Raw genomic sequence first — 105920 nt, 5'->3', positions numbered from 1 at the left:
GTTAATAAAAAAGGAAGACAGACATAGAAATTTCCCTTGGGGATCGTCTGCGTGGGACACCACAGTTCTCAGATAATTTCATTCGTTAGGCACTAATTTTCACATTAGTTTTTGTAATTATTTCTTTCATCTATTTGAAATTTTAATTAATTTTAGTGTCAATTTTCCTTTTATTGTGGCTATTTTTTTTTTGTGGATATATATCTGTAATAATGTAAAAATCTTTGGATGCCGATTCTCCTCAAAATATATAAAACCGTAGCGAAGACCCCGAAATTATAAAGACGCTTTAGCCCCATTCATCACCGGGTACCGCGTCTGGGTACGAGCAGTTATTTCCTCACGTGATGACAAGAAAAATCACCTCGATCGATCTTTTTGTCGTGCCACGGTCATTTCCTGCATACGAGGGCTAATTAGACCGTGACCTACAATTTTTTCTGCGGTCATGTCGCCGTTTCTGTTGCATCCCTGTGTCAGAAAAGTTTTCTGACAAGGATGAACCGGGTATCGAACTCGCGACACCTCTAAACACCCTTTGGTACTTTAGGCGAGTATCTTATCGACGTGGGCTACCTCGACCGGTCACTATCAAATTCATTCGCAATCATTCAAATTTTGATTAAAAAATCAAATGATCGGATCCAGTTCATTTTTGCAGTGGCTGCATGTATGCATACATACAGGATGTCTCACAAATTCGTAAATACCGTATCTACTCACATATAAAGCCACCTCGGTTACAGGACGAGCTATGATTTATTACGAAATTTTCAAACACCACCCCATCTGAATCATGCTGTCATATATTCTGGAAGATAGATATACAATGTAGAAATTCTAAATTTTGACAATTTTTACTATTGAACTTCCGAAAAAAAGGTAAGACGTCTGTTTCTGACTTTTTTCCCCTCAATTTAATTATTCATTTAGATATTTACCGACATTAGAGATATTTTGCATGAGTTCATGCATAAAATCATGGATCCGGGTTCGAATTCCACAGTGGTGGTCGGCTGAAGTTGGTTTTCTGTGGTTCCGAACTTCAAGGCGCAAATGCGAGCCGATCTCCCCGTTAAAAAGTCTCGCCACAGAGAGCAACAGTCCTACAACGATAAATCATTCAATCATAACACTTCACTCATAGTTAGAAAAACTGGTGGCAGATGGCAGCACTACACATAACAAGCATTACAGAGAAACAAAAAACTTCACGTCAGGTTTCACTACACGTACACGCACATTCCCGCATGTACCGATTCGTTGGGGGTTCCGGGGTTGGGGGGTACATGTGTGGTGTAGCAGTTGTAGGTAGAGTCTCCAAAATATGGCTCGGGGATCCATGATGTTCTTAAGTCAGCCACCTCGTTGGGCAATTTGCCTGTTGTGGCGTTGTATTTGTATTTGTATGAAAACATTTAAGAGCACAAAAGTCCGAAAATATAGGATGTAGGCTACGTTGCTTGGTAGTTCATTGTCTGATAAGACAATGTGTTTGCCTACTATTAAATAAATTATATCTGAGATTTAGGCTGATATTGCGGCTAGTGTTGTTAATATTCGACAACCTATACCAGAGCGTCTTTTTGAATTTCGAATTTAAATATTCAAATATTGAGATTGCAATCTTGGATTTTATTTGTTGCAAGAAACTCTTGGTTTTAAAACTGGCCTGGGTTTTGACGTCGACAACTAGTTTTTGACATGACAAGCGTCAAAACTGGTTTAAACTGTCAAAAAACTGGTTTGAACCGTCAAAAACCCAAATTAATGCTTTTGGATAGTGTTTTGAACACATTGGGTATGTAACATGAGGAGCAACTTTTTTTTTTTTTTTGCATATTAAAATGTTTTATTTTTAAACATTAATTTGTTACAAAAAACAAAACAAAATACCAATTATAATTTACAATTTTGAATTTCTCGACACAGATAATAATCTAGAACAGATAACATATATATATGTTATCTGTTATATATATATATATATATACACATATATATGATTTTATCTAAACTATTATCTGTGTACAATTTTCTAAGCCAAATAGAGCTGTTTATCTAAATTATGTGACAGGGTTAGGTTTTTGACCTCAGAAACACAGTATTGTAGCAGTGAAAAACTTATTTATTATTACAATAGTTTTTTCAACCTGATAGATATGTTAAAAAACAAAAACTTACTTTTATGATTACTACAAAGTAGGGAATTTAATTCATGAAAAAACAAAAAAAAATTTAAGAATCGTCTCGACTGGAGCCTTGTCGGGGCAGTAGGTGTTAGACGTGGTGTTTCAGATGTACGCAGCCCATGCTAGAAAAGTAAAGGAAAATTATTATTTTTTGCTTCTCTCCACGTGCTTCTCATTATGTCTCGCTCAGGCATTGCAACTGCATTGTATATGTATAGCGGACAGATGACTGTTCCAAGAGGTCATCGGTTGACGTCATGACTCCCCCAAGGCGGGTTCGGAGAAGACAGAGCTCTGGAGGGGGGCATGTTGTAATGGGCGGCAGCCTAGACTTTTGTTTAGACACATAAGTTTTTAAAATTTTGTTATAATGAAAATTCATAAAAAATACGCTCTGTCACTCTTTCTTGAGCCATACCTCGACAACGAAGATGTTGAAAAAACAGACAGGGCCCGGGTAATATCTACGAGCTATTACGTATAAGCTATGTAGGAGGCATTCTCTCACTTGTGCACAGGGTGCACAAGTGAGCATTTTGGTGCTTCCATCCAATATTTTTTCAGGAACGGTCAAATAAAAGCAACGAAATAATTAGGATTCTCACTTGCACAGGGGTCCTGGGGAACCAGAAAACCCTTCTCACTTTCCTACGATAACGAATTTCAATTCTATATTGGAGATTTTCGTTTAATTCAAAAATTCAACCTTAAAAAAGAAGAAGAATATGACAGCTCATATTCTCACAATAAGAGTTGCAATGTAGGAAAAGTAATAACTGAACGATGAAATAAAATGATTCTGGACCAAATAGAAAAAGGAAAAAAAAAACAATTTATTCAAAAGTGGGATGTATGGTCAAGGATATTTTGTTGGGTAAAGATAGATTTGTGTGGCCTTGGATGAATAACAAAAATCAGGTTTATCCCAGAGATTTATCTCAAATCCAGGTTTATCTCAAATACTTCATTTTGGACTTGAAATCAATTTAACTTGGATAATAATGCTGTTATTACAAACTCTAATTACAACAGTGGACCTATTAAGTGCTATTTAAGTGCATGGTCGCTCATTTTGGTTCGAACATCCAACGGTTCTCTTGCGAGTTGAATGGTGTGACTATACCGTATGCAACTAGGGTCACCGATTTGGGAATTCTCCTCATTGAAGAGCGGCTTAGGTTTTCTGAACATTGTTCAGCGGTGGTCAAAAAAGCGAATAGAATGCTTGGTCTTATTTTCAAAAAGGTCTCTTCGAGTTCTCCTAAAGTCATTCTTCCGCTTTTTCGAGGCTTAGTTTGTCCTGGACTGGAGTATGCTGTAAGATTTTGGAGACCATACCTACAGAGGGACATAGACTTGGTTGAAGGGGTGCAGAGAAGAGCTATGCATGTCCTTATTGGCACGCGGGACTTGAGTTATACAAATACAAATACAACGCCACAACAGGCAAAATGCCCAACGAGGTGGCTGATAAAAAGATGCCCATAAAAATATGGATGTCATATATTTCAAAAATACAGCAACCCCATTAAAAATGCAATTAACACAAATTATAAACAATATATACACATGATAAAATATTATGCAACGCCCATAAAGAATACTTATGGTTGTCTTATTCTAAGAATGGATAGCTTCTCGATTTACCCCAACATGTTTATCGCATTTCTTTTTAAACGTGTCAATTGTGTTACAATTTACTACCTCCGGGGGTAAGCTATTCCATTTATTAACAACCCTATTAGAGAAAAATTCCCTGCGACACCATAACCTTGCATTGTCCCTCACCAATCGATACTGGTGTCCCCTTGTAAAAGCAGTCGATTGGCGGTGTACTAAAAGTTCATGGTCCATCCTATCCATCCCATTCAAAATTTTGAACACTTCGATCATATCTCCCCAACACCTGCATTAATCAAATTTAAACATATTCAAAAAATGAAGTCTCTCTTCATAACTCAAGCCCCGTGTGCCAATAAGGACACGCGTAGCTCTTCTCTGCACCCCTTCAATCAAGTCTATGTCCCTCTGTATGTATGGTCTCCAAAACCTTACAGCATACTCCAGTCCAGGACGAACTAAGCCTTGAAAAAGCAGAAGAATGACTTTAGGAGAACGCGAAGAGACCTTTTTGAAAATGAGACCAAGCATTCTATTCGATTTTTTGACCACTGCTGAACAATGTTCAGAAAACCTAAGTCTCTTTTCAATAAGAATTTTCAAATCGGTGATGCTAGTTGCATCCGGGATAGTGACACCATTCAACTCGTAAGAGAACCGTGGGTTGTTCGAACCAAAATGAGCGACGATGCACTTATCAACGCTAAACGTCATGCTCCATTCATTTGTCCATGCTGCAATCCTGTTTTAGTTCGTCTGGAGCAACTCCCTATCGCTTTCATTTCCGATTACCCCCATTAGCTTCACATCATCCGCGAATTTGCTAATAATCCCATCGATACCCTGATCGAGTTTATCTATAAAAAGTGAAAAAGTATGGGGCCAAGGACACTTCATTGAGGAACTCCACTTGTGACGCCTGTCCAACCAGAGAATTCCCCGTTCACCATAACTCGTTGCGACCTATCTCTTAACCACGATTCTATCCAATTCAGCAAGTTGCCCCCAATTCCAATCTCGTGTAAACGCTTCAAGAGTTTGCCACGTTGGACCCGATCGAATGCCTTTTGGAAATCAAGGTAAACAACGTCGACATTTTTGCTCTAACCCAAAGCCTTAGTCACGTGATCATAGAAGCAAAGGAGGTTAGTTACACATGACTTCCCCTTCCTGAACCCATGCTAATTATCCGACAGTTATGAAGACAGACTTCATTTTTTGAATATGTTTACATTGGATGAACGCAGGTGTCGAGGAGATATGATCGAAGTGTTCAAAATTTTCAATGGGATGGATAGAATGGACCATGAACTTTTAGTACACAGCCAATCGACTGCTTTTACAAGGGGACACCAGTATCGATTAGTGAGGGACAATGCAAGGCTATGGTGTCGCAGGGAGTTTTTCTCTAATAGGGTTGTTAATAAATGGAATAGCTTACCCCCAGGGGTAGTAAATAGTAACACAATTGACAAGTTTAAAAATAAATACTATAAACATGTTGGGGTAAATCGAGAAGCTATCCATTCTTAGAATAAGACAACCATAAGTATTCTTTATGGGCGTTGCATAATATTTTATCATGTGTATATATTGTTTATAATTTGTGTTAATTGCATTTTTAATGGGGTTGCTGTATTTTTGAAACATATGACAACCATATTTTTATGGGCATCTTTTTATCAGCCACCTCGTTGGGCATTTTGCCTGTTGTGGCGTTGTATTTGTATTAAGTGCAACCAATTTTTCAGCTAGTTTTTGGACCCTTCATACCTTAGTTTTTAGTTATTTCGCCTTCTTTCCATAAATTATAAATGTCCTTTTTTAGTACCTATTTCGACCATTTTTAGTGCGTAAATATCCGTACGCTATAACCATTGATTACGATCTCAACTATCAACGTGTTTCTAAAATAATGAAAAAATGAGTGTAATAAAATGAGTTTTCTTTTCTCACAAATTTCTTCCCCTTCAAGATTTATGTTCGTAAGTCGAAAAATTCATAAGCTGGGGGAACCACTGCATAAAATTATTTTGGAGGGGCTCGTAAAAAGTTTTTTTGCACCAGGCCGCAAAATTTCTAAGCCCGGCCCTGCTTCCGAGAGCCGAATTACATGGAGAAAAATTGGTTTATCTCTAAAATACGGATTTAATATAAACCAACACGATAAATCTCCCCTCCCGACATAAAGAAAAGAATGAAGACCCTGGATCTGCCCCTACTTTAGGTAGTTCAATGAGCCTCCCTATTGAATGAGCTTCTTTCTTGTGGGAGTTCCATGCAGGGCCGTTTTAACATTGCAAGTTCTCCGAGAAAAGTGTTTTTCTTAGGTCCCACCATACTTAGCTGGAAGTAACAACATACATATTTGCATGCACCAGATTTCATCTTGTAGGCCTCTATGGGCATGAGCCCTGGGCCATACCCGGTGAATCCAAGTTCAATGGGCAGCTTTGTTGGATTCTTAAATTAGCCGAACATGTTTCCGATACCATATTTAACTTGAAAGCTCTTTTTTTTCACATCCAAATTTCTTTTCACAGCTTTCTGTGACCCCCTCCCCCGTAATCACTTGTTGTGGAACAATATGGGGGCCACAAGGGTGCCACATGCACCCCAGGTTGAGAAACATTGTTAAAGGGTATCTTAAGGTATTCAAGGGCATTCATAGTGTCTTCTGGACAGACAGTATATAATAGTATCGATCTCTGGATACGAATCCATATTGCCGAATACTGTAAATATTATTCTCGCGGATGGAAAAAGGGATCTTCACTAAGTTTCCACCGTCTTCCTAAAATATGACTAACATATCACTCTCAACGAATTCTCTCAATTACTCTGATGAAGGAACAATAATAAATTGAAAACACTTCATTTTCTTTATTCAATTTTCATTTTGTATGACGTGGTCATCAAAAATGACACATTTGAATTGTTCATAGCAAAACAAATGATGCGTACAAAACAGATTATTTCATGCTAAAAATCATAAACACTATATAACGTGAACCTCGAAATACACGGGAGTAGTTTACTGAATATACAACACGAATCCGTTTATTAATCGCAAGTAAAAATGATCGAATTTTACGTAGATGTTCGCTTGAGTTTCGATCTGTTCTTTTAGGATCGAGGAATTTACATAAACTGGAACTGAATTTATATAAAGAGAATATAAGCAGGTCTATATGCGAGCGATATTAAACAACACATGAAGGCAACGCGGTGTGAATGTCTATAAATACTAAAAAGAAAAGACACGAAAGGAGAGTTCTCTTGTATTCAATAGACGCTGGTGCGTAAGCACTTGACGAGTTCTTTCACGGTTAGAGGGTACAAGCTCAACTTGAACAGAGTCTGTTCCACGTTGTCGACGCTGTCTGCGGAGGCTCCCGGAGCAACGCAGGCTAAAAACCTGTAGCAGTAATTCTTCAATCCCGCGATGTCGTACTTGTGCCCGATGAGTATCAGGTTCCTTGCGAGACTCAAGTCGAGGTCCCGCAGCGATCCGTTGTACAGAAAGAAGACCATCGCCTGCACGACTTCGGGACCGAACTCGTTTTCGTGGATAACGGCAGCGGGATCTCGAAGTAGAATCTCTGCGAAGACTTTCGACCAACCGATCAGAACTGTCTTATGGACATAAATTTGGTGCACGCCGGTCCGAATCAAAATTTCTGGTTGCATCATCGCGACCATGTTACTGAACGCTTCCGCCAGTAAAGCCTGCGGGCTGACCATAAATAATTTATTTTTGGTTTCGGAGTTCTTGACGGCGCTGGTGGTATAGGTCACTTCGGCCGTCAGCAGGAGTACGTCGTCCGCTAATTTTTGCGTCAATTCTTGAATGTGGACGCCTTCTGGACCTCTGAACTTGCGCTGGATGTTGTAGACGGTCCAGCCGTGACTGCGTTGAGCGATGACTTGCCCGTCAGATCTACGAAACGAGATGGTCATTTTCGCGAACATATTCCTTTGGACGTTCCGGCACATCAGGAAGCACGTGGTTTGCTGCTGTTGGTGTTCCCTTTCGCCTCCCGGATAAAGGATGACTATCGAGTCGAGATACGGTCGCTCTTTGACGGGGGAATACCATTTACTGCGGCAAGACTTGCCCGGGGAAGCGTCGACTTGAGAGAAATGCTTAAGCTTCCAACTGCACGTGAAAAAGCCATGCACGGTATGCTTCTGTTTCAGATGGTGGATCTGAGATGGTTGCATCGGTTCCATTCGTCGGAAGCTTGTTCTCCTCACTCGAAGATTAGAATAGGATCTATATATATATATATATAGGAATCGGCTTTATCTCTTTCGAACGATGAGCCGCTTTTATAGACCGTGGATTCTCAGATACGCGAAGCTGTTGGTACGAACGAGTCCGATCGTTCGTGAAGCAATTTTAAATTTCAATTAATGACTTTTCAATGGCTTCGACTATTCATTTTCAGAAAGACATGAACCTAACTTATCGAGAAAAAGCTCTATAAGATACTTTATTTCATTTAATTTTATCTCTACCACATTATGAAAGAATAAAATAATTATCATACAAATTTTTTGGTAGGTCATTTTAATTCTAATTAAAGCCTAAAAAAAATCGTAGTTCTCAAAAAATTATTTAGTTCACAGAATGAATTAACTAACCTCGTACACTTTAACGGGTCTCATACCTTTTAACATGATGAAAAACTCTGCTCTAATAGAAATATCATTAAAAAGACTAAGCATTGATTTATTTCAAATATTTTACACGTGGTTTTGCTTGCATTTGTGCTATCCTATGCTGGTATAAAGTTTTACGTATCTCTTGATACCTAATTTTTTGTAAATTTTCAAAAAAATTCATTAAAAACAGCTTGTGTGCATGATAAAATACCATGACATCAATGTAACTGAATGAAAATCAATTCAAAATATAAAAAGAAAATGTTCAGTTCATGAAATGAAGCAAAAGTTTGTGATTTCATTGACTCAATCTCATTTAAAAGTGAATTTTACATTAAAAAGTTTTGAAATTTAATTTTAAATGAGATTGAGTCAATGAAATCTCAAACTTTTGCTTCCTTTCATGAACTGAACATTTTCCTTTCGTATTTTGATTTGATTTTGATTCAATTACATTGCGACGATGTCTTGTTATATTAACATGCGCTCAAGCTGTTTTTAATGCTTTTGTTTGAAAATTTACAAAAAATTAGATATCACAGAGATACGTAAAACTTTATACTATCATATGATAGCACATGTAATCGAAGCTATGTATAAAATATTTGAAACAAATCGATGGTTAAATAGTTTTTTTTAATGATATTTCTATTAGAGCCTTAACCTTTTTCAAGTTGCGAACACTGTCTATGCCCATCATCAAACGAAGAGCACCCGTAACGGCAATTTGTACATGATTAAGTATGAAATCCGCATAATTATAATCCTCGAATGCAACTTTTAGCAGGTGTTTAATTGAAGCGTTGATCAAGTGCTCGCGAGCTGTAACGGACACGAGCATTGAGAACTCTCGGTGCTTCAAGGAACACCATGGTGCTCGCGGGGTAAAGTACCGTCAGTAGCCTACTATACGTTTGCAGTAAAAATTAAATATAGTCGAATCCCGTTATAACGAACTCCAAGAGACCGAAGAAATCACTGCGTTATAACGAAATTTCGTTAATAAAGGAATTCCATGTTTTTGCATTGTTCCTATGAAAGCTTATCTGGGGATTAGGAGAGTGTTCGTTAAAACGAGATTTTCACTATAACAGTATTTGTAAAAACGAGATTTTCCCTATAACAGTATTCGTTAAAACGAGATTTTCAATATAACAGTATTCGTTAAAACGAGATTTTCACTATAACAGTATTCGTTAAAACGGGATTCGACTGCATACCACGTCATTGAAATATGTTGAATAATACATATGCAGTATGACTATTTATTCATTTTAACCGCAAAGCATAATTTGTGTCATTCAACTGTTAGGGAAACACTTTATGGGGGTGTAGTTTACAAAAGTGCAATCCCGTAAACGCTTTTATAAGAACGAAACATCCAACTGAATTTTATCAATTTACACATTGATTATAATTTTTTTTTGAGACGAATAAATACTAAGGTCACTATATGTCAAGAACATCGAAAATCTGTGATGCATTATGACGATACTCTGACATCCGATGCAACGATAATCCCTATAACAAATCGGCCCAAATGTTTTTCAGGATTTTCTCTTTTCAGGATTTTCTCTCATTCCGCAGAGTACCGTTGTATCAAATTTCATTTACTAGTTCTACAAATCGAAAAAAAAAAGCTCGTTCAAATTATAATAGAGTTTCAATATTCACTTGTTCACATACAATCTACACCTCACCATGTACTGACGCAGGGCCGCTTCTGGACATTTTTCAAGGGTAAGCGAATGATATTTTGGTGATAAAAATCCCCCCCCCCTTTTCAGTTTCCGCCTTCTGTGGCAGCGTAGTTCGCAGAATTCAAGATCCGGCTCTATACCGGCGGTACTTATAAGTACCAGTCACAGATTTGCTTGGTATTTGAAACACAGACATTATTTTGCAAAAACGCTGACATAAAACAACATTTAGATCAATAACGAGTAAGGAAAAAATATACAATCGGGACACTCGTTATAAAGACTCTCTTCGTTCCACGGAAACAGACGTTATATTGGGGCGTCGTTATATTGAACGTTCAAAAAATCATAAAGTTTAGCTTCTCCGGAAAACTTTGTATTGTGTTGACGTATAATTAAAAAAATTCATTTTGTTTTGATGTTGCAATAAAAATGCATTTGGCTGGGAAAAAAAATTAAATACATAATACAGTCTGAACATTGTCCTTACGGAAATACTGTGCAGCAACATACAATAATAAGTTCACTTGCCTGTATATTCTACTACTGAGAGAAAGTACGCAGTGGAATTCAGAATAAGATAAAAAAATCAATCGCGTGGGAAGCGGGCAATCATGTGAGTAAATAAAACAGACTGGAAAGCACAAAGTTTCCGGTGATGGGGCTAGTTAACCAGCGGTTTTCTCGTAGAACTGGCAGTTCTTTACCTTGAAACCGTCTATTTTTCTCCTCCAAGCATCAAAGGGCATGGTTACATACTCAACGACGGATTTCGTTAATTTTTTTGCAGAGAAATCTACTAAGCAAACGAGGAGTTGGGGAGTCAAGCTGAGTTCCGTCGTTGTAATGGACTGAATGATATTTACCGGTCGTTATATTTTTCCAACATATGGCCCAGGTCTTCATTTAAAATAATGACGGACTTTCGATAAGATCAGAACTTTCAAAAATAAGAAGCTCGAGTTCAAAGTGTGATACGATTTCTTCTCTGATCTTAGAATATTTTTGTTCGGAATATACAGAAATTACTGTTTTTTTCGTATATACCTATCACTCCTATATCGCTTCAATACAGCTGCTGTAAAAAAAATATCAGAGAGCAAAATCATTTTTTCGGTTTTCCAAGGGTTCCACAGAATTCAAACTTATGTAGCTCCACAAATACGTGGATCAGGTCGTTGAAAATTTGGGTGTTTTCCCACCTGGTTTTCAAACTTCGGCACCACCTGTACGTGTGCCGAATTTGAAAAAAAAAAAAAAAATTAGAGTTGGTCATTCAATTAACTCCCTATTTTTTTTTGATTTGGGAATGAGCCTGTAAATGTGTAGACGGTCATTTCTAGACCGGCAGAAGCCTCAGAAAATTCAATTTTCTCGGGGGCTTATGATACTTTGAAGACGGCCCTGCTCTCTGTTGGTCCCCTTTCACCATTTGTCGTGTCTCCTCCCCCCCCCCCCATCTGATTTTCGTGACCCTCCCTTATATCTCAGGACTGCGGGAGAGGGGGCATATGACCATAGGTGGAGACCTACCGCAGTAGCGTACGCAGAATATTTTCTGCAAAAATGTTCTTCACCCATGCGTTTCAATCACTTCAACAACCCCTTAAAAAAATGTTGAAGTAGCTAGAATAAATTGCACACTTTCTAATGATTTTGTGCACGATAGTATCTTGCCATTGAAAATATGACTCAGTGATGTCAATGACGCATAGTCAGGCGAAAGGAAGTCTTTTCTATTCTTTTATATGAGTCTACCGCAAAAAAAGCATCCGTTTTAAGTGAACATAACTCGCGCTAAATAACTAATGTGACGCAAAGTGCAAACACTTTCAATAAATTGCAAGTCTCATATGAGTGTCATCAAGTTCAACGATAGGAAAATCTTGGCGTGATGCAGTGCATTGATAATGGTATGAGGGAATCCTGCTGTACAATCCATGATCCACAACATCATACTGTATGGGACAGTTGGAGTGACGTTTCCTTGAGTAAATTGATACCGTATAACGGTTTTGACACATTAGCCAAAGGTTTTTCTTCAAAGAATTTTCCCATCCAGAATAAACTGTTACGAATTTTTAAAATATCAAGAAATATATCTGCAACGTGACAGCATAAAACGCTATACTCGATGCAGACCATTACATTCAGTCTAGTGCCGAGGCTGAGACTTCTGGTGTCAGGGGGGCCTGGCCTATCTGCCTACAGCTTGTGAGTCCTGCTGTGCCTCACCATACTGCTCCTGTTGGAGAAAGTGCGCTCGCAAGAGGGGCAACCGTAAGGTTTTTCACCCGTGTGCAAGCGTCTGTGGGTGGTCATGTTGTTTTTCTTGGAGAACCTCCTGCTGCAGATGTCACACGCAAATGGCCGCTCACCCGTGTGCACCCGGATGTGCACGTTGAGGTCGTACTCGGTGTTCGCCGTCTGTCCGCAGACGTGGCACTCGTAGCTCTTCTCGCCGGTGTGCTTGCGCACGTGTATTTTCCACTGGGTGTGGAAGGTGAACCGTTCCTTGCAGAAGTCACACGTGAAGGGCTTCTCTCCCGTGTGTATGCGCTCGTGTTTCAGGAGGTTGGATTTCTGGGTGAAGGTTTTGAGGCAAATGACGCACTTGAAGGGCCTCAGCCCGAGGTGGATCTTGAAGTGAGTGTCCATGTTCACTTTCTTCGAGAACGACTTTTGACACTTGGAGCAGGTGAAAGGTTTCTCGCCGGTGTGAGTCCGCTGGTGAGTGACGAGGTCACCCTTGACGGCGAAGGCCTTCTCGCACACCTCGCATCCGTAGGGCCGCTCGCCCGTGTGAGTCCTGCGGTGGATCTGCATCTGGCAGCTCTGGACGAACGTCTTGCCGCAAAACTCGCAACTGTAGCGCTTGTCTCCGGCGTGGATACGTCGGTGTATGTTGAGGCTGTTCTTCGTGGTGAACGACTTTCCGCAGATGTGGCACTCGTACGACGACGCGCTTTCTCTGGCCGTTCTCATTTGAGCTGTATCCGCGTCTGCTTTGTTTATTCTATAAATCGTTTTCAACGTGAAATTCGTATGTAAAGGCGGTTTTTTTTTTCAGCTCTCGCGTAGCTCCAGAATCACAAGCCAGTTCTCACCACCTGAAAGACACGGAAAATTGATCGGCGAATGCATTGAAAAATGTATGGAGTTCATCGTTTGCTTATTCGTTGTATCAGTTAGTATTCCAAGTATCACGGAACAGTTTTCTTTCCAGTTTCAAGGAGGTTTGAAAGTATTAATTCCTCTGGCATCAGTTGACCTCCCTTATTCCAATTCTTTTTAATAATTTTGGACGTTTTCCCATATAATTACTGTGTCTCAAGTTTCCTGACCAAAACCCTACTAGTACCAAATATTACTTCTGCGGGATAAAACTTTTTAATCGACTATATAATATCCAGGTACCAGGAGCAGCTCTAGGGCTGTGCAAACCATGCAGTCAAGGAACGCTACTATAGGGGGGAGGGGGGTAAATCAGGGTTTAAGAAAAGAATTAAAAGAAAAATTTGAAGAAAATGTTTTGTCCCCGCAAAATTCACACTATGAATGCATCGAAGCGAGGATTCACACGGCTTTCTGATTTCATAAAAAACCCAATCAGAAAAAGTTGTTGCCCTGTCTGTCCTGGGCCCAACAAAACAGAATCCCTTTTTAAGTGCAATATTTGCTTAGATATTTGAATTCGGAAATCGCTAAAAATGAAGTGAAGAGCCACACACACTAACGGAAAAGCTCATTTTATGCTTCGTATGCTGTTATTTCCTTCATTTAGCTTCATTAGCGATTTTAGAATTTAGAATTAAAATATCTTAAATATCTTGGGAATATTGCACTTCAATTTTTTTTGGGGGGAGAAGGGTCTCATTGGAGACAGGGCAACAACTTTCTAATTGGAAGTTGAAAAGGAAGGGACAACCAAATAATTTTTTCCCATTTTAATAACTGTACAACCCCTTGCAACCTGAATGACGTATCTGAGGTCTACACGTTATTTTGATACCTTTTTGTTATTGGAAGTCTGCTTCTAGGATCAACGGTTCACGAGTTACTTATTCCAGAATAAAGGAACTTTCCCACGAACCCTGTATAGCGAAAAGTAATCGAGGCTTTGTTTCTCCCAAACTTCATGACGTGTCAGTTAAGGGGAGGTGTCTGTTAATGGGAAGTGTCCGTTATGCAGTTCCTACTGTAGTAAAATTTGTTTTAGATAACCAAGAAAATTTTCGGATCCGGATCTTCAACTGGAAATTGTGGTTCGAAAAACATTTTATATCGTCAAATAAGGGCAAAAGATCTTCGAAAATTTTCCTCATTTTGCCTCATCCCTTTTTTTTTCTTTAGCTCAACACGACATTTTCAACATTATCTTCGTGTTTATGAGGCATTCGATCTTCATTCTCTCATCCGTGGTTATGATGTTGTTGGCTTAACATTTAAAGATGACAAAAAATATACTTCTCTGGTGTGTCTGAAATCCCGAGCTCTTTTAAAGGCTCGAATTATCAGCAACGAACCTGAAAATTCTATCGAAACTCGATTATCTCAACATATTACTCACCGGTCAGGAATAAACTCGCGTTACCTATGGGATGAGTGAGTTTTTCCTTAAAGAGCCAGTATACAATGTGTTAATTGAATACAATGAAGTCCTTAAAGGCGCGTATACGTTATCGCGAGGATCATGTAATTAATTTAAGCGTTCGCAATTGGTTGTTCAGTAATTTGTACGATGTTGTGAACGATTCTTGACCTGTTTTAACTGGACCCACCGGGAATCGGTTTTTTCTCGGTGGAAAGAAAGGGAAAAGAACATAAAGAGAGGAAATTTATGCACCCACGAATGAATTTGAACCACTGCAAGGGCATCACACGCTACAAGATCGACACGCTAATGTATACGAGCCTTTACATTTTAAAACAGACCCCCCATGAATCTAGATAGTAAATGATTAGAGATAATGATGGAAAAAATTGTCTCTGACTCTAATCGATGCTCGTATACATACTGATTTCACGAAATACTTACTCATTATGGATTTGGTGCCTAAGAAAACTTCCGAATTTCACGGAGAAAATTAAAAACAACGTCAAGGGTAAAATGTTGGAGCGAATTTCCGACGTTCTTGAACGTCCGAAACCTTGAAGTAACTTATGTTAGGTTCATCCCATACGATACATGAAAAATAAAAATAAATCATACAGCAAAGCGAACGCAAAGCGGAGTTATTATGACAACGCGGGGGGAGAATGTGGCTAATTTCCATTTCTAGATAATGATGGAATTGGTTAAATAACAATTAATTAACAGAAGCCTTTTTATCGACTCATCTTTCATGAGCGCAATTGGAAAAGATCAAGAGTGAGAGGTGACGATCACCGTCTGTGACACCGTCATGCGATTATTAGCTGTAATAAGAATCCGTCGTGAAATTGGATCCATCCAGGTGGCGTAACCAGAAATTTCTTTGGGAGGAGGGCAGATGGTATTTAAGGGGACGGAACCAAACTGGTCGCACGATAGACTTGGTCATATGATTCCATACATATGACCATATACACGCATATCAATCATTTTCTAACATTTTAGGGTGCGGTAACCTTCAGCCAGGACCGCCCATGCCCGATTACAGCCTCTTGGATCTATCTTATAGTGGTTTCTCGTTATGTTTCTCAATTATTCGAGCCGCTCTTTTTTCATTTGAAAAAAGTTTCTCCGCAGAGAGCAAACACACCTTCAACACAATAATCACATAACACGAAAATTCGGGTATATATGTCGTTTTTACATCAAAATATGGAAGACAGATGGCGTCCTTAGTATAACACGAAAGCAAGCATAACTCTGACATCATGAATACGTTGAGGTCATGCACTCAGAGCACTCTTCCAGCTTGGGCCAATTCGTTAGAAATTTCCCAGAGAAATGTTCACGAGATTGTACGTGCGTTGAATAGTAGTAAAACCCCCATGACACCTGAGGTCTCCGGGCCGTGCTCGGGAGTACTTACCTCATGACGGGCCGCTTAAGTGCTCTGGAAATGTGCCATATGTCACACAAGGGACCTCTAAATAAACCACGGATCGTTTAAGTGTTCTGGAACTGTGTAGCGGTTTACTTGAGTGATCTTTGAATGTGCCGCGGGCCTACTTCAGTTATCTGAAAATGTGCCACGGGCCACTTAAATGCTCTGGAATTGTGCCACGGGTCATTTAAGCGATCTGTAAATGTGCCGCTTAGTTCATTTTTACAAAATTGGGTTTGAGGAGGGCAGGCCGCATCAGATAACTCCCAGGGCCATATTTGGTCCGCGGGCTAAGGGCCTTCATGCGATTTACCATATTTGGCTTAGAGGGTGGGTCGCTATGAATTTATTAAAGATAAATTTTGAGTTCATAGCCTTCAAATAACATTGAAATTAACAGAAATCGATTATAATAACATATAAAGGTATTTTCTTTCGAAATTTTTTTTAATGTTTTTAAATTAAAAAAAAATTTTCGTCTGAGGGGGAGGCGTACGAGCCCCCTATGCCCCCTCCCGCGTTCGTTTCTGACCCCACCAGGAGGGGGAGGGGGGCAGTGCTGATGAAATTTTGCTGACGAGGTGGGAGAGGGGTCAGATTTTTGCTTACTTTTGCTGACGGGGGGGGGGTGCAAAAATGGCTAAAAATTTGCTGACGTAATACTTGAACGGCCCTTTATGCAGTTAGATGCCACTTATTAGAACCAAGAATAATGTCATCATTCGGGTACTGTTATCACTTTCGTTAAGTACGCACAAGGCAAAGAATTCGATGAAAAACGTCCGTACCTCCGTTATCTATCCAGAAGACTAAGTAAGAGGTCAAAAGTAGGGTTACCAGACATGACCTTTTTTGACATCATTTCAAGCGTCCTCCTATCGTTTCGGAAAATTTGCCCTTTTATACTCCTTTCAGGTTTCCGGAATTATTTTTCTTTTTTTTTTTTTTTAGAATTTTTTCCACTTTGAAAACATACATCATTAACGTGAGTGTTTTGGAGGTTTTTTCATTGACCAATAGCCGTCGAAATTCCCAGTATTTATTTATTTGTTTTTTGTTTAGTCTAAAATCATTATTGTTGCGGCCGGTTTTATCGGTCAGAACAGCGGCGCCATCTGTGAAAATTGGAGAAAGTGACGTCACTAAGCGTGCACGCGCAGTGAAGGCGACTATAGCCACTTATAAGGATATTCTCCCTTATATAAACTGAAGAGCCAAAAAAACTGGTACAGGCATGCGTATGCAAATAAAGAGATATGGAACCAATCAGAGTACGGCGCTGCGGTCGGCAACGCCTATATAACACAACAAGTGTGTGGCATAATTGTTAGATCGGTTACTGCTGCTACAATGGCAGGTTATCGAGATTTAAGTGAGTTTGAACGTGGTGTTATAGTCGGCGCACGAGAGATGGGACATAGCATCTCCGAGATAGCGATGAAATTTGGATTTTCACGTACGACCATTTCACGAGTGTACCGTGAATATCGGGAATCCGGTAAAAAATTAAATCTACGACATCGCTGCGGCCTGAAAAAGATCATGCAAGAACGGGACTGACGAGAATCATTAAAGGTGACAGACGTGCAACCCTTCCGCAAATTGCTGCAGATTTCAATGCTGGGCCATCAACAAGTGTCAGCGTGCGAACCATTCAACGAAACATCATCGATATGGGCTTTCGATGTGAGCCGAAGGCCCAGTCGTGTACCCTTGATGACTGCACGACACAAAGCTTTACGCCTTGCCTGGACCCGACAACACCGACATTGGACTGTTGAGGACTGGAAACACGTTGCCTGGTCTGACGAGTCTCGGTTTCAATTGCTTCGAGCTGATGGACGTGTACGGGTACGGAGACAACCTAATGAATCCATGGACCCTACATGTCAACAGGGGACTGTTCAAGCTGGTGGAGGCTCTGTGATGGTATGGGGCGTATGCAGTTGGCGTGATATGGAACCCCTGATACGTCTAGATACGACTCTGACAGGTGACAGGTACGTAACCATCCTGTCTGATCACCTGCACCCATTCATGTCCATTGTGCATTCCGACGGACTTGGACAATTTCAGCAGGACAATGCGACACCCCACACGTCCAGAATTGCCCCAGGAACACTCTTCTGACTTTAGACACTTCCGCTGGCCACCAAAATCCCCAGACATGAACATTATTGAACATATCTGGGATGCCTTGCAACGTGCTGTTCAGAAGAGATCTCCACCCCCTCTTACTCCTACGGATTTATGGACAGCACTGCAGGATTCATGGTGTCAATTACCTCCAGCACTATTTCAGACATTAGTCGAGCCCATGCCACGTGGTGTAACAGTTTTTTTGGCTCTTCAGTGTATATAGTGGCTATATGCGCAGTCATTTTGTAATCTGGGAACCCTATATATATATATATACAAAAGTTTCCTGCTATTTCCGAATACGGCAAAAAAAAACGAAAATTGACAATATTTTGCGTTAAATTTTTCAATAGCACAAAAAAGAATCCGAAAAAAAATGCAATTCGTTTCAACGATAATCATGAAATTGTAATGAGTCCTAGTCATTTTATTTTATTCTCCAGGAAGTACTGTGTCTGTTTTTTTTAATTTATTTATGTTTTTCTGTTGTAATTTTTAATTTGATGACATTCAGCATACAAGGATATTGTGACATGCACCTTATATTAGGTGCACATCCTTAAAACTTCCGGCACAACTCATTCTGTACTAAATTAGCCATACATCGAAGTTGTGCGTATCTGCGGCTATGTGTGTGCTACACTACCAAACTAAAATTTTAGATATATATATAATTATGAAGTTATTCTACAAAATTATTTTTTCAAATTGTACTGGCTCTAACAACTGCCACAAAACTAAACATTTTGAGAAGAGATTGAAATAGCTAAATTTTAGGCCAGAAGGGAAAAAAAAACATTTTCATGTTTCCAAAGGAAATTCCAATGGGTTTATGTATATTCGGATTGCTGATTTAACAGCTGGCGTTGGTTTTGCCTAATTGGGGCTCCAGTTTTCGAAATATATATATGTATACACTATCTACCAATAAGTATTTGGACACCTGTGATAGAAAAGAAAAACTAACTTTATTCAAAATCAATAGTTGGTAGAGCCTCCACGAGAGGCAATTACAGCGTGAACCCTCCGGGGCATACTTTCCACAAGTCCTTGTGTGACGGCTAGTGGTATTTTCTTCCACTCGGCTTGGAGAAGACATGTCAGTTCCTTCACCGATTTTGGACGGGTAGGGCACCCCTTAATTCGGCGATCCAACTCGTCCCAGAGGTTCTCGATAGGGTTCAGGTCTGGGCTCTGGGCAGGCCAGTCCATTCGATGAACCCCATTGGCACCATACCAATCCTTGGTTAACCTCGCAGTATGACAGCTGGCATTGTCGTCCTGGCATTGTCGCCGGATGCCTGTTGAAACTCCTCGCGGAGAGGGCCATCGGTTGGGTGCGGTTCTTCCGAATTTCTCTGGACAGCACCCGTCGGTCTCTATCTCCCAGTTTCGTTGGTCTGCCGACTCGGGGCAAATTCCGACAATCACAGCTCACCTTCCACTTCTTAATCATATAGGCCACTGTCGATTTTGGGTACTTCAGCTCGCTAGATATGTCCCTTAAGGATCGATCATTTTTGTGATACCCGATAATTATACCTTTCTCGAAATCAGAGCGCTCCGAACTGCGCGGCATCTTGCATGCGACTAATGCCGATGTTGTTTCCTATACGATATATACCGGCGGAGGGCGTGACGTATCTCAGGACCGCAGATATTGTCATTTGCATAGGTGTCCAAATACTTATTGGTAGATAGTGTATATAATGCTTAATATATATAAATATTTATAGTCTGCAGCCACTAATTTTTCGTGGTAAATCTTTCTTTCAACTTTTTATTTACACAACACACTTTCCTATTTTATTCAATATACATTATCATATCTATATCATTACCAGACATCAGTGATCTTTATGTATTGATATTAAGTTTATTAACGGTTCACATACAGTGCAATTTCAATGTGATTTGTATTCTTCTTACGGCCTGAGTGGATCTTGAGCTCGCTGTCGGGAGGGGTGATTTTACAAGAAAAAATAAACAAATAAAATGAGTTAATCACTATGAATATGGTGACCATACGTCCTTCATTTTGTGCCATATTTTCCATGATATAGTCCCGATTTTTTCGAAAACATGTACTAGTTTTTCCTATTTTTAGTCGAAGTTTTCTTGAATTTGTTATTTAATCGAAAACGCTGATTCAGTTAATTTTTTCAACGGATTGATTGATGCAATATTATCATATAACAGTTCCAAAAATTTCATAAATTGCCATATTTTGCTTGAGTGGAGGGTGATTGGTAAATAGATCCGCGCCTGGCTTATGGTATTACTATTGAAATTCAACTTTCACTGTGACTCAAAAACTAGAGCCGATCTGATAAAACTAATGTCGGATTCGGAATCAGTCTCCCAAAAGCACCCTAAAAGTTTTTAAAATATCCTTGAGAAGAAAATAAGCGTTGAGTACTGTAATCAATAGAAAAATCCGAAATCAAAAATAATTTTAAATATGTCAATTCGTAACATAATAGGTTTGAATAAAAGTTTGATTGAATCGCTGTTATTATTCTACTGTTTCCACCAGTCACGCCTTCATCAAGCTACCGTTTTTTTATCCATCACTGAAGCTTTTTACGCGTAACAGTTTCGATAAAAGTGTAAAAAAACCCAAAAAATATTGCCGTTTTGTTGATTAACATGTAATCTCATTAAAATGACAACGTAAAATAATGAACACACACACACACTGGTTGTACCTTCCCTCAAAAAATTTGGCTTTACAGTGAAGGTAAACAAATTGCCAAATTTGGGAAAAAAAGCATTGATTTGGCTAAAAAACATTCCACACAGATTTGATTTGGCTAGCACTTTACAAATATGGGGATAAATTTGCTCAACATAATGGGCGAAGCTAACACGTAAGCGATACGTAATGGAAAGGTTATAGTATCACACCCTACATGGAGAGAAAAAACGCAAATCGTGAAAGAAAAATGCCAAATCATCTTGCCTCTCCTGCAATAATGACCGTATCCCGCCCCCCCCCCCAGACTTCTAAGTCTATCTCCGCCTATGGATACAATAACAAGGATGTGCGCGAGCCAACCTTAGAGAAGAAATATATATAAAAGGAGCCGAGACGCAGAGGAATACAAAAGTGGGCGTGGGGAAACTTCCATCTTTAGCATTTGTAGTGCAGTCTTTAATTTCTTTAAGTTGTTTCCGTATTATTCTATTAGTATAGTTGTCCATCTGCATATATACAAATTTTGATACCGTGTTCTGCCTATAATTGCACCAACCGATGGGGGAAATTGAAGGAAGATGGAAATCAACGTGGTTTTATATTAAAAGATGCATAGTTTTTTAATACTACAATTGCAGAATTAAACGCATATAGTTTTCATATAACATTCAATTTCTGTTTAATGAGCATAATACAAAGTAGCAAATTAATTTCATATGAATTTTAAACTTCATAAATGTTTTTTGAAATCGTGTAGAAATTGTTTTTATTACTAATAGGGTTCGAATTTCTACGACAGAAAAACTGACAAAATATGCTCCATAAAATATGCATTTATGTCCTAAAAAAAGCTGAAAATGATCTAAAGCAGTGGTTCTCAACCTTTTTTTGTCCATGGCCCCCTTTCAACCATTTCTCATTCCTGTGGCCCCCTTGCGAACATGAATAATTTTCTACTCCCCCTTCCTTTCTCCCCCCCCCCCTCCCCCGTTTTCCCATTAGAAGACAGTTATTCAAAAATTGTCTGAAGTATAAATATTTTTGAATTTAATTTGATTAATTTTTAATTTATGAAAATAACGAAAAAACAAAATAAACATAATAGAATACAGTAAAAATAGAATAAATCCCTTGGGGTCACAAAGGGTCTGTATCATCGTAATGTTACTTTTTGTGAAGTTTATTGTTTTGTGTTTTTCTCAGTTTGATTTGTATGTTTTATGTGTTGTGCAGTCCAATTAAAAAAAATATTTTTAATCAATGTAAACTCTGCGCTTGAAGACGGCACAATGCCATCAAGTTACTGTACTGGATGAAATTTTTATTATTTCCAAATTAGGTTTTTTTTTTTTTTGTGTAAAAGATTATGGTTTCATTGAGAAATGTCAGTTGTAGCTTCCAAAATATGCATTCTTATAATGATAAAAATCGCAAAAAGTAGTAGCAAGCAGTTTTATTAATGGCCAAGATGGGCTCGGTTGTGCGTAAATGCCTCGAAATTCCACTTGTGCGCAAGGGGATTCGTGTCTCACTCTCAGTTTTATGACAAAATTTCACATTTATGAGACGTATGACTACGGGCACGAGATTAATCTCTATATATATATAGGTTTCAATATTAAAATATTTCATTTATACGAAGCACAATTTCAATTATTTGACATTTTCATTTTGATTCGAACTCCAAATCTTTGGCATTTAGACATCATTTCCAACTATCAAATCCAAGTAGTTTTTGCAGATTGTGAAAACGCGTCGCTGAATTGGTTTTGCATGCGTATTATCAACACTAAAAACCATAAATTTTAGGTTGACAGATAGTACAAAGATACGCATTGAGCCGGTTATGGACATTTCAAAGTGAAGACTTACGTGAGAATTTATTGCACTTTTTTTAGAAATCAGCAGATGCAGTGAGTCTCTAATCAACGGATTTAAATTGCTTTAAATGTAGTCACACGCCTTTTTAGAATTTTTTTTCTAATGCCCACAACATTGTTCTTGCCGGATAGGAAAATTGCATTGAAATTATTTAGGATGCCGCAGGCCAGTAGTAGGGCAGTTAAAAGGAAGCATTACAGTATCGATTAAAAAAACTTTGAAGATGTGGTGTCAATCTTGGAGGAAGTCCCAATACAGGGGCGGCTCGAGCTTACCTGCCGCCCGGGTGCGAAGCCTCATGTGCTGCCCCTACTGGCGACCCTGCCAGGAGGCTGATAGGGATTCGGTGAAGGGCACCTGGAGATAAACCTGATTCTTTTTCAGAAGAAAGCCGCATATAATTGTTTACCGAGCAAAATGTGCGTTACCATACGTCCCGCTTTTGAAGTAGAAAAAATTTTTGTTCTAGAATTATTTTACCATTCTTAATAAATGCCAGATAACTTAATCCTTGAAAGAGCACTTATTTTTGTGAGCCGTCAGCACTTATCCTGTAAAGATGATATTTAACCGGGTAATTTTTATTAAGGAATTTTTTTCAAAGGTGTTTCTGGTATTCCAGGGGCTGGACAAGTGGAAAACAAAAATTTTCCTTTGCCTTCATTTGACTATCGTGGATCAAATTCTGAGTGAGGGTATGGGCCCCTAGGCTGGGATCTTTCGCAGGCCCTCTCTATAGTTGATTTATAGCCTGAAAAAGCCAAAAAATTGTGAGAATTATCCCGGGCTCTTGTGGGGGCCATGGGTGAGGGAGTCAAAATGGCCCTTGTAATAGAGTACAGGGGTGGCGCTTGGCCACGCGACCCATTGCGGCCACACGGGGCACCGCTTGCTAAATCCGGGGTGAGTGGGTAAAAAAAATTCAATTTGCCAAAAAAACCAAACTGTCGGCTCTGGAGGGGCCCAAAATCGGAAATGAAGGGCCGAAAAAATGTTTTGTTAGGAATTATTTGGATAAATTGTGAGGGAGGGTCATGACCTTCCAAGGGTAGGGCTGACAGGGCTCCAGCTTGAGGCCCGGGACTAAATCCTCATAACTTTTCTTTTTTCACTCTATAAATTAACTGTAGAAGGGGCCCCGTGGAAAATCGGGCATGGGCCCTACGAAAGATTCCCTGACGCAGGAGGTAGGGGCTATGGAGGGAGCAATAGGTAGGAGGTGCAAAAAATAAGTCCCACACGGGTACAGATTTTGTCTCGAGCCGCCCAGATAGCTTACATTCTTGTTTCTGGCATTAAGATCAGAGGCCTTGTCTATTTTCTCAACGTTTCCGTTGTCGAGGTATAGTAGGACTCAAAAGCGTGATGTCGTGAATTTTTACTGTGTTAAATTTTGTTGTCTTAAGTAAAGTCTACCCTGCCGCCCCTTACAACCTGCCGCACCCCTTGTACCCTCGCTTAAGCCGCCCCTGTCCCAATACATTATCACAGCAATGTAGTTTTAAAAAATTTTAAATTTCTCGGGTATTTTTCCTCATGTATGATTTGATCTCTTGGAGTTCGTTATAACTGAATTCGACTTTATTTCTTTTCAGCAGAGGCAATGGATTGGCATCACCTTTCCAAATTCATAAAAAAATGCCCCAGAGCAATCATTCGCTCTATTCGATTTTTATAAATATATTCCCCATCAGACCACTCAGTGCTGGCTGAAGATAGCTTTGCGCTAAACTAGATGGCTATCCGTCTGTAATTGCATGAAAACAATGGGCTTTTTACAAGCTTTCATTTTTCAATCATCTACTTCTTGGATTACATTTACTACCAGCACTCAAAAGAATGCCAATGAATGGTCAACAAATTTTTGCCTGCTTTCTTTATGGCAGCCCTCTTTGAATGAAAGTCTGAACACACACAATTTTCTGTCTTTACAGTTATTCCATTCTGCTTAAACCTCTTCTATAGTTTGTGTCAGGGCCTACTATCACCCCCAAGTCGTAAAACCACCGAGATTACATGAACCACTTTTTTTTATTTCCTCATGTTCATGTTACTTGAATAGGGAAAAATTACGAAAAATATATTCTATGCATTTTGTTTGAAATTAAATTTTTTAGTCACTCTGATTAAAAAAATTTAATGTCACAAATTTCTTCGTGGCCCCCGTATCAGTAGCCGTGGCTCCCCTTTTGCAAGATTTTCATCCATGGCCCCCCTGGAATATCCTAGGGCCCCCCTGGGGCCATATGGCCCCCGGTTGAGAACCACTGATCTAAAGAACTAAAATTATGCCGTATAAATCAAAGAAACAAAGGACCTAAACATTTCTATTTCTGGTAAAATTAATTTTGGGATTGTAACTAAGTAATTATTTTATAGCAAACATATAAGTGCTCTTGTGAATTATGATTGTAATATCCCAAATTATGCTCTCCGGACTTGTTTGTAAATTGTTTATTGAAAAAGTTGTATGCATACATTGTTAATGCTGAAAAAAAGTAATTGAAATCTTATTTTTTTCTCTGTTTATTTTATTTCATGTCTTGCAATGAAAGTTATTTTCCAGCAAATAATTCTGGAAAATATTCACTGCTATGAATTTTTGAAGTAGAAGCTTTCACTGAAATGCAAAACAATGTTAGAAATGTATGTTGTTTTTTATTTTTATAAAAAAAGTAGTTCCTCTTAAGCTTTTAAAAAGATTATTTTTGAAGAACGAAAGTTTTATAAATTTTTTTAAGACGAAAGATTGCATAATTATTGGACGAAAAGTGAAAAAAAACCAGAATTTATGTCTGGTATTTGAATTGCCCCATTGTAATAGCACGTTCAGGGAATGTTTTGCCTACTTCGCTTCAAAAGGGTGTGATGCGGTCGCGTAGGGAACGCATCCGCTTTCCTTGTAGCTCAGTGTTCCGGACGGGAATTTTCGCGCACTTGTTGAAAAGAGTTGGCGTTCCCAGACGATGCGGACGGGGAAAAGTGCGTAGCGATGCCCCGGACGCGTAATTACAATCCCTACTCTCTTATTACAATCCCTAACACAGGAAGTATTAGCACGGCGGTGATTGGTTACTGCGAGCGAAAATCTAGCAAGACGTCACGAGAGGAAGAGTTTTGGCAGAAACTGAATTTCAAAGTTCATTAACGAAAAATGAAATCATTTTTTATTGAATCAGTAACTGATAGCTGGGCGCTCGCTTCGCGAGCTGTTATTGTTGTTTTCTCGATGCACGTGAACAGCATTTCATTAAATCAGAAACAAAAATGGAAACATTTTTAGTAAATCAGTAAATGATAGCAAAGATTGAAAAAAAAATTGGATGGATTTCAGACCGAATCGAACATTGTTCCAGACTCTGCCACAAAGCTGGGCTGGAAGAGATCTTGTCAACGGGATAAGTCCACTGGCAAAATTCTGGCGTTCATTCATTCAGACCGAATCGAACACACAACCTTAGGTTTAACCATCGGCGATTCCATTGTTAGGGAACAGAGTATGTAGGGATTTTCGGGGTTTCGAGCGCTGTTGTCTTCCTGAGGGGGGAAGATTGGCAACGTTCGGGACGTTTTTCATAGCCGAAAGTTGCTCTTGCGGGTGATTCTGTGGGTGGGAACGAATCAGGTAGGAGCGAATATTAGCGAGTCTCTGTCCGGGTCAATCTTTCTTGCACATCTCAGGATACGATACTTTTTTGAGAAATAGATCTGATAGGAAAGGGGGTGGAGTGTTGATATACGTGAAATCATGTTTGAAGGCTAGAGAGTGTAACGTGAAGAGAAGTGATATTGAAACTATGTGCGTTAAGCTTGAAAACAAAAAACGCCATGAATTTATTGTTGGGATTTGTTACAATCCACCGAATAGGGATCCAAACTACATCGCCAAGCTTCATGATGAAATTTCCTACATGTGTAAGCGTAAGAGGGTTCTCATACTAGGGGGATTTCAATTACCCAGGTATTGATTGGGGAACCTTTCATCTAGAGATCAGTATGAAAGAGACTTTCTTAAGTTGGTGCTCGAAAATTTTTTGTATCAGCATGTATCAGAAGCCACTAGGGGTACTGCCTGCTTTTTTCGATTTGGTTCTTACTAGTTCTGAGGATATTGTTGAACATGTTTCGGTGGGGGACGAGTTTTCTTACAGTGATCATCAATTTTCTTTAAGTTTTCTTCGAGTAAGGTTGATAACAAAAGACTGGTTCCTTGTTTTCGAAGAACTAACTTTGATGACTTGAGAGGAAGGTTAGCGGAAGTTTTCAAAGAGCGGTTGGAATCAGTAGGGGTGGTAAGTCAATGGGAAAAATTTAGTACGAAGCTGTCCTCTGTTTTGCACGACGTCATACCCTATGTTCGAAAAAAGCGTGTTTGTGCATCGCACCCTCTATGGTTCACGGATAGTGTGCGGAACCTTTATCTTGAAAAGAAAAGAGCATTCAGAGAGTATAAAAGTGGACGAGGTGACCTATCATTGTTTACTGATAAAAGAAGAGTGTTGAAGAAAGCGATAAGGGATAGTAAAAAGGAAGTTGAATCTAGGTTGACAGATAACATATGCTCTGGCCCAAAATAATTTTTTCGATACGTCAATAATGGATGTAAGGGGACAGTTGCCCCCCACCCCTCTCGATAGGAGGGTCTAGGTTAGAGAGCAATGTAGGCATGTGTAGTGCTTTCACTGATTTTTTCGCGTCATTTTTTAATGGAGATAATGATATTCAATATACGGGTGTTGCATGGGGTTGTAACAAGCTACTCGCTAACTTGTTACATTAATTTGTAGTTAAATTTTAATGAAGCCTTTTAGAATATAATTTTATTTACGACGCCAGACAGTCTGGGAACTGGGTTGGACTTTTATTCAGGTATCGTGTATAGAAATAAGTGAGGCACCTATATGCACAGGTGTTACCTCCAACGCCTTTTGCAGATTCTCAGAATTGACCCTGCCCTTTTGGGCAGTGGTACCTTGAGAAGGAGTGGCAGATGGATTTATCATTGGTATGTAGACATCGGGGCAGCAGCGAGATTCCAGTAAGGGATTCTAGTCTGGGACACAAAGGGGAGGGGGTGTGACGTTTAGGAGACGGAACCAATGAGAGGGAAGCAAGCCTCATGTATGAGGCTTTTTGGATCACGTGATATTTCTCTTTTTTTGAGGGACATGCAATGTAACCAATATGGCGACTTCCTGTGCGATTCATGAAAGAAACAAATCTGAATTGAAGAAACATAAAAATGAATCGTTTTTCCTTCTTTTTAAAGGGAGCTATAGGAAGTTCGAATTTTTTTTTAACTTCAAGTTATCGATCTGCCTGTTTTTTCCTTCAAAAAATGCTGGATTAAAGCTACGGTTCTTCGATGTAATTTATATGGGCCCATAATTAATTTAAAAACATTCTAAACTATATGGATTGATGCAATTGGATAATATAGGACAATACGGAGACATTAATTCTCATTTTCCCGCTTGAGAAGATATAAATAAAAATTTGAAATATATATATATATATATAATATGTTTATGCAATGTTATTGCATGAATGTCCACCTCAAAAGTGGGTCTGGCTCATTATTTTATATTTAATTTTCTAGGCTTCGTATCTATAAGCGAACTCAATGTTTCGAAAACCAAAGATTCAAATCAATTTTTAAAATTATTGATGTGGCAGGAAACCCCACTAAATTTCCGCATTTGTACACATATTTCTATATGTGTTTGTGTAATCGCATTCCCCCCCCCCCTAACCCCCCTTCCTATTTTGATGTTTTTCATAATTTTTTGTTTTCAATCTCGAAAATCACTACATAGTGACTCTTTATTTTACACTGTATGATAATTGAAATGTTATTGAATTAACTTCATCGTAACAACCAGTATGGGACCTTGGTGTCTCCTTGGTGGTTTTCACTGACCTAATGTATTGTTATCATTCATCTAACATATTAATAAAATTGATATTGAAATTAAAAAATGCTTGGTCTCATTTTCAAAAATTTCTCTTCGCGTTCTCCTAAAGTCATTCTTCCGCTTTTTCGAGGCTTAGTTCATCCTGGACTGGAGTATGCAGTAAAGTTTTAGAGACCATACCTACAGAGGGACATAGACTTGGTTGAAGGGGTGCAGAGAAGAGCTACGCGTGTCCTGATGAATAGGATGGACCACATGAACTTTTACTACACCGCCAATCGACTGCTTTTACAAGGGGACACCAGTATCGATTTTTAAGGGACAATGCGAGGTTAAAGTATCACAGGGAATTTTTCTCTAATAGGGTTGTTAATAAATGGAATAGCTTACCTTGGCACCTACCTACCTACCTATCTATTATATCGTATACTTGGCACCTATTTATCATATTATATAACCATATTTATACCAAAACCATGAAAAAATACAAAAAAAAAAAAATTTCACCCGAATGACAACGAGTTACTTTTGAAACATTTGTGTATGATAAAAACTTGATTGAAGAATTGATGATCTGTGAACCTTCTTCGGAACTTGCATATACATAATTTACATGATGATCCACCTATCATTTTGTGCAATAACTGTCTTCATTTCAACTCCCATCTGACCTGTTGGTGTGTGGTGGCATTTTTTTCGTCTGAAATTACTGGGCATAATTAAACTCAGCCATGACCAGAACCCTCGAAATTGACAGAAAAAAAATATATATAATCTTTCTTTCAACGTAGTACAAGCACACACTAACTAACATACACAACTTTCACCCTCTTCATAGGCCTATCTTGGCCCGTCTTTATTCCCACTATCAGCTCTTTGGAGCTGGGAATGGGGGAAAAATGTTGATGCTGGTCTGGTATGGGAATAGCTTACCTCCGGAGGTAGTAAATTGTAACACAGTTGACACGTTTAAAAAGAAATACGATAAACATAGAAATGGACTACCTTTTGGGTTTGATAATACGATTAAATAATCGACGTTTGGGTGTACCCAAAATTCCAAAACGAACACGGCTATACGCGTTTCGGAACTATATGAAGTTCCTTCATCAGTAGCAGAAACAAAGAAGAAAGAAATTATTGAAAAAACTCCTTATAGCGGGAGTTACTCGCTGTTGTAGACAAGAGTCAAATTCAAAAGGAACAAATGAACAAAATGAGGCTGTTTATTTTGAATTTGACTCTTGTCTACAACAGCGAGTAACTCCCGCTATAAGGAGTTTTTTCAATATTTTCTTTCTTCTTTGTTTCTGCTACTGATAAAGGAACTTCATATAGTTCCGAAATGCGTATAGCCGTGTTCGTTTTGGAATTTTGGGTACACCCACACGTCGATTATTCAATCGTATTACGATAAACATGTTGAGGTAAATCGAGAAGCTATCCATTCTTAGAATAAGACAACCATAATAAATTTATATATGTATTCTTTATGGGCATTGCATAATATTTTATCATGTGTATATATTGTTTATAATTTTTGTGATTGTGTTTTTAATTGGGTTGCTGTAATTTTTGAAATATATGACATCCATATTTTTATGGGCATCTTTTTCTCAGCCACCTCTTTGGGCATTTTGCCTGTTGTGGCGTTGTATTTGTATTTGTACGTGAGTCTCGTACTATAACCATTACTCCAACGGTGGATGTCGGATTCAAGCACAATCAAATGTATCCAGGGCCGTATTTACGTTTTTGCCGTCGCTTCCCATTTCAGCCTAACTTTTTACCCCTCCCCCCTTTCCTATTACATTACTAATAAATCATAAACAAACAAAAGACAAAAAAGTGGTACTGTATATAGTTGCGCCTAAATTTTACTTTTCTGTCCTGTATTCCATAATGATTGCCATATAACGAGGGGGAGGAGTGCTCAACCTCCGGCCTACAGGCGTCTACACATCGATGAAAAGCACTGATAAACTTAATTCGAATGTATGGTGCATACTTTCTGCGTACTTGGTTTATAGTCTAAATCTAGCAACAAAATCAATAATGCATTACATAATATCTATACATATTATGTTTAAACGCACGTCCTAAAGTGTATTTTGAAATAGTGAAATACTTTTTCAAAATTTTTTCGTGGACCGATCAAAATTCTAGACGGAGCCCGCCATGGGTTTGTACACTCCGGTGATTTAAATACTTACATTACTTGAATGTACAGCGTGTCCCACAATCATCTGACTGTTTTCAAAATGGGAATAGTAAGAAAATGGTGCAGATATTAAAGTCACTCTTACGGAATGTAAATGTGCGAAGTCAGGAATTTCAGTTACGTCATTCATGTTTCAAGGGATTGTATAAATTAAATTATGCAATAATATACGTATTAAATTTAAAAAAAAATGACCTTTTTATATGGACAACCTGTGCTCAAAAACCGAATTAAAAAGTTGTTGCCCTGTCCCTTCTGATGCCAACGAAGAAATTTCCACGTTTCTAAGTGCAATATTCGCAAATACATCTGAATTCAAAAATCGGAGAAAAGTTGGGAAAGAAGCGCTGTCCGTTAGTTTTTGCCGCTTTTTCTCCCGATTTTCGAATTCAAATACGTCACTAAATACATAGAAACAAGGAGATTCTCATTAATTAAGCTGCTTTTGTTCCTTCCATTTTTGTTCTTTTCCCTATGCTACATTTATATTGAAAGCTACATAATAAAAAATATATTAATGGTATAGATTAGGTATAGATAATGGTATATTCAAAAATGAGCCACGTTAAAGATCAGTGACCAAAAATGCGCCAGAAACTGAATGCATGGTTTTCAAAACTTGGCATGTTCATCCGTTTCCAAACAATTTTCCAAAATTTCAATTCTATACAGGTCTGAATATATAATCAAATTTATTATATTAAATTGATTCTAAATACGAATTAATATGGGCTTTACTGAGTGGTAATTATTATTTTTTTATTAGAATTAAAAACGGAATGAGCAATAGCTAATATATATTTCATTGTGGTCTTTTGTTTCTATATTTCATTGCATAAATATTTCTTGGTTGCGGTACATGTAGTTTAATACAGCACCGTATTTCTTGAAATAAGCACCACACGAAAGTATGCGTCGCTGTATCGGAAAAAAAGAACCATTCAATGCATGACATTTTGTTTATGAACTTGACATAAGGCCCCGTACCACCGCACATTTATATATATATATATATATATATACTTATTTTTAATTTCGGAAATACTTGCCAAATGCCCAGTAATGCTTGTCAAATACTTGCCAAATGCTCAGTAATGCTTGTCAAATACTTGCCAAATGCTCAGTAATGCTTGTCAAATACCTGCCAAATGCTCAGTAATGCTTGTCAAATACTTGCGGATTTTAAAAATGCTACTCGGTTAATTGACAGTTGAATATCATGTGATTCAATAGGCCAATCTCTTGGAAATTGTTTTGAAACGAAAATGAACATCGGGTTTCCAGAATCGGAAATACGGACGCACTATGTTCCCACCCTTTCAGAGGATTCCAAATTACGTAAGATTGAATTGTGGCATTTGTTCATAAATTATTATCAAAGAAAACTCTCACAAAATAGAAAATGTATGAACTTATCAGAAATGGGTAGCTACATGTGATATTTACTTACTTCGTTTTCGTCGGGAAAGTGTAAAATGAAGAGGCGTTTCTTTCCGTTTTGTTGGTAATCCTGCGTTTATAACCGAATGTAGTTTTGTAATACTGTATACAATTAATAAAAATGTGCGTTCTGCCAAGCTCTACATTTGCCCCCCCCCCCTTTTTTTTTCAGGAAAATGTCACATTAGGAGAGCTGTCCTTATAGGACCAGCAAACGGAATCGAATCGTATGTCCCCGCCTACCATTCTGCACCACGATTTCTTTATATTCCAATTAGTGACTGCAAGCAGATGTTGTTCTGGATTGACCAGCTTCATCTCATTTCGATTCCCAAACAAGTTAAAAAAAATCATATTGTAACCGAATTCATCCATTCGATTTATAGTACTGTTTCTATCCCCTAGATGATCAACCATAGCCCACTCTTAAAGACTCACCAAATCCCCGACTGGAGAAAATAAAAGAATCTTTGTTGCAGAAGATTTTTTTCTCATATGGCGGGCGGCGTTAAAATCAGTGGAATATTCTATCTTTTTACCTTCAAAGAGAGCCGAAATTGAGTTATCGAACTGTTCTTCGTCCTGACCACTGTATAAACACTTTCTATACATACACCCCCCCCCCTTCAATTTTTTTGATTTGAATGTTTTTTTTTGTCACTATTCACCAGGTATAGAGGGGCGAATTGTGGGTTAGGAGATTTTACGTACATGCACAGTGTTGGATATAAAAGCTGTTTCATATGTTATTGTGACGAAGGAGCAGTATAGTCAACATCCCCCCTCTCCTTTAGGGCACTTTCACGCGGATGTGGGTCCGCAAGAAGTTTTAACCAATGGTACAAATGGAGCTTTTCAGACGATGCGAAATGTCGCCCGCAACTCGGAAGTGTTCCCGGATGGCGTCCGCATATGTCAAAACTTGAGTGCGGGCTCCACAAATAGGTTTTGTACATTCGGTTGAATGGGGGTGTGGCCGTTATTGGGAATGAAATATTATTTTTAAAAGAAAAAAAACTAAAATTTGCGATTTATATAACACGTAAAATGATGATCCGTTCTGTAATTCATACGATAATTATATAATTGATTATATTAGAATACATTATATTTATACTGTAGTATTATAATGATCAATTAATCGACAGGGCCGCTACTAGAAGGAATCAGACGGATCTGACACCCAGGCGCCGGAGCAGAGGGTGCCCAAATTTCACCCTTGAACATTACCAAGGGGGCGACAAAATTCGTACTTGCCCGGCTGACCAAGCATCTGGTTGCGGTCATTTAATCGATTTACAGCGCTATTTTGCCTTCCTAAAATTTTGGCTTACAGTGCTGAGGTAGAACACAACCGAAACGGCTTGGCAAGAAAAATGGACAAAACGGCGTTGGACGTTATGGACAAAAACGGCGTACCATCAACCTCAAATAGCTCTTTATTCCCACCCACGATCAACTATAGCAGATCAATTTTACCATATATGCTCAACCCATGATGCGCTGGCCAAATGTGGCTCTCGGAGTCATCTGATGTAGCCCACAATCTCAAACCTAATTTTGTAAGAATGAACTAAGAGGCACATTTGCAATGACCTGGGGCGCTGTTCCAGATCACCTGAGTGATCCGCGTACATTCCCACTTCAATAAAGTGGTTCGCAGAACATTTGCAGATCACTTATGTAGCATAACTATAAATCACTTTTAAGTGGCCCTCTCCACTACCTTCAATGTACCCAACTAACATTTGTACCTTCTTCTTTCTCCCCCCCCCCCCCCAATAGAGTATTTTCCTTATAGCAATATGCATATTTTTTCCCGACTCCATGTCCAAAGTGGCAGTTATTCGGAAATCGTTGTTCGGAGATTATCTGTAATGTAAATTCTATGGGAAGCATTCGGGTCCAACAAAATAAGGCTGTTGTTCGGAGGCTGCCGTTAAAGGAGGTTTTACTGAATAATAAAATAAAACTTTTAAAAAATTAAATACTTTTGTTAAACAACGCCATCATGCTGTACCAACAACTCCGTAGATGGGATATAATAGGAGCAAGAGGTGCTGGCTGGACTCACATCGATAGGACCCATATTTAAACCCTGCCTTCGGCACAGTGGTGGTCCACTGAAATAGGTTTCCTGTGGTTTCCAATGTCGAGGCATGAATGCAAGGAGGCCATTCGAAAAAAATCTATCCCCAGAGGTACCAACAATACGATACGATACTCACATAACACAAAAATTCAGACATTGGAGGACAGATGGCAGGACCGAGAAAACATAATTCTGACAACAGAAATATGTTAGGGCCAGGCATGCAAGCACACAAAATGTTCTGGCATGCACCATTTCGTTAGAACCTCAGAGGAATATTCACAAGTTACATTTGTTATGTAGTAGTAGAGACAGTGGTCGGCTGAAGTTGGTTTTCTGTGGTTCCCAACTTCGAGGCGCAAATGCGAGCTGATCTCCCCGTTAAAAAGTCTCGCCACAGAGAGCAACAGACCTACAAACAGTACAAATATTCAGTCACGACACATCACTCACTTCACTTCTGAGATATGATGGCAGCACTGAAAAATCATACACAACACTAGATACGCACTCAGACTGTTAGGTACACACAAGTACACTTCCGGCACAACTCACTAGGTAGAAAATTGCCTATGGCGATAGACTTGAGGTGTGCTCGGTTAAAAAAAAAAAAAAAAAAAAAAAGTAGTAGAGACAGAATAAGAATCGCAAATCTAAATATGAAATTACATTCTTGTTTCTCCCTTGATTGCATTAAATGATCTGAAGATTTGCGACACACTGCAGACAAAACATCTAGTTTCTCTCCTCGATTTTGAATCACAGCTTGATAATCAACCAAAATCACTAGAATGACTCCAGCTGTGAAAATTTACATTTGCTCCCTATTTTAGTATGAAGAAGATAGTCTGAAAACAGTACATATAGTTTTCTTCTTCTTCTTCCACAGCTGTTTTCAGACTATCTTCTTCATACTAAAATAGTGGAGCACACAGGACCGTAGCTGAAATATAACTTGTCCTGCTTGGAGCTGACTAGGATTGTTTTCTGCGAATTTGAATTGTGATCACTCAAAGTGTATAAATATGTACCAACAGGAAAAATCATACTATAATGAAAATATGTCTGTTTTGAAAGGACATTTTTTCCCAAGGAAGGAAAAAGAAAAATAATAATTCTAGAAACCTGAAAATAAGAGAAAAAAAAGGAAATTTTGAAAACGTATGAGGATACTCAGAATGGCATAAAAAAATGGCGTCTGATACCCTTAAGGGGCCGTTCAAGTATTACGTCATCATCGATGGGGGGGGGAGGTTTCGATTTGCTGACTTTTGATGACAAGGGGGGGGGAGGGGGGTTTGGATAATGCTTACGTCATCAACCACCCTTTATGAAAATATGAGTTAGGATTCAGAGGGCCAGAGCTGATGACGAAATTTTGCTGACGGGGGGGGGGGGGGGGTCAGCGTTTTGCTGACAAGTGGAGGGAGGGGGTCAAAAATTGCTAAAAATGTGCTTATGTAATACTTGAACGGCCCCTAAGACACTGCTTTAAAGAATGCTGATATCCTACACGAAATATATTTCCAGAAAAACTTTAATAACAAATACTTAAATAATTATGAACAATGCATAAAATATTTCGAAAATAAACCTTAACAACTAAAATAACAACCAACAATAACAATGTTTGAGGGAGAATAAAATATTCAGCATAATATATATTTCATAAATACTTAAAATGTATAAATATGTATATAACGTACTTAGTATTTGTGTAATACTTCGATACGACTTATAAACAATGTACAAACAGCTTAATAAATATTTAAGTGACGTGCAAGACAATAAAAAAACATTGAATAAAATAAAATTAGATATAACATAAGAACGAATTATCATGTCATGTCCTACATTCAGTAGCGACGATTAGTCTTTTTATCAGGGCTGAACAAATCTCTTGTCCAGTATGCCATGGGCATATAAAAACTTTGACTGGGCATGATTTTTTTTTCTCAACTATGCGCGCCCAACACCAGCATGTAAAATACTGATTCAGACACATGTTATTTCAAGTCAAATACTTAATTAGGCGTGTAAATTTTAGGAGTTTTGTCTAACCTTGGTGCTCATGAATAACATATCCTTAAAAAAAAATAAGCTCTTGCAATACACCCATCCTCATCACTCATTTCAAGTAAAATTTTCAAACTACCACCACAAGTGATGACTCAATGCAATTTTTTACATAAATAGTATATATATATTACAGTTTTTGCGCAAAGCGCCATAACTATAACAATAGACCATTCTGAGTGAAAACACTTGCTTTACACAAGGGAAGAGAACATAATATGTTCTCATGCTGCATCTGGACATGCACAATTGTTGCAAGAATAATCAAATTCACTGAAAGGCATTCTTAGAAGACTCCAGGTGAATAGGACATAATCACCCTGGACAGCTCTTCAGCCCAGAATCTTCTAAACCTTATACCTGTCATTCGTCTATAAAAACACTCATGTTAACCTTATACGTAGTTATATTTGACCAGACGGTTATAACACAGTGACTGTCACAGACAAAAGTGATTCAATACATATCATAAATCACATTTTGTGAACGAACAGAAAAGTAAAAATTATAAAGTATTCGATCTCATAGGAGTGAGGATAACCACGAAGAAAGAAACTGGATCAAAAAGTAACGTGCATCATCATTGTAACATGTAATAACAGTGAAAGAACAAGATTATACAAAAGTAAATAAAAGGCATTTGCTCATGTCCAGTGCCATTATTGTACTTCTTAACAAGGGAGCAATGCTATAATGATAATAAACCAACCTCACCGCTTCGAGTCAAAGTTAAACTCATGGTCAAAATTACGGTAACTCAGCACATAAATACAACTATACTAAAACATACTGCACTAGATTGAGTGATATAAAATCAATGAAATGGATCGATTGCAGCCGTGTTTCACCCAGTCTTATTAACTATTGCAAAATAAAGCAGAGCAATCACACATCCTAGATCAGTATGCAGCACCAGAGCATACACAAAAACCTTCTTACAATACATAAATAATAACTTCATGATCTGGAGGCTAGCAATTCTGATCCAGATTCAACCATATCCACTGTTCAATATCATTGACAAATAATTGTTTATATCAAAATAATGATACCTATTCAAAAATAAATAAATAGATGGTTTGTTTCTTTTTCCATAATACTAAAATGAGATCTTCTATAAAATTGTTCTCCAACTTAACAAATATTCGCCTTGTGAACTTGAGATCTATGATAAAAAACTTCATTTTGGGCACATATGTAGAGAAAGACATCCTCTACCTTGCTATGATATATACAGAAAATTAGTTGCATGAAGAGATATTCATGTTTAGGAAAGGAAAATACATCTCTGCCCCTCACTAGATTCAAACCTCCAGTCTCTCATATGACAGACGTGTGCTCTATCTATAAAGCTATGATAGCAGATAGAATATTACCTCCTTGGAGTGGGCTGAATGGCTCCGTGGGATGAACAGTGCCAGCATTCTGCTAATAGCTCACAAATGTCGTCAACGCCACCAGATGGCAACATATATGTATTACATCAAGGCCATCTGGTGACTTTGATTTCTGGCCCCTTTCAGCATTTCGTAATCCATTCATGGAGTCATTAAGTCTCGTATGCTCCAAGGAGGGAACATTCTATCGGCTTTCATAGCTTAGTGGTACAGCACTCATCAGGCATAATGGAGACCAAGGTTCAAGGCCACGTGAGGGCATAGACAAATTTTCCTTTCCTAAACATTAATATCTTTTCATACAGCCAGTTTTCTGTATGTATCGTTTCATTTGGCACATCTAAGTTGAGGCAATTCGAACGAGTCGGAGCTGGCAGCAACCATCAGTGCAAAAATAAATTTTTATACCAATATTACCAGTGCTGTAGGAAAATGGGATATATTAAAATCTCCATTATCATAAACGAGGAAAAAACCTTTTTGTGATATGAGTAACTCAGGAACAAATCGAACTTGCAACTTCGGTCACCAATGTATTTATTTTGTGAGAGACCCTTTTCTTTTAACGATATTCACAAGGGTTTCAAGTAGACAGAGGTGACAATAAGCTGCAGACTAGAAAGAGTCAACCAGATTAGTCAAATAAAGAAGTACTCGAGATGGCATTCTTCACCCCTCCCAGGCTCATTGCAAACAGGCATGTTCGCCTATTTGTATTTAATTCATGCACAATAACTCATTAAAAAAACAAAACGACCATGCCAGACTCAAATTATATGAACTTCAACAAAAATAAATATATATATAATTTTAGAACCAACTCGCTCATATTTAATATAAGACGCAGATCCTTAAATATGATTATGAGGGAGGAATGAAAACAACAATATATCATAGAATGACAGCCTGCGACACATATATTTTTGAAACATTTTCAAGAACAAGTCTCAGCCATCTTTCAAAATGACAACAAACAGGTGATTCAACGAATGTCTCATTGAAAGATATCACATATATATAACAAGATCACTACGCAGAACACATTTCGTACAGACTCAGTCTTTTTTTCTTCACCTCTGCTGATTCTACAGATATTTCATTCTTTGGACGGTGTGACTTGCCGTGCTTCACCAGCCCACTTCTGTCATGAAAGGCTTTACCACACACAATGCATGAATATGGTTTCTCGCCAGTGTGAATCCTCGTGTGTATGACCATATTATGCTTCTTCGAAAAAGTCTTTGGACAGTAGCTGCAGTGATATGGCTGTTCTCTGGTGTGGACCCTCTGGTGGGTCCTTAGGTCATATTCTGTGGATGCCAACTGACCACAGATGTGGCATTCGAAGCCCTTCTCACCAGTATGCTCTCTGGTATGGAGTTTCAGCTGAGTCTTGAACGTGAAAGCTTGATGACACACTTGGCACACGAACGGCTTTTCTCCTGTATGTAGCCTCTCGTGGTTATTGAGGCTGCTCTTCTGAGTGAAAGTTTTGAGACACACCATACATTCGTACGGCTTGATTCCGAGGTGAATTCGCATGTGCGTGTCCAAGTTCACTTTCTTTGAAAATGCCTTAGGGCAACAAGTGCATTGGTACGGCTGCTCACCCGTGTGAACTCTGATGTGAGTCACCAAATCACCCCTCAAGACAAATGCCTTTTCACACATTTCACAGCCGTATGGCAAATCGTCGCTATGAATGTGCATGTGACTATTCAGCTGGCTTTTCTGGATGAATGCCTTATCACACTGACTACACTTGTACGGCCGCTCTCCATTGTGGATCCTCATGTGCACGTTCAGATCACCTCTGTGTATAAAGCCTTTGTTACATTCTTCACACTTGAAGGGCCTGGTATCTGTGTGGACACGAGTGTGGATGTTGAGGTTACACTTCTGAATAAAAGCTTTATCACAATGTAAGCATTTGAATGGCCTTTCACCGGTATGCACTCGAGCATGAGTGGTCAGGTCACCCTTTTGGGCAAACGTCTTTTCACATTTATCGCATTTGTATGGCCGCTTATCCAAATGGTACAACTGATGGATGCGAAGATTTTGTTTCTTTTTGAATGATTTTCCACACGTAGTGCATTTAAAAGAGGCATCTGAATTTTCCATTGCCAATATAATGCCTTCTCTTTAACAAGTAGTCGCTGATGCAGTCATCTCTTTGACAATGGACATTTTTATTCATCAATAACACCTGTAATGTAAAGCAAAAAAACCATGAATTGAAGCAAAATGGGAGAAAGATAAGTACAGTCAAAACACCAATTTTGTTTGCCCATGCATATACAAGATCATTCAATGAAGAATGAGACTGATTTTTTAAAGTGGAATAAAACAACTTGAATGAGAATTATGTACAGTAAAACCTGTCTATAATGATCTATAGAGACCTAGAAAAAAATATTGTTATAGACCAGTTTATCATTATAAACAGTATCGTTATACACAGGTTTCATTGTATTTTAAACAGATCTATTTTAGGCTCATATCCAATAAATTTAAGCATGGCAACTTCATTCTCAAACATATGTAAGTGGGTCTACCAACATGGAATAAGTCATTGTACCTTAAAAATGTCTGGGGGAAAAAGTAATTTTGGCCATTTTTCTGGAAAACTAAAATACTGGGCTCTTAGGAAAGTTCGTTGGCATCTAATTCAGGGCCGTCATTTCAACTTTTTCAGGGGGGAGGGCAAACTTTTTCCGGGGGGGGGGCAAAGAACATGTACTCAATGTATTTACAATTATATATATCATTTTTAGTGTATTTTCAAAAGCCAGGGGGGTAATGGCCCCTGACCCCCCCCCCCTCAAACGAGGGGCATGTTCTAATTCTTTCCTTCAACTTTTCAAGCCTCTAGTGTATAGTTTTATAAGGGCACTTCTTTAAAAATACATGCAAACATCAATAGCCGAGACACCATATACAGCTTCCTCATAAAAACAATACAGTAAAACTTTCAATATGACAATATTCTGTGGACCAAGAAAAAATATTGTTGTACAGCATAGCTTCCCAAACTTCTTGTTCCATCTGCTTCCCCTTCTTCAGGAATTATCTTCTCTCCTCAACCCCCCCCCCTAACTCAAGCAAACCTATAGGATCCTATGTTATACCCATAGCTTCTATTCCCCCATGGACCATGCCATTGCCCACCAGAGGGGGATGATATTGCCCACTTTAGAAAACACTGCAGTGGAGGAATTGTTATATCTGGTGACATTATTATTATTGCATGCCATCAAATTTATGGTGTTGTTGTCATGTTTTCTAAATTGACATTGTTAGTACCACTATAAATGTGCTTCTATGCATTTATTTGCCACAAAAAATTGTAATTGATTAACAAAGTTCAGTTAGATACATTGCCACTCCCCTAAAATTGTTTACTGCACTGCACTTCCATGGTATACATACAAAGAAACAACACCAATTACTTCCTTAGCACTTTCAGTGGTTCTGTGGTGTAAAATACCAATGTAATAAGAAGCATTCAAAGGAACGAAAACAAGTGACGAAGTTAAAGTCAAATGCAAAATGATTTTGAACAAATTATTTAAAAATATCATTGTAGGGCTTTTGAAAAATTTCAAGAAATATTGATATGGGGATTTATCATGGTAAAGGATATCATTCTATCGAGAGGAGTACTACAGGTAATTCAAAACACGAATTGAAAAAATATCATCATAGAAAGATTTATCATGGTATACAGCATAGTTTCTCAACCTTTTTTGTGGTTGATAACTTTCTCACCTAGAACATTTTCCCGGTCAGCACAACTTATTTTCATGGTCTCTTCCAACTCTTACTAATTAATACTCATCTTTCATGCAGATTTCCTTTTTAAAGTGTTTTCTCACTTGCAAAATTTTTTCCACGACGATATTTTGAAAAAAATTAAGCAGCATCCACTATATTCAGGGCTGTCTTAACACATGGGCCCACCCGGCACCTCAAGAGAAGAGGGGCCTCAGAAAAACGAGAAGTAGTTGAATTTTTCAAGAATTTTCCAGGTAGGGCCTCAAAAAAATCACTTGGCGGGAGGAGGCATGATGCCCTTAAGATGGCCCTGACTATATTAAAGGCGGAGATGCTCAGGCCCATGGGTGTAATACAGATACAAATTTATGCCTAATACCCCCCCCCCCTTCACACATAAAGCTGCCTCTACATTCATTTAGACCAGTGATTCCCAACGTGGGCGTTAACGCCCCCCTTGGGGGCAATGGAATGTTCCAGGGGGGTGGTAGAAGCTACGGGTATAACATAGGATCCTATGGGTTAGATTGCATTGGGGTCGACGGGAGAAAAAAATTTCTACAGAAGGGGGCGATGGGACAAAAAAGGTTGGGAAACTAAAAAGGTTGATTTATAGACCAACAGCAAAATAAGGCATCATTATTATTTGATTAACAAAATTAAAATGAAACTTCCTCAAAATATGGAAAAATCGAAAATATATGTCTTTCATTATTTAGATTCCAAAAAACCATCGAAGGCAAGAATATTAAAAAAAATTTTGGTTCTTTTCGCATAGATTTTAGATATTCAAGATTTGGATGAATAAGATTGATTCACTACATATAGAAATCGTAAGAAATTAACAAAAGTTTTTTGTTTCTTAACTGAAAAATCTATAACTAAATAGTAAAAAATTAAATTCTTAAAGGGATTATTTCTATGCTAAACAAAAAGATTAAAACTAAAATGAGCCTATGTACACGCTTAAGCATTTACTCACCTAAAAAATTTCAAAAACATTGCCGCGCGTCGAAAAGCACGTGGAAAGTTCTAAATTTCCGTCACCATATCAACAGGTAAACAACACAACTGCTATAGTGTATCTATCCAATAGGAAACGTGCTTAGTTGAAACGCGCCATTGAAGGGGCATTATGATGATAAACATTTTTTTGTAATTATTGATTTAATGTTTCTTTAACGATTGACCATACATTTCAAAAGAGATATAATTTTTTTTTCTGAATACATTCTCATTCCCTTTTGTTTTGTAACGTGATTTTCCTGTAGTAGGTTTGAGTTTCAAAGAGATTGCAAGGAATTCACTTTAACGTTTTACTTCTCTAACTTTTTTTTGATGGTCGATAGCATATTTCTGCAGCTTTAAGAACCATCGGTGAATTAAGGAAGGCTCTTTGTCTTTTCGATACTGTGTATGTTAAAGGAACGTATTTTTGCGTTGGTAATTTGGAGATACGGATGGAGATGTGACCGTGTCCCGTATTTATTTAAGAACAAATATGGCCAATACTTTTGTCGATTAAGTGCTGATTCATGGGCTTAAACGGAAGAAAAAAAACCCAAAGATGTAAATTTATTTTTGTATCAAAAAAAGGCTATGAAATATTTAATCAAAATATTTATGTTACTTTTTTACCAATGCAAATTTTTTTTCCTCCAACGTGACGGGAAGTCCTAAACATTCATCCCCGTGTTGAAAGAAAACTTGTTAAACCTTCTCTTGTTTACACCATCAGTTTCATCCAAAGCTAGACTCTTTAATCAGCTTTGGTTCCATCTCATTACGTAAATACTATTGTGCGTATTTAGTAATGATGATGGTCGAGGCTCAGTGTTGTACCGAAATTTCATTGTTGTAGTTACTCAGTTGATTGTTTTAAATCTTTTAAAAAAGACTGGATTTCGGGTAACTTTTAATTGATATGTATACTGATAGATGATGATTTGCTGTGTGTCCTTCACTTGAATGTTAAACCATCATAATTTTTATAATATTCATTGTATATGCACCTATACAGGGTGTCCCAACCACTACTTAACCGTACACGCACCTCTTTCACACGCCTCTAAGATATTACTAACGACATGCGTACATGCCCAGCGGCGTATTTACGGAGGAAGGAGGGGTGTTTTATTAACGGACTATAGCCCAGGGCGGCAAATTTGAAAATTAAGTGATCAAAGCAACTTGTAGAATAGAGTAAAATCGACAAAATTTGTAAAGCCCGTCATAAGTCCACCTTTGACTAGAGAACAAGGGACTAAGGTCAGGGAGTGACCAAGACAATCTGAGTATGGAAGTGATGTCAAGGTTGAGTGGCCTACAGTGTGTGCAAGCATATGAATGATTAAAGAAATGATCTAGAGAGCGAGGAATCATTTCAGTTTTGATAAAGAGTGTAAGCATGCAGGACTGGTCGTATAAATTTTGCCGCCCTTTGATTACATCTGTCTGATAAGAGGACAGTGGTTTCCAAAGTGTGGGTTGAGACTTCCTGGGGATTAAGACACTAGATCTTGTACTTTCACCAACTGTGGCTCCCTTGTTGCAACAACATTTATTTGCTGCTCCTCAGAACGATCTAAAAAAGGGCCACTTCAAAGCACTAAATTAAGTAATTATCAATGTCAACAGCTAGCTGCACCCTCCATAACGCACATTCATGATGCTCCTAAGACTTGCAGTGCACACTTGAAGAAACACTGGTCCAATCCCACAGAAAATGACTCGTGAATTTAAGGTGTTCTGTGTCTACGACAAACTTGGCATTAATATAGTCTACGTCAAGGTACAATGAGGGGAATGGGAAGTCGCGTCAGGGTTGTAACTAGGGAGAAAGCAAGAGGATCTGGTTTCCCGGAGCGCTAACCCAAAAGTTACTATTACTACTACTTAACCGTACATGCACTTTGTACACATTCCTCTATGAAATTTCTAATGAATCGGCGCATGCTCGAATGTGTGTGTTGAGTGTATGGGTGACTTCAATGCATTTATTTTGTCAAGTTGTGCTCGTTTTGTATTCATGCTGCCATTTTTCGTCCATTTTCTAAAGTTAAGATCATGCTTGAATTTCCATGTTATGCCAGTATCGTGTTGTAGGTCTGCAGAGAGACTTTTCTTTTAATGGGGGATGGGAGACCAGCTTGCATTCGCTCCTCAAAGATGGAAAACTAACTTCAGTCAACCATCACTGTCAATGAGATGAACCTGGATCCTGAGGATAAGAGTCCAGCACGATGCCCACACGACCTCACAATGGCAGGAGCTACTACTACTAAACCACTCATGCACCTTGTCCATATTCCTCTGCGGAACTTCTAACAAATTGTTACATGTTTGAATGTGCTTGTACGTGTGAACCTAACATGAAATTTGTCTGTTTTTAATGCTTGTTATATGTAGTGCAGCCTTCTATTTTTCAAACTGAGTGAAGTGAAATGATTGAGTAATTGTATCATTGTGTGCCTGTTGCTCTCTGTGGTGAGACTTTTTAATGGAAAGATAGGCTTTTTTTGCATTCATGCCTCCCAGAATGAGTGCAAATTTCACCCTTTAACCAAAGTTGTTTCCCAAATGTTTTTTCCAAAAATGTTTCCCAAAGTGTGCTATATCATCCCACGAACAGGGGGGTGGTGGAAACTCAAGGTTTAGTATAGGATTCTATGGGTTGACTTGCGCTAGGGGGTGATGAGAAGAAAATTTTTAAAGAAAGGGACGATGTGGAATGGGAATTTGGGAAATTACACTGCTCAAAACAATTAGGGGAGCAAGCAAAAAAGTGAAGAAAACCGTGCGAGACAGCCACGTATTGGCATACAATGGATAGTACACGCTTATCAATGCGCAATACAGAAAAAAGACGTAAAAAAAATTTGGAATTAAGCTTTAATTCTTTGAAAATATGGAAAAAACATGAAAAGATGATTTATGGCAACAATTTGGTTACATGTAAACGATAAAAAAAAGTACTGTTTAGACATGATGCATGAGTTTTAATAGGACGTGTGTTCTCCTCGAACAGCTAAGACTGCTGCACACCTGTTTGCCATGGATGCGATGAGGTTATCGATCAGACTTTGGGGAATACTGTTCCACTCCTCAAGAAGTGCAATCTGCAAGTCTCGGACAGTAACAGGCGGCCTCGGTCGCGCAGCAATGCGTCGTCCGACATGTCTGGATTCAGGTCAGGAGAGCACGCTGGCCATTCCATATTGCTGTATTGTTTCAGCTTCAAGCATGTTCTCCACCAGACGAGCTCTATGCAGTCGGGCATTATCATCCTGGAAAACAAAGGAATCTCCAATGGCTCCAGCGTAAGGGACGACATGAGGTCTCACTATCTCGTCTGCATACCTTCGGGCCGTCAAAGTGCCATTCCGAATGATATGCAGGTCTGTACGTCCGCCTATGCTGATTCCACCCCATACCATCCAACCAGCTCGTCTATATTGTGACCTTTCACGAACGAATGCAGGGTTATTTCGAGTGCCCCTGTCCCTCCATACCAGAACACGTCGGGTGTCACACTCCAGACTGAATCGGGACTCGTCTGTAAACAGTACTTGGCTCCAATCATGTTGCTCCCAATCTCGATGTTCAGCAGCCCATCTTCTTCGGGCGGCACGGTGGCGTGGGGTCAACGGAATGCAGACTATTGGCCTACGTGCATAGAGCCCTCCCTCATGAAGCTGATTACGTACTGTTTGGCTGGACACCCTTCGTCCTGTTGCGAGAAGAGCAACTGTATATACCGGTCATCAGTTGCTGTAGTGGTGCTTGGCCGACCTTGTCCTGGTCGACGTCTAGCATTTCCTGTTTCTTGGAATCGATTCCACAGCCTTGCAGCAACACTTCTGGCTACTCCAACAGCATCCTCGACACTACGTTGTGTTTGCCCAGATTCCAGTCTGCCTATAACACGCCATGCCATGGATTCCAGTAAATCACGTTGTTGAGACATCCTCAAGTCACCTTGTCTCAAAAAAAATACTGCGCAATCGAATTTCACAGTTACGGCAGTAAAACAGACGTTTCTGCAACATCCCAATTTCTGCCCTTATCTCCTTTTTCTGGTTTTTGACGTCATGAACTTTGATTTGCATATGAAGTTTTCTTCTTCCGTTTCCTGCTAGGCTTTAAATTATGGATGATTCATTTTATGTTACTTATCGGTATACATCTTTGCGTAATTTTGTTAAAACCATGTGCTCCCCTAATTGTTTTGAGCAGTGTATTTAACTTATTCCGAGGGGGGGGGAAGCAAAATGCATGCTTTTCTCAGCTGACCAAATATTAAGTCAGCAGCCCTGAAGTCTGGTCAAAATAAACGAAATATATTTTCGAAGCATCGTGAAGACTGCTGCAGAAAAATGACAAAGCTAGCGACTTTTTATGGCACCTTTATTGCAAAGAGAGTCTGTCAGATGACAGACTGTCCTGTCATCTGACATGTGTCTCTTCTGCAGCTTCTTTGCCTTAGTCAACATTGATCCACAGCTTCTCAGAATAATCTAACAAAGAACCACTTTAAAGTAATGAACAGGCATAAATATCACAAGCTCGCTGCAACACCCCTAACAAAAGTTGGTGATGCACACTTTTGAGAACCACTAGTATACAAAAAATGAGCTGTTAAAACATCCCTAAGCCCAAACAGCACCACACTAATGATAGGCCAGTGAAAAACAGTACACACTTCAAGAGATCTCGCTTTGCCAACATATTATGTGCCCCGTGCTTATAGTAGTAATAATTTCAAGAATTCTTAATTTTCATCAGTTCTAGAATTATTTCATTTTGAATTTTCATGGGGGTTGGGGGGCAGGCCCATCATTTGGGGGGGCCATTGTCCCCCTAGCTTTTGAAAATACACTAAAAAAAAGATATATACACACATACATTGAGTACATGTCTTTGTCCCCCCCCCCCCCACCTGAAAAAAGTTGAAATGACAAATGACAGCCCTGTTGGGGGGGGTTGCAAGAACAATATATCACTGTCAATTATTTTTATTTTCAATTCGATTCCGAATTTTCATTAAATTTCAGATGATTTCTTTCATTAGTTTTTTGTTAATTTAAATTTCATTTTGTTTTTTATTTCTTTATGTGTGTGTGTGGATATTTTGCAGCATTCTTGTATAGTTTGTAATAATGTGTGACTTTTTGATTGTGCCGATTTCCTTCTCCCACAGGATATCATAGCTGCCAAGTCTCCCGAATTTTTCGGGAATCTCCCGAATTTTAACTTCATCGCTCGACCTCCCGAAAAGTTCTTAAATCTCCCGAATTTTTACAAAAATCACAAAAATCCCTAATTGTCCCTAAACATTCCCTACTTCATAAAAAAAATCCCCGCTTATGAAAACAATCCCTAAGAAATTTCTTGTGGGGCATCAAGCCTCTTTTTTTTTTCCCTTTCGAAATGACGTCACACGTCGTAAATGGGGAAATTCCCTTTTTAAGGAAGTTTTACAAACCCTCATGGCTTAGCAGCCAATAGTCCTGGATAATAATTGAAGATTATAGTGACGCGTATATGGTCAAAATTTCTTTTGTTGAAGTTACGTACGTGCGATATAACAAAGCATGAATACTGATAAGCAAAAACATATTTAATCAATTTTAAAGATACTTATTCCGATGAATTTCCTTTCATCAAACGTTCCAGAAGAGGGCCGACTTTTCCTTTTTGTACAAGTTGTGTTACGGACATAAACATCGGTCATGGTGGAAAGAGTGACATCATCACTCATATGAAATGAAAAAAAAAACTATCAAGCAAGCGTTACAAAAAGTCAGTGTTCTTCAAAAATTGACGGTGTTTTCCTTCATCTTCCGATGATTTTGGGGTCATTCGCTCAGAATGTTTGTTCACAGCGTTTCTGATTGAACACAATATTTATTTTTACATCATTGAAGTTTTGGCCTCCAATTTCACTTGTTTTTTGTGTAGGAATTTTATTCCCAAGGGTTTAACTTCCATGTGTGTAAAATCCCTATTTTAATTTGACTTCAGTTTTTGAGTAGGGATTTATTCCCTATGCTTTAACTTTTATGTTTGGAAAATCCCTATTTTATTTGAAAAAATCCCTATTGTATTTATTAGGGAGTGGTTTTAGCATAAAATACGGGTTTGCGCGAAAATCTCCCGAATTTTCATTTTCAAAAGTTGGCAGCTATGGGATATATAAAACCAGGGTTAAAAGTATTTTGAGAAATACCTCTTCCTATTTTAATTATTATTATCAACTGTTTTTATTTCAACAAAATTTGGAAAACAGTGAAAATTTTATTATCTCTGAAAATTCGTAATAAAAGAATTTTCCTATCTCACATTTGAGGAAATATCTTACGTGTTCCTTAACCCATAATGAAGGGGCGGGTAAAATTACAATCAATAGAAATAAAGGATACGGATTGATATGAATAGCAGTGTATAGCGGTTTATTTACATTAAGACCCAAGTTAGAATGAACAAAGCGTAAATAGAGTGACACTTGGAAGCAGGGGCGTAGCCAGAAATTTCGTTCGGGGGGGGGACCACTTTCATTTCGGGGGGGGACCAAAGTGACAGAACAATGGATTTGGCCATCTTTTTTCCCTTTTTTCTGTCATTTTCTCACATTTCGGGGGGGGGAGGGCAGACCCCCCAAGTCCCCTCCCCTCGCTACGCCCTTGCTTGGAAGTGCAGAGAAGGAGGAAACGAACATTGAATAGCAAAAGAGTTTGAAGCATTTCAAAAATATTATATTTACTTGCATTTATTAACCCACTCGTGCTTTCTTCTGAAAAACGATTTTGATGTGTACAAATTTACAAGAAAAAAAACACAGTCATGCACTTAAGAAATCTGACAAAAAATGCTGCCTCGTTGCCTCATGACTGCTGCTGGCTCTGCAAGCACGTGAATAACCAAAGGAGTGATATAAAGAGCAAAAAACCAGGTCAGTGAGTGTCCAAAGAAGTGACTTGGAGACAGAGGTAGATTCACAAGGGCGGGGAATAAGTTGACAGCAAATTTGTGGTGAAATTTGAAAAGCAATAAATCCACTTCTGCCTAGAGAGCAAGGGACTAGTTCAGTGAAGGGTCAAAAGAATAACCTTGGCAGAGAGAGGCCATGATCCACCCCACATCTTGCAGCAGGTCTAACTTGGGGAATCATCACCAGGCCTCTGGGCAGATATTTCATTTGCCCCTGTGTAGTGAATTCATAGTGTGGAAAAACAAATAAATTAACATGTGAGGGACCAAAAGATTGACTTGGAGGCAGAGTCGGAGACTAAGTGAGCCCAGGGCGGAAAATTCGATGATGAGTGGCCATGAAAATTATGCAATAAATATACATTCATGTCCATAAATTAAGAATAATTCAGAATCACACGGAAATCGAAATATAAAGTAAAAATTTCACCTGTAGAATTATCACACACATCTGCAAGAATGATATGCAAATTTCAGGAAGCCACCAGATGATGCTGATAGTACGTCCCAATGACAAGAGTATAAGAGAGGGGTATATAAGGAATGGTGACAAAGAAGTAAAATTGTTCACAAGAGTTCCGTAAGGCGCTCAGTGCCATAAGCGAATAGTTATGACACAGAGGACGCATGTGGATGACTTTTACGTGGTAGAATTATCGGCCGCCTGTAATGTGAGCGTACTCAGATGGAAGTATCCGAGGAACTTGGAATTGCCCAAAGTGCCATCTCTAGACTTTGGCAACGATTCTAAGATAACGGAAATGTCAGTAGACGTTACAGTACAGGTCACCCCTGAGTTACAGCGGCGAATGAAGACCGGTATTTGGCAGTAACTGCCAAAAGAAGCAGACAAAGCATAGCATCCGACCTGTCTCGTCAGCTATCTGCAGCCACGGGTCCCACAGTTTCAAGGCAAACCGTGTACAGACGTATGGGAGATATTGGTCTATATGCTCGCAGGCCTGTCAGATGTGTTCCGCTCACGGCAACTCACTGTCGGCAGCGATTCGCCTGGAGTAGAGAACATGCAATGTGGACGCCGTCACAGTGGGCTTGTGTGATGTTTTCCGACGAGTCCAGGTTTAGCTTGCAGTCTGATTCACGTCAGACTTTCATATAGAGAAAGCCAGGTACCCGTTACCACCAAGACAACATCATTGAACGACACCGTTACGGTGGTGAAGCATTGTTCGTTTGGGGTGGAATTATACTGCGTTCTAGAGCAGATCTGCTCAATCTGTTCAAACCAGAACCATGAAAGCTCAAATTTATCGGGACATCATTCTGGAACAACATGTATGTTTGTTTAGGGGTGCCATGGGCGCAGAATTTGTGTTTATGGATGACAACGCCCGTCCTCACCGAGGAAACATCGTAAACAAATGCCTTGAATCTGAGCATATAACCCGTATGGAATGGCCAGCATTCTCACCCAACTTGAATCCGATAGAGCATGTGTGGGACATGCTTGGCCGACGAGTTGCAGCCCATCAACCACCTCCTACATGTGTACCCGAACTTCGGAGAGCATTGCTTGCTGAGTGGAGTGATATTCCCAAGATCAGATCGATAATTTGATACTCAATATGCCTAGGCGTTGTACGGACTGTATTTCATCGCATGGGAGACATACAATATATTAACCATCATACCAACCATGTAATAGTAAGTTTTTGTAAAGGAGATATTTATTACAATTGCTCCAGGGAGCAAAAATCGTAGTTTTTATGAATGGTATCATACAGACATCATCGTTTTTGTTCTTTATTTTTTGTTTAATAAATGGGCTTTATGAATAATTAACGTTTGTTTTATTTCTGAACCTTTATTTGTTAGAGCTGGCATTATCCTCAATTTATGGACATGAGTGTAGAAAAGAGCAGAAAAATCAGAACCCACAGGCCACAAAACCATGAATCTGTCACAGTACATGTCAGAATGTATGTTCTGAGTATATGTGTGAAGCCCTTAATGTATCTATATTGCAAGAATGATACTTGTTTCACATTACACTGGTGCTGTCATCTGTATTTCATACTTTGAAGTTAAAATAGTGAATGCTCAAATTTTTTACAATTTTCATGTAAGTACTTGCATTTGTGCTGTGAAGTTGGAAAACCGTAGAAAACCAACTTCAGCCTACCACTACTGTGCCAGAGTTCAAAACTGGATACTCGTGATGCTCACGTGACTGCACAGCAGCATGTCTAGACTACTGCCACTTAACTGTATATGGGGTGGGAGGGAGTTAATGTGCCACACCAACATTAGAATTTGTATGGGTGACTTATAGATATAAAGTTACTGCAGGCAGCAACGTGCTGGTGTGTGTGCATATGAATGACTAACATATTTGGGTGATTCTCACAAAATTGGTCTAAATTGTGTCCTCAGCAGTTTACTTTTAATATCTTTGACGCAGAATTTTTTTTCATCACTCTTTATTTACATTCATGTTTACAACAAGTTGTCACTCTATTTCTAATTATCATCTATTTTCTCTATTCTATACTCTGTCTAATTATCTAAAAATCATCAACAGATTTTTTTTTTTATTTGCTTGAACAAATTTTCATTTGTTAAGGAAATGTTGGCTGGCTATTCCCAGCCTATTTTTCAAATTTTAAAATAACAAAAATGATAACTTTCTATCGTACTAAAATAAAAATATATTCCTTTTTTCAGTAATATATATTTTTAGAATCAGTGTACTTTCATATTTCATCTTTTACATAATTTTAACTATTTTTCATCAATAGTTTGTAACCAGGTGAAAATTTCCTCCAGCTCTTTTCTTCCCCATTTGTGACATTAGAAAACATTGGTTCAAGTCATACAACACCAGTTGTCACTAAGGCTGGGAATCGATTGAAATTTTTAACTGATTAATCAAATTTTTTCGATACATTAATCGACTGATTAATCAAATATTTTTCGTAACTATATAATATTAACTCGTGTTATAAAGGTATTTTTTATTCATTTCATACACCTATTTTTTTAGTTTTAAATAAATATAAGAATATCAAGGAAAAATAGTTATAATATGCTGAGGTGAACTCGGGAAGAAAAGTCATTGAAAGACAAAAGTGGGCAGAGAAAATGCCATCTCTCTCTCTAAACCGTCCCACACGTGGGCCATTTCCTGAAGTTAAGAGAGGCTACTAATGTTTCTACTTCAGCGCCTCATGCCACAGTGCGTGAAATAAGGAAGGCAAGGTCATGGCTCCAGTGGTATAGATGGTAGCATGTTTTCCCAGAAACTCTAGCCAGATAGTACTTGTTAGGAGAGGAGCTGATGCTTCCCAAATGCAAATTCCATAACAAGCAAACTGCTCAATGGAGTAGCTGAAGAAAGAATGTCTGCAAAAATATGGATGTCAAAAATATATACGGAATGCACGAAAACTGTTGTTTTCATTGTGGATACAATGAATTTTGCTCTCGCCTTCTGAAATGTCCATCAAGCTCATTTAAAACTGAACTTTTTGTATCACGAATTTCATTTAATCAACATGTATTTCCCCCAATGCAGAAAAATTTGATTATTACATTGATTCAATACTTTTTAAATATGGTCGCTTATCTAAAATGTTATGTCTGACGGACTGACAAGGGACTTTTTGTAAGAAAATATCTTATACATAACCCTCTTATTCACTCCATGTGTCTAAGGGAAGTTTCAATTTTTGATGTGAGGGGGAAAAAATGCATGAGTGTAAGTGTTGTATATGGGAAGAATGTTTTGTACATGGGAACATAATTTAAGACATTAAAAAGGTTTTTAGTCAAATAAATCAAGCTAAATTACAAAATTTTCCTACAAACTTTAATCGGATTGATTGAGTCGATTAACTCAACTAAAATTTTTAACTGTGATTAACAGTTGATCAATTAATCAAACCAGCCCTTGTTGTCAACTATCAAATTTTGGTTAAGAGAGAGAAGAATGTAGCCATCACTTTGAATTTCTTTTAAGTCAATTAGAATTGTAAATTAATTTGCAAATTAGATTTATTCTGGAAAAAAAAGTGTTTTTATTAAATGACCTTCCCCTGAAGCTACTTCTTTTTTGTGGGAAATGCATAACTGAAAAATATTTTCAATTTACTTCATGCTTCAGTTTAGAGACTTCTATTATTTCAGAAAAGCACATAGTTTCAACATGCCTCATTTTTTACATTGTTGCAAAACATGTAAAAATGTCTCTCTCTTGGCATTATGTTTGATTGAAAGTTAAGTTGGGGGGAAGGGGGAACTAAACAAAAAATTCAAATTTCTTCGTTGCAGCATCAAGCTGCAGTAATGTTTTACCTAAAGTCTTTGCTTTGAGAATGTGACTCATGCTCTAGCAAAACAGAGGCAAATTAGCAATCTGTTGTCTCCATAAAAGTGATGAAAAGCAAGTTAAATTCTGAAATTGGCGAATCTGACATGGCATTTTGCCTACCTCTTAACATGGTTAAACGTAAATTAATTTTTTTTCATAATTAATTTTGAACAAATTTCACTGGGGTACATTCTGATGGTATATCTTTAAATGACATAAGATTTTATAAGTGGTTTTTTTCAAAAAGTCTCATAAAAGTGGCCAGAATATATATATATTTTTTCATATGAAGTATCTTAGTCATTTAAAGTTATATATAAAAGCCAAAATTTCTCATTCTTACATTTTCTAAACTTTGGCTACATTCTGATGCTCTATCTTTAGCAAATTCATGAATAAGGATTGCATCACACATCTAAATGTAGTGGTGTATTATCTCACAGGGTTCCTTTTTCCCTTCACAAAGAAGCAGCAACAGTAGTGACACCATCATGCTAGGGGCAGGTGGTCCTATAATACAATAAAGACACCAGCTGTCCTTAAAGGACAAAGACTAGTGTACTAGTAGTTACATTATCTCAGACATTTTAATTTTATTTCCCCATAAGAAGTAGCACATCTCCTACTGTATATCTCCCAGTCTTAATATTCAATAGTTGTTTTTTTTATACTTTCACACACACACATTGTTAAGCCCAGTTAATCAAGGTTCTACTGTATAGTAGTAACAGATTTATGAAAAATAATCAGCTATATGCAGGGTGATTATAATTTATGTTTTGATTCCAAAACTATACAATAAGTACTGATCAGAATGACTTGAAAATTTGCATGGATACTCCTGAAGCAATGGAAGTTTCTTTCGCAAAAGAAAAAAAGTGCAAAATGTGCAAGTAGATGATGCTGTACTTGGCCAGCAGTATAATCTATTTTGTGCAACCACATCATTTTGGCACTTCCACAGCATCAGTGTGTGGATAGAACTTATATCAAGATGCACATTGCAATACCAGCAAAGCAGCTGCTGAAGACCCATTTTGACAGGATGCACCTTAACCCTTGTAACTTCTGGCTGTGGGGGTACCTCAAAATGTTATAAACAGTGGTCAGATTGCAAACTTTGGTGAATTGCAATCTCTAGCACATTCCCCCTATATGTTAGTTCCTCAGGAGTATTAACCGGGGGGGGGGCGTTTGGTTTAATAAAGCTGAATTGCAAGCACATCCGCATTATGACCATGGCATACTCCGATTCTGTTGTTGAACAATAATTTTTGTGCTTTCAACCTCATAGCCAGAACACGCGGTGGACAACATATTTAACATTTCTTAAGTAAGTTGTAGTTATTTGTTCAAATACTTCGTTTTTGTATGTTTCCATGAATTATGAAATCTTCAAATGCTATAATTAAGGTATCATTCTGCCATGACTGGCTATCGTTTCCATTCTGCGAGCAAATTTCCCACATGTTGGATGATGTCATTAATTTTACATTTTTAAGTATTTTTTCCCCTTTATCAAATAAAATTGAATTTTTTCAGGAATATTCATGTCAATTTTCAAGTCATTCTGACAATCGTTCTTTTTTTACAGTGTTTTGAAATCAGAACCTTAGTTATAATCACCCTGTATATCGTAAATCATTGCTAATTAATCTGCATTATTTATGCTTCATTAAATACATTATATTCACCTAATTTTTATTACTTTTTGCAAAATAGCTTCATAATTAAGTATACTGAAAGTAACTGGAGAAAAACCTTTATATATTATATGATTAATAATAACATTAAAAAAATTTCCAAACACACAGTAATCCACTGAGTTAAGCAAAAAATAATTAAATTGCAAAAGTTGGTTTTTGTTAAAATGTAATAAATATTTATTGATTAATTAGCATGGGAATAGTGTTAATTACATTAATAAACATTTTATTTTAGTTAATTATTAAAAGTTTGAATGATTTTTCAGAAATTTTGTTTTTAATTTTAATACTATTTAAACCAAAAAAACCCGGTTTTTTGGTTTTTTTTACCAACCCTGCCATGAATTATTAGTACTCTGTCAATCGACTGCTTTTACAAGGGGACACCAGTATCAATTAGTAAGGGACAATTCTAGATTATGGTGTCGCAGGGAATTTTCCTCTGATAGGGTGGTTAATAAATGGAATAGCTCACCCCAGGAGTAGTAAATTCTAATACAATTGACTCATTTAGAAAAAAATACGATAAACATGTTGGGGTAAATCGAGAAGCTATCCATACTGAGAATAAGACAACCATAAATACATTATGTGCATCGTATAATATTTTGTCATGTATATATCTATTGTTTATAATTTTTTGATTGCATTTTATTTTAGTAGTATATGACATCTATACTTGTTATGGGCATCTTTTTCTCAGCCACGTCATTGGGCATTTTGCCTGTTGTGGCCTGGTATTTACAATACAATACAACGCCACAACAGGCAAATTGCCCAACGAGGTGGCTGACTTAAGAACATCATGGATCCCCGAGCCATTTTTTGGAGGCCCTACCTATTACTACTACACCACACATGTGCCCCGCCCACACTCCCCCCCCCCGGAACCCCCCAGGGATGGGTACATGCGGGAATGTGCTGTACGTATAGTGAAACCTGACGTGAAGTTTTGTTGTTTCTCTGTAATGCTTGTTGTGTGTAGTGCTGCCATCTGCCACTAGTTTTTCTAACTATGAGTGAAGTGTTATGATTGAATGATTTATTGTTGTAGGACTGTTGCTCGCTGTGACGAGACTTTTTACTGGGGAGATCGGCTCGCATTTGCGCCTTGAAGTTGGGAACCACAGAAAACCAACTTCAGCCGACCACCACTGTGGGGTTCGAACCCGGATCCTCGCATCGCGAGTCCGTCACTATAACCACTCGACCACCACAGCAGCTAAATATTCTTGTATTATGAAAATACTGAATTGCCGATAGGGTATTGATACAAGTTTTTCATCTGAGTTTTCTATCAAAGTTGTACATGGGTCATTCTCACAAAATCTGACAAAAAATGAAAAAAAAAAATTATCAAAAATAAATGCCAATGAAAAAAAGTTCTTAGGAAACTTCCTTACCTGCTGATAAATAAAATATAGCCAGCTGTTGATCAAAAATATTTATAATTATAAGAAAGGTGAAATATACTGAATAATATATATATTGTTCTTTAAAAACATATTAAAAATAAGAATATATTTTAATTTTAAGATTGAAAATTATCATTTTAAAATTTGAATAATAGACTGGGGACAGCCAGGAGAAGGATGAAGGAGAAGGGAAGCTATTGATGAAAAAATTTGAAACCGTGGGGCGACATATATATCAGAAACTGGAATACAAATAGAAAGGGACAAAAAAAAAGCTCTGTGCCAAATATATTTGATGTAAACTGCTGGGGACACAATTTAGGCCAATTTTGTGAGAATTACCCATATGTGTATAATAGACAAATGCTTTTCACAGCAGGCAGTCGCATGCAGCATGTGGCAAGCATACTGCCAGTCAACATGTGAAGGTTTTACATGAAATTCATTCCATGCTTTAACTTGTTGAATTTAAATCAGTGATTCATCAGGATACACTAGATTTTCTTACTACAGGATGAGTTCTAATGTTTAATCAGTATCATTACATACTCCTCAAGGAAAATTTAAACGACAATTAAACATACAAAATTAAGATTCATTCAAATGACTGTGCTTTATCAGACCTTGAATGAAAATACTCTAGCTTATAAGGAGCATCAGTTTTCTCTCTCCTTCCCTGAAACATTTTCTTTCTCTGGCCATTTTTTGTGGGTATGACTCGTTTAATGAAATAGCTTATTTGTACAATTTTTTACTTATTTGTACAAAAAAATTGGTTTTACTGATTAGCAATATCTACGTTGGAAAGTTGTAAATATTTTGCAATCTTCATTATTCATGTCATTTTCTCACATTTGTGTGTTTTTGTTTCTTTTGCAGAGGACACCGCTAGCTGGGTATTACTGCCAGGATTTGCTTTCTGCAATTTTGGTTCAGGCTTTAATTTATCCTTTAGTGAACTGTACAGCAAATACAAGACTTTTATAGTAATGGAAACACCGGACCCTCCCTTTGAATGTCACATATGCGGGAAGGTATTCATTGAAAAAAACAATCTTTACATCCATAGGAGGACACATTCTGGGGAAAGGCCATTCAAGTGTCAATACTGCAACCGCACATTCATTCAGAGAGGACAGCTGAACACTCATGTGCGCGTTCACACAGGCGAGCGACCATATGGTTGTGAAGTATGTGAAAAAGCATTCTCCGCAAAGGGAGATCTCGTGTCTCACATGAGAGTTCACACTGGTGAGCAACCATACAAATGTGAATGTTGCTCGAAAGCATTCTCTAAGAAAGTGAATTTGGACACCCACATGCGTATTCATTTAAACATCAAGCCTTACGAATGTTCGTTGTGCCTAAAGGCTTTTACCCAGAAGAGCAGCCTGATTAAACACGAAAGGATTCACACTGGTGAGAAACCTCATATCTGCGAAGTTTGTAATCAGGCCTTCACATTTCAAACCCAGTTGAAGATACACAGTAGAGTGCATACCGGAGAGAAGGGCTTTGAATGTTATGTTTGCGGTCATACCTCGTCTACAGAATATGACTTGATGGTTCACAAGAGAGTTCATACTGGCGAACGACCATACAAGTGTGAGTTCTGCCCGAAATCGTTTGCAAAGAAACACAACATGGTCACTCATTCGAGAATACACACAGGAGAGAAGCCGTACGAGTGCAACACATGTAAGAAAGCATTTCCTCATAAGAGTAGCTTGTCTAAACATATGAAAACACATTTTCCCAAAGAGGCATTTTCGGAACATGCAAACATAAAGGAAGAAGTTGATGATCCTACATGAAATCCTTAACTGACATCTTGAATTCGGGAAAGCTATGAATTCATGTTGTATGATAACGTTAAAATTGTCAACTTTTCTATGAAACTGTGCATGCTATACTACAGGGCTTGACGAATCAAAAAATATTTAGGCTTCATCCAAATTTTTTAGGAACCAACTATGTTTCTGCACAAGAAAAATGGTCCTAAGTATTGTTTTTGACTTTTCTGGGACTTGATTGTGTTTTTCAACATGAGAAAGAATTATGTAATGAATGCAGTAAATTTTGTGTCATCCTTGGATTCAATTCATTCAAGTTTCAATTTAGTAATCACATACAGAATATTTTATAGGTGCCAATACTTACTTTATAGTCACCATGGTGACCTGGCACCTGAGGTTTGTCAAGCCTTGCTATAGTACAATATTTATACAGTGTGTCCTGTAAGTCCCGATTTGGCATTTTTCTCATCAACCGTTTGTCGTAGGGGTTGTATGGTTTGAATTAAGATACTGCATAAAATGTTTCAAAAATCACTGTAAGACCAGTTTTGAGAGTGAAAATACAGTGTGTAACAAAAACAAAAAAATTTGAATTTTTATTGGATGACGGTCTCTGTCCTCTAACTTCTGATTAGAAAGTTGTTGCTCTGTCTCTACTGGGCTCAACAATGAAAATTGCATGTTTCTAAGTGCAATATTCGCTGAAATAATTATTTCAGCTGAAATATTTACAGGGACTGTATAGAAATTTTTATTTTTATTTTATTTTATGACACTATACTTTTGCAATCAAAACTGGTACAGAATGATTTCTAAACCCATTTTTGAGCATTTTTTAAACTCAAACCATACTGATGAAAATTGTTTGTTCGGGTTCGAAAACAATCGTCTGTTTGGGTTAGTTCTCAACATTTCCCCAACACTAGTGATTAGCATCATCAGGAGAATTGATAAAACTGGATCAAAAATTCCATACTTCTACAATGAACGGTTGATGAGATAAAGGCTGAATTACAACTTACAGGACACTGTGTACATATTTAAATTTTTTTCTGTTCTGAATCCAGATGCATGAAATCATAATATTAAAAAAAAGACACAAATATTGTGAATGATACTGTTTTGTTATGGGTTCAAATGACAATTGCTAATTATGTCTTTTAAAATGTTGATAGTATTTCTTTTGAATGATGATCATCAATATTTCCTTTTTATGAAGTTTTTTTTATCGATTATGAAAATATTCAACCATTTTTATTTCTTTATAAAAAAAAAGAATGACTGGAAGTGTCTTGCTTAATTGATTGGCAGAAAATTCATCGAAAAGGTTTGAGGAATTGGGTCGTGAAAAAATTTAGTCCACAAAAAATTTAAATAGTTGAATAAATTATTCTTGTCTTGAATTATTCAATATAGTTATTTGACATCAAATTATTTTCATTTAGTTGAACGGGGAAAAAACCAAAGTACTGTGCTTGTATGTGTATGGAGAAATGACTCTTCTTTCTTTTGAACTGAGTACAACTCTGGTCTATTGCCATGGGCAATTTACTACTGAATGAGATGTGCCAGAAATATGCATGTGTACCTAAGAAGTCTGAGTATTTTTATGGTTTTGTGTATGAATTTTGAGTGCTGCCATATCTATTTTTCAAATTATGAATGGAGTGTAATGATTGAATATTTGTGTCTAAGTTGGAGACCCCAGAAAACCAACTTCAGTCAACCATCACTGTGCCGCCGGTGGGGTTCGAACCCATTGAAAAACATATGGAATAAAATACATGATATCAGAATAATAACTTACCTGATCCTCCTACCATTTGGAATTTCATAAAATTTCAGGGGCCTCACTAAAAATATGAGGATTAATTAAGCCACACACACCTATTTTATTTTCTCTGGTGTTTTTAGCACCTTGAATGCCTTGAGAGGTGAATAAAACTCTCATCTTGTTGAGATCCAAGCAACATGTGAGGCCCTAAAGCAGAACATGCTGAAAACTGTGACGTACACTGTAGAAAAATCAGTGCTGCTGCAGAACAATCTTGGGAAGAATTAAAAGAAAAGTTTCAAAAGCACTATTATATGGGAATTTTTGCCGCAGAAACATTTCCAGTTAGCTTAGGGCTCATTGCAATACATTCTGCTTTGGAGATGTATAAGGGAGGAATTTATTTTCAAAAGGGAACATTTCCAAAGTTGCTAAATTTACAGTAGAGGGGAGAATTGTATTCCTCCAGAATGGACTCTTTACAAAAGTGGAAAGTAGCGTAGCAGATAGCATAGGTAGAAGAATATTTAAATACATGTTTCTTGATCACCATTCAAGGGAGCTATCGATATTTGAATCGAGAATGTTCTGTTTTGAAAAAAATTCTAGAAAATGTTATCTTTTGATTAAAATTAGAGCTGGTTAGGTCTGAAAAAGTGGAAACTTTAAAAAAATTCTTTGTAGTATTTAACATCTTTTTTAAAAACAAAATGAAGTAAAATAAAAATTAAGTAGCAAATATAGTATATACTATTATGTAAATAGCATAAAATTCTCTCTCCCACTTCCCACCTGTTCCTTCTCTTGCTCTCTGGAGATATCGAGTCAAATCCTGGCCCTAAAGTTCTCCGCTGACCCTCAAAATCTCAAACACAATCTAGATCCAATTCCCTTTCTGATGCAGCCAAAGCACCTGATAATTCTGATTCTTCCATCCTTAATATTCATGATACTCAAATGACTATCCTCAACCAACTGACTCTTCTCTCACAAAAACAGGAAACAGGACTCTTTCAGTATCCAACTAAATGGCTTACCTCAACGATTAAGTGTGGTTGGAGACAAATTTCTCCCCATCGAAGACCTCCAGAAACAGGTTTCCGACCTTTCATCAGACTTTTCCGAATTTCATTCTTCCCTTGTCAGCAAAATAAGCGATCTGGAGGACCGTTCCCATCGCGCCAACTTGATTTTTCGTGCCATCCCAGAGGAACCCTCGGTCTTGGAAACCCCCTCGACGCTTGAATCAAAAATAATTAATTACTGCTATGATCTTTTGGACATCAAAATCTCACCTTCCGATATTGATCATTGCCACAGACTTGGTTCTAAAAGAGACATCGGACCTAGACTCTCAATAATTAAATTCAATAAATATGAAGTCAAAACTGAAATTCTTAAAAACATCTCCAAATTAAAAAATAGTGGAATTTCCATTTCTGAGGATTTTTCTCCCAAGACCTGAAGACTGCGGGGACAGATTTGGAGGGCTTCCCAGAAATTCCACGATACTGGTCTGAAAGTCAAACTGTCTCATTACTTTGCCATCATCAATAACACTAAATATATTTGGTGGGAGGATCCCAATGCAAATGATATCTTCCCGATCTTCCAATCTCACTGTAATCCTATCCCCCCCCCCCTGTCTGGCCTCCCTCAATCTTCTTCCACCTCCCCAAACTCTGCCACCTCAAATTCCCTAGTAGCACCTCAGAAAAACTCGGTACTGTAAATGCAAGAAGCATTTCTAATAAGATTCATTCATTTGAATCCATATTGTTAGCTCATAACCCAAATTTTCTTGCTGTCACTGAAACCTGGTTATATAGTAATATCAGCAATTCCGAGTTCTTACCTCCTAACTACCTTACATTTCGTAAAGATAGAAACACCCGGGAGGGGGCGTTGCCCTTGTCTTTAACAGTTCCATTCCTCTTCTTGAAATTTCTTTGGATACCAACCTTGAAATCATTGGGGCTGAGTGCCAATGCCTGAACTGCACTTCTACTGCAATATTTTCTCTTTATTTATTCCCCTCCCCCAAATCTTCACTGTTTTGTCGAGAATTGGAATCAATTTTAGATAAATTTTCTAATTCACACCACCTTATCATAGCTGGTGACTGGAACCTACCCGGAATTGACTGGCATAAGTTGGAGTCTCTCTCTGGTAACCATTTTATTAATAATAGAGTTCTTTTCCTTAAATTTAATCTTGTTCAAACTATTCTAGAACCGACAAGAATCTTGAACCAATCAAGCTCTATTATTGGATATATTAGACCTAATTACGGTTTCAAATAAAATCCCTGTTTCTGATTTCTCAGTTTGTGATGGCCGACCACAAAACGCCTTTTGTAAATTTTTCTCTCCATCACACCCTTCCTTTAAGCACGCTGCAAAACTCAATTTTAACAAGGCCAACTACCCACTTTTGCAAAATATTCTCCGCACCTATTTCCATGATTTTGTTTCATCATCTGAATCAAATGATGTTCATATTCTCTGGAGTAAATTCAAAGCTGTTATCGAGAAATGCAAAGCCTCTGTTCCCATCAAAAATACCTCTTCAAAATGTATCTTTAATCCCTGGATCAATCCTGATATTATCTATTTAAAAGGAAAAATTCGCAGAAATGTCTCCAAACTCAAATTCAATATAACTCCCTTTCTTTCAATTAAGATCGCGGCCTCTACACGTGGCCTTAAAGATCTCATCCTCCGCCAAAAAACACATTACCTAACTATTTACCTCAATACACCTTAAAACTAACTCTTCAAAATTTTGGAATTTTCTTCGCCCTAAATCTGCTGGCCCATCTTCCCTTAAAATTGATAATATCGACCTTACTTCTTACCTTGATATCGCCACAGAATTTAATTGGGCTTTTTTGTCAGTTTTTTCCTTTGACCCCACCAGGGTTTAAGCTACGGTCGCATTTTTCGCAAAATGCGAAAGAAAATCGCAGAATGCGAAAAAGGTAGCCGCCACTTTTGCAAAAATGCGTACATGAGGTACACAACGAGTAGACATCCAACCATCAATCATTACATTACGGGTCATTCAAGTATTACGTCAGCATCGGGGGGAGGGGATTTCGGATTTGCGGACTTTTGGATGACAAGTGGGGAGGGGTTTGAAGGTTGCTGACATCATCAACCACCCTTTTTGAAGGTATGAAATATTCTAAGCTGCTGACGAAATTTTGCCTACAAGGGGTGGAGGGGTCAAAAATGGCTAAAAATCTACTGATGTAATACTTGAATGGCCCCCTTAGCATTGTTATTGTAGCATTTTGCTAAAGCTTTTCCCCTCATTTTCGCTTTTTTGCGAAAGGAATTTTTTATCCAGCTTAATCCCTGGACCCCACTCCCTCTCAGTACTCCTTTTCCAATTCATTATTCAACACTAGTCCTGCCTTTTTCTCTAAAGCAGGCCTTCTGAACCTTTTAAAAAATCTGAAACCCCACTCCACTGGCCCCGATGGGATCCCAAATCATATTCTTAAATTCTGTGCTGATGAAATTTCTAATTATCTTTTGATTATCTTCAACATCTCATTAAACTCATCAACCTTGCCATCTGATTGGAAAATAAGATTATCTCTACTCATAAATTAGGATCTCTTTCAAATCCCCTTAATTTCAGACCCATCGCTATCACCTTTACCTGCTTCAAGCTTTTTGAGCACATAGTTGCCAAGGAAATCCGCTCACACCTTGATTCAATAAACTTCTTTTTCTCAAATCAGCACGGCTTTCGACCATCTTAATCAGTAACTACCCAATTAGCTCTTTTCATACAAGATTTATCAAGCGAACAAAATTGACGAAAACGTTCAAACGGATGTAATTTTCTTGGATTTCTCTAAAACTTTTGACCGGGTGCCCCATAATAATTTTCTACTTAATCTCCAAAACCTTGGCCTATGCGTTCAATTGCTTGAATGGGTGGAAGCCTTCCTTACCAACTGCGGTCCGTTTGTCTCCCTCAAGGGCCAGACCTCCCCATTTCTCCAAGTTGAGTCTGGTACCCCCAGGGTTCGATCCTCTCACCTTTATTGTTCTTGATTTATATTAACGATCTCCGAATTTCCATCAATTGTTATATTAGACTCTTTGCAGATGATTGCGTCATCTACCACACAGTACACAAAGAATCTGACCAAGCATTTCTCCAAAATAACCTCAACATTGTCTCTGACTGGTGCTCGTCCTGGCAACTACCCCTTAACTCTTCAAAAAGTTTTTATGAGAATTACTCGCAAAGGACTTCCCCTCGTTTCTTCTTACACTATCAATAACTCCTTTATCACCGAAGTTTCTAATTATAAATATCTAGGTGTAATTATTTCTGCTGGCCTCTGTTGGAATCTCCATGTTGATTACCTCTTTCATACAAGTGTCTCCAAAAACTCTTTTTTTCTCCGTCGGAACCTCAAAAACTCCACCCATCACCTCACCTCAAACATCTGTTTCCAAAAACATTACATCCTTCCTGTACTCTCATATGTCTGTGAAATCTGTGACCCTCATACTCTCTCCAACATAGACAAATTAGAATCTATTCAAAATAAATCCGCCTGTTTCATTCTTAACTGTTGGTCATCCTCTGCCTCCGTCGCTGAACTCAAGCGCCAACTCAATATGCAACCGCTTTTTTACCCATAGATATATATCTCTACTATCTTGCCTTTTTAAAATTCTCCACGGCCATTTTCGTATTAACACCTCAAATTTTCAAATTCCAGCTTCATACTTTTCAAAAAGAATTAACCATTCACAAAAATTGAAACCAATCTTTGCATCCACAGATTGTTTCAAATTCAGTTTCTTTCCTTGTACAATAACCAACTGGAACAGCTTCCCGCCAAACATTATTGATTGTACAACGGTATCCGATTTTCTTTGCAACATCAATCGTCTCTAACTTCACCTCTGCATTCCCTCGTATAGGCCTCTGCCAACCAATATTGTATAAATAAATAAAATATACAGTAGAAACTTTTAAAATTAATTTTTAAAAAATGAAATAAAAATAACAGTCTAACTTTATATATTCTTGAATAAAGTAATCAGTAATTTACTCTCATTAAAAACAAAATGAAAGGAAATGTTTTCTACTGAGCGTATAAAAAATGTATTTGAACCGTTTAAAAAGAGACTGTGCCTATTAGATATCCTTACATTTTGGACTGAAGTAATTGCTGGTCTGCATTGTGCCTTTATTTCACTGGTGAATATCAGTACTTTCTTCATCCAAACATACATTCTTTATCTTCATCAAGACCTTTATCTCCTTCTTCCTAGTCTTGGAATAATGATTGGTGCCATTGTGACACTGGATTTTACATTATCATTCTTCACCATAGTAGGTTTTAACTAGATGTCATTCTTCTTTTCAGGGGATAAAAAGTGTTTCAAGGGAGACGAGCAGTCATGTCATATTTAATTTTTTTTTTTTACTTAAAATCATCAAGATCACTGTCAAAATTATAGCACGGAGTGCACTTCACTCTTGTCAAGTTTCTTCCAACAAGTTTCTTCCAATATCCAGTTTAAAGTTTTTTTTATGTCTATCTGCCTTTTTACTGCTTATACCCAGTTTCACTGTAAACAGGCTTTGTACTCCTCACTCCTTTTTATTCCAGACTGTTTTTGAAAAAGCAACACAAACTCACAATGCATGGGAACACAACTATCTGATAACACATTTGCCAGAGTTTTGTGAGTGTCATTGGTTGATTCCAGGTTTCACCTAGCCAAGGAAAGAACCCTTACTGCTCTCTCAGGGTTAGGAATACTGTAATTCTAAAATACAGCTTTGAAAACACTTCTGAAAAATGTGGTTTTGAAGAAAAATCTTTTAACGGCAGGTAGAACAACCACTTTGTTATGTTCCCTTTTGAATGAAAGATATGGAAGTGAATGAATGAGGTAGAGAGAGAGAAAGAGTGTGTGTGTGTTCGCTTTTTTGGTAGACACGGCTAACATTACATTGTGATTTCTACCAAAAACTTCCCCTTTTTAGAAAAAACCAGTTGCATAATCCCCTAGAGCTCATCCCAAAGGAAAATAGGAGCTCTTCAATCCTAATTCCATGCTACGCCCGAGAATGCAAGAATATCTCTCTGACACGTGCAGGATTTTCTGAGGAGGGTCACAGTTTTTTTTTTTACTCCTGAAGGGGAGGGGGTTGTTTTCTACTACAAAAACACAAACTGCACACTTGCACCTAATCTTTATTTCTCTCTTTGGAACCTCTAATTGCTAGGTATATGTCAGAATGTGTATGTGTGTTGTGAACCAAACGTAAAGTTTGTTTCTGTGGAATGCATGTTATGTGTTTGCTTGCCATGTGCTGCCATCCTACTTCCGAATTTGGGAGCAGACAAATTAGCTGGTTACTTTACTTTTTGCTTGTGTCGTGTGTAAATTTAAATGTTGAGGGCCTGATATTGCTCTCTGTGGAGAGACTTTTTGACAGGGAGGCTTGCATTCGCGCATCGAAGTTGGAAAACCACAAAAAGCAATGCCCCCCCCCCCCCAGTGTCAAAGGTTGGAACCTACTGATGTAATGTATAGTATATATAAATTAATAATTAATATAAATTAATAAACTGACATTATCCTGGCCCCGCAGACTTTCAAATCTATACGGGCCTATGGGGCGGAAGTGGAGGGGGGCAGTTGTGCAGAAGGCAATCTGACAAAAGGGGACAATTGAGACAATACGCTTTTGTTCCAGCGCAGTAGTTCCCACATTTTGTGGATAAGCGGAGATAAGGTCTAGCGAAGAACGCATGTGAAAACAATACATATACAGTATCGCTAAAAGTAAGCAAAGTTGCCTGCTAAAATCACTTGGCGGGAAAGGAAGCGCCACTTGAGGCCTTAGTGGGGGGGGGGGGTCCCGAAATGTGAGAAAATGACCGAAAAAAAGGGGGGGAAGGTGGCGAAATCTATCACTTCGGTTCCCGCCTTAGAGGAGAAATAATATATTTATATTCTCAATGGTTCCCCCCACGAACGAAGTTCCTGGCACCACTGCAAATTGCCGGGGATTTAAATACAAAAAGAAACATTTAAAACATTACAATCATATTTGTAATATAGTTTAAATTGGGAGGATTCAATAAGGAATCAAAATTTAAAAAAGTTAATTCGTTAGAAGAAAAAAACGGGACGTATGGTCATACTGATGAGGCATCGATTTTTTTTTTCCCTCTTCCCTTCTAATCCATTCCATGTGATATTTTGAGCGGTCATCAATTTTTTTTTTATGAATAATTTTTCTTGCTAGTCGGTGATTATTTTCAAATACTCAAATTCTAAAATTTGTTTTTCCAATAAATTACTACTTCAGCATCATCACAACCACCATTTCCCCGCCAAAAGAAGAGATGTAAACAATATCTGAAATTTCGAATCTGTTTATCCGAGTTATGAAAATTGAGCTTGATTTTCAATGACTGGACTTAATTTTCTTGGCTCAACAGCTGATTATACTGAGTAACACAGCTGAATAATCTTTAGCTACGTAATTGTTGAGGAATTCGGTTTCCGAATGTTGTGTTATTTTGTCGCCATGGTTGCAATTATTTCATTGTTTGACATCGTTCTCATCATTCGCGTGTCGATCGACATTGAATCGTGGCTTCCTCGAGTCCATTTAAAGCGCACGATTGGGTATCGGTGAGCGAATTACTAAAAATTATTTAGATCTATATATCTTATATTAAATTACTTGCGTCTCGTCTTTATCATAAATTGATGTTCGTCAATCATGGGTCCCCACATAATGCAACTCCGCCCATGCTGGGAACTTTGGTGGACCCCCAGGCAGAGGTGGATTCAACGGCGGGCCCCTCGACTTCTAAAGGGCTCCGAAAAACCCAACTTCACACTTTTTTCCAATTTCAGGAGCCCAATATTTTCTTTTGCGCCATGGGCCTCGACCGACTTTCATCCGCCACTGAACCCAGGCTAGATTTTTATGGCCCCTTTATAGTGAATTTTTGTAAAAAAAGAGATAAGAATCGTCTCAATCCCTGTAAAACCCACCCTAGTGAGAGGCCCATGTCGTCAATATCTTACAAAATATTCTGTCAAATGAATAAGCGGTGCAATAATTTATTGGTTCCTTTATCCGACATTCTAGTCCAATTTTTCATAACCACCCATTCCTCGATTTTGCCACCCAATATGCTTGGTCCCCACCCCTATAAATACGGCTGCTTGGTAACTCTTTTGGTCACTCAAATGCATTACACACACTGTAAATCACTGTTTTTCATTCACATGCTCGCACACTGTTTTGGGCACAAACATTCTCTCTTGTGCTATGGCCTCTCGCATCAGGGCTCGTAGACAGATATTTGGTAGGAAGGGGGGTGCTTTCATAGAGAATTTATAGTGTAAAAAACATAAAAATCACAGTGCACATCTTGAGCTCCAGAACTGGAGCACTGTGGGTCCTACCAGGGCCGCAACTAGATGCTTAGTCACCCAGGGCAAGTGTACATTTTGCCCCCCATTATGCCCCCCTGTAATGTTGAAGCTCAGGTTTCAGAATGAAATTTGCACCCCCTTGGGTCCAGTGCCCGAGACACAAGACCTGCCTACACCCCCGAGTCTACCCTTGTAAGGGTCATGGCTTTCACATGCTCTAGGTCACTCTTTTGGTCATTCACATTTGTTTACATAGTTTTGGTCACTCACATGCTTGTACATGCTCTTTTTCACTCTTCTGGTTGCTGACTGATTTTGTCCTTATGCTCTGTGGGCAGAGGCGGATTTAACGGTGGGTGCACTGGGCGCCCCAACTTCTAGAGGACCCCAACAACCTAAACTGTATATTATTTTCTATTTTGAGGGGCACAATATTTTTTTTTTGGCGCCCAGGGCCTCGACCGACTTTAATTTGCCACTATCTCTATGTCACTTGTCACGATAATCACATTCTTACATATGCTCTAGGTCATTCACAGGCTTTTACACTGTTTTGGTATCACTCACATGCTTTTATACTGTTTGGTCATTCATATGCTAGTACACACTCTTGGTTACTCTTTTAGTTACTGACTGATCTAGTCCTGTTCTCTAGGTCACTCTTTTGGTCATTCCATGCTTTCGCTCACTCTTGGTTACGCATGTGCTGGCACACTCTTTTGTTCACTTCCACGCTTACAAAATCTCTAGGACGACCCATTTCTTCACTCACTGGCCTAGTTCATTGTTCTCTAAGCAGAAGTGTATTTATGGTTTATTACCTGTGACCTATACAAATTTTGAAACCATTAATTCTTTGAATTTCCCACCTCAAACTTGTCACCCTGGGCTATAGCCATCTAAGCTTCTCCCTTATATGCGACTGTTAATGATACAATGGTAACTGAGATAATTACAATGATAACTTTCGTAGCTTAAAAGGGAAATGTATTTTTATTTTCCATAATATAGATCAGTAATCTTTTTTATAATTTTAAATATTTCTTATCAATAGTTTGTAGCCCAATGAAAAATTTTCCCAGCTATTAGCCAGTAGCCACCTATCAAATTTTGTGTTTGTGAGGTTAAGAATGTGTAGCCAGCACTTCTTCTTTTAAATCATATATTCTGAACCCATGGCCTTCAAAGTCATCTAATAAGGCCAGCAACCTCAAACTTTATTTTTAAAAATGAAGTAAGCACATAACCAGATCTTGCTGGCTCGCTGCACATGATTACCTCATTTAAGTCACTTTAATTAAATGATTTAAATGAGTGACCTGCAACACGTTCTAAAATCAGTGAAGTGGTCCACACCCTTCAAAAAAATCAGCACCCTTGTTTTAAATCAATTAGAATTGTAACTTAATTGACAAATTAGATTTATTCAGGAAGAAAGAGGTGAGTTTCTTTATTAAATGTCCTCTGGGTTCTTTTTTTTTTGTGAGAAATATATAATTGAAAGCTATTTTTGCTTTTCCTCATGTTTCAGCATAGAGACTTCTTCTAAAGGCCTGTTTACACGAGGCAAGTGCTTTAGTTGGTAACTTAATTTTTAGTTGCCAAATACAATACAATGTATGCAGACGATAAGGGTCGTTTACACGGCTTTAGTTGGCAAGTGCGCAAGTGATTTAGTTGGTAAGTGAGATAAGAACGGTTCTGTTTTTTCCGGTTAAGTAGACCTATGTGCATGCACCAGTGGGCATGACCTGCCGCTCTTGGAGGGGTCTTTTTGCTCTCTCGCGAAGGGGTTTATTTTGATCTCAAGCGTGAACCTGTTCATGCTCCGTCGTCTCCTGAAGTTTCGCTAGAATTCCGTGGAAATATTAGATGGTGAGGTGGCCAGAGGACACAACCTTCAAGTTTGTTGAAAAATATCTTCACCATGAATGTTTGTTGAACTATAGAAATGAAAATTACCTTAACAAACAAGCTAAAAATTATTCGATGTTGGAAAAAGCTATGGAATATTCTGTCGACGTGATGTCAGCAGTTGGAAAAAAATTGAAGATTCACAAATATATATCAAGTGTGGGGGATTTATATATTAAAAACTGGAGGGGGGTTTCGAATATTTCTCTCGTCCAGAACGAATTTGCTGCCATCTGTTGTAAAAATACACGATCAAATATTTAACATAAAGATATCATCTCTATAGATTAAATTAAAGAAATAATAATTTTGAAAATTTGGAAATAATTTTTATGTTTAATGAATTTTTATTATTTAATTTTTAACCCTTAGAATTTTCTACGAATGCCAAGAATCTTCCCCCATATTTTCGGCTTGCATAATTCATAATTTATCTCCTCTTTAACTTCGATTAAAATATCATGTAATCGATATTTACAACTTAGAGGAGAAATCTTATATTTCTTCTCGATGACTTACATAAGTTTATAATATGTTATGTATTCAGTTCCCCTGTGTGTGTGTGTGTGTGTGTGTGTGTGCTGTCATCTCTCGCCCCCTCACGTGCACCTCCTGATGCGTGGGTGGCAGAGGCGAAAAAAAGGGACAAGCGAGCTGTTTCCCTTGCATGACCTACTTCTTGTTCAGTGCGTTGCTCTGCGCAAGTGAGAAAAAAGTTTCTCCTTTTTTTATTATGTGGAATTAATATTGTTAACCTATGTAAATAGTTTTTTAAAATTAAATGAACTTAATTATTATCAACCGTTTCTTCAATTGAAGTACATAATACAGAATATACATCATCCTCAATGTGTACCACATAACTATACCCCTCTTGGGTAAGTGAAAGTGAATAAATTTATATTCTTGAAAAAAAATATCATGTAATGTGGCTCTGATAACAGTATTCTTAAGTTCTACCTGATCATCTTCATCCATCGTTACAAAAGCTATGAGCTTTGAAAAAAGCACCTCTCTGAATGGCAGATAAATAAAAAATTATTACTATTATACTCCCGCATGTTGCATCTGTCTCTCTCCGTGGATTTGAGTCGACTGAAGCGCGCATGTGCCAACTTTGCTTACCTCCGTAAAAATTATCCAATGAGCATCTACTTACCACTTATCATGTGGACACTTTCAAGAAGAATCGGTAAGTTAAAATTAAGTTACCAACTAAAGCACTTGCCTCGTGTAAACGGGCCTTAGTGCTGAAAGGGACGCATGTTTTCATCATGCTTAGTTTTTTAACAGTGTTAAAAATAATGTAAAAATTTCCTTCTTCTGGCTTTAGGTAACCAGAAGAAAGGTTTGATCATAAGTCACAGGAATAAATAAAAAATGGTAATAATACAGATTTGAGTGCAACATGAAGCTGCAGTAATGTTTCACCTGATGACTACACTTTAAGAGTGCTTCTTGTACTCTAGCAAAACAAAGACAAATCAGAAATCAGTTGTCTCCATCAAATCAATGAAAAAAAAGGAGCGAAAAACAAAAAAAAGGAAATAAAAATATACAATTGAAAAACAAAACTGTTCAGAGTATTTGTCCAGAATGAAAATGAGTAACCAAAATAATTGTGAGTGTATAGGCATATGCAGGATTTTCTCAAAAAGAGGGGTGTTTTAAATTCATTTTTTCTGATGAGGATATTTGCAAGTTTTTTTCCTGCAAAATAACATAATCTCTGCTCATTTAACCCCCCCCCCCACCTCCCGCATACGGCAATGATGCCATAAATACCAAATTAGTGCTGAAATTGCCAAATTTGAAGTTTTTGCCTATCTCTTAGCATAGTTGAGCTTGAATAAAATTTTGAGCTAACTTTGCTGCTGGCTATATTTTATTTATCTGCTGGTAAAGAAGTGTTCCGAAGATTTTTTTCGATTTTTTGGTTTGCATTTATTTTTCGTAGTTCCCCCCCCCCCCATTTTTTATCTACATTCGTGAGAATGATCCATATATGAATAGACATCACCATGTCCTCGCAGCCCTTCATGTCTATCTCTGCCTATGATGACCACATGCCAAAATGGTGGAGTATCAAATTTATGTCTTGCCATATATTTGAGTTTCAAAATTCCTCTTCTTTTTTTTTCTTTCATAGGGTCATTTTAATGCTCAAAACATTCGCAAAAGAATGTTTAACACTAGAAAGACTCGTGAAGGCATTGAGGAGCCGAGGTAGGATTGAACATTCTCTTATGCATTATTATTTCTTAATAATTTATGAATGTCATGTCACTATGTCATCATGGATGTAGACATAAAGTACCGATACTCATATACCAGGGCTTCAGGGCCGTAATTGGGCTGGGCCCAGAGTAGAATGGGGCTCCACAAAAAATTTACACTTATTTTGCATAATAATAACCCTTTCAAAGCCTCCCTTTCAAGAAAAAGTCTGCCCCAGGGTCTCGAGAAAGCACGCTATGGTCCTGCAGGGATTAATTAATTCTGGAAACTAAAAAGTTGGCATTGGCTCAAAATTTTGTTCATGTGATTACTAAATAGGAGTCTGAGGACAGCTCAAACTTTTTGTAATCTATGTGCATTCATCAACACATAGAAAAGGTTAGTAAGTCCCAGGAGAAGCCTAGCAGTGGGAGGGGGGAGCATAGGAAGTTCATGCTCCCTCCCAAGGCAATTAAAAATATTTCTAAATGCAGTAGAACTTTAGTTATTCAGGTTATTTTATTATATAGGTTATCCTGTAAGCGAGTGCAGATCCAGGAAAATGTGGTGGGGGGGGGGGGGTGATATTGTCTAGCTTCGTTGAATAGTCCCGTATTTTATGTTACACACCAATTTTTTCTCATATTATTCTGCTCTTGGGAGGGGCGATCTCCCCCTCCCCCCTAGGTCCACGCCTGTAAGTCCTAATGCACCCTTTATCTCATCAACCATTTGTTGTAGAAGAATGGTTTCAGTTTAAAAAATTAAGACTAACAAGAGACCTTGTATACATGACCATTTTTTCAATTTTATTGCCTTAATATCATTTTTTTATATTTTCATCTTTTAAAAATATATATTTTTAATTTAAATTTATTTTTTTGTTCCAGGCTCACTAAGGAATATATCAAGAAAGTGTGCAGAGCTACGGGGCTATACACTACCCCTCACCTGAATGACACTTTATATCTGCACTTCAAAGGTTATTTTTAATTCTGTTTCAATTTTTTTCTGATTATCAGTCTAATTGTCTTGATGCTTTTGGAAATGCACTTCAAAAAAAGAAAAAAATTAATCGAAAGATTCTTTGTTTTACTTATTGGGTTGAATTACAATGTTTTATAAGGTTTCCACTGACAGCTCTTCATACATGCAGGTGTCCCAAAGATAGAGAATCTTGAGGAGTATACAGGATTGAAAAGCCTTTGGTTAGAACACAATATTATCCAGAAGATAGAGAATTTGGAGCAACTCACCGAGCTGAGGTGCCTTTTCTTACAAGAGAACCTCCTTACAAGAATAGAAAATTTGGATTGTCTTTCAAAGTTGGACACGTTGAACTTGAGTAACAATGCTATTACCAGAGTGGATAATTTGAGTAAGTGAATCATTTTACAAATCATACATTTTTCACAATCAATATTTAATTATGTGGATGCAATGGAAGATTTATAAAAAAAATTCCTTCGGTTTAATGACAATCGGTTGATTAAATTACTTCAGTTAATGCATCACAACAAAACACACTCTGATGAAATAAACAGTGCACAAAATTTCATTTAAAAACAGTCCATCTCATAAAAGTTTTAAGCACACAAGGAATGTGACGAATATGAAGAGAAACTAGAAGCAAATGAACTTTTGATGTTTTTGCTAATTAGGCGCCTTATACAAAGGTTTTTAACAGCTGGCTGATGCAAAGATATATTTTAGAAAGAGAGAAAATTCAACTGTCCCTGCGGGGAATCAAACCCACGTCCTTTTACTTTCCGGATGAATGCACTAGACTACAGAGGCAACGAATATCTCAATCTTTCTTTGGAGCTTGTGTGCACTGAGCATAGTATTTGGGTGGCCTGATCTGGGACCCAGATATTTTTGGAATCTTCTTGAGACAACATTGTTATATACAGTATTTGGGAGGGGGGTTGGCAGCTGGAATTTAATGATATCATTATTACACAATGTAGTGACCTCTGTAGTGCATAGGCAGAGATAAACTTGGAAGTCTGGGGGGGGGGGGTGCATGATGATGATGATGATGATGTCAACTCATATATACATTAGATCAGTCTAGATTAGTCCATGCTGTAGTCTAGGGCGTTCACCCAGAAAGTGAAAGTATGTGGGTTTGATTCCCTGCAGGGCAGTTGAATTTTCTCTTTCCAAAATATATCTTTGCATCAGCCAGCTGTTAAAAACCTTTGTATGGATAGCGGCGAGTAACATCATCCTCGGATGGGTGCCTTATGTCTATAATTCACATGAGAAGTCACAATTAATTATTCAATTATGATTTTTGATGTAAAATCAAATCTCAAAAGCACAACACAAAAAAATCCTGATACAATACATGTAATCCCAAAACCAAGTGTGAATGATGTTTCCTGTCCCTGTATCCTGTATTATTTTTAAAAAAATGTGCTTCCATTGACAGAATCATGTTTTGAAAGATTCCCCTGACTTCAGGGAATGCCAGCATCCTCGATAGCAACATAGAGTCCTTCTAGAAGCTTTTATTGCTCTCCATGATTATAAACCTCATGGATAAGAGTGCCGCAAAGATTTTTGATCAGGTATAGACCCAGGCTCGATGCTAGTCAATTAAAAAATAAAAACATTTATATTGTGAGAGCCAATGTTTTGTGCATGTTGGAGTAAGAAAGGAAGCATTTTCAAGCTGAAGCTCTTTCGAGTCCCTAAGAAACTCGTCAAATGGTAGCAAATGTTACTCAAGTGTTTCCTGATTCTTCTGCAAGTCTTGTCTTCTCTCAAGCATTGACATAGTGGTCTGACCATTCAAACAAAGTCTTTTCCAAATCATCAGTTGTTTGCCAACCTTTCATTGGCTGGAGACAGTCCTTGACTCTCCATAAAGTCATGCCAAGATCTGCAACATGGCCATAAAAATTTCACTTTTTCTCCTCAATGAATACTACCTTCATCCATTTTTCTCCATAAAACATACAAATACAACGCCACAACAGGCAAATTGCCCAATGAGGTGGCTGACTTAAGAACATCATGGATCCCCGAGCCATTTTTTGGAGGCCCTACCTACTACTACTACACCCCCCCCCCCCCAGTACCATTTCTTTCCCCCAGTACCTTCCCCCAACTATTTCTTTTTCAGTTTAATGTAGTTGCAGTCCCTTATATGCCTATGTGCTGTATCTTTTAACATATTTAGCGACAGATTATTCTTTACATTTTTTTACTTTGCACAAATGCATGTTTCAAGTTGACATCATTCTCTAGACCAGTGTCTGACTCCCGAAATACACTTTGCATGTGGCCTTTCAGATCTTGGTTTTTACATAAGAAACTTTTGCTTTGTCTTCTGCAAGTCTTGTCTTCTCTCAAGCATTGACATAGTGGTCTGACCATTCAAACAAAGTCTTTTCCAAATCATCAGTTGTTTGCCAACCTTTCATTGGCTGGAGACAGTCCTTGACTCTCCATAAAGTCATGCCAAGATCTGCAACATGGCCATAAAAATTTCACTTTTTCTCCTCAATGAATACTACCTTCATCCATTTTTCTCCATAAAACATACAAATACAACGCCACAACAGGCAAATTGCCCAATGAGGTGGCTGACTTAAGAACATCATGGATCCCCGAGCCATTTTTTGGAGGCCCTACCTACTACTACTACACCCCCCCCCCCCCCAGTACCATTTCTTTCCCCCAGTACCTTCCCCCAACTATTTCTTTTTCAGTTTAATGTAGTTGCAGTCCCTTATATGCCTATGTGCTGTATCTTTTAACATATTTAGCGACAGATTATTCTTTACATTTTTTTACTTTGCACAAATGCATGTTTCAAGTTGACATCATTCTCTAGACCAGTGTCTGACTCCCGAAATACACTTTGCATGTGGCCTTTCAGATCTTGGTTTTTACATAAGAAACTTTTGCTTTGGCAAGAACTTGACATAAATGACTATATGATCAGTTAAGAACATTAGAAATTTGTCTAGCAGTCTTACCTTCTGATTTACACTTGAGGATTCTAGACATCTCCCTCATGAACTGTGATGAATTAGGTGTTTTTATTCACTAGCAAAAACTCCCCCCCCCCCTTTTCATTCTGCTCTAAAAACACATCATCACAACACGTCTTCTTTAAAATTTGCATAAAGGACTTAAAATTTTTGGGACAAGGGTTTCCCACTAAAATTAAAAATATATATTATTCTAACTAATTCAATAAAATATATTCATTTAATGGATTTGGATTGCACTTCGATTATATGCCTGTGAATAATATTTTGAGTTTGTATTTTTAATTTTATCAGCATTTTCATCTTGTGCTTAAACTTTTGAGATGGATTATCATCACCTTATAATGAAAAACTCGTGCATCTCAGTTTTTTTATAAAATTATTTTCGGACAGTTTTAGATTGAGGACATCATATCCCACCAATTGCAGCTGTTAAAAAAAATCAACACCAAATCTGCTCTCTATGAAGAAAAAAGGGTATGATTTGTGTGTGTTCAAAGGGACATCTCATACCTTTTTTGCTCTTCCTGTAAAGTTGGGAATTTTTTATGTTTGAGTTTTATATTATAAGGGGACGGTATTATGTCCTCCTCCCCTCCCCCACCCGATTTAATGATTTATGAATGAATTCAGAATTGTCTCATCTTGAACATACTAATACATGGGTATCCATGAAAACAGAAATTTCTAATAAAAATTGGAAATTTTCATTGCTGCCATTATTTTCTTATTGACTTAATATATATATATAAACTGAAGAACCAAAAAAACTGGTACAGGCATGCGTATGCAAATAAAGAGATATGGAACCAATCAGAGTACGGCGCTGCGGTCGGAAACGCCTATATAACACAACAAATGTCTGGCATAGTTGTTAGATTGGTTACTGCTGCTACAATGGCAGGTTATCGAGATTTAAGTGAGTTTGAACGTGGTGTTATAGTCGGCGCACGAGAGATGGGACATAGCATCTCCGAGGTAGCGATGAAATTTGGATTTTCACGTACGACCATTTCACGAGTGTACCGTGAATATCAGGAATCCGGTAAAAAATTAAATCTACGACATCGCTGCGGCCGGAAAAAGATCATGCAAGAACAGGACCAATGACGACTGACGAGAATCATTAAACGTGACAGACCTGCAAACCTTCCGCAAATGGCTGCAGATTTCAGTGCTGCTGGGCCATCAACAAGTGTCAGAGTGCGAACCATTCAACGAAACATCATCGATATGGGCTTTCGGAGCCGAAGGCCCACTCGTGTACCCTTGATGACTGCACAACACAAAGCTTTACGCCTCGCCTGGGCCCGACAACACCGACATTGGACTGTTGAGGACTGGAAACATGTTGCCTGGTCTGACGAGTCTCGGTTCCAATTGCTTCGAGCTGATAGACATGTACGGGTATGGAGACAACCTCATGAATCCATGGACCCTACATGCTAACAGGGGACTGTTCAAGCTGGTGGAGGCTCTGTGATGGTATGGGGCGTGTGCAGTTGGCATGATATGGGACCCCTGATACGTCTAGATACAACTCTGACAGGTGACAGGTACGTAAGCATCCTGTCTGATCACCTGCACCCATTCATGTCCATTGTGCATTCCGACGGACTTGGACAATTTCAGCAGGACAATGCGACACCCCACACGTCCAGAATCGCTACAAAGTAGCTCCAGGAACACTCTTCTGACTTTAGACACTTCCGCTGGGCACCTAAATCCCCAGACATGAACATTATTGAACATATCTGGGATGTCTTGCAACGTGCTGTTCAGAAGAGATCTCCACCCCCTCTTACTCCCACGGATTTATGGACAGCCCTTCAGGATTCATGGTGTCAATTGCCTCCAGCACTATTTCAGACATTATTCGAGTCCATGCCATGTCGTGTTGCGGCACTTCTGCGGGCTTGCGGGGGCCCTACACGATATTAGGCAGGTGTACCAGTTTTTTTGGCTCTTCAGTGTATATAAACAGCCTATTCAGGTATAATTCATCCATATTTACTGGTTTGCTGATATTCAGTGTTACCCAACCTTATGATGAGGTATAGTGTATATATATATACAGGGGATTCTTGACTTTTTCAGCAGCAACCTAAAATCAACGACATGATGATCTTCACGACCCATTGGTGTATTTTTAATTTAAAAAATTGGTATTAATACTTTTCTGATTTACAAAAAGTTTACTTTTTGTAAAGATTTATGATATACAATGATTTACGAAATACAGGGTGATTATAACTAAGGTTCTGTTTTCAAAACACTGTAAAAAAAAAGAACGATTGTCAGAATGACTTGAAAATTGACATGAATATTCCTGTAGAAATATAATTTTACTAGCTACAATACCCGGCGCTGCCCGGGTTTTCTTCAATGAGGCTTTTTGGATCATGCGATATCTCCCTCTTTCTTTGAGGGACATACAAACCGTGTCTAAGTTAACCAATATGGCGACGTCCTGCGCGACTCATGAAATAAACAAATCTAAATTTAAAGAAACGTAGAAATGAATAGTCTCCCCTCCCTTTTTTTTATGGGTGTTAGGTATTTCGATTTCCTCCCCCTGAACTTCAAGTTATCAATTTCTGCCTGTTTCAGCTTCCAAAAATGCTTAATTAAAGCTGTGGAATTTTTTCGATGCACTTTACGGGGCCCATAACTAATTTTAAAAACATCCTAAACTATATGAATTTATGAAAATAAATATCAAAAGACAATACGGAGACATTAATTTTCATGCTTGAGAAGATGTAAATAAAAAGTTGAAATCAATGTTATTACATGGATATCCAACTCAAAAGTAGATCCAGCAAATTATTCATATTTTTAATTTTCTGGGCTTCGTATCTCCAAGTGAATTCAATATTTCAAAAATCGAGAATTCAATTTAATTTTTAAAATTATTGATGTGGCAGGAAACCCCCCCCCCACCACTAAATTTCCGTATTTATGCAGTTAAATCGGCAATTTTAATACTGATTTCTATGAGGATCACTCTTTTCCTGACCCTCAAAGCGATGATGGTGATGATTATGACGTCTATTCAAAAAGCCTCATTACTGAGAGTATTGAAAATGTGGCAAACCGTTATAAAGGCGTAAACTATTATACATAACTGACAGCATTAAAGAAGTGACAAACCATTATAAAGGCGTAAACTATTATACATAACTGACAGCATTAAAGAAGTGACAAACCATTGTAAAGACATAAACACGGCTGAAACTGATCGCTAGGGAAACACGGTAACCAAAGTAAACGTTCGGGAAGTGATTGTTGAGGCCCAAAAACCATTGTTGCCTGACAGTTTTTTGCCCATTTGGGGCATTTGCCCTGGTCTGACAAAATTTTAAAGTAGCCTATCGTTCAAGTCGGGTCCCATTTGGTATATATGCAAAATTTGGCGACGATCGATCTAAAATTGTAGATTTGTATAGAGAACATACACACACACAGACAGAAAATCAATTTTATATATATAGATTAAGTAAAGGGGGAAAAAAAACTTTAAAATGTAAAATTAATGACATCAACACACGGGAAATTTGCTTGCAGAATAAAAACAATAGCCTGTCATGGCAAAATGATAACTTAATTATAGCATCACACGATTTCATAATTCATGGAAACATCACAAAAAAAGAGTGAAGTAATTCAACAAATGCCTACAACTTAAGAAATGTTAAATATGTTGTCCACCGTGTTCTGGCTATGAGGTGAAAGCACAAAAATTCTACTTGTAGTTTAACAACAGATCAGAGTATGCCATGGTCATGATGTGGATGCACTTGCAATTCACCTTTATTAAGCCAAACGTGCCCCCACGTTAATATTCTTGAGGAACTACTAACTTTTTGAGGTACCCCCCACAGCCAGAAGTTGCAAGGGTTAAGGTCAAATGAACTGATGGCCGGCCAGGTGTTGTGCAATCCTGTTATTGTCAAAATGGTTCTTCAGCAGCTGCTTTGCTGGTATTGCAATGTGCATCTTGATAGAAGTTGTTCTATCCACACACTGATGCTGTGGAAGTGCAGAAATGATGTGGCTGCACACAATAGATTATACTGGTGGCCAAGTACAGCATCATCTACTTGCACTTTTTTTTCTTTCACCAAAGAAACTTCCATTGCTTCAGGAGTATCCATGCAAATTTTCAAGTCATTCTGACCAGTACTTATTGTATAGTTTTTGAATCAAAACTTAAATTATAATCACCCTGTATATAGCTGATTATTTTTCATAAATCTGTTACTACTATACAGTAGAACCTTGATTAACTGGGCTTAACAGTGAAAGTATAAAAAAAAACACTATTGAATATTAAGACTGGGAGATATACAGTAGGAGATGTGCTACTTCTTATGGGGAAATAAAATTAAAATGTCTGAGATAATGTAACTACTAGTACACTAGTCTTTGTCCTTTAGGGACAGCTGGTGTCTTTATTGGATTATAGGACCACCTGCCCCTAGCATGATGGTATCACTACTGTTGCTGCTTCTTTGTGAAGGGAAAAAGAAACCTTGTGAGATAATACACCACTACATTTAGATGTATGACATGGAGGAAAGAATAACAGGAGGTGACATCAGGCACGAAAATTGAAGCCGTTGTGGCAACCCTATGTGCTGACAAGTAAGCCCAAACAAACCGCTCTTTTCCCTATACTTAACATGGGTTTTGCCGGATCGAATTCTCTTAAAATATTAATAACTAAATAAATTTAAGCACCATGACTGTTTAATGCGTCTTCAGGTAATCTACATGATCTGATAAAGGGGAAAGATGAAAGTTTATCCTTGTATAAGGGTTTTTTATATTTTTAATTTATTTTTAAAAGGGGAAGATCATTTTTCACTCTCAACTCGTCATACATTTTTAGTTCAGTGCCTTCACTTTATTTTAAAAATTCAATGTATCACATTAATGTCTATGGAAATATGATTAATTAAAATAATATGAAGCTCCAATAAAATGCAATTTCCATAATTTTTTTATTTTAACTGTTTATTTTGCCTTTTTGTTTCGTTCGTCATTATGATAGATCCGGGACATTTCGAAAGTGTTTGAAGCCCGTGGGTGCTCGTCTTAAGCTTTACATGAGGAATTTTGATTTCTAAATCAATCCTGAGGTGCTCGAGCACCTTCTGACAGGGCCATAGCTAGGATTTTTGCCACCTGGGGCAAACAGCATTTGTCCGCCCCCGTGCCTCAAAGTACTGGAAGTGCCGTCCGCCGCCACTGTGTATTTATGGTTTTGCTGCCTTTAGGCTGTACAAATTTCGCCACCCTCTTCTTCCGTTCCACTCTCATATTCTTGAATACGTATGACTGAAATATATGCCGCTCATCCGAACCTTCCGCTATGTAGATGTAGTATTGAGAAAAAATATTAAAATTAAAATTTTTTTTTTTTTTGCGAGCCGCGATAAGTCATCTATTTAGGAAAATAATCACTTGGGCTGTTTTTCCCCCTCTTCATTTTGTACCAATTAATTTGCTTTTAAAGTGGTACGTGTACGAAAATTTGGCAAAAAACAGTTTCGAATTGAATTTGAAATCTAAAATTGTCTGTTCTCGAGTTTTTGTTGTTCTACCTGGACTGGAAGTATTTCTACAATAGTTTAATATAAACAGCTGAAAGGCATTATATATGCTAATGTTTTGCATATATAACGTTTTTCGCAAAAAAAAAGTAAGATTTTTTCACACACCACTTGTTCAAGTGTCTTTAAACATTGTGTCTCTCTCAGCACTGAGGTATTACATGCTTTGGCATGATTTTTTTAAAATTAAAATGCCGAGAAGGAATTTTGGGGCACAAGATATGGGTAAATTTTGGTTATTTTTGCAAAAGGTTCCATGTTGTTGAAGTTAATATTTGAAAACAAATAACAACTAAAATTGTAAAAGCTCTCGTTCAATTGTATAAATATATCCAAAAAATTTGAGGGAGAAAAATCGAGTTCCTAAAATGAATAGTAAATTGATTTTGAACGAACCATGGCTTCCCATGCTTTCCTATGAGAAACACCCCCGTTTTGAAAAAATGATTTTTAAAAACGGGGGTGTTTCTCATAGGAAAGCATGGGAAGCCACGGTTTGTTTGGGCTTACTTGGTCCCTTTAATAGAGCGATCACTGGCTTCATCTGGCGACCCAGATTCCCCATGCTTTCTCAACGGGCGCGCTGGTCGCGTCACCTCCTGTTATTCCTTCCTCCATGGATGTATGATACAATCCTTATTCATGAATTTGGTAAAGATATATAGAGCATCAGAATGTAGCCAAAGAATAGAAAATGTGGTAAGAATGAGAAATTTTGGCTTCTGTATATAACCTTAAATAACTAAGATACTTCATATGAAAAAAATATATATATTCAGACCACTTTTTTATGAGACTTTTTAAAAAAAACCACTTATAAAATCTTATGCCATTTAAAGATATACCATTTAAAGATATACCATCAAAATATACCCCAAGAATATAAAATGTGATAAAAATAAAAAATTTTGGCTAATAATGAACCAATATGATATTTTTCAAGGAAAAAATGATATTTAGGCCACTTTTATTTGACTTTTTGAAAAAAACCACTTAGTTAAAACCAAACAACCCTGCCAGATTGTAAGTTTATTCATACAACTCATTTCAGGAGACCCTGCGATCCCTAGGTTGAGAACCCTGTGTTAGAAGAATGCCATTTTTAGTGACTGAAAAAAAAATGAAGGAAGACTTTTTCTGTTATGTGGACTAAATCTATGCTGTCTACTAAAAAAAACTCATGTGTACTGCGATTCTAAATTTGCTAAAAAAAAATTGAATGGAAAGTCAGGTCTGCAGACACCCTCATAAAACCACATGGGATTTGTTCCCACACAAACTCCACCTGAAGGTTCTAGAAGGCAATGTTAATGCTATTTTTCAAAATGTTCCCTTTATAATCAAATGTTTTGTACTAGAACTATTGATATTCGTCTAATCAGGGCTAAATTAATTGCATATGCTTTATGGAAAGTGAAAACAAAAAAAAGCAAAAACCTCTTTTTTTACAAGATATCCTTCAATTTACTGTTGTCAATAGTTGATCTCTGAAATTCACTTTGGTTATTATTATTCATTATATGTGGAGGTTCTTTTAAGTTATCAAATGACACTGAGGATTGACTCCTGATAAATACTATTTAATATTGTATTCCATTATAAAATAAGCTTGAGTTAAAACTCAAGCTCTAAATTACTCTTTAGAATACGTAGAACACTGTGAACTAAAATATTAATACAGTGAAAATCCTATATAACGATACACTCTATAACTATAATTATCTTTATAACAATATTGCTCTCTGGGTCATATACACTTTTCAAAGTGTTAGTAAATTCCATTTATAACGACAATTTCTTTATAACAATACATTTCTCAAGTCCCTTGAGTATGGTTACAGAAGCATTTCATTGCATATAAATTTCTAATTTTTTAAATTAAAAATAAAAAAAACCTCTGCAATAGTTTGGTTTTTAGTCCTACAAAGTAGGTTAATTTTCGGAACTGAAGCATATTAACTGCACGTGGAAATTAATCTTCAGTGCTTGCTTTTTTAAATGTTTTAGTTCAAATTTTGAAAATTTTATAGCAATAGTGATTATTAGTTTTAAAGTTTTACTTCGTTTTTTATCAAATGAGATTTTGCAGACACAGGAGCAGCTAATAATCTCAATATCACATAGTGGACTTTTAGTTAGCATTTTATAACTTTTTCACAGATGGAACAAAAGCTTAACTTTGTATTTTCTTTAGGTTGTCTTCCAGTTTTGAGGTCACTGCAGATCACCAATAACAAGTTGTCATCAGTTGCTGATATTGAACATTTCAAGGAGTGTCTGAGTCTTTCCTCTTTGGATCTGATGAATAATCTCTTGGATGATTCAGCTGTTTTGGAAGTTTTTTCCGCTATGCCTTCTCTAGTGAGTACTGCTCTTGTTATTATGCTAGAATTTCTCTCTCAGTTACAGATGAGAAAGATGAATTCCTAGAATGTCCAGACTTTCCAGTTTCTTCTTGAGTGTCTTACCATATGCACTATATCCTTTTTTTTAGTTTAATCATTCATTTTACATGAAATGGCTTAAAATCGTTCAGAAAGAGAAAAGTATATCTGGAAAGTGATTCCCATAAGGAAATAAATTTAGCTGGTTCGTGACAATTACTCATTAGATTAATTTTGATTGGCACAAAAATTTAGTTTATGACGTGACTGTTTTATAAAAGCCAAATCTGCATTCGTTAGCCAGGGCAGAAAAATGTTGAAAAAAATCTTTGTTAGCCAAAAATTTCTTAAGCTGAGATATCACTGTGTAGTGGTTTCAAGGCATATAGTGGTATTTGATGATGTATCAAACTACGTTGAGTTTTAAGGAAACTGGACAAAAAGTAGCCGACTGGTAAATCAAATGGTTATATTGCTAGTCCTGGTTCAGGCATGGATGGGTTTGATTTGACTAGGGAAATACAGTAGATTCTCAGTAACTCGACACCCCAAAAGTATCGACAAACATGTCAACTTAAGCGGATGTCGAGTTAGTATTAGCAGGGTTTCTCTCTAAATTTTTGTCCAATCGTTTTTGTGTGCGTAATTATTCACATTCTAATAATTGTATTAAATAAAATGCTAATTCTCATTAAAACAGAAATTTTTGCATTCATTCTAACATCCACAAATTCACTTTTTTTTTTGTCTAATTTTCTGTAAAAAGTTTTCATACTTAGGGTAATTCGTAATTTCCTTGACTGAGACTTTTTGCGAAATCTTTTGCTTTCTCTTGAGTTATTGATTCTGATAATGGGATTAAGTGAAATCGAGGGAGTTGAACCACAAAAAAGTTGCTTCTTCTACATTGCTGAATTCTGATCTCGTTTTCTGCTTTCGTTTATGCATTTTCTGCTTGGTTCATATGAAGATTCAAATGCTGAAAAAAAATTTCCCTCATATTTAGCAAATGTTGAAATGGTGTTTCGTGTAACTCCATATTATTCGGCGAGTTCACTCTGAGTTTTTCCCGATTCTAGTTTTTTGAAAATTTCAACTTTTGATTTTAAAGTTAAAGTATGAAGTTTGCGTGGAGCCATTGCATTCACGGCCATGGATACTCACAATGATAACCAAATGACATATTCAGTGTCTAATATGTCATTTGGATATCGAGTAAGTCACAGAAATAAATTATTTTTTGATTCTTCCATCAATGTGTGCAAAAAATATTTCAATCTCATGTTCAAAACATAATCAGGATATGCAGTCACCGCTCGTTATAATGATTCTCTTCATCCCATGGAAAACAGACGTTATATTGGGAGGTTGTTATCATGCCCCCCAGTAGGGCAGGGCCCGGGGTAATTCTCATCATTTGTTATTTTTCAATATAAAAAAACTCGCGAGAAGTCTGATTTAGAATCCCACCAAATGTCCCATCCCTGATCTAGTATGTGGGGGCCATGGTCATTATATCGAATGTTTTGAAAAAAATAAAATAAAAGTAGCTTCTTTTGTAAATATTATGTTTGGCAGAAGAAAAACAAATTTTCTATTTTGTTAACAATGTTATAATGAAAATGCATCTGGCTGGAAAAAGCCCCCAAAATTTTAATACATTATACAGTATGTACATTGTACTTATGGAAATACTGTGCACAGTCTAAACCAGGACTATTCCCAGGTCGTCATGGCGAGTAAAAAATTTGTGTATTGGCACCTAAAATGTTCTTTAAGTAGTTGCTAAATTGCAGACGGAGAGCAGCACAAAATGTTTGGACTTTATAGCAAAATATTTGTCAACATGAAAGAGTCCACTATGCTCTGAAAAACATTAATTTGGGCCTTTTTCTCAGAGTAAAATTTTTTTCTGTTGCTCAAATTTTTGTTGCAATCTGCCCAGTCCTGGCCTAAACCTACGTTTGTTTTTTATTTCATGCAGCAAAATCATTAGTTCATTTGCCTGTGTATTCTCCCATTGAGAAATTAAGTTAAAAATTTCACAATAAAATTTAGAATAAGGTAAAATCAACCAATGGGAAGGGGAATGAGTCACCACGTGAGACAATAAAACAGAACAGTAAGCAAATTTTCTCCAGTGATGGCACCAACTTCTACAAAAGTAGAATTGCCATAGAAGTACCAGCGTTTTATCTTTAAACTATCTATGTTTCATACCCTTTCTTTTCTAAACATCAAAAGTCAAAGTTGAATGCACTCAATGACAGATTTTGTCCATTTCTTTGCAAAAAAAAACAAAAAAAAAAACAGGATGCTAGGCTGAGTTCAGCCATTGTAATGGATTGAATGATATTCACTGGTCGTTATATTGGATAAAAATAACTTGGTGGAAATAGGAAAGTATTTGGGACCTGTTGTAGTAGTGGTTGTTATAATAGAATGGTCGTCGTAATGGACATTGACTGCATTATCTCATCAATTATACATATCATTTTCTCACCAAATATTTATCTTTGAAATTAAAGATTGTTCAAAAAATGTCTATCGTTTATATGTTTATTATATGCATCACTTTATCAAATTTTTAGTATGTACTTTTCTCTTTTGAAGAGAGTGCTCCATCTCATGGGGAATCCATTTCTGAAGAAAATGAAAAACTACAGAAAGAACTTCATCTATTCAATAGTAAGCCTTTTTGTTTCACAGTGTTTCATCATTTTTTTTTCTAATTCAGTTTTAAAAAATTTGTTTTGCCATCATTTTCTATGTACTCTTTATCAGCTGAAATTTATGAAACAGACTGTGTTGACTTATGTTGTTATCACCACTGGCGTATGCAAGATCCCCACTCCAACTCTTAAGCCAACATTTCAGATGTTTTTTTTTGCAGTAAAAACAAAAAAACCTTCGAAAAACAAATAAGGATCCTTTCCTCTCCCTAAAAATTCCTGTGTAAGCCTATGATTGTTACACTAAAATCTCTTATGTAATGAATTTAAATAGACTAGATCTGTTATTTATTACATCTATCAAAATCTATAATTTAGATCTATCAAAATCTATATTTTAGATCTATCAAAATCTATATTTTAGATCTATCAAAATCTATAATTTAGATCTGTAGAGATCTAAATGATAGATTTTAATTGTATTATAATACATTGTGATGCACAGCAAAACTTTTCATTTCATCAACAATTAAATTTTTTGTATAAAACAAAACAGTTTTAAATAGGAAAGATACTCTCTCTAAATAGGATCTGTGTGGGCCAAACAAAATGTCTTGTGCATTATATGAAGTTCTGAGACAATCAACACTGTCAATATTTACTTTATAGAAATGAGTTTTACAGTTTTGTTCTTTTTTCTTTAATTGTGATGCTATAAAGCCTATATTTCATCATTTGGAGTCATTGTTTGGTTTCATATCAGTTCAAGAGAGATGTAATTTAAATGCATATTTCTAAATTTTAACTTGTGTTTAAAGCTGTCCTAGAAGCTTTTTTTTTTTTTAAATTTCACCATGATACATTCTCACTCATAAATATGATGAAATATTTGCATAACTCACAATACTGGAATAAGTGAAAGTTCTTCCCAAATTCAAAATTGAATTTCAAATCACTGAATATCTATGTATATATATCTATATTTTGTGGTGTGCAGTTTCTGTTAGGATATCAAATACTTGGACAATCTCTGGGTTTTCTCTAATTATTTTAACATAAGAAACTTATGCAGATAAAGTTTTTATCAATTTATTATGATAGTTATTATACCTAGTTATAATCATTTTGGACTTCATATTGTTATTTAATACATTATATTTAAATGCTTCGTCATTCTGGAATAGGAGAATCTTGTTTACCTAGATGAAAGACCGGTATCCGAGAAAGAAAGAGCTCTTGTAGGAGCTTGGTAAGCATTTTTTGTTGTAATTATTGTTTTGCAAAAAAAGAAAATTTTGAGTTTTTTACCATCTTTTGACAGTACTTTATTTGCTAACATGCCATGGGCTTCATAATCAAATGTCACACTGGCTGAACACACACATTGAACATTGAAAGATCGAAGACAACCTGCTTCCCATCTCAGAGATATACCAAGGCATATCCGAAGGATGGGTGTATCGGGAAATTTATTAATTTATGTGAAAATAAAGTTTTTTATGTATGCATATATACAATAAGAAATCTGGAATGGAAATTGTAATCATACATCATCCACAATTTTATATATATATATATATATGTATATAAAATTAGTACATAATCATACCATTGTCCTTGTGTAGACAATCACACAATAATTTGGTCTATCGTTGTGATAGAACCTGGAATTGAATTTATCCAGTCTATATATAATGTACCAATTTCATTGATTTTTAGTAATCGCCAGAATACGACAAATATGAAAAAGTGGCTGAGTGAGGAGATATAGATGTTTCGGGAAAGGAAAATTCATCTCTGCCCTCACGAGTTTACCCTAATCCCAATTTCTCGTTTGCCAGACGATTTCTCTTCCAACTAAGTTATGAAGACAGATAGAATTTCCCCTCCTTGGAGCGTATGTATATGCTGAATGGCTCCATGCAATGGACGGTGGCAACATTCTGCTAATAGCTTGCAGATGACATCAGGGCCACCAGATAGCAGTTTATGATGAAAGACGTCACTCTCCCTTGTTAATATGATGGACAGAGATGAATTTTCCTTTCCTGAAACATAAGGATGCCTGATATCGCCTCACTCAGCCAGTTTTTCCATATCTGTCGTATTATATAACAAGGGAGAGTGACGTCTTTCGTTGAATGAGACATAGTTTGCCGCCCTTATGGCTACCACCCAGGGTTGGTAAAAAAACCAAAAAACTGGGGTTTTTTGGTTTAAACCGGTTTTTTTGTTTTAAATAGTATTAACATTAAAAACAATAAAATTTCTGAAAAATCATTCAAACTTCCAATAATTAACTAAAATAAAATGTTTATTAATGTAATTAACACTATTCCCATGCTAATTAATCAATAAATATTTATTACATTTTAATAAAAACCAACTTTTGCAATTGAATTATTTTTTGCTTAACTCAATGGATTGCTGTGTGTTTGGAAATTCTTTTAATGTTATTATTAATCATATAATATATAAAGGTTTTTCTCCAGTTACTTTCAGTATACTTAATTATGAAGCTATTTTGCAAAAAGTAATAAAAATTAGGTGAATATAATGTATTTAATGAAGCATAAATAATGCAGATTAATTAGCAATGATTTACGATATACAGGGTGATTATAACTAAGGTTCTGATTTCAAAACACTGTAAAAAAAAGAACGATTGTCAGAATGACTTGAAAATTGACATGAATATTCCTGAAAAAATTCAATTTTATTTGATAAAGGGGAAAAATACTTAAAAATGTAAAATTAATGACATCATCCAACATGTGGGAAATTTGCCTGCAGAATGGAAACAATAGACAGCCATGGCAGAATGATACCTTAATTATAGCATTTCACGATTTCATAATTCATGGAAACATCACAAAAAACGAAGTAATTGAACAAATAACTACAACTTACTTAAGAAATGTTAAATATATTCAACAACGGAATCGGAGTATGCCATGGTCATAATGTGAATGTTCTTGCAATTCAGCTTTATTAAACCACTTAATCTGACCACTGTTTATAACATTTTGAGGTACCCCCACAGCCAGAAGTTGCAAGGGTTAAGGTGCATCCTGTCAAAATGGGTCTTCGGCATCTGCTTTGCTGGTATTGCAATGTGCATCTTGATAGAAATTGTTCTATCCACACACTGATGCTGTGGAAATGCAGAAATGATGTGGCTGCACACAATAGATTATACTGCTGGCCAAGTACAGCATCATCTACTTGCACTTTTTTTTCTTTCACCAAAGAAAATTCCATTGCTTCAGGAGTATCCATGCAAATTTCCAAGTCATTCTGACCAGTACTTATTGTATAGTTTTTGAATCAAAACTTAAATTATAATCACCCTGTATATAGCTGATTATTTTTCATAAATCTGTTACTACTATACAGTAGAACCTTGATTAACTGGTCTTAACAGTGTGTGTGTGAAAGTATAAAAAAAAAAAACGATTGAATATTAAGACTGGGAGATATACAGTAGGAGATGTGCTACTTCTTATGGGAAAGAAAATGAAAATGTATGTGAGGTAATGTAACTACTAGTACACTGGTCTTTGTCCTTTAAGGACAGCTGGTGTCTTTATTGGATTATAGGACCACTTGCCCCTAGCATGATGGTGTCACTTCTGTTGCTGCTTCTTTGTGAAGGGAAAAAGAAACCCTGTGAGATAATACACTACATTTAGATGTGTGATGCAATCCTTATTCATGAATTTGCTAAAGATAGAGCATCAGAATTTAGCCAAAGGTTAGAAAATGTGGTAAGAATGAGAAATTTTGGCTTTTATATATAACTTTAAATGACTAAGTTACTTCATGTGAAAAAAATATATATATATTCTGGCCACTTTTATGAGACTTTTTAAAAAAACCACTTATAAAATCTTATGTCATTTAAAGATATACCATCAGAATGTACCCCAAGGATATAAAATGTGGTAAAAATGAAACATTTTGGCTAATAATGAACCAATATGATATTTTTCAAGGAAGAAAATAATATTTAGGCAACTTTTATTTGATTTTTTGAAAAAAAAACCGAAGTGGTACACAGCAATCAGATCTACAACGTTTAAAATTCAGGCATAATACAAAAGACAAAATAATCTGCCATGTTAATGCTTCTAAATTCAGAAGAAGGATGACAGCTCTATTTGAATAGATAATATTCAGTCATGAAAGGTAGTGGTCGGCTGAAGTTGATTTTCAGTGATTTCCAACTTCAAGGCACGAATCTGAGCTGATTTCCCTGTTGGAAAGTCTCACCACAGAAAGCAGCAGACCTAAAATGGCACAAGTATCCAATCATTACACTTCATTCACAATTTTAAATATAGATGACAGCACTAAAAATTCACACACAGCACCAGATACGCTCTCAGACTGTTAGGTACATCGACACACACACACACACACTTCTAGCTCAACTCAATCAACAATAAATTGCCAGTTTTTAAGCAGTTTCTGGGAAATTAGGCCATGGTCTAAGGTATTTTTTCCCTGATGTTTCACCTACATCTGTAGCAGGCATCTTTTGAGGTTAAACAGAGGTAGGTCTCCACAACAAGCAAGAAAGACTTCGTACTCCAGTTGTTGCATCTATTTGGCAACTTCTTCCCCCATAGAAGTGTTTGAAGTATTGTCTGAGGCTTTCGTGTCCGGCGTTCAATGACTTATTTTGCCCATGGGTGAAATGTCAGGAAAAAAATGCCTTAGAGCAGAGGTCTTCAACTTTTTTCTAGTCACAAGCACTGCCTGTACCCATCATCAATAGAAGAGCACACTTGTGACAATGACAACATATGAATGCATGAAATGGTGATGATTTGCATCAATCCTTGAATGCAATTCCTCCAAGGTGTTTAATTGGAATGTTGTGATCAAGTGCTCCAGAGAATGAAATCAGACACGAGCATGGAGCACACCGGGTGTAACGTTTTAATGTTACTTCCCGAATTATATTTTTTATCCTCAAGTTTTTTGACAGCACAAGGAAATAAGACGACAACAGAGTTCAAATCAAGACATTTATTCAATTATAAAAACTAAACACAGTTACAATATTAATTCAGAAATCTTCCAACGATATTAAAAAAATTAGTTTAACGTTATATTAAAAATATAATCGTATCACAGACTTTTTCATATATTGCACTTATCTGGAGAAGGTCCGGAACTTCGGCATGTGGTTATAAGAGAGACACTAAGTCCGGTTTTGAAGTGGATGTCCGCGGAGACGAGACCCGTCAGAGACAAATTCTCAATGGCCCCAAGATCGGTGAAGTCGGCTGGGAGCCGTGTTTCCCATTTCAGGGTGCACTGTTTCGAATTAGCACAACATCAGAACCATGAGTCCGGCGAAGCAACAGATGTGAATCTGTAGAAGAGACGATCGTCGAATGTCAATCCAGCGGGTGCTGAAGAGCTAGAGCTGCAGGAGATCGGGCGGCGATGAGGCAGATGTTGAGAACAGCCATTATCGACACATCTATTTCACACAGTTGACGATACCAACTAGACCAGGAACCCTGGGTAGAGACCTTTCCGAAATCACCCGGTTAGCGTTAGAAGAACCAAGCCATTGCTCTTATGTAAAGCTACTATTAAAAGTTCGGACCTGCCGAGACACAAATATAAAATTAGATACTCATGATAGGATACGACTCCAAGCCTAAGGCTAGATGAGATCACGTTACATTAGACCTGACTAGAAGATTAGCACCACTGCACTATAACATCGGAACACCGAACTTGTTAAACGAGTGAGGTGAAGAGAAATGCAACGAGATGTGATGAGATGTAATGCGATCATTCAATAACCACAACTTGTATATATACGCTAGTGGGGAACAAGTATTTTGGTCCACTTGGACCGCGGAAATACTCCGTCACATCATGAAAAATATTATGTCACAACAATAAGAACATCGGTATAATTTGCATATAATTTCGAAATATTAGTATAAACATTAAATTACCGTTTGGCAACATGTCAGGCGAACTGGCCAGGTTCACCCAACACGACCAACGACAATTGGGAACGTTTACCAACGCAGGTCCGCGGCCATCTGCCGGCAAACGAAATACTTATGTTAACATAAAACTTAGAACATACGAAGGAAAACAACCTCCAATGAGACCAGGTGACATCTCTCCCGGGAGACACCAACAGATTAAGAACTCTAAAGGTAAGTACTCTCTTGACATTAATTAAGGAAAACATGACCCGGAGGACGCCATGTTACACGGGTACTTCAGGGAGCGTAATGGTGTTCACGAGCAACTGGTTGATGCCTGCCTTAGACCATGCCCAAAAGCCTCAGACAATAATTCAGTTTTCTTGTATTCCTTCCTGACATGTTGTCAGGTTCATAATATTTGTGTTTCAGTTTGATTCAATATTGCAATTGAAATTATAATGGTTTCTTGAAGGTTCAGAGGAGGTTTTGAGGAGGAGAGAAAAGAAAGAGCCATTTGGAATGCGAGAGAAAAAGCTCTTATCATGAAAAGTGTGCAAAGTATGTTCTCTATATTTTTTCTAAGACTTTTATAACATTACACCATGGATGCACAATCTTCTGATTAAGGTTACTTCTACGGGCCCTATAAAAGCTGAATAACTTTTTTGGAGGCTAAATGCAGACGTGAAATACTAGCAAATTAGATTGATCTCAAATCAGTTCAAACATACCATGTTTATTTGAATCGATCCCTCACTTTTTCACGGTGAATGTGTATAAATTCAGTGATTACGGCATAAAGTTTTAGAAATGTTGGGAGGGCTCAAAAATATTTAGGGGGGAGGGGAGTGGTCAAACACAATATTTCTATAGGTACTTATTGAGATGGTGGCAAGCTTTTTGGGGGAGGGCCTATTGGTTGCATACAAGTTTATGCATATGATATGATAGTGACGACCATTTTGGTAAATTTTGTTCATATAATATATATACAAATTTATCATATTTACTGATTATTATTCCAAGCCAGTATTGGTAAGTATGGTATCAAAATTATTGATAGTATAATCATTAATAGATTACACAAATTTATCAGACATTATGCATAAATTTTACTTACCTCATCCCAAAATTTTGCAACTTTTTACCACCTGATATCCTTAACATTACTACCTTTCAAAAGACACATGAAGCAATATCTTTTTACATCAGTGACATCGAGAGTTTCTTTTGATTTGACCTATGCTCCTTATTCAGTTAAATTATGGATCTATTTGATCTTACGCATTGCAACATTATATTGATTCTTGTTATTTGTACTCATCTGAAAATCATGCAATGTATATTTTATATCGTTGCGCTCCTTGTTGTTGCTAAAAATACTACAAATCATGCAAAAGTTTTGTTTTGACATTTGATTCCCCCCTCCCCCTCATATTAACCACTACAAAAAAGAAGGGGTATTTACTTTTTAAATCCCCCTTTTGTGTTTTTTTTATATATTTCTTTTTCTATTTTAGTTTGTTGATATTGTTCACTAATAAGTCACTGTATTCATTATTATTCACTATAAACTTGCAATGTGTGTCAACCAGTATTGGTCTCTAGACACCTTGGCTGATTTTTTTGTCTCATCTTTTGTATTTATGTAAGGAATTAAAACAATAAAGTGAATTGAGTTAAATCAAAAATTCAGTCTAAGATGAAAGATTTGATCAGTAATATGTCAGTTACGTTTGCTCATGTTGACAAATATGAAGAAAGCCAACATTCACAAGACTGGTGAAAAAATTTTGTTTCCAACTTCTTCACACATATTTGAATCCAGTTTCTAATTTTGGTGGCAAAATACGTGTTGTGCATTCATGCGGGTGATGCAGCGTAAAGACAAAACTGATAATTTGTTTAAATATAAGGTATATTTCTGCATGATTTTTTTATATTTATCAAATTTACCAACTTCAATTGGGAATTATACATAATTGCCTGTAAATGATGAATGAAAAATCTGTGAAACTTAGCAAAACAAGAAGTTGGTTGATAATGCATAATTACCGATTTATCAAATTTACCGTAACGTATATATAGGAGTCTGCTTATATTAGGAGTCTCTAGGCTACTTGTGATCTATTTGAGTGTATCCCTATCCTCATGGGAGAAGGGCCTTAAGGGAAAATGATAGTGATCTGCTACTAAATCCCTTCAATAATCTGTGTTCATCGGAAAGTTGAGCATCCCTAATGTTTGATTCTACTGTGTAAGGATTTGTTTCAATATGCTTTTCGTTTTCACTGCACATAATATATATTTTTTTTACTTCCTTTCCTCCCAACAGATATTTTGGATTTGAAGAAGAAGTATGCTGCAATCTCCAAAGAGATTCCACCTGGTGATGGCGGTAATGATAGGGAAGATGTAATCGCAGTTCAAGATCTCAGTCAAACCGACTTCAGCATTTCTAGCAATAATGCTGTAGGGGATGATGGTAGCAAAAATTTGATTGATGACAAGAATTGTACTGTCGAATCTGAAAAGGAGTTGGGAGATGAAAGATCTTCCCAGCAAACAAACCTCTGCAACCTTGTTGGAAATGTTTTGGGTGATTGGAATCAAAGCATAATTAGTAGCCAGAATCAGGCTCTTGAAACTGAGAAGGAATTTGAAGAAGAAAAAGAAAAATCCAGCCACACTCTCGAGATGATTGTTCCAACATCCAAAGAAACAAAGTTGACATTATCTTCAGCTGAAATTTGTGAAATGAAGTGTTCTTACGTTTTGAATGAAGAAGAGTTGTCTGATATTGAAGAAAACATCCTGAGCATTTCTGAGCAATTGCCATCATCGATTGATGATACTGAAAAATCTGCATTATATGGTTGTCTCATGGATGAGGAGGGGAATGAAGATAATATGCAGAGTGATGTCAATATTGCAGAACCCAACAAAGTGAATGGCATATGTTCCACTTATGTCTGCAGTATAGCCAATCAGGTGTCTTTACCCGATCTTGTGTATTCTGTGGAAGAATCTAATATCGCTTCCATTGGCGGTGTTGATTGTGCTTCACCATCACGTCAACATATTGTTGATTTAAAGTCCGACCTGAAGATCTCTGTTCCTCTCCTACCTGATTTTCTTCAATTTGGGCCATCAAGCTCTCAATCAATAGCTGGACAAGAAACATCCTTCGAAAGAGTTGACAGAAAATATTTTGAACAAACGAGCGAATCAAAAAAAATAGTGAAACAACAGTGTAATATCGAAGATATCATTGCTTATTATGGAAGCGATAGTGATGACGAGACACGTTTTCCCATGAAGAAAAAAGAACGTGTAAATGACCCGTGTGAAGAGGATGGAATTTTGTTAGCAGGCGAGGAACGCTTGACCGATGTTTGTGAGCCTGTGCCAGTGTTCGAACTAAATTCAGAATTTCTGCATGCGAGTGATTCAATATTCTCCTTCCACAGAAGACAACGCTCTTCTCCCAGTCTATTTCAAAGGAATCTGAAATTTGTCTCTCCCGAAGATAGTTCTGATGATGACGTTTATTATCATATTTATTCTTCCGATGAAGAGAATGAAGGACATGTGCCACAGAATTCGGTTTTGTCTGGGTGTCCTAAAGTACTCGTGAGAGAAATATCAACAAGTGAATTTGCCGAGGGTAAATCTGGAAACCTTCCAATAGAATCTTGTGACTTTGAGATTGTAAAGTCAAGATCAGAGTCTCCAGATGAAAGTTCAACAAATTCATTATGCACAGGCAATTCTTTGCCAGGCGATATAAAGTTTCAGGGACCATCTCTTGATCATTATCAAGGTGACATACCAGAATCATGCCAGAGTAATCAGTGTTTGCAATCAACTACGGAGCAATCAGATAGTACAATAGTGTGTGAAGAAATCATTTGCTGCGAGGATTCTGAAATTGAAAGCAACAGTAATGAAGATCCTGTAGCTGATGATGCAATCATGTTTCATTCAGCAGCGAGTTTTGATGATGCAAGAACGGTTGATGACAGAGAGAATCAAGGAAAGTTTTCTTCTGATCACCAAAATGAATCAAAAGCGATTTGTCTGAATGAAAATGCTTCAGAGCATGCTGATCATGAAACGGAAAGAGTGTTTAGACCTGTCAATGAAGTTGAAAATGCCAACTACCAAAGCGCTAATGCAATAGATGCAGTGAGTGTTTGCAATGTTTGTCAAAGAAATACTAGTCATACTGCTAACGAAATTTCATGCCCACCAAGCGAATCAGACTTTCATGAGGAATGCTTTACCATTGAAGTTGGACCAAGCAGCGTACACACAGGTGGCTTACTTATAGAATCTAGCGTTTTGGATTCTCAGGCGAGTGCTTTGAACAAACCAAATTTAGATTCGTCCGGGATAAGTGAAAGAAACTGTGATGATGAAAGTCATCTTATAGCTTCGAATAAGTATGCCAACCATGGTGGTGGTGGTGCCACCTCATCACAGACATTATCGTTTGATTACGAACAATGCTATGAGACACCGAACAACAGTGATTATTGTGTGATTCCCGAACATATGCCATGTATAACAGCAGGAGAGCCATCTGAACGTGAGAAGCACAAAACGATGCCCACCTGCAATTTCCTGCAGTTGCAAAATCTTTGCTTTGATTCGATGGAAAGTGCAGGTACTCTGAGCAGTGAAAAAAATAGCTCTTTTCGCAATGATTCGATAAGCAAAAAAGAATCTGGTCACTGCGCTGCAGACTGTAGTTCCCATGTGTTTCATGAAGTAGTAAATGAAAATGGTCTGATAGAAACAGCCATCACTGATCTTGCTAAGATTAACAAACCTATAACTGTTGAAAGCATTGATGATTGCACATAGTTTTATTTATTATTTGCCTTTGTTGTTTATTAGTCAAAATATGCTTTTAACGCACTTCATATTCGATTATGCAAGTCGTTTTCTCATATTCAATGGGTGTATTTGCATTTATCACCCTCTAAAACCATGTATTTAGTGAAGAACCGTTTTTCATTAATTATAAAAAAACAATTAGAGAGTTTATGAAAAGGTGTTGTATATAATGTTATTGTGAAATGGCTGACCTTGGCGAATAATATTAATGCTAGAAGTCTCTGCATCATGGGCAAATGTTTTGAATGGCGACTGAAATAATGTCATTTTCATATTTGTTGCATTGCATCCAAAGAAGTTGTTTAAAAAAGAAATAAATATCTATCAATGTTCGCAGAGAGCACAGGCAGAAGACCTTCAATGCACTATTTTGTCTGTGATTGTAGGTTTGAATCCGGATTTTCTGTTCGTATCACACTGTTGTTTTTTTTTATTGCATTATACAGTGAAACCTGTACAAAATATAACGTTGAGGGACTGAAATAATATTCTATTTTAGACAGGTTCCTGTTTTGTAAGGGTGCACATAAAAACAATCAGTGAAAGGACTATTTTAATTCCATCGAAAATAGACTTCCATCTCATACTGTGTCTGTCTTCTATAGGTGTCACTGTATTTGCAAAGAGTTTGATTGCCATCTATCTTTCTCAAAAGATAACTGAAAGAAAAGTTTTTTTTTAACAGCCATTTTGACACAGCAGCTTTCCTGTAGACTGAGGGTTGAAGTTTCTAGATCTTTGACCCGCAGCACATTTACAAATCACTCAAGTGACCCACAGCACATTCTTGCTTCTATTAAGTGGTCTGATGCACATTTCCAGATCATTTAAGCAGCCCGCCGTACATTTACAGATCACTCCAGTGACCCACTTTTTTTTTTGAAACCGAGCACAACTCAGGTCTATCGCCATAGGCAATTTACTACCTAGTGAGTTGTGCCGGAAGTGTAAGTGTGTGTACCTAATAGTCTGAGTGCGTATCTAGTGTTGTGTATGATTTTTCAGTGCTGCCATCTATATCTCAGAAGTGAAGTGAGTGATGTGTAAAGACTGAATATTTGTACTGTTTGTAGGACTGTTGCTCTCTGTGGCGAGACTTTTTTAACGGGGAGATCAGCTCGCATTTGCGCCTCGAAGTTGGGAACCACAGAAAACCAACTTCAGCCGACCACCACTGTGGCGACGGTGGGGCTTGAACCCGGGTCCCCGCGATGCGAGCCAGTGACCCACTGCAGATTTACTGAGAATCACTTAAGTCACGCATGTTTTCAACCAATGAAGTGGCTCACACTCTCCAAAAGTTTGAGCACCCTTGGCCTCCATCATTTTCTTCAATCGGAGGACAGCACAAATTTCATGAGCACATCTACCTAATCGATCAGTTTTGGTCTGTGTCTTCAGCAATTTTATATACATACATTTGGAAACCACTATATACAGTCGACACTCATTTTTACAAACCTGTACGGATGTGAAAAATAGTTTGTAAATGGGAAAGATATTTAAAAGAATAGTACAGTCGATGCTACCCATTAAAATCATAGATAATGTTATCATTCATATTGTTATCACTTACAAAGTGTGAAATGGTCTGATATCATGACATGGTATATATAAAATTTGTTTATGGTTATTAGAACTTCGGTTTCAATTATTTTTTTTTTATCAAAAAGCTTTTTTCCCTGCATATTTTGACCTTAGGTTGGACCAGACTAATTTTTTTCCCTAAAAGTTATCGTTATCAATCTGCAAGACTAAGAGATCACAAGGCTCCCTTGTTGACAAAAAACTTCTGTACTCAGTTCACAATGTCCGAATTGGGCTGTAATAGCACTATGATCAATGAATGTCCGAATTGGGTTGTTATCAGGGCTGTCTTTAGAGCATCATAAGTCCCCCAGGCCAAGTGATTTTTCTGAGGCCCTTCCTGTGAAAGTCCAGAAAACTTCAACGTGTTCTCATTTTTGTGAGGGCCCCTAGTAGGCCCATGCATTAAGACGGCACTGGTTGTAATAGCCGCTATGACCAATGTACTTGTAGCGCTGCTTTTGCAATGGCTTGATTGAAGGAGTGTGTGAGGTAAAAAAGATTATTTCCTCACTTCATGGTCGTCTTTCTTTTTGTAACTGACCTCATTCACAACTCTTTGGGTGGATGACTTCTGCAAGGGAATCTATTGAATGTACCAAGCATTATAAAAAGTATCGTAATTTGTAGTACAACATTAGACAGTTTCATTCTAACTCTTCACAGTTTTTTCACAAAAAGAAAAGATTTTTAATGAAAAAGGAAAAAAAAAAAAATTCCTGTTTTAGAGCAATTGAAAAAAGAAACCACTTGATTTGACATGTTAATCTGTAATGTGGGAAAGAAAATTTGTTTTGTTGTCCCCCTCCCCGGAGTCCTGATGTGATCACATTGAGCGGCGCTGGCTGTATATTGTTTGGGACCAGAGGATTAATTCGCAAAAACATGAGTTCATAAACTGGAGGTTTCATAAAATCAAGTGCCTACTGTATTTCTTTATGAATTACCCTGTGTATCGGTGATGTAACATTGCATACATTGATCACTCGGCTAACAACAATTTATTTTTAGATATTTCTACCTTGGTTAATGAATGTTTCATATGACATGGATGCACTCACTCGCTAACATAACACAGCAGTGTTGCAAGCTGGAATTTTTTTTACAGTCATCAGGACCACTTTCTTTCGATTCTGATTAATTCATATCCATCTCGGAATCACTTTTCATTTCTGCCTCTATATTCGTTCCAGAAAGCTTTCGAGTAGCAATTTAGTGTAAAATAAATGATTAAGCAAAATGAAAAGTAAATTTAAAAAAAACCATACTTGGACCAAAATAAATTACCTTTTGGGTGAGGTAATATAGATAAGACTAACAATGTACTCATAAGTAAACAAAATGTCATGAAAAGCTCATAGCTAACTGACCATGTGATGGCTCAGTCCATATCCTACGGGACTTCTAACTGAAAAGCTCACAGATAGAAACACTTCAGAACTGTGTGAAGTTGAAGAAGAAAATAAAAGATCCCGACTTTTTATTATGCATCCTGAACAGTGAGTAACCTTCGCTAATGCTGTCTTTTGCCATTTTTACTTTTGTTAGTTACTGGAAAAGAAACTTCATACAGCTCTAAAATGTGTCCAGCCATTGTTTCCATCACATTTTGGGTTTACTTATGTTGTTATTCTTAGGGTCTATCATAATTGTATGTTTTCAGTACACTCGTTCTTTCGGTGTGAGACTCTTTAGCATCAAACTGAATGTTCTGGACATTCCACGAAATGATCCTCTCCATCTGCATATACAGATATGAACATATACAGAAATGAACTGACCACATCACAATAGAACACCTACGAACCCAACTAGGTTTTACACCATAGTGTAAAACAAGGTTAGGCAAATCTCAGAAATCAGGTCGCCATGGACACTAAAAAATTGGTATTGACACCTAAAATCTTTGTGTAGTTATTAAATTGTAGGCTTAGAGTAGTACAAAATATCTGGACTTTGTTTTGGACTCAGCAGCATATCTGCTGTGAACACGAAAGAGGGTCACTATGCCCTGAAAAGTCTAAAGAAACGTTATTTCGAGACCTTTCTCTGTGGGTAAAAATTTTTCTGCCGCCTTGGTTGTTTTTCAATTTGTCCAGCCCTGGTGTGAAATAAAAAAACTTTCAGTTGCTAGTCTTTGGCAAATTCTTTCTTGTACAAATACTTCGAAGTAGTTTCACCACTTGGGGATTCTTGTATCTCGATATCAGGGAGCATGTGTAGGGAGGGGAGAGATACAGAAATGCCCTTCCCTCTGACATCAAAGGTGTGAATGGATGACCACAAATATATAGGCGTATGTCTGTATATATATGTGAAGTAAACCTCTCTTTTGCGGACACTGGTGGGATAAAAAAATGCTCGTCTGCAAAAGAGGGGTGACCGTAAATCAGGGGTTTGAAATGGATACTTTTATTATACACAAGGGGAAAAATTATTTGGTCAGAAAACAGCAGGGTGTCTGTTAAGAGAAGATTTTATTGTGTTATCATCCCCCCCCCCCAGACCCTTCTTAACCATACATGCATCTCGTACGTGCACCTTGTGCACATTCCTCTACAAAATTTCTAATGAATTACATGCTGGAATGCATATTCTGAATGTATGTGTAGCCCTAACATTTATGTTGCCGAGTTGCGCTTGTTCCATGTCGCCATCTGTCTTCCATTTTCTAAAGTAAAGATGGAAATGCTTGAATTTTTCATGTTATGTCAGTATTGTGTTGTAGGTCTGTCTGAAGAGAGACTTTTTCAAATGGGAGACCGACTTGTGTGTGCATTCGCACCTCGAAGCTGGAAACCCCCCCCCCCCCCAAGACCCCGAAGTCTATTTTTTTATCCATGAGCCCTCCATTCGCCAATTTTCCAGAAATTTCTGTTGCAATTAGTTGGATCTGTTCACCTTTAGTGGCATTACTGGTGACAATTGCTCGTTCTTCTTCCCCCAGCATTGAACCTGTATACAGGTGACCTATACATGTGTGTGTGTATATCTATTGACGTGATCATCATACCCCACCCGCCCCCATCAAATATTTATTGGGGGCGCGTCACCTCAGTCCCTTTAAGTCCATCCGTACCTTTGAGGGCTTCATTTTCCGCCATTTGGCAGTGTTTCACATATTTCTGTCGCAATCAGCGGTTTCGTTCACCTTCTGCATCATTTTTGGTGACAGTAGACAATTATTACTCGTGTTTTACCAACTGTGCTCCTTTTTTCTGTTTGTTTTAGCAGTTCTGTTTTACGATTGGGCGAAATTAATATTGTTTTATTGATCAGAATAGTGATGTCATTATCGGTAAAATTAACATAAGTGACGTCATTAAGCGTGCTCACACAAGCTTATAACCCCTATATCAAAGCTGCATTAAGAGTTTTCCTTTCAAGTGGCTTTGCATATGAAGGCGTCTTACACAGGATATAAGACGCCTTCATGTACATATATAGGGGTTCTAGCTATAGCCACTAGAGTAAAGGCTACATAAAATCCTTATCAAGTCGCCTTGGTACAGGCTGGAACCATGGGCGGAGAAGCGTGGGGGTGGGGGGGGGCAAGCGTCAAAGATGGAGTCGACTGATATAATGTATATATGAATTGACATCATCATCGTGCCCCACCCCCCAGACTTCCAAGTCTATCTCCGCCTATGGCTAGAACCCCTTTTATACACAGTCAATGCTGTCTTAAGGTATGGGCCCAACCGGGGCCTGACAAAAATGAGATCTGATTGAAATTTCTGAGAATCTGCCTGGTAGGGCCTCAGAAAGATCACTTGGCCCTGGGCCCAAGACGGCCCTGTACACCGTATGTGAAGGCGTCCTCATAGGCGGAGATAGACTTGGAAGTCTGGGGGGGGGGGGGGCCGTATGTCCCTTCTCCATTCTCAGTTTTTGAATAAACCCTTCGAGAGATTAGTGGATCACAGAACTAATGGTGCCATCTACTAATAAGAAATCAAATGAGAGACTACGAAATATCAGTTTTTTTTTAACCATAGATGGCATTAAATTTGTGATATATTTCCTTTAATGACTGGTCAAAGCCGTTCTAACTCTTATGTCAACAAATACTGCGACACGCTTGTTGAATTTTCAGCCAGATAAATATTTCTTTTGATGAAGGGTATGCTGCCACCTAGTTTTCAAGCATGATACTATGTGCGAGTTCTCATACATTTTTTTTTTTCATACACATTAGATGGCAGCAGTTTCCATAATCAATAAAAAATTTCGATGATGTCACCACAGTCTGTCGCTAGATGGCATCATAAGACCATTGAATTAATATTTAAAACCGAGGAAAAAGAAATTGGTGCAGGGCTCTTGCCCACCATAACTTATTTTACTCAGATTTAAACAGCATGTTTAAAATTTATTTACTCCAAGTTTGACCTTCAATTTATTCGGCATTTCCATTATTTATGCTTTTGTTGGCATGAGCAAAGATACAAGGGAGGGGAAGGACAATATGCCCCCTAGAAGGGTTGGGCTAACAGGCTCCTGCAAAGAATGATTTTCTCTTTTTTTTCACACCGTAATTTCACTATAGAGGCCCAACAAAGATCAAAACCGAGGGGCCCTGCTACAGATATCTGGGAGCAGGGGCCATGCAAATAAGCTACAACTAAGGGAGGAGGGGTATCTGGTACCTCAGGGACTGAGTTTACTTTATTTGCATTACAAATTACTTGGCGGGGTGAAAGAGTTAATTTCCTTGCGGTCTGACATCGAAGATGTGAGTTGGTGATATAATAGCCTATACAAGGTGTAACTGAGGGGATGGCCAGAACTGTAAAGCATGATAAAACTGTCCAAAACGAACAACATTGTATGGTTAACATACAATATGAGGTCAGAAAGCAAGAGGACGCTTTTTCTGTAGTAAATGAACCATCATTCAGCTACTACTAAACCAGACATGCACCTATTCCATATTCCTCAGCGGAACTTCTAACCGAATCGGTAGCCTATGTGTTGGAATGTATGCATGTCATGAACCTGACACAGTGTTTCTATGTAATCCTCATTATATTGCTGCCATCTGCAATATATTTTTTCAACAATGAGTGAAGTTTTAATGCCGCTGTGGTAGTTGAGTGGTCATAGTGACGGACTCGCATTGTGAGGACACTGGGTTTGAATCCCACTACTCATAGGTGGAGATTGACTTGGAAGTCTGGGGGGACACGATGATGATGATGTCAGCTCATATATACATTAGATCAGTCGACTCCACCTGTGACCCTGGGGGGGTCCCGTATCTCCGCCCATGCCACTACTGCCACATTTGTGGTTGGTTGTCTGTGGTTCCCAGCTTCGAGCCAAGAGAGCAACAGGCCTCC

General features: G+C 37.5%; 4 protein-coding genes across 5 annotated transcripts; 2 read left to right on the top strand and 2 right to left on the bottom strand.

The window, feature by feature from the left end:
- Positions 1-7097: 7097 nt before the first annotated feature.
- Positions 7098-8045, bottom strand: LOC149075276 (uncharacterized). The gene has a single exon (XM_089245389.1). It carries the CDS (start codon positions 8043-8045, stop codon positions 7098-7100), a length of 948 nt encoding a protein of 315 aa, XP_089101515.1.
- Positions 8046-12385: 4340 nt separating this feature from the next.
- LOC149075275 (uncharacterized) lies at positions 12386-42871 on the bottom strand. The gene is made up of 3 exons (XM_089245386.1): positions 42834-42871; positions 39126-40283; positions 12386-13196 (listed from the first exon to the last, which is right to left on the bottom strand). The coding sequence occupies exons 2-3, from the start codon at positions 40196-40198 to the stop codon at positions 12386-12388; spliced, it is 1884 nt and encodes a 627-aa protein (XP_089101512.1). The 5' UTR covers positions 40199-40283; positions 42834-42871.
- A 751-nt stretch (positions 42872-43622) lies between these two features.
- Positions 43623-60490, top strand: LOC149075274 (uncharacterized). Its single transcript, XM_089242604.1, has 2 exons — positions 43623-43759; positions 58171-60490. The coding sequence occupies exon 2, from the start codon at positions 58281-58283 to the stop codon at positions 59103-59105; it is 825 nt and encodes a 274-aa protein (XP_089098730.1). The 5' UTR covers positions 43623-43759; positions 58171-58280; the 3' UTR covers positions 59106-60490.
- A 7847-nt stretch (positions 60491-68337) lies between these two features.
- Positions 68338-99384, top strand: dtr (defective transmitter release). Of its 2 annotated transcripts, XM_089242603.1 has the most exons (9): positions 68469-68555; positions 73375-73451; positions 74333-74424; positions 74599-74820; positions 85262-85428; positions 88065-88139; positions 89308-89372; positions 94562-94647; positions 96425-99384. In XM_089242603.1, exons 2-9 carry the CDS (start codon positions 73408-73410, stop codon positions 98956-98958), a joined length of 3285 nt encoding a protein of 1094 aa, XP_089098729.1. In that variant the 5' UTR covers positions 68469-68555; positions 73375-73407; the 3' UTR covers positions 98959-99384. The 2 variants fall into 2 exon arrangements, with proteins under 2 accessions (XP_089098728.1, XP_089098729.1); XM_089242602.1 differs by lacking the exon at positions 73375-73451 and having other exon boundaries at positions 68338-68555; positions 96425-99068.
- The last annotated feature ends 6536 nt before the right edge of the window (positions 99385-105920 follow it).

This window comes from Pholcus phalangioides, unplaced genomic scaffold (genome assembly GCF_987345545.1).
Source record: "Pholcus phalangioides strain wild (caught in Gottingen) unplaced genomic scaffold, Ppha-v1.0 ptg000015l_1, whole genome shotgun sequence".
NCBI lineage: Eukaryota > Metazoa > Arthropoda > Arachnida > Araneae > Pholcidae > Pholcus > Pholcus phalangioides.
Note: the sequence above shows the minus strand (reverse complement) of the source record. Positions and strands in the feature narration are given on the sequence as shown.

What these genes read in the sequence shown, in the direction of transcription:
- LOC149075276 (XM_089245389.1), bottom strand. Translation starts at nt 8,045, where the DNA reads ATGGAACCGATGCAACCATCTCAGATCCACCATCTGAAACAGAAGCAT.
- LOC149075274 (XM_089242604.1), top strand. Translation starts at nt 58,281, where the DNA reads ATGGAAACACCGGACCCTCCCTTTGAATGTCACATATGCGGGAAGGTA.
- LOC149075275 (XM_089245386.1), bottom strand. Translation starts at nt 40,198, where the DNA reads ATGGAAAATTCAGATGCCTCTTTTAAATGCACTACGTGTGGAAAATCA. An exon ending in AAGAAAAAAAGACTGAGTCT is followed by an intron (nt 13,197 to 39,125) that starts GTACGAAATGTG and finishes AACGATTTATAG; the next exon opens with AATAAACAAAGCAGACGCGG.
- dtr (XM_089242602.1), top strand. Translation starts at nt 68,428, where the DNA reads ATGTTGTGTTATTTTGTCGCCATGGTTGCAATTATTTCATTGTTTGAC. An exon ending in AAGCGCACGATTGGGTATCG is followed by an intron (nt 68,556 to 74,332) that starts GTGAGCGAATTA and finishes TTTTTGTTCCAG; the next exon opens with GCTCACTAAGGAATATATCA. An exon ending in TATCATGAAAAGTGTGCAAA is followed by an intron (nt 94,648 to 96,424) that starts GTATGTTCTCTA and finishes TCCTCCCAACAG; the next exon opens with ATATTTTGGATTTGAAGAAG.